The sequence below is a fragment of the Lynx canadensis genome, chromosome A2, assembly GCF_007474595.2.
Source record: "Lynx canadensis isolate LIC74 chromosome A2, mLynCan4.pri.v2, whole genome shotgun sequence".
In the NCBI taxonomy this organism is placed as follows: domain Eukaryota; kingdom Metazoa; phylum Chordata; class Mammalia; order Carnivora; family Felidae; genus Lynx; species Lynx canadensis.
This window is the reverse complement of record NC_044304.2, coordinates 76,192,635-76,325,368: the sequence shown is the minus strand read 5'-3', so window position 1 is coordinate 76,325,368 and position 132,734 is coordinate 76,192,635. Positions and strand designations below refer to the sequence as shown.

Here is a 132,734-nt window from a genome sequence, read left to right as displayed (position 1 = left end):
GGAAAAAGTGCAGAAATTTCTCATTTGTTTTGAGTACCCTTTGGTCAGGATTGACTCAGAAGAAGAAAAAGAAGTTTAGGATTCTTCTTTGAAAAACATTATTGTCTTTTCCATAATAAGCCTTTGTGTATTTAGGTGTATACAAGGAGAATCATAGGCGAATTACGCTGTTGGATGAATGTTTATTGATCTTATTTTAAGGAAATATGAACTTTATAGTAAACGTAAAACTACGTTGTGTTACACCTTACGTAACTTATAATCTTTGGCCTTTTCCTCACTCTTGGCTTTTGTTCACTATTTGCAGAACTGGATTTTTTTTCCTAATTAAATAAAGTCAAACATAAATGTAAAGGGGTAGAAGTGATTCTGGATCGCACATCTGTTTCCTCTTGCTTCCCAGCTCGAACCACTCCAAATTAATCTTATTTAAAGTTTGTTTTTTTTTTTTTTCCTGGAAAGCAGAAGAGGGAGGAATGGGAGAAGGAAAGAAAATAAGTGGAAGCAGTGTGGATAGGTGGAGTCTATAACCTCATAAAAGCTAAAAAGGTAATTCTGAAAAACTAAAGATGCTACATATTTAGCTCTTATCTCGCATCGCTTAATTCAGTAAGTATTTATTGAGTATATATTATATACCAGGCACTGTTCTAGGTTCTGAGGATTGAGCAGACCAGGCCCCTGCCCTCTTACAGTTTCCATCCTAGTGGAGTTGATAATGGCAGAGTAAAAAGAAATAAGCGACATGATTGCAGAGAGTGATGAGTGATGGGTGACGTGTCAAAGAGAAGGTGAGGAGGCCCCTTGTCTGTGTCAGCTCAGGCTGCCATAACAAAATACCACAGAACAGGTGGTTTAAACAACAGAAATTTAGGGGCACCTGGGTGGTTCAGTCAGTTGAGCGTCTGACTTTGGCTTGGGTCATGATCTCATGGCTCATGAGTTTGAGCCCCACATTGGGCTTGCTGCCATTAACACAGATCCTGCTTGGGATCTTCTGTCCCCTCCTTCCCCCCACCCCCCCGTCTCTCTGCCCCTTCCCCCTTGCACTCTGTCTCTCACTCAAAAATAAATAAATCTTAAAAAAAAAATAAATAAACAACCGAAATTTATTTCCTCACAGCTCTCTGGAGGCTAGAGGCCCAACGTTCCCATTTCCAGAGAGACAAATAGGAAAGAAGGAAGGAGTGATGGGTTCCAAGCAAGTCCAAAGCTTAGCAAGTCACATTCCTTAGATCTTAAGGCTCGAGAACAATATTCTTTGGTTCAGTGCTCCGCCCTGCAGTCCCACTGGGGTGGCATCATCACTCCCGCGGCTCTGCAGAACCTTCCTATCCCTGCAACCCAGCAGGGATCTCTGCTAGGCTCTCTGCCAGGACCTCACTCTCTGGAAGGAGGAAGCAGCCACGTCCCTGGTCCCTGTGGTGGGAACAGCAGCTCAGATGATCTTGGAATCACCTTCGGTTTTATTCTTCCCTTATCTTGAAGAATAACGTAAGTTTGCAGCCCTCCTTTGCTCCGTCCTATTTTCTCTGTTTTCTTTAGTCACACCTGGCAGAGTTTCTTTTAGAACAATGTCATCTCTATTCCTAGCTTCTGCTGAAATGGATAATTAGACTCATGGTTCCTGTTCATGCTAATCTTATCAAATGGTTGTTCAGCCACATCCTTAGTATTTTCTTTTTTTTAAGAACATGATTTCTCATTTTTTCCAACATGAATAGGCTGAGAATCTTCCAAATCTTCAAGTTCTGTTTCCTTTTTGCTTAACAGTTGCATTATTCAGAATTTAACTAAACTACTCTGTAATACTGCTCGTTGGCATCCATTCTGTGTGGCCAAACCACATGCAGGGGCTTTAACCGACCCTAGTCCCTCCCTGAGCACAGGTCCTAGGTAACAGCCTGCAGAGTCACACAGCAGTGTAGGTTCCTGATAGGACTCTCCCAGTGACCTTGTGTTCATCACTCTCCTCACACCCTAGGGCCTTCCCCTTATTCACATCTTAGATAAGATCCCCCCCATCCAAGCTTACCAAAACCTACATGTTTTTGGTATGAATCGATCAATCTGGTCTTAGCCCAGGAACTGTAAAGCACTCTACCCGAGGACCCTAATAAAGGCATGTGTCTCAGGTACTGCTGTGGTCTCTACTACCTGTACCCTGCCTTGACCTACCCATGTGGCCCCTCAAGGTGTTCTGTGTACCTCCTTCAGGACCTGTGAGCAATAAACTTACCTCTTTTGCTATCCCTTTCAGTATTTACTTGAATTGTGGCTCATCTTCTGACACCCAAGGGCTCTGCTTAACAAATGTTGATTAGGGGTGCCTGGGTGGCTCGGTCGGTTAAGTGTCTGGCTTCAGCTTAGGTCATGATCTCACAGTACATGGGTTCGAGCCCTGCATCGGGCTCTGTGCTGATAGCTCAGAGCCTGGAGTCTGCTTCGGATTCCGTGTCTCCCTTTCTCTCTGCCCCTCCCTCACTCACGCTCTGTCTCTGTCTCTGTCTCTCTCTCTCAAAAATAAATAAACATTAAAAAACCCCAAGTGCTAATTAAAGAAAGTCACAACATCCTTCTTCAATTCATCTTTCTCCTTTTGGATCTCACTATTAGCAGTCAGGAGGCACAAAGCTGCTTCTTCAACATTTCGCTTAGAAATCTCCTCATCTAACTGTCCAATTTCACCACTCACAAATGTCACCCTCCATGAAATACTGGAGCACATTTCGGCCAAGTTCTTTGCCATTTGATAATGAAGACTTCCTTTCCTCCAGTTTCCAATAACGTGTTCCTCATTTCTGTCTGAGACCTCTCCAGAAATGTTCTCAATGCCCACATGTCTAGCACGCACCTCAAAACTCTTCCATCCACTACCCATTTCCCAATTCTAAAGCTGCTTGCATATATTTAGGTATTTGTTACAACAGCACCTTACTCTTGGTACCAAAGTCTTTATTAGTCTGCTTGGGCTGCCATAATAAACTACCATAGACTGGGGGCTTAAACAACAGAGATGTATTTTCTCATAGTTCACATCAAGCTTCCAGTGCGGTTGGGTCCTGGTGAAAGCTCTCTTCCTGACTTGTAGCTGGCCACTTTCCCTCTGTGTCCTCCCAAGGTGAGGAGAGAGAGAGAGGGAGAAAAAGAGAGCAAGCTCTCTGGTGTATCTTCTTGTAAGGGCACCAATCCCATCATGATGGCTCTGTCCTCACGACCTCACCCATAGTGTCTCTCTAGAGTGGTGATCAAGGAAGACTTAGCATTTGTACTGAGACCTAATGGATGAAAAAGAACCAGGATTTTCTTCTGATCTGTTTTCTCTTGTATTCCCAACGCCTAGAACAGTGCTTGGCAGAGATCTGAATGTATTATGAACGAGCATAAGAATGAATAAACGAATGAAGCCAGCAACCCAAGTGGAGCTGGGGAAAGAGTATTTCAGGCGGACGGATCAGCCTAATGCAAAGATCGCACAGTAGGCAAGGTCTTGGCATGCTTGTGGATCAGAAAGGTCAGTGTGGCTGGAGAACATGGAACTGGGGAATCGTGGAACGAGATTAGCATGGAGAGGGAGGCAGTATTATTGGATGTTGCTTGGTGATCTGTACTTAAATATGCTGTGACATTAAGGGATGGAATCTGGAACAAGAATATCTGGATTCAAATCCCTGCTCCATCACTTACTACCTGTCGGACCTCGGGCAAGTTAGTGAACCTCCCTGAGCCTCAACTTCCTTGTGTATAATATGGGAAAGATGACAATACAAAATGTATTAAATATAAATATTGATATTATTTTATATTTAAATAGAAATACTGTATTAATATAATACAAATATAATTATTATATTAAATATAAAGAATAATAAATAATAACAACATAATCAGCTTGTTTTAAAGATTAAATAAGTTCATTCTGAAATGAGCTTAGGGGCTCCTGGGTGGCTCAGTCAGTTAAGCATCCGACTTTGGCTCAGATCGTGATCTTATAGTTCGTGAGTTCAAGCCCTGGCTTGTGCTGACAGCTCGGAGCCTGGAGCCTGCTTCAGATGCTGTGTTTCCCTCTCTCTCTCTCTCTGCTCCTCCCTCACTCATGCTCTGTCTCTGAAAAATAAATCTACGTTAAAAAATTTTTTTAAAAAATTAAAAAATAAAATGAGCTTAAAAAGTCCCAATCAATAACTTTGGATATGTGGCATGTTTCATGATGTTTATATTTTGGTAGGAGATTCCTGTGTTTCTGACCATTTGTTTTCTGTCCTTTGTGAGTTGCCTTTTTTGTCACTGTTGTTATTCACCAACTGTTCCGCTGGAATGTTCCGTGTTTTGTTTTCTGACTTTCCTTTGAATATTATGAATATTAAAACTTTGTCATGGGCATTGCAAATATTTTTCCTAGCTTTTAATTTGCTTTTTAATCATGTTTATGGCATTTATCTCATTTAGAAATTCCAAAGGTTCATGTATTCAATCTATTCTTGTATTATTTTAGTTTCTGAATCACACAAAGCACAAGAATACTTTCACATATTCCACCTATATTTCTTCTAATGCTTTTAAAATTTTTATATCTGAATCTTTGTTCTAATGGATTTTTTTAAAAGAGTGACATAGGGGTATTATCACTGTTAGCATTTTGGTGAATACCTTTTAATGCATACATACATACTTCTAGGATATGCATACAATTTTACATCTATTTTATAATATATATTATATATAATATATAGGAGTATGATCAGAGGCAAGCTAAACAGCCCTATTGGCGCTGATTACCATCCCTATACTACCCACCCTCTAAATAAGGAAAGGGCTGGAAATAAGGAAAGGGCTTTTTTAAAATGCTTGTTTGTTTGTTTATGAGAGAGAGAGAGTGCAAGCGAGCAGGGGAGGGGTAGACAGAGGGAGAGAGAGAATCCCAAGAAGGCTCCGCACTGTCAGTGCAGAACCTGACAGAGGGCTCGAACTCTCAAACTGTGAGATCGCGACCTGAGCTGAAGTCAGACGCTTAACCGACTGAGCCATCCAGCCGCCCCAAGACCCACCTCTTATCCCCGGCTAGTGCCCTCTATGTGGTGCTGCTATGGGTGGAGAGTCAGCTGAACATTTTCAGCTTCCTGAATGTCCTCTGAGGGTAAGGAATTTTCCGCGTCAGAGACTGGTGGCTAATTCTTGTTTAGAGATCTCCGAAGGCAGAGGGCTCTTTGGAGTAGTCCTTTGGGCAGGGCCAGAAAAGATTGTGGTGTAGTGTGGCTGGGAAAAAAAGGTCGGGTGGCATTCTCATCCCCGTATCCTGTGGTTCTTGGAGAGCACTCCGATGAATGCGCATATGTAGCCCCTCACTCCTCCATCATATCTGGTGCTTCTCCTATGCTTCCTGGTAGGTGAAAACGATCACCACAAACCACAAGTCCGGAAACTGAAGGTCATTGCCGTCTTCCTCTCTTTTATCCCTTATCTCTAGTCAGCCACTAGCCCTTTGGTTGTGTATTTTTATAATTTCCTCAATCCCTTTTTTTCTCTCCACCTCAAGCATGTGCCAGTTGATGCTTGGGTTACTTCAAGAGGTCTTGTAGGGTGGGGAAAGCCCAGGATATCAATGTCAAATACAAAGGTGTAACTATTAGGAATCTTTCTGTTGCAAGTGATAGAATTTCTAACTCAAACTGGTTTAAGCAAAAAAGGGAGTGTATTAACTCCTATGGCTGAGAAGTCCCTTGAACTAAATACAGGCATGGCTTCATCCAAGACTCAAAAAAAAAAAAAAATCACCAAGATGTCATTTTTCTCCTTTTATTAGCTGTAAGTCCTTAGTGCTTGCTTCATATTAGAGCCTTGCATGGGAGCAAGACAGTTGCAATGTCTCCAGTTCCTCTATTTAGCGGGTTGGACATTTAGAAGGAACAAAAGCATGTTTCCCTTTCTAATTGTGTCCGAAGTCCCTGAACCAATCACTGTGGCCCTGAGAATGTGTTATGCTGATTGGCCAGACTTGAGTTACATGCTCTATTTCTAGCCTTTGGAGCAGAGATGTCCAAAAAATATACAATGGGTGTCACAAATGTAAAACGCAGATGTAAGCCACACACATAACTTTATTTATTAAAAAATTTTTTTTAACTTTATTTATTTTGTGAGAGAGAGTAAGAGTGAGCTGGGGAGGGGCAGAGAGGATCCAAGCAGGATCTCTGCCAGAGCAGAACCCGATGCGGGGCTTGAACTCACAAACTGTGGGATCATGACCTGAGTCAAAATCAAGGGTCGGATGCTTAACCAGCTGAGCCACCCAGGTGCCCCCACACATGTAATTTTAAATGTTAGTAGCCACATTTTAAAAGTAAAAAGACAGAAGAAACAAAACTTAATAGTGTATATCCAAACTATTATAATTTAATAAATATAAGATACTACTAATGAATTATTTTACCCACTTTTTTTTATACTAAGTCTTTAAAATTAGCATTTTAGCAAGACTTCGAAGTGATGATAGTGTGTTTTTAGGGGGTTGGGGGGAAAGTATCTCTGAAACAAACTTTGAGAAACACTGTCCTACAGGCTCTTTTCTTTCTCCTATGTTCCCTGAATCACACTGATAGTGGTGGGAGTACTGAGTGATCTGAAATATATTTGAGTAATTTAGAACTGAATGCAGCGTTGTTACTTGTTATATCAAGGATGACACCGAACACTGGTTGCATATTGCTGCCACCTGTTGGTCATAACATATATTGCAGCCAATAAACAACAGGACAGGTTTTGGTCATTTGTGAGCCCTTGACATTTCTGGCAACACACCTCTTCATCTGTATCTTGAGATGACTTTCCTTTGGAATTTCCATTCATACCAGAGCCCAGAAAGCCTTAATGGTTTGTATTATGGATTCTCAGACTTACATTTCCCAGGATGATTTTTTTCAATCTATGGCAGCACACAGATTTCTCCCTTAAAACCCTTGTTATCCATATAGGTCAGTGATTTATTGTAATTATTGCTGCTTTCTGCTTCTGCAGGTTGCTTCTCTCATTCTTCTTGTACACCTCGTGAAGGCAGTGGCCAGAGCAAGTGTCTTAACATCTCTAAGCCTTAGTTCTTTTAGCTGTAAAATGTAGCAGAAGATTAAATTGCACGCTGTTTGTCAAGCATTGGTGTGGTGACTAACATATATAAAGAACTGTGTAAGGACTACTGTTCACGATACATTAAATGGAAATTTGGACAGCGACTGGATATTTGATGTCAGCGAGTTAATTTTTATGTTCTATTCTTTTAATCTTTTTGTTTAAAAAATCCTTATCCTTTAGAGACACATATTGAAATAGCTACAGAATGAAATGATTTGACTCTGGGTTTTGATTTAAAACAAAACAGGAGAAAGGAAGTGGAGGGTGATATATGTGAAAAAATATTGGTGATGAACTTTAAGAATTTTGAAGCTGTTGATGGATAGATGGGATTCGGTATGTGATTTTTGTCTCTTTTGTATGTGTTTGAAATTGTTCATGGAAATTGAATGAAAAGAATAACAAGTTTTTCTGTTGCTCACAGCATTGTATACAGTGTTAGATGTACTGTGGCTACTACTACTTGATTTGGTGATTAATTGCTATCATGGGATAGAATTATGGCATTTTTAGGAGAGAGTTACTGTCTTGTTAAAAGATGGATTTAGGCTAGCAGACACATGAAACGATGGTCAGCATCACTCATCATCAGGGAAATGCAAATCAAAACTACAATGAGATAACACCTCACACCTCGCAGAATGGCTAAAATCAATACAAGAAACAACAGGTAGGTGTTGGTGGGGATGTGGAGAAAGGAGAACCTTCTTGTACTGTTGGTGGGAAAGTGAGGGCAGCTGCTCCGGAAAACAGTATGGAGGCTCCTCAAAAAGTTAAAAATAGAAGTACCCTACAATCCAGAAATTGCACTACTAAGTATTCACCCAAAGGATACAAGAATACTGATTCAAAGAGACACATGCACTCTGATATTTATAGAAGCATTATCAACAATGGCCAAACTATGGAAAGAGCCCAAATGTCCATGGACTGATGAATGAATAAAGAAGATGTGATATACCTATCTCTATCACCTGTATCTGTATCTGTATCTCTATCAAATCTCTAATGGAATATTACTCAGCCATCAAAAAGAATGAAATCTTGCCATTTGCAATGACATAGATGCAGCTAGAGAGTATTATGCTAAGTGAAATAAGTCAGAGAAAGACAAACACCATATGATGTCACTCATTTGGAATTTAGGAAAGGAAATGGATGAACACAGAGGGGAAAAAAGAGGCAAACCAGAAAACAGACTCTTAACAATAGAGAACAAACTGAGGTTTGCTGGAGGAGAGGTCAGTGGGGGATGGGTTAGATGGATGACGGGCATGAAGGAGGGCACTTGTTACGATGAGCACTGGGTGCTGTATGAAAGTGATGAATCACTGATTTCTACACCTGAAACTAATACTACACTGCCTGTTAACTAACCAGAATTTAAATCAAAGCTTGAAATAAACACAAAATCCCAAAATAAAAAAAGATGAACTTAAAAGAACCAGCAGCCCATGGTTCCAGAAAAATGTTAGGTGGGTGCATGTTTTGACTTAACAATTAATGTATTCAGTATTCAGAAAAATCGTGATATGTTGTAACACCATCAGCACAGGGAAATTTAGCAGTTTTTTAAGAGATGCAGGAGGAATGGATGGCAGAGATGACGCTGAGCATCTTTCTTCTTGATTCTAGTAAGTAAATGAAGAAAATACCTACTTGGCCTGTGGATAGTAATCAAAAAGATGCCTGATTTGTGCAGATGAGAATGACGTTCTTGAGCACAGTATATCAGAAAACCCGCTTAATTGCAGGGACAAGCTACATTTCCACAGTAGTTGAATTTCCACAGACACTCTCCATTTAATCCCATTACATCAAGTTCATTCATTAACCCGCCCCTCTGTCCCTGTTCACACAGTCATGTCAAGAACAAGGTCCTCCCTGTTCAATACATTTTCTAACATGTCACCACGGTTTTCCCCCACATTATTTCTAGCTCTATTAATCCTTGGATAGAGCAAAAATCCTCTCACCTCACTGTGTATTTATCCTTGTATCCTAAGTGGCCATTTAGAATCTTTTTCTTTCAATTTCTTAATGGCTAGGATGAACTCACTCCTTAACTGGAAACGTTAAATGAAATACGCTGAATGAGATGATGGGTATTTCCGACTTATCTCCCTTCAAGTACCATTTCCACTTGAAGGGGTTTAAATTCTGTGAGAACAAAAACTATGAAGAGGAAATCTTTCATAAGCTGGCAGACGATGGCCTTGAGAGATACACTCCAGTTCTCCAATGGCTCTTAACTCAGCCTCAGTGAGAGAGAAACAGGGACAGAGACAGAGAGAGGCACAAAGAGAGGGAGAGAGGGAGAGAGGATGACGTCTAAGCAGCTACAGAGTGGAGAAGCATGAGGAATTTTTCAATTGGTTGAACAGATCAACAATATAATTGTGTGGGTCAAATCCATGATAGTGGTTAGAAGTAGAGAAGTCTTTAATGAAAAGAGTGACGGACTTGGAATCAGGAACCCTGGATATGAGTCCTGCCTTAATCACTTGATAGATCTCTGCGTTTAGACAAGTAGCTTCATCTCTCTAGAGCAGAAAGTTCTTATTTTCAGATATGATGATACCGGGGTGCCTGGGTGGCTCAGTTGGTTGAGCGTCTGACTCTTGAATTCGGCTGAGGTCATGATCCCATGGTCGTGGGATCAATCGCCACTGGTTGTGGAGCCACTTAAGATTTTCTGTCTCCTTCTCCCTCTGCCCCTTCCCCCCACTGTTAAAAAAACAACAAAAAATCCCCGATATGATGATATTAATAATACCCACGTCAGGGGCGCTATGTAGACCAGTGTTAGTATGTGTGTGTGGCAGAATTTTATAAACAGTAAAATGCCAGTCACCTAGCCACTCTTAGACATCCTTAAAGATTCATGCTTTGAATCATGCTTTGAATTCATGGCCACCCACCTTCATCCATTGTATGGAAAACAGACCTGCAGAAACACAAGTCGAGAGACTCAAAATGTATTTTGCACGGGAATTCAACAAATTTTCTTGATAAGTGTCCCAACAAGTTATAGCAGTGTGATAACAATTTCCCTTTCCAAGGACCTCCTATGTGCCAGGTGCATTATTTAAATTTTTAAAAATCCTTTTAACCAGCTTCAATGTAAACATTCTTTTTTTTTTTTAAATATAATTTCTTGTCAAGTTGGCTAACATACAGTGTATACAGTGTGCCCTTGGGTTTGGGGGTAGTTTCCCTTGATTCATCGCTGCATCATTCTATTTCACAGATGAGGAAACAATTTAGAGAGATTAGCAAATTTGCCGGAGGGCACAAGCAAAATGAATTACGGAAGGATTCATGACCCTAAAGCCTATGCCATTTTCCCTCCACCACGCTGTAAATTATTGTGATTTTTTTTTTTTGCCCTTTATTCCTATTTGCCCAGTTGTCGCCATGCCTCAGATATCACAGGCTCCTTGGTTCTCCTCTCTGTCGACATCCTGCCCACCTTCAAAGACCTATTGAAGTAATTATATCTTGCCAGAAGACTTCCCTCGGGTGCTCAGCCCATTCTGATCCTTCCACGTCCAAATTCCCGTAGCTCTTACCTTTTCTGCTTACTTCCATGTCGCCATAATGTTTTTGGAGTGTCTATTCCGTGCAAGTCACTATTCTAGGCTTGGGGGTCTATCAGCAAACAACACAGACAGAAATCTCAACGCTCAGGGAGCTTAGATCCCTGTGGCAGCAGAAAACTTTACGAAATAAACGGGAAACGATTATACAGTGTCCTAGAAGATGGTAAGGGCTGTGGGACAAAGTAAAGTCAGAGCGCAGTGAATGAGTGTGAGGGCAGAAAGAGTGTTGATTAGGGCTGTCAGGACAAGCCTCGCCGAGAAAGTGACTTCCGAGTAAAGACTTTGGAGTAAAGGCATTGCCTGATCTCAACTAGATTGTCAGATTTCTGAGATCAGGGACGTTTATGACAACACGTCTGTCTTCCTTTCAGTGTCCTGCACAAAATTCTGCACTTTGTTAGGTGCCCAACGAACAACACTTGGTCCTTGCTGACTTACTAATTCTGAGCACCAGTGGCCTAATATCTTCGTATTTAGGAGCATTTTGAAGCAGGAACGGTGGACTATTTTCTGTGTACCTACACACTGTTAACTAGGTGGTAACTCATTATTTCCCACTCAATCAACCACGAAAGCTTAGGTTAGCATTTGAACACAATTTTATCGTTGCTGTTTAAGCATCATCTACGTAAATAAAATTAGTCAGGAGAAAAAGGAGATGATTAAGAAATGAAGTACAGTTATTTCCTCTATAAAACCACAACATCTCCAAAGGAGAGGGCTGTATAGCAGCAACTCTGAGACCATTTGAGGTGTTTTGTCTCGCAACAGACGGGCGAAAGAAAGTGCCAAGGAACCCTGTTCCTTACCAGTTAGTACCACGATGTAGCAGAGAATTGCCGCTTACTGACTTCATGACCTTAGCGTTGTTATTTAAACGCTCTGTGCTTCCGTTACTGTCTCTAAAAACTGAGATTAATAACACCTGTCTTGCAGTGTCATGCGACTTAAAAGTTCATTTAAAGTGTCTTGTACACAGTAGTTTTTCAATACGTGGTTGTGTACCAGTCATGATTCTGGATGGCAGGCCATCTCAGAAATAATATCCGGCTCGCTTTTGCAAAAAGGAATTTATAGGCGAGCTGATAAGCACGGAACCAATGTAGAGTTTCGAGAGGGAGGCCGGGAGCTAGACAGCCCTAGATGAGATTTTCCCTAGGAAGGGCCGGAATAGGACACCGCCATTGCCACTACCGACCGCCAATACTGGAGTCACTGCACCTGCCAGCAGAGCGAATCCCAAATTGTCAGTGTCTTTGAGCCACCCCTCTTAACTCAAGTCCTGGTGGGAGCATTGGATCAGCTTAAGTTCTGTGTCTGCTGCACCTGCTGGAGGCCAGGAGACACAGGGGGAGCCACTAGGGCTTCCTAGTAGGGTCTGGTCTCACCCTGTGGTGGGTCCTTCAAACATAAAAAAGGGATTCCAATAAACAACAGCCCCACAGCAAGAAACATCTACTATAGATAGCTACTGTATTATGTGGGGACTCTGCAACTTAGTGGAATAGCTTTACAGCTGGAGGGCAGCTTGTGGCCCTTCATTTTAAAGTTTGGGAAACCAAGGCCCGAAGACATGACTTCTACTAAATTACACGGAAAGTGAAGAGCACTTAGGTCTAGAACTTAGGTCTCCTAATTGTCAGTCCAGTATACCTCACAATATTCCTTCCAACTTGTCCAAGTCGTTCAGATCCCCTATTAGACCACCGTAGCCCTTCTCAGAATCACACTTCTCAGTTTTATAACGAAAGTATTGCTGCAGGATTTTTTTTTTTTTTTTTTACCTCAATACCCGGGATTCATTGTCTCGCCACTTCGAAGAATGAAGAGGGGGACACAAAATGAGCAGCAGACAAAAGTTTATTAGAGTATAAGATCAGAAAGGAAGAATAGTATGAAAGCCCTCTTTACCAAGAGGGAACATTTGAAAGTGAATGTCCACCTACTATATTATAGGTAAGAGGTCCTTGTTTTATAAGGTCTGGTCATGCCCCACCCCTGTTCCCTTCCCCTCCTTACTTCTCAGGTCCTACGCTCATTGGCTTGATACCTCTAGGTGCTGGGCTGTCTCTTCCTGATTGGATCATTTCCATTATATGAGGGGTGGTCTATGGCCATATCAGTCCTTGTGAGCTATACATTTTATGGTCTACTACTTATTTTTAGTTAGGTCTTTTGTCAAATTCCTGAGGGAAACCTGAGGGGGAGTAGGTGGGGTCTGTTACATTTTTTTTTTAATTTTTAAATTTTTATTTATTTTTGAGAGAGAGACAGTGTGAGCAGGGGAGGGGCAGAAAGAGAGGGAGACACAGAATCTGAAGCAGGCTCCAGGTTCTGAGCTGTTGGCACAGAGCCCGTCGTGGGACTCAAGCTCACGAACCTCGAGGTCATGACCTTAGCTGAAGTCGAAGTCGCTTGCTTAACCGACTGAGCCACCCAGGCGCCCTAGGTCTGTTACATTCTTAAGAGGGACCTTAAGCCTGGGGGGGTTTGCTGTGGTCAGACACTCTTCCCCACCCAGTGACCTTAGGCCCTAATCTTTCCCTCTCCTCCCACTGAATCCTATCTTCTCCTATCATACTGAGTGCTCAGAGCCTGGAACCTGCTTTGGATTCTGTGTCTCTCTGTCCTTCCTCCACTCATGCTGTCTCTCTCTCAAAATAAATAAATTAAAAAAAAAAAAAGTGTGGCCCTTTGAGAATGCATCTATGCTACAAGTGTCCATCACTGTCCATATGCCAGCAAACTTTCAAATCCGTGTCTAGAGTTTTTAAGCTCTAGACATTTGTTTCCAGTAACTATTGAAGATCTCAAGTGGATTGTCCAGCTGGCATCTGAAATTCAAAGAAGTTGTCTCATTATCTTCTCCCCAAAGTCATCCTTCTTTCCATGTTGCCTATTTCTGTAATGGTTTCACTACCCACCCAGCCATCTAAGCCAGACATTTTGGAGCCATCTTCAGTGTTTCTCTCACTCTCATTCTCACATTCGGAGTTGATAGAAGTTGGTGATTATTGCCAACCATACTGGTGGCTCACCTGTATCCTTTTAGCATTCACTTTTCCTCTGTATATTCATCTACAAGCCTTCTTAGAGACTCTGCTAGAGAGACTTCTCTGGCTGCTGGTGCTCACTCGGCTCACCTATGGGGAAACCCAGAAGTGCCAGGGAGTTAAAGTCCCTGGGAGCAATCCTCAACTAATGACTGATGGAAGTTGATGGATGTATTTTGAATAGGAAAACTGAAGCATGTTCTGTATTATCTCCCAGAGGTCTCCAGTGAGTCTGAATACCAATTGTTCACACTGGCAATCTACTCGTTAATGTATCTGAAAGCATTCCCATCCCTTTTTCATCCTCTACCAATGCTTGCTTGGATCAGTTCTGAAATAAACTCATTGCACTCAACTGCTTATTTCTGGGACTGCTTCTAGGGCTGGTCAACTAAAACAGTGACCCATTAAAGGAGTTGGGAATGGCTACATAATTTTCACTAGGGATGATTGGATATTTGGAAATATTCACTAATCATAAATATAAGGGAGAAAATATGCATGTTTAAATAAGAAATTGGATAGTTGAAACTGAGGTGCTGACAGGATCACCCAGGGGGACATGTTCTGTAGACAACTGAAAATATGGAATTAGAGATTAGAGAAGTACAGACTGGAGATAAGTGTCTAGGAGTTATCAGTGTACGTAGGCAGGTGCTAAAGCCATGAAAATGGCTAAGATGACCAAAATGCTTATTTACAGAGTAAAGGACAGGGAGAATGGATGTTGGAAGACAACTAGCAGCCTGTATAACAAACACTAACTAAATAGCATTCTCTTCTCCCCTAAAGCTGAGTATAGCTAGGTAAGGAATAATTTTTAATTGGTGTTTAAATCCACAGAGCCCAGCACGGTGCCTGGGCAGTAAACTCTCAAGAAATGTAGAATTAAGTTTCATTCACACTATATAGTTATAACAAAGCATGAATCAGACCTTAGAGCTCTGTGCTCAATCTTGAAGACAATGTTTTTCATTGTCTCTTATAAAAACCTAAAATCTTATCCCCCACCCAACCCATCCTAATTTGCTCTAACAGAGGAGGAAGATAGTGTTTTCTGTTTTGCCAGTTAGCTTAATTAGAGTAGGCTGCTGGTGATGCCAAAGTCTGTGGTTCCATCCCTTATATAGTATCTGATTTGAGGAGAGAAATTATAAAGCAGTCATCTTTCCTCTGCGCGACCTCGGGGATAGTTAACCTCTCAGGCCTCATCCGAGGAAGTGGTAAAACTCATCATCTTTCATATACTTGCTGTGAAGTGAGACGATGCCTTGGAAAGTGCTGAGATTCCTCAGCTTAGCACAATCAAGGACCCGTCAAGCCTTACGTTCTGCAGCTTGCACCAAGCAAACGATAGCCTTGTTAATTTAGCTCGTCTTCCAAGTATAAGATCACATTACTAACCCCCACGTTTACCTATCACCGGTAAAATGGTACGGCACTCCCTCCCTGCCACAAAGCACTAGGCGCCTTACGACAGTGTGCGACCCCGCGCCTGACAGGAACGCCTAGTCCCATGGGCTCTGACCGCTCCAGCCAATCGCGCTGCTGCCGACCCATGACGTAAGCTGCTCTTGTGCATGCGCAGGGCGGGGAGACCTTGGCGAGGCGGCAGAGGAGCTTAGCGGAGGTGAAAGCATTGGCGGAGAGGAAAGTTGAGCGGTAAAATGCAGAGCTGGAGTCGTGTGTATTGCTCCTTGGCCAAGGTGAGGGCCGGCTGGGTGGGGTCGTGCGGAACCAGAGGCACAGAAGGGCCTGCTGACGGAGTCCGGACGCGGCCTAACTGGTGGGGCGAGAGAAGCCGGCGGTCGGGCCGGGACCACCCGCGGCCCCGCCCCTGAGCAGGCTCTGCCCGGGCCGCGACCGGAGCAAAGACCCGGGCGGCGGAGAGGCCCCGCCTGTTGTGTGACGGCCAGCAGTTACTCACTGTCCACTCCCAAGCCTGGGCCCTGGGCACACAGGCTTCTCCACCTTGGCAGAGGAAGTAGAAATAGCACTTGCCCCGTCTGGTCTGGCTTTTCATACGTTTTACCTTTTATCTCGAATCCTAATCTCAGCCCTAGAGTGGCAGTGGGCAGGTAACCTTGCGGCTGCTCCTTGAAACAGCCAGACGCAGTCAGCCCCGGCAGGTAACCCTAAGAATTCCTCAGAGGCCTTTTCATTGTTTGCAGCTTTAAGGTAGTGTCCATTGCCTTCCCTCCTAGAGGCTTGCAGCAGGTTATCTTTCGTTACGACAGCTCTCCCATTTCATCTCCGTGTTGAATACAGCCAGATTGTACGTATGTGGGATCGTAGCTGAGTACTGTGCTGACGGATACCTTAAAGATCATATGCTGATCAAACTCCTTTGTGTCTAGGATGAGTAATCTGTGTTCCTGAGAGTTAATGTAATATGCTAGGAGTTACATTTTTAGTTAGAGGGGGAGCAGGGATTAAAAGTCAGGACTGACGTTTGGTTGGTCTGCTCCACTTTGGCCTACCGTCCTGACCTCAGGTGCCTTGAGTTACCTTGGAGTAGAGACCATGACTGCAGTAGTGTGGGTTTCATCACTGCCTCCCGTTTGCCTGCTGTGATAGGAGCTATTTGCTTTGTTTCTTTGTGCCTCCCTGTTCTTAGCGTAGGAGAGAGTAGACGTCCATAGAGATTTTTATGGAGGTTGTGATGCAGTCCGTGAAACCTGGGTAGCTGTTGAATGGCAGTAACTGCGTTTTCCAAAGTGACATTGTCTAATTTCTGTTCCTAGTTAACTGTTCAGGAGCATCTTCATAGGTTGTACGTGGTAGTTTGAGTTAGGAAACAGCAGTTACAAGTAGGATTGTAATAATACAGATTATTGGGTACTTAAGTTAGAACTCTAAGAACTTTAACTGTGACATTAAAATGATCCCTGGCGCCAGAAATTAGCCGTGCTTTCTGAAACTTTAAGAAAACTTCACGCCACGGAATAACACTTTTTGTTGGGCTAACTATGACATAGTTTATTGAATATTCATAATGAAAAGATAGTGTGGTGAGCTGAGGTGGAGAGTTTAATTGTTATGAAAGAGGAGAAATTGATGTGTAGTCTCTATGTGGCAATGGAAGATATATTAATAATAATAAGTGCTTGATAAAGTTTGCTCCATTTATTACATTTTCATGGACCTTCAGTAGTTCACTGTTTTGAATTCACATTTTACATCATATGAACAATTTTCTTTTCCAGAGAGGCCATTTCAATCGAATATCTCATGGCTTACAGGGAGTTTCTGCAGTTCCTCTGAGAACTTACGCTGATCAACCAAGTAAGTACTTAGTAAAACAGTTTTTCCTCACATTATTTCATAGTTCCTTTGTGTTTAAATGTAAAAGTAAGTGAATATTAGAGTTACTGGTAATAAAATAGTGGGTCATAGAATTCGTTTGTTCATCTGTGTATTCACTTAAATGTTTATTGAGCACCTAGTGTCTCCAGGCAGTGAACAAGGCAAAGCCCTATACTTTTGGAACTAATAGTTTGGTGACAAAAGACAAACAATACTAAAGTAATAGGTAAATATTTTGGGTAGTGATTGAAAATTAAAGCGGGCAACGGAGAGGAACAAAGACTATTTTAGATAGGTTGTCAGGACTTTTCTAAGGAAATGATGTCTGAGTGAAGGGAGGGAGTGAGGTTATTTCAGGCAGACAGAAACAACTATGACAAGGGTGTGAGGTGAGAACTAGCTTGTGAGGTTTAAGGCATTGCAGAAAAGGCCGGTGTGGCTGGAGGATGTAAAATCAGAGAGGTAGGCGGGGATCAGTTCATGGTGGGAGGGTTTTGGAAGCCAGGTGAAGGAGTTTGGATTTTATTCCCAAGTGTGGTGGGAAAGCCAATGAAGGGTTTTGAGCAGGGGATGATTTTTGAATGTTTACATTGAAAAAGTTAGGGGCGCCTGGGTGGCTCAGTCAGTTAAGCGTCTTGACTTCGGCTCAGGTCATGATCTCATGGCTTGTTAGTTCGAGCTCTATGTGGGGCTCTGTGCTGACAGCTCAGAGCCTGGAGCCTGCTTCGGATTCTGTCTCTCTCTCTCTCTCTCTCTCTCTCTCTCTCTCTCTGCCCCTTCCCTGCTCACACTCTGTCTCTATCTCTCAAAAATAAATAAACATCAAAAAAAAAAAAAAAGAAAAAGTTAATTCTGTCCACTGGGTGAGGTTAAGTGTGGTGGTTATTTGACATGGTTTAGAATGGTAAGATGACTTTTTGACATCCTGAGTGAGTGAAGATTTTGATGGGCTTGTCAAAAACATATTATAGGACTAGAAGGATATACCCTGAAAGGAAGCTATGAAAGCTATGGATTATGGATATTTTCCTTTTTTAAAAAATATTTTTGAAGCTTCTGTAAATGACACATACTTTGTTTTTCAGCTATTTAAAACAGGAAGTTAATAGGCTTGTTTTTTTTGTTTTTGGTTTTGGTTTTTTAATTTTTCTATGGTACCATCCAGTATGGTACCTGGTACAAAGTAAGTAACCAGCAACAACAACAGTAATAGTAACTGATTCACTGAGGGCTTACTGTGTCTCAAGCAGTCTTTAATCCTTGTTGCCATCTTGTAAGATATGTGCTTCCATTTTCCCCATTTTATAACTGGAGGAACTGAGTGAAAAGAGGTTCAGCTAAGAAATGACAGAATTGGGAAAATTCTTCTGACCCTAGAGCCTACATTTTTTTTTTAACCTTTTTATGTTGTTTATTTTTGAGAGAGAGCACGTGCAAGCGGGGGAAGAGCAGAGAAAGAGGGAGACAGAATCTGAAGCAGGCTCTAGGCTCTGTGCTATGTGCAGCACATAGCCTGGCACGGAGCTCAAACCCACGAACTGTGAGATATGACCTGGGCCGAAGTGAGACGCTTAACCGACTGAGCCACTCAGGTGCTCCTAGGGCCTACGTTTTTAATTTCTCTTCTGTTTGGTCAGCTTCTGTTGAGTATTTGTTGATGAGAGCAACTGGAGGAGTTCAAAATTTCTTATAATACAGTCCCTGTTATAACATCTGGAAGATGTTTGAATAACTGTATGAACCAAATTCATCAAGATTTGAAGAGTGATGTGTGTTATTGTGGTAGGACCTTCTGTTTCATGACAGGAGTGGACTCACAGCACTTAATCACTCACATTAGCTACATTCATTCCTCAGTTCAACAGCTATGGGATATATACTATGTGCTAGTGACTGGGATGATGCAGTGAACAAGTCAGACAAGATGCAGCTTTTTAAAAAAATTTTTTTATTTAAAAAAATTTTTTTTAATGTTTATTTATTTTTGAAAGAGATGGAGACAGAGCATGAATGGAGGAGGGGCAGAGAGAGAGGGAGACACAGAATCTGAAGCAGGCTCCAGGCTCTGAGCTGTCAGCACAGCCTGTCACGGGGCTCAAACTCACGAACCACGAGATCATGATCTTAGCCGAAGTTGGACGCTTAGCCGACTGAGCCACCCAGGTGCCCCCAAGATGCAGCTTTTATAGAGTTTATAGTCCATTTGGGCAAGACAAGCATCCATCCAATAATTGTGATAAGTGGAGAGCCTGGATGGCTCAGTCAGTTAGGAGTCCGGCTTCAGCTCAGGTGTGAGGTCGGGCTCTGTGCTGACAGCTCGGAGCCTGAAGCCTGCTTCAGATTTTGTGTGTCTCCATCTCTCTCTGCCCTCCCCTGTTTGCACTCTGTCTCTCTCTCTCTCAAAAATAAACAACATTAAAAAAAAAAATTGTGGTAAAGACTCCATAGGCTAAATATAAGGGAGCTATGAAATCTGTATCCTGATGGAGAATGGTCACAGAATTCTTCCTAAGGAACCGATGTTGATATCTGAAAAGGGTTGGGTGGGAGTGGGTATGGAGGAGGTGTTCCAGGTAGAAGGAGCAGCATGTGGAGTATTTTGATGTGAGAAGGAGCACAGTGCCTTTAAGGAGCTTGAAAAGGGCCAGTGTGGCTGAAGTGTGTGAAGATTGGAGGTTGACCTCTGCAGATAATGAAAGACCCTAACTCTTTATTTTAACGACAGTTGGAAGTCATCAGGAGTGTTTTAAGCAGAGGCCTGATACGATTTGTTGTTTTTTTTTTTTAAGTTTATTTATTATTTATTTATTTATTTATTTATTTATTTTAACGTTTATTTATTTTGGGACAGAGAGAGACAGAGCATGAATGGGCGAGGGGCAGAGAGAGAGGGAGACACAGAAATCGGAAACAGGCTCCAGGCTCGAGCCATCAGCCCAGAGCCTGACGCGGGGCTCGAACTCACGGACCGCGAGATCGTGACCTGGCTGAAGTCGGACGCTTAACTGACTGCGCCACCCAGGCGCCCCTAAGTTTATTTTGAGAGACAGCACAGATGCGCCATGCCAACAGGGGAAGAGGGCAGATGGAGAGGGAGAGAGAGAAACCCACGCTGTTAGTGCCACGCTGATTCTGGGCTTGATCTCTTGAATCATGAGATCATAACCTGAGCCGAATCAGACATTTACCGATCGAGCCAACCAGTGCTCTGATATGATTTGTTTTTAAAGATCATTCTTGCTGCAGATTGGAGTTTTTATTGTAATGCTTTTTGCTTTTTCTCTCTTATTAGACTAGAAGAACCAGGGCTGTGTCATTATAGGTATCCAGAGACCTTAGAATAGGGTCTAATGCTCAATAAATGTTTGTCGAATGAAAAGAAAAGACGAATGAAGAAAGAGAGAGTAATGTCTGGGTCGGGTTTTAGTGGGAGAGAACACTGGAATAGCATTGGTGTTACGGAGATTGGAGGTGTGAGATTGGAGGTGGATCTGAGGAGGGAAGAAACATCCGTCGAGTGCCTTGTATGCACCTAGCATCATCCCAGGAATGTTGACATGCATTGTTATCTTTGACCTCAAACCCTGGGGTGTAGGTATACTGTCACTATTAATTCCTATGTTACATCAAAACCAGAGAGATTAAATATTTGCCCAAGAATTACGAAGGGGTAGAGCTCATGTTTGAACACCAGTTTTTTTTCCTCCCTTTCTTTCTTTCTTTCTTTCTTTCTTTCCTTTTTTCTTCTTTCTTTCTTTCTTTCAACTTCAAATCCTTTTTTCTTTTACTATATTTCTCCTTTATGGATTAGGGAGGTTGTAGGGTAATGATCAGAAAGTAAAGAATTCTTATAGAATTCAAGATTTTAGAGGCTGGGCAGTTTTGGGTGATGACAAGTATAGGATGGTACTATGAAAGGTGTCACTAAAATACTGGAGAGTTAAGGCCGTTGATAATTTAAAAAGGGGCCCCTCTACCCCCCAAAACAAATAAACCTTGCCAAGTAGCTCTTATACTCATTTAGTGAATTTGGTAATTAATAATTCCTGCCTTATGATATGTTTTTTCTTACCCCTTTTTTTACTTTAAAAATAATCTTGATTTATGTATATTTGAAACATGCCTGTTTTCCCTAACTGTAGTGTCAGGTTACTGAAGGTAGTGATTTCCTCTTGGGTAGGTGTTCATAAATATTTGTTGCTTTCGTTATGTTAATGAAGGAGCTTTTTGTCATTTTAGTTGGAGTTCCTGATTGCCCTGGAGATGATGGGGTCATCTGAGTGTTCTGCATGGCATTAGGACAGAAAGGTATAGGAGTGAGTGGAGCTTATGAATGGAAAGAACCTGCTTTGAACCCTGGCTGCATCACTTACTAGTTGTGCAACCTTATGCAGGTTATCTAGTCACTCTCAGCCTTAGTTTCTTCCTGTGAAGTGGAGGTCTGATAATTGTGTCATAGAGACATAAGGAGGCTTAAATGAGACGACATGAAATACTCAGCTCACTGCCTGGCACAGAATAAATTACCAAAATGGTAGATGTTATTGCAAACTGACTCCTTAAAATACGTCTTGCACTTTGTTGATGATTATCATTATTTGTAACTCAACACCTGTATTTCAGTGGTAGCCTGATGACACGGTGTACTTATTTTCCTCACAGTGATATAATAAGTAACATTTGTAGAACACTTATTCCTGCTTTTTCCTCCTTCAGTTCATTTCATGGCATTAACTGCCATGTCTGTTGAAGTCCATCACACTAATTGTATCCCAGTATTTTTTAAAGCATCAGCCTGATAACTTTCTCCTGATATTCACTGCCACCTAAAATTGCAGATTGCTATGTAGCTGTCTTCTGCCGTACTTTTAACTTAGTCATCTTTCTCCCATGATACTGATTTGTGTATCCTGTTTGGTTTTTCTTTTTCACTCTTAAAGGCTAGAGCCTAATTTTGTAAAATTAACCATCAAGTGTTCCTTAATGTGTTTCATTTAATTATTTGTCTGTATCCTGGTTTTTAAAAGTGTATGTGGGAATCAAATTGAGAAATGCTTTTGGACAAGGAGGTGGTGAGTCAGAATTGTGTGTTGTAAACTTTTCACCTGCGTGCAGCCTTTGTATAGGTGAGAGCCAACTGGTTTGTCTTTGCAACCTTCGTTATGAAAAATCGCAAATGTTCGGAAAAGTTGTAAGAATTTTCCAGTGAACATTCATAGATACTTCCACTGACATTTTACTGTACTTAAACTGTCATGTATCTGTTCATCCATTTAGCCACACTTCAGTCCACCTTACTTTTTTGACACATTTAAAAGTAAATTGCAGACATCCCCTAAATACTGGCTTGTTTTGAAGGTTTGTTACTGGATCACACCCTCCTATAGTCTCAGCTGGACTGATCTTCAGAGAATTTTCCTTTTTCCCTTCTTTTTTGTTCTCCTTAGCACTTTAGTGGTGTTCTGATGGAACGGTACATCTAATATCTTCAGTGAGGGGTGAATGGTTTTAATTTTTGGTATTTTGTATAGTTAAAAAAAATCTAAGAGCACGATGGGAAATGAAACTAAAATTTTTGGCTATTTCATGTTTAAATTTATTTAATTAACATATACTTTAATCAGAAAAGATGTTAAAAATTCAGCAAAGAAACCTGTTTTTTTGTAGCTTGTGTTTCATTACTGTGAATTAAAAATTAAGAATATTGTTTAGGCCATCATTTGGTTCAAACTTGAAATAGATACATACTTTATTATGTACTTAATTCTGAACATGAATCAGGGAACCAGACAGCGTAGCCAAGAGCACAAGTGGATCGATGAACTTGAAACGATCCTTTTTTCATGTGTTGGACTAGCTATATATTTTTTTTCATGTACTGAGTAGATCCTAATTATCATTTGATATAACAAGAGAGAATCAGTACTTTTATTTATTCAGTAGGAAGGATTCTTAGGTTTGTGGGTTGGATAACTTCTTAGTTCAGGGGTTCTGTGTTTCTTTTCAGTCCTGCAGAAGTTTTTTGATGATACTAGCACTCCCATCCCTGGAGGGGTGGGTGTTTCTTGAGGAGGATGATCAGAAATTAAAACTGCCATCTTCAGAGGTCAGAATATAGCTACCATATAGCAAATATTTATTATGTATGCTCCAAGTATTGTGCTAAGCTATTTGCATATTTTGTATCATGCCCCTGTGAAGTAGGTTTTTTTGTAGTCTTTATTTTGCAGTTAGAGAAACTGAAGGTGAAGTGAAACAGGTTAAATTACTCTCCTAAGGTTAGATGTCTAATAATTATAAAGCTTGATTATTGCTCTTAGGATTTTAGTTTATGATAGTTGAAATTGAGGAATAGAATACCATTGAATAATGGGATGACCATTGGAAATAGAGACAAAAGCTTAAATTTTGTCTCTGCCAGTCACTTGCTATATGACGTTGGGCAAGTTAACTGATCTCTCTGAACTAGTGGTTTCTTATCTGTGAAATGTCAGTTATATGCCATCCTTACCGTCTCATAAGAAGTTCTGAGAATCAAACAGGATAATAGATGTGAAAATGTGTTATAAACTGCTAAATGCTTGGGGTTCTAAGGGTAGTAGAGGCGGAGGAGAAGGGAGACTGTCTCCTAACTCTTTCAGCCAGTGTATTTTTATTTGAAGTTGGCTTGAGAACAGTGGGAATAATTGGACTTCTTTTCCATTTGCATTATAATTATTATATTACTAAGGCTGCTGATCAAAGTTAATTTCCTTTTCTGTCTTCATATGGTAAATGTCCAGAGTAGTTCACTTAATGTTCTGGTTAGCCTGTTATTATAAACCATATGAAATTTATCAGTATTCAAATAAAGTCCAAAACGTGTTTGCCATCTATTACAGGGAAGCTGGTTTTTCCTCCCTGTATCTCAAGTACAGTACCTGGAATCATATTATTCTTAAATTATTGACAGCTCTAAGGATATACAAAATTTAATCCTAACGTTAGTCATTTAAGGTAGTGTTATTGTTTCTTTTATGACAGAAAAATTAAGTCACTTGGTTACACAGCTAATAAATGTTAGAGCTGAGATTTGAAGACAAGTATGTCAGATTCCAAAGTTCTCTCCCTCATGCAGATGTGTCTTCTAGTGTCACTAAAAGCCTGTCTTGTATTAAGTAAAACAGTGTGGAATTTAGCAAGGTCAGTGGATACAGTGGATATAGAACTCTGTTGTATTTCCATATGTCATAATGAACAAATAGAATATGAAATTTAAAAATGCCAGTTTTAGTTAACATCAAAGAATGTTAAGTACCTAGGAATAAAATAGTACTGGGTAGAAAATTCTGGTTCCTTGTACTTTCTTGGAGGTTTAAAGTATCAGATTTTTTGTTTGTTTTTTTTAATGTACTATTTTTGGTCCATATTAAGCAATTTACTGTTTATATCAATTTGCTTTTATTGTAGTTGATGCTGATGTAACAGTGATAGGATCTGGTCCCGGAGGATATGTTGCCGCTATTAAAGCTGCCCAGTTGGGCTTCAAGGTAAAGTTTAGACTAAACGAGGTGTTGATTTATTTTTATTTGGAAGGAGTTGATCATATTCACAAAATACTTTGCACCTAAATAACAGTGGTAAATAATGTCTTTATTCTACAAGTTCTATTTAGGCCTGAGACGAGTGAAGAGTGTTATTCAGTTGTGGTAGTCTCATGAAATAGCAGAGTCCATTATTCCCAACTCCCCACAGTGCTTCGCACATTTGGCTACTAACTTCACTTTGGAAGCAACAGTAATAGAACTAAAAGCATGTGTTTGGTAATGTTAAACAAAAATGTCTTAGAATAATTCAATTTGGGTTAGCCTGCATTTAGTATTACTCAGATGATAAATTTTAAAGGACTCTATTCATTCTCACAAATGCAAACTTATTTGTACAAGAATTAGGACAGATACATGGGAATTTTAGTGAACGAAACTCTGCAGGTTATGTGCCGTTTAATAATATTTTCTTTGGTTGTAGACAGTATGCGTTGAGAAAAATGAAACGCTTGGTGGAACGTGCTTGAATGTCGGTTGTATCCCTTCTAAGGTGAGCGTGTGTTTCGTACAGTGCAAAGGCTTCTGTCATAGCCACCAGCTAGAAGGATATGTTAAGACTAGAACTTAGACTAATACAGTTACTAAAAATAACACAACCCAAGGTTGATAAAAAACATGTTCTCCTTGGTAAAGCTTAAGCAGTGCTTTCAGCAGTCTGCCATACATTCCTGAAATTGCTTCTTTGTTTTGGAATCCCTAGCCTTTCCATTCAAACAGACTCTCATGTTCCATTTTTCTCTTTAGTTCTCCTTTACCAACGAAACAGATCATAGGCAGTAAATTCTTTTAGGTGCTTTTGGATGTAGACAGGACTGCCCTTTTCACCTGCACCCTGAAGAGGGTACCTATTCCTTTGCTTTTAAAGAAAGTAAAGGTGTTTTGTTTTTCAGTCCTGCTGTTGAACATTGTGTCATTATTTGACTTAGATTAATTACATAAGAACAGAAAGTGAATTGTTGTAGTCCTTTGTACTATTGCATGCAGGGGATGTCATTTCTTAAGTGCTTTTTTATCGTATATAGTCTTATTAACATTTTATCATTTTGTCTATTTAGGCTTTATTAAATAACTCTCATTATTACCATATGGCCCATGGAAAAGATTTTGCATCTAGGGGAATTGAAAGTAAGTATACCTTTCATATTTAGCAATATTACCAGCCATACTTGACTCTTCCAGTTAAAGACTTCTGTATGTCTAATGAGTAATACATGTTTCATTGAGGAAAGAGTAAAAAAAGATATTAAAAATAGAGATTTACTTAAGGCTTAAATCCAGATTTCTACTATGACATCTTCTGTTCCTTTGACAACTTTTGTGTGAAGTCTGCTGTGTGTGTGTGTGTGTGTGTGTGTGTATGTGTATGAAGAGTCAGTTTCAATTTCCCTGAAACCTGGAGATCTTGAGGTGGGGAGTTGGCACTGGATTCCTGAGTGCTCTAGGCAGATAAGGAAGGAAGGAAGGAAGGAAGGATGGACAGACTGCTTAGGTTGTTGGTAGTGTGGCAAGAACAAAGGAGAGAGTGGGGAATGCAACCCAGTGTAAAAGGAGGGCATTTCATTTTAATTTGTTAAATCTTGTCTCCCACCATTCTTTTTGGGCTGTTTTTATTTCATCCTTTTTCACCAATTGTTGACAGATACATCCAGGAGGGTAGTCTGTTCTAGAAAGAGCTTAAACATACCAGTGGGTATGGAGGGGTAATCATTTTTCTTTCATTTGTTTGTTGCAGTAGTTTCTGAAAGAATGGGCTGTAGTAGGCAATCCAGTGGGTATAGAGGTGATATGTACACATTAAAGCAAACATATCAAAGTAGATGAAAGGTAGAATCAAAACCCACTTTCCTGACTCAGGAAAGAAGAAACAGGGTTTAGTCAAGAGACTTGCATCGTAGGCCAAGCTTCCTCTTCTAGTTCTATGACCTAAGTAAATCAGATCTCTCAGGGTCTCTGTTTCCTCATCTCTGAGATATGGGTCGATTGCATGTGCAGATTGCTAAGATCTCCCTCTTTTGAAGTTCTATTGAGTTGAGCTGCTTTGTTTTCTTATGTTGTTGCTTCAGAGTTCGGAGTTAAATGAGGGATTTTTTTTTTTTTTTAAGTTTATTTATTTTGAGAGAGAGAGAGAGTACACGCAAGTGGTAGAGAATCAGAGACAGAAAGAGGGAGAGAGAGCATTGCAAGCAGTCTCTGCAGTGTGGAGCCTAATGCGGGGCTTGAACCCACAAACCATGAGATCATGACCTGAGCTGAAGTCGGATGCTTAACCAACTGAGCAAACCCAGGCGACCCAAATGAGGGATTAAATCCAGTTGATTAACTCTTTTATGTTAAGTTTCTATATTTAAAGTTTTCAGATGAGTATTTTTGTTTTTGTTTGTGAAGTTGTTCCTATTTAAAATTGCAGCTGTTTTACTTTGCCATCTCTATTTAATTCTATCCAGATTTATAATCATCATAATGTGTTCGGAGAATGAGTATGTTGCCACGTGGGATGTAATGTGTATTTTGGACTGCATTTTTCCCAAAGGTGGACTTTTTACTGTGTTTGATAAGTTTTATTGACCATGATGTGTTGCTGTTGGCCTGTTTGCGAGCTACAATTATTCTAGCAGTTACTACATGAGAAGTTTTAACACTGCCTTTTTTACAGTTCTGTAAGCATTAAGCTGAAATTTTCCAGACCTGATTAGTGAAAAATATCACATTGCGTCAAGAATTTAGCTAAGGACTAAAGATTTATTTAACAAATTACAGTGTCTGAAGTTCGCTTGAATTTAGAGAAGATGATGGAGCAGAAGAGTACAGCGGTAAAAGCTTTAACTGGTGGAATTGCCCACTTATTCAAACAGAATAAGGTCAGTGTTTTAATGTTCAGATGCCTACTTTATCTTATGTTCATATGAAACATTCTGCTGATAGAGTGATGCCCTTAGAACTTAATGCTTGGGGGTATTATATATATATATATTTTTTTTTAATTTTTTTTTTTCAACGTTTATTTATTTTTGGGACAGAGAGAGACAGAGCATGAACGGGCGAGGGCAGAGAGAGAGGGAGACACAGAATCGGAAACAGGCTCCAGGCTCTGAGCCATCAGCCCAGAGCCTGACGCGGGGCTCGAACTCACGGACCGCGAGATCGTGACCTGGTTGAAGTCGGACGCTTAACTGACTGCGCCACCCAGGCGCCCCTATATATATATTTTTAATATTTATTTTTGAGAGAGAGTGAGAGACTGAGTATGAGTGGGGGAGGGGCAGAGGGAGAAGGGGGACACAGAATCCGAAGCAGGCTCCAGGCTCTGAGCTGTCAGCACAGAGCCTGACACGGGGCTTGAACCCACAAACCATGAGATCATGACCTGAACAGAAGTTGGCTATTTAACTGACTGAGCCACACAGGCACCCCTATCTTTTTTTTTTTTTCCCTGCTGGGGATATTAATTTAAAACCGTGTGCTAACCTGAAGTAGATTCCCTGACGTATATAACAAGTTTTTTGCTGCTCTACGCGTAACCTTATTGAGTAAGGAAGTATTTTGTACTGGGTGTATTATTTAATAGAGTGCTTTTATTTTCCCCCCCATTAATCATGTTTTTTTATTTTTATTTAAAAAAATTTTTTTTAATGTTTATTTTTGAGAGAGACAGAGGACAGAGTGTGAGCAGGGCAGGGGCAGAGAGAAAGGGAGACAGAAACCAGAGCAGGCTCCAGGCTCTCTGAGTAAGCTGTCAGCACAAAGCCTGATGCGGAGCTCGAACTCACAAACCGTGAGATCATGACCGGAGCCGAAGTTGGATCCTCAACCAACTGAGGCACCAGGCGCCCCATGTTTTTTTAATTGCAAACATCATTTTAAACTTGTGAATGTATAAATATTATTTTATTAAGGTTGTTCACGTAAATGGATATGGAAAGATAACGGGCAAAAATCAGGTCACTGCTATGAAAGCCGATGGCAGCACTCAAGTTATTGATACAAAGAACATTCTTATAGCTACAGGGTCAGAAGTTACTCCTTTTCCTGGAATCACGGTATGCTTTTTACAACTGTTATAACCTTCCTTCAGGAAGACCTTTATAACTACTTTATCATGCTATTTATGCACTTTGAATGAAAAATTTCTAACTGAAATACCATATGTTGACACTCAGCTTTGGGAAGCTGTCTCTATTTTGCAGTGATTTTGACCAGAAATAGAACATTTCATATTAAGATAGACTTGGGTTCATTTTGTAGTTAAATGGACCATTTTTGTTTTGAAATATTGAATGATGAAATTCCAAGTGAGTATTTTTAATGGGATTTGTTAAAATGAACTGTAAGGGATGGGGAGAGGGGAAAATGGGTGATGGGCACTGAGGAGGGCACTTGTTGGGATGAGCACTGGATGTTGTATGGAAGCCAGTCTGACAATAAATTATATTAAAAAGAATTGAATGTAAGGATAGAAGTCATAGATACCTCAGAACAGATAAATGTCTTAGTATTTTTTGTGAGCTCATTTATAAGGCAGTAGGTTTTTCCAAATCATTTTGATTGTATATATTTTGTTATAGATTGATGAAGATACAATAGTGTCGTCTACAGGTGCTCTATCTTTAAAAAAGTTCCAGAAAAGATGGTTGTCATTGGTGCAGGAGTATAGGTGTAGAATTGGTAAGTAATGCCTTTTCTTCTCTTACTGCCTTCATGGAGTTGGAAGGAACTTAATGGTCTCCTGTTGATTCTTTTTACAACATTGTAGGCAGATCAGCATTGAGTTTTGCTTAACACTTCTAGTATTACTAGAATACTATTTTTAAGACAACCAATTTATATAATCGTTAGTCATTAGAATATTCTCTTTATTTGAAATCTGCTTCCCTGTATCTTCTACCCTTTCTGTTTCCTAGGATGGATGTTTAAAAAATCTGACAGCCCTTCAGTCCTTCAGAAGACAGTTCTCATCTTGAGCAAATTAGCTTTCAGATATGACTTCTGTGGTCTGGCTCTTCCCCCTCTCCATCCTTATCTTGATCCCTCTTAAGTTTTGTCAGACTACTTGCAGTTCTCCTGAGAACCTTGCTGTTTCATGCTTTTCTGCCTTCCTTGTTCTCCCTTCCTGTCCATCTGTTGACTTTTCTGTATTACCAGCAACCTCTTCTCTCCATTTTCAGGTATCCTTTCCCAGGGCTGTTGGATCTTGATAGCACAAAGAACTGCTTCACTTGTGAAATCACAAATTCAGACGTTGTGTTCTCTAACCATAACCTCCTTTCCTCTCTTACTCAGGTTTTCTCAGCACACAGGTGGTTTATCAGGTGCTCTAGTCCTTGGGTCTCTCTGTGTCTTTGCTCTCTGCACGTCCTGTCTTGACTGCTTTCCTGATCCACTTAGATTCCATAGTCCATCACTTAGCCACTCTTTTGAGTCCCTTGCCTCCTTGTTCTCTCATCCCTGCTGGCAGGTGTACAACTTAGTGACTCCTCAGTTCTGTATATCACGCTGTGCTCACCACAGATGCGGCCCCACCTCACACCGTAAGACTCTATGACAGTACTGCTATTACTTCCTGTGCTGTACCATTTATCCCCAGGACTTACTCATTCTGTAACTGGAAGCGTGTACCTCCCACTCTGTCACTTTTTGCCCATTCTGCCACTCCCCTCCCCTCCCTTCTGGCAAGCACCAGTTCTCTGTATTTATGGGTCTTTTTCTGTGTTGTTTGTTTTGTTGTGTTTAGTTCTTTTTTTTTTTTTTTTGATTCCACATACAAGTGAAATCATATGGTATTTGCAATATGTTATGAAAAATGTTGCTAAAGCTTATGTCTGATAGATTGCTACCTGTTTTCTGCTAGGAATTTATAGTTTCAGGTCTTACATTAGGTCTTTAATCCATTTTGAGTTTATTTTTGTGTATGGTGTAGAAAGTGGTCCAGTTTCATTCTTTGACGTGTGACTGTTCAGTTTTCCTGACACCATTATTAAAGAGACTGTCTTTTCCCTATTGCGTAAGTTTTCTTTCTTTATTATAGACCATATAAACATAGGTTTATTTCTGGGCTTCCTAGTTTGTTCATTGGTCTGTGTGTCTCTCTTGTGCCATTAATACACTTTTTCGATTATTGTATTTTTGTAGTATATCTTGAAATCTGGGATTGTGTTACCTCCAGCTTTGTTTTTATTTCTCAAGATTGCTTTGGCTATTATGGGTCTTTTGTGGTTCTGTACAAATTTTAAGATTATTTGTTTTAGTTCTGTGAAAATTACTTGTGGTATTTTGGTAGGATTGCATTGAGCCTTTGGATTGCTTTGGAGAGTATGGACATTTTAACAATCTTAATTCTTCCAGTCTGAGCATGGTATGTCTTTCATCAGTGTTTGAAAGTTTTCAGAGTGTATGTCTTTCACCTGCTCAGTTAAGTTTTTCCTAGGTATTCATCTTTTTGGTGCAATTGTAAATGCAATTATTTCTTAATTTCTTTCTGCCACTTAGTTATTAGTGTATAGAAGTGTAACCAGTTTGTATATGTTGGTTTTGTATATGCTGCATCTTCACTGAATCCATTTATTCTGATGGTTTTTGGGTGGAGTCTTGAGGGTTTTCTGTGTATAGTGTTCTGTCATCCTCAGATGTGAGTTTTACTTCTTTCTTACCAGTTTGGATGCCTTTTATTTCTTGTCTGGTTGCTGTGGCTGGGGTGAAGGTGGTGGGAGTGGCCATCTTGTTGTGTTCCTGATCATCATTCATTTTGTTAATGTGGCGTGTCACATTGATTGATTGGAGGATACTGAACCGTCTCCAGAATAGATCTAACTTCATCATGATGAATCCTTTTTTTTGTTTTTAATTTTTATTATTTTTATTTTTTTCATGTTTATTTTTTAAGAGAGAGCACAAGTTGGGGGGGAGAGAGAGAGGGGGGCTTGGGGGAGACACAGAATCTGAAGCAGGCTCCAGGCTCTGAGCTGTCAGCACAGAGCCCAACGCGGGGCTCGAACTCACGGACCGTGAGATCATACCTGAGCTGAAGTCGGATGCTTAACCAACTGAGCCACCCAGGTGCCCCTGATTTTAATTTTCAATTTGGTGAGACCTTTTTGGTGGCATATCCTGGAGAATGTTCCACGTGCACTTGAAAAGAATGTGTTTTCTGTTGTTTTGGATGGAATGTTGTGAATGTTCTGTTAGGTCCATCTAGTCTGATGTCTTGTTCAAGACACGGTTTCCTTATTGACTTTCTGCTTGATTTTCTCCATTGATGCAAGTTGGGTGTCCCCTGCTGTTACTATGTTACGTCATTCCTCTGTGTATGTCTGTTTTTATGTTCATACATTTAGGTGCTCCGATATTGGTTGCATAGATACTTATAATTGTTACGTTCTCTTGTTGGATTGATCCCTTTGTCATTATGCAGTGCCCTTGTCTCTTGTTACAGTCTTTATATTTTATTTATTTTAATTTTTATTTTATTTTAAAGTCTGTTTGTATAATGTAAGTGTTGATACCCTGGCTTTTTTGGATACCATTTGCATGGAATATCTTTTTCCATCCCTTCCCTTTTGGTCTGTATTTTCTGAGCAAGTCTCTTGTAGGCAGCATATAGATGGATCTTGTTTTTTTATCCGTTCCATCAGCCATGTCTTTTGATTGGAGCATTTATTTACATTTAAAGTAATTATTGATGGGTATGTACTTAGTGCCTTTTGTTACTTGTGTCCTCATTGTTTTTGTAGTTCTCTTGCTCTTTTTCCTTGTGATTGAGGACTTTCTTTGGTGTTATGCTTGGCTTTCTCTCTCTCAATTTTTGTGTGTCTATTACAGGTTTTTGCTTTGTGGTTACCATGAGGTTCATAGATAACATCCTAAGTATATAGGATTCTAAGTAACATACTTATAATGATACTTATAATGATACTGTATAACTTATAATGATACTATATAACATAATAAGTATATATAAGTGTTAAGTTGATGGTCACTTAAGTTTGAGCATCTTCTAAAAGGACTGTATTTTTACTGCCCACTTCTATGTTTTATGTGTATGTTATATTTTACATTTTCTAATTGAGTTCCCTTAACTAATATTTTATTTATAAATGTGCTGCTTTTTAGTCTTTTAACTTTCTTTGTAAGTGATTGAACTACTACCTCTACTATGTTTGTTTTTATGAGTGAAATTTTTTTGGGTCATAATTTCTTCTCGGTATGGTCTTTTTGCTTAAAGAAGTCCTTTTACCGTTTCTTGTAAGGCCGGTTCATTGGTGATGAACTACTTTAACTTTTGTTTGTCTGGGAAACTCTTTGTCTTGCCTTTAGTTCCAAATGGCAACCTTGCTGGGTAGAGTATACTTGGTTGTAGGTTTCGTCTTTTTAGCACTTTGAATATATCCTGCCACTCCCTTCTGGCCTACAGGGTTTCTTCTGAACAATTAGCTGATAGCCTCATGGGGGTTTCCCTGCTGTGTAACTAGTTGCTTTTCTCTTGCTGCTTTTAAGATTCTCTCTTTATCTTTTAATTTCTGACATTTTAATGATTATGCGTCTTAGTGTGGACTTCTTTGGGTTCATTTTTGTTTATGGCTCTCTTGCTTCCTGGACATGGATGTCTGTTTAGAGAAATTTTCAGCTATTATTTCTTCAAATAAGTTTTCTGCCCTTTGCTCTTTCTTCTCCCGGACCCCTATAATGTAAATTTTTTTTCTGCTTGATGTTGTCCCAGGGGTCCTTTAACCTGTCATTTATTTTTTTGCTGTTCAACTTGGGTGCTTCCTACTATCCGGTCTTCCAGATCACTGAACTGGTCTCCTGCATCCTCTAATCTGCCATTGATTCCCTTTAGTGTATTTTTCACTTCGGTTAATGTGTTCTTCAACTCTGATTGGTTCTTTTTCATATTTTCTATCACTTTGTTGAGGTCCTTACTGAGTTCATCCACTCTTCTTTGTTTTTTTGTTTTTTTTTTTTTTTCAACGTTTATTTATTTTTGGGACAGAGAGAGACAGAGCATGAACGGGGGAGGGGCAGAGAGAGAGGGAGACACAGAATCGGAAGCAGGCTCCAGGCTCTGAGCCATCAGCCCAGAGCCCGACGCGGGGCTCGAACTCACGGACCGCGAGATCGTGACCTGGCTGAAGTCGGACGCTTAACCGACTGCGCCACCCAGGCGCCCCCATCCACTCTTCTTTGTAGTCCTGTGGGCTCCTTTATGACCATTACTTTGAACTCTTTATCAAGTAGATTGCTTGTCTGTTTAGTTGTTTTCTGCTGTTCCTTTTGTTCTTTTGATTGGAGCATATTCCTCTGTTTCCTCATTTTATCTGACTTCCTGTGTTTGTTTGTGTGAATTAGGTGAAAGGGCTACCTCTCCCATTCTTGAAAGAGTGGCCTTGTATAGGAATTTCCCCTGTGTAGACTCCATGTTCCTGATGGCTTTGGCTTTCTGGCTGGAGCTGGAGTGGGCACAGGCTGGGGCATCTTGGGCTGCTTTGTGCCAGGGCCACCCTAATAGGACAGCTGGAGCTGAATCAGATGTGGTCTGGCAGGTCCTGGGGTTCTCTGTGTTGGTCTACCCTGGTGGGATGGCTGGAGCTGGGGTGGGTGCCAGCTGCAGCACTCCACAGGGGGCTCCCTGGCTGCATCGGTGAGGGTACCTGGGGTGCTTTGCACCCAAGTTGCCTTGGCAGGACAGCTGGAGATGGAGTTGTAGTGGGCACAGGCTGGGGGTTTTCTTGTGTGTGTTGTGCTGGGGCAGCCCTAGTTGGACAGCTGGAGCTATGGTAGGTGTGGGCCAGGAGCCCAGGGCCACTGAGTCAGCAGTCCGTTTAGAGCGCCTGGACCCTGCTCCTGTCTGCACTACCAAGGTGAAGGGAGAGCATAAACAGCGGTGCCTCTTAGCGTCTCCATCTCTGGGGGGCTTTCCAGCAGTCCCCACCATCTGGCCCGTGCTGTATGGTTAGTAAATGAGTTTTCTCCACTTGTATAGTCTTTCTGCTCTTTAAAAGATTGTTTTGTTTTTTGTTGTGACCCTGGGTGGGTGAATTTGCACGTGGCTCCTCAGTCCTGTCTCTTCCTACTGCAGTTTGTAATGTTGGGGTCAGTTTCCTGTCATTACTGTGTCTCAGTCTTTGTTGTACGGAAGCTGTTCAGTCTATTCTCAGCTCTTTAGGAGGGATTGCCGTATGTGCAGGTATGGATTTCTTGTGTCTGTGGGAGGTAAATTCAAGGTCTTCCTCTGCTGCCATCTTGGACATTTCAGGACTTTTATATCTAAGTGCCAACTAGCACCTCTACTTGTAGGTCCCACAGACACTCATTTCAGTACGTTTATAACTTAACTCTTCCCTCCCCCTTTTCCCTCTTTTCACCCTCCAAAAAACCAAACAAAACCCATTTCTTTGTTAGTATTTCTCATCTTAGTGAGTCATACCACCGCACATCTAGAGGCTTGAGCAGGAAGTTTGGGAATGACACGACTTCTCTGATGCCATCGTGCCTCATACTGAGTCACTGGGTCCTAATGTGATACTGTGAGACCTAGATGTCATGGATATAGCCGCCTTTTCACACATCTGCTTATCCTTGTTGAGGCCAGTGTCGTTTCTAATCTAATCTCCCATAGGGGCTGAAGTCCTTTATAACACAAATGTAATCCTGTCCCTTCCCTGCTAAAAATCCTTCACTAACTGTAGTCATTAGGATAAATCCAAAATCTTTACTGTTATTGAAAGGCTAGCATGATGTGGCACTGGCTCACGTCTCCAGCCTCATTTCTGGGCACTCTGTCTCTCAAACTGTGTTCCATGTAGAGCGAAATACCAGTTTCTGAACCAGCTGCACTCTTTGTTTTATCTGTAGGCCTTCTGTTCAGAACATGTGTTCCTTCTCCTGGTCCCTGCACTCTCAGAGCCTTCCTCCACTGCCCTACATGCCCTTAAGTGCTCTCGCTGAGTGTTCCCTTGCACCCTGTGCTTGTTACAGAATTGATCTCAGTTCACTGATACTACTGGTTCACTTGTGTCTCTTTTGTTAAGTCATAAACTGCATGAAGGCGGAGGTTGTGGCTGCACTTCTGTGCATCTTCACGCAGCACAGTGGCTGGTATGAAATAAGTCGTCATATGTTAGCTTTTATTATTGCTGAGTAAACATTTGCTAATATAATAAATACTTTTCAAAAGTCACCTTACAAGTTACTTTTTTAGCAAAGACTTCCTTTTTTCTGAGAAAGTGCAAGTCTTTCTGTCTTTGAGTCTTAGTATGGTATGTCTGTGTTTGTATCGCCTACTAATTGACAGTATTTTGCATTTATTTGTTTATGTCTGTCTTTACTACAAGACTGTAAGCTCCTTGAAGGCAAAGACTGAGTGTCATTCATATTTGAATCTCTGTTGCTTTCCTTAATGCTTTTTACCTAGGTCTTGTAGGTACCGGATCCATTATTTTGTTGTCATCCTTCTGATCCACTTTGGTCTGTCAGGGTCACTTGTAAATGGTGTTTAGAACTAAGCATAATAGGGGCATCTGTGTGGTTCAGTTGGTTAACCGTCTGTCCGACTCTTTATTTCAGCTCAGGTCATGATCTCACATGGGATCAAGCCCCTTGTCGGGCTCTGCACTGAGAGTGGAGTCTGCTTGGGATTCTCTCTGTCCATCTTTCTTTATCAAAATAAACTTAAAAAAAAATCAAAACTAAGCATTATATTCTGGATAATGGAGAGAACTTCTTTTGATATGTAAATGTACTTTTAATGTAATGTACTTCTTTTCTTCGTCCTTTAAGATCAGTTGAGTTATTTTTCTTTTTTAAAGACTATCGAGTTTGTAGTCAGTTGAAAACTTCACATCTTTTGCTTGAGGAATTCTGATTTTTTAAACCAAAATAAATAAATAAACCTCAATAAAGGATTATGAACCTTTATCTTTGCTTTAATCTAATGTTCACTTGTACCCTTATTCCAGTCTTTTCCTCTTTCTTGATTCTTGCATCCTTACACTTACCTGCTTTTTCTTGCCATGGGTAAATAGATCTGGGAAGACTGTTGACTGAGGCATGCGGTCTATCATCTGATTTGTCTAAATTGGTTAATGAATCCATCTCTGGTGTCATTCATGTCAGTATGAAGTATAGAGAGCCATCTGACTGTACACTTTTTAAGCTGCTTACAAATGGATTTGAATCTCCATTGATCTGTCACATCTATAGGATATGAGATTTTTTTTTTCTTTTTTGACAACTTTGCTGCTGATGAAAATATCCTGCATTATTATTCAGTCCAGAAAAGCCTTCAGAAAATTGTTGACATGACCTGTTTGGAACACTTGGGGTAGTATCTAATGATTTTCAAACCAGCTGTTCAATAATGTCTTCTAGTATTTAGTGGGGATTGACCTCTGAAATAAATTTCAGAATCTATTTTCCAGAATATTTTCTTTTCACTTTGCAAAATTTTAGGCAAGGTATTGCCTGTCTGGCACCCTTTGTGACATTTCCCTTATGCCGATTAAGTTCCCAGAGTTTACTGACAGTGTCTCTGTTATCCAGTTATAATCTGATTTGACTGGAGAGTTAACTTAAAAAAATTGACTAGTTTCTTAGTATTTCCTCTATTCACTCCACTTTGAAAATTGTTCTCATGGGTGGATAAAACGAGCAAGAAGAAAATAATATAGATTTACTTTCTTTTGTTGGTAAGTATAATAATATCTGAAGCAATACTTCTGTCTTTCATTTCAGTACTTTGGGGTATTTTTACAAGTCTTGGGTCATTTCAAACATCTTCATGTTTTAGGTGTCACTATATTGAATGTTTTCACAGATGTCTTTTTTTTTAATTTAAACTTATTAGAAGTAACTTACTGTGTGGTCTTATTTACCTTTTTATCATAAAGATTACTCACGTGACTATATATGTTTTACTATATACGTATAGTATATAGACGTTTACATATGTCTATATGTATATAATATGTAGACTATATTACCTTTTCCTGTTCCAGTTTAATATAAAGTTTTAGAATCAGATACAAATTTGAATTTCAGCTCTGCTTGTTAGTGACTGTATGTCCTTGTTCAGTTAGCCTCTGAACTAGTTGATTCATCATGTAAATCCCCATTTTAATAAGAATAACTGCCTTACGGGATTATTGTTGGGACTTAGTAAAGTAGTAACCTGTAATACACTTAATCCGGTACCAAACATCCAATAAGCTCTAATGTCTAATAACTGGTAGATACTATTGGAGTTTTCCCATCTCTAAGGATTTTGAAATTCTTAGATTTTCCTGAAGAGTAAAGCATTTGTCTAGCTAGCTATGGTCACTGTCCCCTACTTTGAATTATAGACTTCAAGATGATGTGTATTATTTCCCATGGTTCTTCCTATTTCTTTTTGCTGTTTTGGGAAATGTCAGGATTTTGTTCATTTTTTTGTGGCTGAATAATATTCTTTTATGGATATATATCACATGTGTTCTTATAATTTTCTTTTTGTTGAAGTATAATTGACATAATATTAGTTTCAGGTGTACAGCATTGATTTGACATACTCTTACTGTTTCTTACTTTCTGATTTAGGTTCAGAGAAGTGTTTTTTTTTTAACACCTTTATTGCGATATAGTCTTGTGTATCCTTTACCCACTGAAAGTGTACGATTCAGTGGTTTTTTAGGATGTTCACATAGTTGTGCACTTGTCATCACGGTCTTAATTCCAGAGCATTTTCGTCACCTCAGAAAGAAACCTTGTGTCCATTGGCAGTGACTCTACATTCCTCCCTTCTCCCTGGCGCTGGAAACCGCTAACCTACTTTCTCTGACCCTGAAATTGCCTATTTGGGACTTTCCGTATAAATGGGATTCATGGCATTTAAATCTGTGGCTTCTTCACTTAGCATAATGTTCTCAAGGTTTATATATACTTGATAACTTTTTTTGTTTTAATGCTTATTTTAGAGAGAGACACACAGAGTGCAAGTTGGGGAGGGAGAGAGAGAGGGAGAGAGGGAGGGGCACAGCATCCAAAGCAGGCTCCAGGCTCTAGGCTCTGAGCTGTCAGCACAGAGCACAATGCAGGACTCGAACCCACGAACTGCAAGATCATGACTTGAGCTGAAGTCGGGATGCTCAACTGACTGAGCCACCTGGGCGCCCCATACTTGATAACTCTTTATAGCCAAGTATTCCATCCTGTGGCCCTAGCACGTTTTGTTTATCCATTCATCAGTTGGTGGACATAGGGCTTGTTTCCACTTTGACGCTACGTGTTTCACTGCCGTGACCGTCTGTGTACAGGTTCTTGTCTGGACGCGTGTTTTCACGTCTCTTGCACATGTACCTGGTGGTGGAGTTGTTGGGTCAAGCGGTAATTCAGTGTTTAGCCTTCCAAGGAGCTGTGCTGTGGAGCGCGGCTGCCCTGTCGTGCGGTCGCTGGCAGCGTGAGCTGCTCTGCCTCCTTATCGCTATTTCGGCACTGCTTTCTTGACTCGAGCCACTCTTAACAGGTGTGCTCTGGGGTCTCGGGTTTTCATTTGCATTTCCCTAGTGGCTTGTAACATCGAGCATCTTTTTATGTGCTTACTTGCCATCTCTGTATTGTCTTTCCTGGCATTTAAATGTTTTCTCTTTTTTTCAATTTGTTTTATTGAATTTTGAGACATCTTTGTGCAAAGAATATAAATTCTTTATCATATAGCTGTCTTACAAATATTTTTTCTCAGTCTGCCTTTTCTGTATTCTTAATATTAGCTTTTAGAGAGAAGTTTTAAATTTTGACGTCTCTTTTATCTTTCATCTTTTTTTTTCTTTCATGGATTGTGCTTGTGGTGGTGTGTGAGCCTCACTCAGGGTCACAAAGATTCTTTCCTGTGTTTTCTTCCATAAGTTTATTTATTTATTATTATTTTTTAATATGAAATTTATTGTCAAATTGGTTTCCATACAACGGCCAAAGCTCATCCCAACAGGTGCCCTCCTCAATACCCATCGCCCACCTTCCCCTCCCTCCCACCCCCATCAACCCTCAGTTCTCAGTTTTTAAGAGTCTCTTATGGTTTGGCTCCCTCCCTCTCTAACCTTTTTTTTTTTTTCTTCCCCTACCCCATGGGTTTCTGTTAAGTTTCTCAGGATCCACATAAGAGTGAAAACATATGGTATCTGTCTTTCTCTGTATGGCTTATTTCACTTAGCATAACACTCTCCAGTTCCATCCACGTTGCTACAAAGGGCCATATTTCATTCTTTCTCATTGCCACATAGTATTCCATTGTGTATATAAACCACAATTTCTTTATCCATTCATCAGTTGATGGACATTTAGGCTCTTTCCCTAATTTGGCTATTGTTGAAAGTGCTGCTATAAACATTGGGGTACAAGTGCCCCTATGCGTCAGCACTCCTGTATCCCTTGGGTAAATTCCTAGCAGTGCTATTGCTGGGTCATAGGGTAGATCTATTTTTAATTTTGGGGGGAACCTCCACACTGCTTTCCAGAGTGGCTGCACCAGTTTGCATTCCCACCAACAGTGCAAGAGGGTTCCCGTTTCCACATTCTCGCCAGCATCTAGTCTCCTGATTTGTTCATTTTGGCCACTCTGACTGGCGTGAGGTGATATCTGAGTGTGGTTTTGATTTGTATTTCTCTGATGAGGAGCGATGTTGAGCATCTTTTCATGTGCCTGTTGGCCATCTGGATGTCTTCTTTAGAGAAGTGTCTATTCATGTTTTCTGCCCATTTCTTCACTGGATCATTTGTTTTTCGGGTGTGGAGTTTGGTGAGCTCTTTACACATTTTGGATACTAGCCCTTTGTCCGATATGTCATTTGCAAATGTCTTTTCCCATTCCGTTGGTTGCCTTTTAGTTTTGTTGATTGTTTCCTTTGCTGTGCAGAAGCTTTTTATCTTGATGAGGTCCTAATAGTTCATTTTTGCTTTTAATTCCCTTGCCTTTGGAGATGTGTCAAATAAATTGCTGCGGCTGAGGTCAGAGAGGTCTTTTCCTGCTTTCTCCTCTATGGTTTTGATGGTTTCCTGTCTCACATTCAGGTCTGTTATCCATTTTGAGTTCATTTTTGTGAATGGTATAAGAAAGGGGTCTAGTTTCATTCTTCTGCATGTTGCTGTCCAGTTCTCCCAGCACCATTTGTTAAAGAGACTGTCTTTTTTCCATTGGATGTTCTTTTCTGCTTTGTTAAAGATTAGTTGGCCATACTTTTGTGCGTCCAATTCTGGAGTCTCTATTCCATTGGTCTATGTGTCTGTTTTTGTGCCAATACCATGCTGTCTTGATGATTACAGATTTGTAGTAGAGGCTAAAGCCTGGGATTGTGATACCTCCCGCTCTGGTCTTCTTCAAAATTACTTTGGCTATTCGGGGTCTTTTGTGGTTCCATATAAATTTTAGGATTGCTTGTCCTAGCCTCGAGAAGAATGCTGGTGCAATTTTGATTGGGATTGCAATGAATGTATAGATAGCTTTGGGTAGTATTGACATTTTAACAATATTTATTCTTCCAATCCATGAGCATGGATTGTTTTTCCATTTCTTTATATCTTCTTCAATTTCCTTCATAAGCTTTCTATAGTTTTCAGCATACAGATCTTTTACATCCCTGGTTAGGTTTATTCCTAGGTATTTTATGATTCTTGGTGCAGTTGTGAATGGGATCAGTTTCTTTATTTGTCTTTCTGTTGCTTCATTGTTAGTGTATAAGAATGCAACTGATTTCTGTACCTTGATTTTGTGTCCTGCGACTTTGCTGAATTCATGTATCAGTTCTAGCAGACTTTTGGTGGAGTCTGTCGGGTTTTCCATGTATAATATCATGTCATCTGCAAAAAGTGAAAGCTTGACTTCATCTTTGCCAATTTTGATGCCTTTGATTTCCTTTTGTTGTCTGATTGCTGATGCTAGAACTTCCAACAGTATGTTAAACAACAGTGGTGAGAGTGGACATCCCTGTCGTGTTCCTGATCTCAGGGAGAAAGCTTTCAGTTTTTCCCCATTGAGGATGATATTAGCTGTGGGCTTTTCTTAAATGGCTTTTATGATATTTAAGTATGTTCCTTCTATCTCGGCTTTCTCGAAGGTTTTTATTAAGAAAGGATGCTGAATTTTGTCAAATGCTTTTTCTGCATCGATTGACAGGATCATATGGTTCTTTTCTTTCATTAATGTGATGTATCACATTGATTGATTTGCGAATATTGAACCAGCCCTGCAGCCCAGGAATGAATCCCACTTGATCATGGTGAATAATTCTCTTTATATGCTATTGAATTCAATTTGCTAGTATCTTGTTGAGAATTTTTGCATCCATATTCATCAGGGATATTGGCCTGTAGTTCTCTTTTTTTGCTGGGTCTCTGTCTGGTTTAGGAATCAAAGTAATGCTGGCTTCATAGAATGAGTCTTGAAGTTTTCCTTCCCTTTCAATTTTTTGGAAAAGCTTGAGAAGGATAGGTATTATCTCTGCTTTAAATGTCTGATAGAACTTCCCAGGGAAGCCATCTGGTCCTGGACTCTTATTTGTTGGGAGATTTTTGATAACTGATTTCAATTTGTTTGCTGGTTATGGGTCTGTTCAAGTTTTCTGTTTCTTCCTGTTTGAGTTTTGGAAGCGTGTGGGTGTTTAGGAATTTGTCCATTTCTTCCAGGTTGTCCAGTTTGTTGGCATATAACTTTTCATAGTATTCCCTGATAATTGCTTGTATTTCTGAGGGATTGGTTGTAATAATTCCATTTTCATTCATGATTTTATCTATTTGGGTCATCTCCCTTTTCTTTTTGAGAAGCCTGGCTAGAGGTTTATCAATTTTGTTTAGTTTTTCAAGAAACCAACTCTTGGTTTCATTGATCTGCCCCACAGTTGTTTTAGAGTCTATATTGTTTATTTCTGCTCTGATCTTTATTATTTCTCTTCTTCTGCTGGGTTTGGAGTGTCTTTGCTGTTCTGCTTCTATTTCCTTTAGGTGTGCTGTTAGATTTTGTATTTGGGATTTTTCTTGTTTCTTGAGATAAGCCTGGATTGCAATGTATTTTCCTCTGAGGACTGCCTTTTCTGCATCCCAAAGCGTTTGGATTGTTGTATTTTCATTTTCATTTGTTTCCATATATTTTTAAATTTCTTCTCTAATTGCCTAGTTGACCCATTCATGGGTTGACCCATGCTTTTGGAGGTTTTCCAGACTCTTTCCTGTGGTTGATTTCAAGTTTCATAGCATTGTGGTCTGAAAGTGTGCATGGTATGATCTCAGTTCTTTTATACTTATGAAGGACTGTTTTGTGACCCAGTATGTGATCTATCTTGGAGAATGTTCCATGTGCACTCGAGAAGAAAGTATATTCTGTTGCTTTGGGATGCAGAATTCTAAATAGATCTGTCAAGTCCATCTGATCCAATATATCATTCAGGGCCCTTGTTTCTTTATTGATCCTGTGTCTAGATGATCTATCCATTGCTCTAAGTGGAGTGTTAAAGTCCCCTGCAATTACTACAGTCTTATCAATAAGGTTGCTTATGTTTGTGATTAATCGTTTTATGTATTTGGGGGCTCCCATATTCGGCACATAGACATTTATAATTGTTAGCTCTTCCTGATGGATAGACACTCTATTATATAATGCCCTTCCTCATCTCTTGTTTCAGCCTTTAATTTAAAATCTAGTTTGATATAAGTATGGCTACTCCAGCTTTCTTTTGACTTCCAGTAGCATGATAGATAGTTCTCCGTCCCCTCACTTTCAATCTGAAGGTGTCCTCAGGTCTAAAATGAGTCTCTTGTAGACAGCAAATAGATGTGTCTTGTTTTTTTATCCATTCTGATACCCTATGTCTTTTGGTAGGAGCATTTAGTCCATTTACATTCAGTGTTATTATTGAAAGATAGGAGTTTAGAGTCATTGTGATGTCTGTAGGTTTCATGCTTGTAGTGATGTCTCTGGTACTTTGTGATCCTTGCAACATTTTACTCACAGAATCCCCCTTAGGATTTTGTAGGGCTGGTTTAGTGGTGATGAATTCCTTCAGTTTTTGTTTGGGAATACCTTTATCTCTCCTTCTGTTCTGAATGACAGACTTGCTGGATAAAGGATTCTTGGCTGCCTATTTTTTCTGTTCATCACATTGAAGATTTCCTGCCATTCCTTTCGCCTGCCAAGTTTCAGTAGATAGGTCTGCCACTAGTCTTATGGGTCTCCCTTTATAAGTTAGAGCCTGTTTATCCCTAGCTGCTTTCAGAATTTTCTCTTTATCCTTGTATTTTGTCAGTTTCACTATGATATGTCGTGCAGAAGATTGATTCAAGTTATGTCTGAAGGGAGTTCTCTGTGCCTCTTGGATTTCAAAGCCTTTTTCCTTCCTTGACTCAGGGAAGTTCTCTGCTATGACTCGTTCATGTACACCTTCAACCCCTTTCTCTCTCTTTTCCTCTTCTGGAATTTCTATTATACGGATATTGTTTCGTTTGATGAATCACTTAGTTTTCTAATTCTCCCCTCATACTCCTGGATTTTTTATCTTTTCTCAGCTTCCTCTTTTTCCATAATTTTATTTTCTAATTCACCTATTCTCTTCTCTGCCTCTTCAGTCCATGCTGTGGTCAACTCCATTTTACTTTGCACCTAATTTATAGCATTTTTTTAGCTCCTCATGACGGTTTCTTAGTCCCCTGACCTCTGTAGCAATAGGTTCTCTGCTGTCCTCTATGCTTTCTTCAAGCCCAGCGATTAGTTTTATGACTATTATTCTAAATTCTTGTCCCGTTATATTGCTTAAATCGTTTTTGATCAATTTGTTAGCTGTCGCAACTTCCTGGAGTTTCTTTTGAGGAGAGTTCTTCCGTTTCATCATTTTGGGTAGTCCCTAGGGTGGCTTCAAATTGCAGGGCACTTCCCCTGTGCTGTCTGGAGTAACTTGTGTTGGTCGTGGGGCCGCAGTCAGACCCGATATCTGCCCCCAGTCCACCGCTGGGACCACAGTCAGACTGGTGTGTACCTTCTCTTCCCCTCTCCCAGGGGCAGGACTCACTGTAGAGTGGTGTGGCCCCTGTCTGGGCTACTTGCACACTGTCAGGCTTGTGGTGCTCCTTCAGTGGGATCTGGCGTATTAGCCAGGGTGGATCCGCAAGGTGCACAGGGGTGGGAGGGGCAGGCTTAGCTCGCTTTGCTGTCAGTGGTCCCCTGTGGGAGGGGCCCTGCATCACCTGCAGGGAGGCAGACCCATTGGAGGGATGGATCCACAGAAGCACAGCGTTGGGTGTTTGTGAGGTGCAAGCAAGTTCGGTGATGGTAACTGGTTCCCTTTGGGATTTCAGGTGGGGGATGGGAGAGAGAGATGGCGCTTCCCAGCGCCTTTGTTCCCTGCTGAGCTGAGCTCTGCCTTCCAGGGCTCAACACCTCTCCCTCCCATTGTCCTTTCGCCCTCCCGCTCCCTGCTCTCCAAGAGCAGAGCTGTTCACTTTTAACATTCCAGATGTTAAGTCCTGCTGGCTGTCAGAACTCACGCAGTCCAGCCCCTCCGCTTTTGCAAGCCAGACTTCGGGGGCCCTGCCTTGCTGGGCGGGCTGCCCCTCCACCGCCCCGGCTCCCTCCCACCAGTCCAGTAGCACGCATCACCTTTCTGCCCTTCCTAACCTCCTTCCGTGGGCCTCTTGTCTACACTTGAGAGGTCTGGAGAGTCCATTCTGCTCGTCTTCTGGCGGTTTTCTGGGATTTTTAGGCCGATGTGGGTGGAGTATAAGCTATCAGCAGGAGGAGGTGAGCCCAGCGTCCTCCTATGCTGCCATCTTCCGTTTCGATCTTCCATTAGTTTTATAATCTTGGCCTTTACCTTAAGGTCCATGATTCATTTTGGCTTAATTTTTGTATATGCTTGTGGTTGAATTTTTAGTGTTACTGTATTGGCTTTAGTTAACTCAGCTTTCCAAAAACTCCTGAAACTTTTAAAAATGAATGCATCAACCTAATTGGAAAGGTAAAACCTCTTAATGGTGAATTTTAAATTACCAGGTGATTTTGATACAAATTCTTGCAGAGGATATGTTCATAGTTTTTCATATTTTATTTAATGTTGTAAAATTATATTCATCTTGCCTATTTCACAAATAGGTATTCAAAGTGATAATTGCTAAATAAAACCAACGTTCTGTTTAAATTATAATTTGAATAAAAAAGTAAACATGTCTCTATTGAGAAAATAAAATATGAAACCAGTTTAATAGTTTACAAACATCAGTAATTAATATCAACAAGAGGCTTTTTCTTCTCCCTCAGGACCTCCTTTCCCACTTGTTCCCCTCCTTCTGGACCAACCAGTTCCGGTATAGCTCTTTCCCTCTCTTCTTCAAGTCTTTGTGCACACGTCACTCCCAGTGAAGCTTTCCCCAATGACCCCATGGTTTAAAATTGCAGGCTTACTCCTCCAGTAGTCCTGGTTTTGTTTCCTCATTTATTTCTCTCAGGGCACATTATTATCCTCTGAATTTTACTTCATATGCCTCCCCTACCAGAGTGTAAGATCCCTAGGGGCAACGTGTTGCTCGCTGATGTGTGCCTAGATTATAGTAGGTGCTCAATTAATGTTGAAGGAATGAATAGATTAGTATATGAAATATGTTTGCCACAGGTTAATTTGAGGTTAATTTTAGGTTAACTTTAAACCTCAGAGCTTCTAATAGGAACGTATTAATAAAAGAAAATATCTGACAATAAGTTAAAATGCTTTGGTTAATATCTACTATAGAAACTTTAATTTTTTTTTTTTTTATGACTTTTAAAAACTATTCTCTACAGGGTTCAGTTTGGCAAAGACTTGGTGCCGATGTGACTGCAGTTGAGTTTTTAGGTCATGTTGGTGGAGTTGGAATTGATATGGAGATATCTAAAAACTTTCAACGCATCCTTCAAAAACAAGGATTTAAATTTAAATTGAATACAAAAGTTACTGGTGCTACCAAGAAGTCAGATGGAAAAATCGATGTTTCGTAAGTATGCTACATTTGGTTTTGATATGATATCCTTAAGAAAAACACTCCTTTTGCAGAATCAGATTTGGTTAGAACTTAGGGCCATCTTACTGCTTAGTATAACTCCATATTGCTTATTAAATCAGTCCATTGAAATTCATGGTTAAGTTGATGCTAGGAAAATTAACCCAGTGTTCTCACTGTAATGTGATTTCTCATAGTATACATTCAGAAATATTTAAACTCTCAATGGTCAGTGAAACTCAGTATTTTTAGATCTATGTGGAAATCCATAATATTAGATTGCTTACTATTGATAGACCTCCAGGGGATATGTACAGTTTTTCATTGCCTGACTCCTGTTAGAATTGTTGGCAACACTTGAGAAATGTCTGGTCTTAATTTCTAAGTCTGTGAGTTTTTTATGTTGATGTGTATTTAATAGTTGTACACTGTTCATTGTCTAGTATTGAAGGCGCTTCTGGTGGTAAAGCTGAAGTCATCACGTGTGATGTGCTCTTGGTTTGCATTGGCCGTCGACCCTTTACTCAGAATTTGGGACTAGAAGAGCTTGGAATTGAACTAGATCCTAGAGGTAGAATTCCAGTCAATACCAGATTCCAAACTAAAATTCCAAAGTAAGTTGGATAGTTAATTGCATTTTCAAAAATTTTTTAATTTATTTCAAACACTGTTTTGAAAATCTGACTTTTGCCACACTTAAAACATGCCATTGGCTTTGGGGAAGAATGGTAAACTTCTATGTGAAAACAAAACTAACGGAAGTTTTTCATTACCTAAAGACTAGAACCTGAACTCACAGATCTATGAAGAGCTGTATTTTATATACTTATCGGTTATTTAATAACTAGAGACTTTTATTTTTATTACCACGGCATGACTGAAGATGAGTATCTGTGGTGGCCGAAGTTCACCATGTTTCTTTTCATCTGTGCGGTAGCATCTATGCTATTGGTGATGTGGTTGCTGGTCCGATGCTGGCTCACAAAGCGGAGGATGAAGGCATTATCTGTGTTGAAGGAATGGCTGGTGGCGCTGTGCACATTGACTACAACTGTGTCCCATCGGTGATTTACACGCACCCTGAAGTTGCTTGGGTTGGCAAATCAGAAGAGCAGTTGAAGGAAGAGGTAATTATCTTTTTTTTTTTTTAAGTTTGTTTATTCTGAGAGAGATTGCAAAGCGAGTGGGAGAGGGGCAGAGAGAGGGGGTGAGAGAGAGAGAATCCCAAGCAGCCTCTGCACTATCAGCAAGAAGCCCGATGCGGGGCTTGAACTCACACCATGAGATCATGACCTGAGCCAAAGTTGGACGCTTAACCAACTGAGCCACCTAGGAGCCCCAAAAGAAGAGGTTATTCTGAATGCGAGGGTAGTTGTACTGTATAGCGTATGAACTGTGTTAATGACCCTGGTGGCTGAGAATCATTTTATTACTGCATTAATGCATTTTGAAATTATGTAGAAGTTATAGCTTCTATACTTTTCCCTTTGTTAGTAGCATAGAGGAGATCATTCACTTGCCTGTATTCAAATAGTAATTCCAGAGCTTTTTAATTTCCCTTGAAATATCCCCAGGTAGACTGGCATTTGCATTTGCTTATGTTTGTACCCAAACTGTGTCTCATTAGCAAGAGGCTTTGGTCTTGCCTTCAACACACTGAAGAACTGCCTTTTCGGGGCTTATTTTCTGAACAAATGACGGATGATTTCACCAATGGGAATGCGTTGTTTCAGAGTTGACATAGGTTTTCCTTTTCTGTCTCTCCCAGGGCATCGAGTACAAAGTCGGCAAGTTCCCCTTTGCTGCCAACAGCAGGGCGAAGACCAATGCTGACACAGATGGCCTGGTGAAGATTCTGGGACAGAAATCCACAGACAGGGTACTGGGAGCACATATTCTCGGGCCAGTGAGTATTCTAAGACCCCACATCCCATCGTGATTTCTGGAAAGCGTTGCTGTGTAGATGAATTTAAAACCACCTGCTGTTTACATCCTGAGTTTTTTATTTACCGGCAAACATTTGTGTGTGGTTTCTGATAAGGCAGCACTCAGTCTTGGCCGTCACATCATCAGTTTTCCATACCGCAACTAAGGTTATCCTTTTAAAACCTACACCAGGCCCTGGGCCTGCCTAACACTCTCCAGTGGCCCTTTTCAGCTTTGGGCTGTTATATCCAAGGCCCCACTAAATCTGGTCCTGTCTGCCTTTGACCTCATGTCTTCTCACTGTTGCCTTTTGCTCATTGATTCCCTGTCTTGTGGGCCTTCTCTCAGGTTGTTAACAGGCCAGTGTTGCCAGGTTAGAGCCCTTGGGCTTGGAGAACCTGTTTTCTGGGGAGCTGGGCCTCCCGGGCTTTGCATGAGTGGCTCCTACAAGGTCTCAGCTCACGTGGCGCCTCTAAGAGAAGCCTTTCCTACCACTGAATCTGAAGTATGGCCTCCCCCAAGGTATCCAATGTAATCATGATGATAGGCCACTCGAGCGCTTACTCTGGAATACGTTTTTCTGAATACATTCAGTAACTTTAGTTTTCCCAATTCTGGGAGGTAGGAGTCACTGTTCCCATTTCTGAAGTGAATAAATGGGATGAAGCACACAGCATGAGCACTTAAGGTAGTAAGTGGTAGGATTTGAATCCAGGCCAGCCGGCTCCAGAGCCCAGGCCCTTAACTTCCGTGCCACCTTTTCTGTGAAGCTTTTCCTGACTGAGGCTTTGGTTAACTGCTGTAACAGCAAATCTTGTTAGCTTGTAGTTTTTGCCTTGGGACATAAACGACTTCTTGGTTTATTATTTTCAAGGGTGCTGGTGAGATGATAAATGAAGCTGCTCTTGCGTTGGAGTATGGAGCATCCTGTGAAGATATAGCTAGAGTCTGCCACGCGCACCCGGTAATTACCAACAGTGTACGGACTAATGCCTACCTAGATTTTCGTCTCACCTGCAAATAATTTGCTTTGTAATTTGAAATTTCTTCCTTTACAGACCTTATCAGAAGCATTTAGAGAAGCAAACCTGGCTGCATCATTTGGCAAATCAATCAACTTTTAAAATAGAAGATTCTATTTTTCTGAAATCTCCTGGGAGCTTTTGTAGAGGTCACATTTCTGAACAGGAAATGCTCACAGCTCCAAGAATTTCTAGGACTGAATTATGAAACTTTTGGAAGGTTTTAGTAAGTTTGGACGGAATGGAATAATCTCATCTGTTTTAAATAAATTTAATATTTTGTTTCAGCACATTAATATTGGAGGAAGAAGCTACTTATAGTAGCTTCCTGGAACATTTTCTTCAACCCATATTTTCATGCTGTTTCTGAAAAATTCACCTTCACTAAATTTATATTATGTAGCTTTTAATCTCTGCTATTGTAAAGTTGGATTTACTTACATGGATGGAGCTGGAGGTAGGGTATGTGAACCAGCCGTGTTTGATGCAAGGTGATCAAGTTATTTTAAACTTGGTTTTCATATTGGAAACAGAGTTAGTCATTAGAATAAGGTTAAAATATGTATAAACCAAACCAATGTAAATAAATGGTCTCTCACTTGTTTTATTTAATCCCCAAATTCTTACGGTTTAGAGGTAGAATGTTTAAATTTTTAAGGACCCATTGAGGTCTACAGTCTGTAGTTAGTTATCCAAATTAAGGAGATACATCTGTGAAATTCAAATATTAAATGAGGACTCATGTATTACAGCAGGGAATGAAAATCCAGAAATAAACAGTCTTAAATATTCATTTCCTGGTTGTTTTGAATGGATATCAAGATGGTCCTAGTTCTTCTCTGACTACCGCTAGTATATTCTTATTTCTCTTTATTGTTCCTTTTAGAGGCCCGGATGTATCTTTTTACCACACTGGGGGACAACTGTAAGGTCATTACCTTTACGTCTGTGTTAGTGATTCCAGCTCTATGTGGAACATAGACTTTTGGAGACAGCATATTTAGTCTGCTGTCTTCTATGGATTTCCAGTGTGTCCGTGGCTGGGTAAATGACTATTTCTTTGTATTTGTTGACTTAATGTTTAAAATGGCCATTGCATGGGGCGCCTGGGTGGCGCAGTCGGTTAAGCGTCCGACTTCAGCCAGGTCACGATCTCGCGGTCCGTGAGTTCGAGCCCCGCGTCGGGCTCTGGGCTGATGGCTCAGAGCCTGGAGCCTGTTTCCGATTCTGTGTCTCCCTCTCTCTCTGCCCCTCCCCCATTCATGCTCTGTCTCTCTGTCCCAGAAATAAATAAACGTTGAAAAAAAAAAAAAAAATTGGGCCATTGCTTGGGGCGCCTGGCTGGCTTAGTCCATAGAGCATGCGACTCTCGACCTCATGGTTGTGAATTCGAGCCCCACACTGGGTGTAGAGGTTACTTAAAATCTTTGAAGGAAAAAGTGAAATGGCCATTTCTCAAATAAATGTTAAATGGGCTTTTGCATATTTTAACTAAATTTAAGTATTCAGATTAAGTACTTCTTAAATTTAGGTAAGTGTATTCTGAAAAGGAAAAGAAACTATCTTGAAGTAGAAGAAACATGTAAACTAGATACTTGATTGCAATTTAAAGATCACAGTCTAAGGAAAATTTAGAATGTAATCTATCAGCAGAAAGCTATGTGGAATAAGATACCATCAGTATCTTGTTACTGAAAATGCTCAGTAGTCTTCAGGTTTTACTGGCATCACACACATAATGGGTCCCATCTCCCTTTTTCTTCCTACGTCCAGTAGTCGTAGATTGTGGTGCGGTCATTATGAATGTGACATTGTAAAGGCTCTGGGTTGTTACCTACCTCTGAAAACTAGGGAATTTTTCCTCAGTAGTCAGTTAACTTGGCTAAACTCCCGACTCCAAGTTTGTTGTCTTTGCTGGGGGCAGAGGCCAACCAGAGGTCGGGCAGATTATATGTGCAGTTGGGTGGCCCTCCCCACTGTGCCACGCTCTTCTGGGGTTCCTTCCTCCTATTTCAGTTCTCCTCATTGCCCCAAACTCAGTCCTTCCGATCTTGTAACCAGAAAAACTTGGCTTCTGCCCAAGTTGCCACTTCCTGGGACCTACCCTCAAGTGAAAAGCTGTTAAAAATGGGAATTACACCCAGTGCTGTTCTTGGTCACCTCCCTTGTACCTTCTGCCTGCTTCTGGTTGTTCTCCCGGACCTGTACTTTTTAAAAAAATGTATTTTGTCCAGAGTTTGCATTTGATATTAGGAGGGTTGGCCTGATATGTGCTACTTTGCCATTATTGGAAATGACCTCTTGTGTCTTAAAATCTGAAATCCCAATCTTATGTGAAGTGCCAGTTTATTTAAACTTCAAAACCTGTCCCCTCCTCTAGGGAAAAAGTTTCTAATTAGGGAATAGTGAAATAGAATTTAATTTGAAGTCCTAGCTGTAGAAACAAAATGGTTACATATATCTAGGTGGGAACAAAGTTGTGGGTGTAAAACGAATTTTAAATATTCACTTATTAAGTTCTCAATATTTTCTTGGCTTGTGAAGGGTGTGACTCAGTTGTCCAGTTCATTGAGCTGATTAAAATGAGTGATTTCAAAGTGAGTCTTTAAACTGAAAAGGAATGAATAGTAAACAAAGTACTTAAAATTAAGGAAAGAGAACAGTTGCTCTAGTAGATGATGAGGTGAAACTACTTTGCTAGGTATTGGGATCTCTACCTAAAGAAAAATGACATCATTGCCTTGAGGGAGGAAGTTGCCTTATTGTTTGAATTAGGTCCGTTTAGCTTCTGTTCGGGCCTAGCTTCAAACGCAGCTGTGTTGTGTGTGGGGGTGGCTGGTAGTGGTACACGGCCATGGCCTTGCTGTAACGAGAATGTGTGAGAAAACCACTTGGGGCCTGTTGTTACCCAGCTAGCTCGGCTGTGAAGTTGATGCAGGTCTGGCGGTACTCCGGCTATTTTCTTTAGTGTGTGGAATGGTCGTCCTGTGATTGTTTTGGCCTCACCTGCAGATTGCTGTGGAGAATCTTTAGTCTGTGAAATCTAATAAAGAACAATATAAAGGTGAGCAGTTCCAGCATCCCTTTGTACTGTGCCCTGCTCAGCTGGCGGGAACAATGTTTATATCCGGCTGCATACAGTTTAAACCCTCCCCTCACCATCTACAGTAGGGCCGGGATTGCTAACCCCTTAAAAGCCACAATTTACCCTCCTCATTCTCTAAAAATTGCCTTCTGTTCTCTTTCCCAGACCGAGGAGTATTTAGAGGAGTTTCGGAGATTGGATTTCCTGAGCAGCCATTGAAATGGTGAAGGTGGTTCAGGCTGTAGCCTTTCTCCTCCCCTCCACTTGGGAGTCCCACGGGGAGGTGATTTCGGGGGCAGATTTGTGGAGGATATTGACGTAGCAGACAGATTACAGCCTGTTTACAGACAAAACAGAAATCGGGGTCCCAGAGGCAAGTGGCTTGTTTATAAATCCATCTGTACATTGAAAATGTTTTTGGTTAAAGGGATTCCTGAACACTAAATCAGTAAAACAATGTAAGAAGAATACTCAGTATAGATTTATACAAAAGCACTGTACTTTATTTAACTCCATACAAAATGTGGTGATTAAAAACATTAAATAGGTAATCAGTTTTAGTTTTGAAGATCATTGTCAGTTTTTAAAATGTAGCTATTTTACTTTGGTCACCTCAGCCACCTTGCAGCCCTTTGTTACAAGCAGGTGCTGTAAACAGCAACTTTCTGGCTTATATCCTTGAGGAGCGAACGGACTTCTCCTTCCAGTCTTACTAGTTCTTGAGCTTTATCTTCTAAGTATTTTTGATTGTCCTCATACTTTCTTTCTAAATCTGTGGGAGAGAAAAAGAAAAAAGTCTGAGCAACTTATTCTAGGTTGACCTCAATCTAACAGCGGTCGTTTGATTTCCACCTTTTAAATAGAAGAAACTTTACGGGTGTCCTTATTGTTAAATACGTCCCGAAGGCACGAGCCTAAGCCCTACCTTTCAGGAGCTGCAGCTTGCTGTTTGCTTGAGCCAAAAGTGTTTTTGCTTCATTTTGTAGCATTTCAGCTTTTCTTCTGGCATCAGCTGACTCTTCAGTTTTTTGGGCAATTAATTTTTCTACTTTCTTATACTTTTCATCAACTTCACCGTCCAGAGCCTGTAGTTCCATCGAGACACAAAGAGGTGATAAATGTAATCTTGGACATTAAGAGTCTAGTGTAATTGGAGCAAGCTTGGAACCGTACTCGGGCGTTTAGCTATTCAGTGTAAATATGTTGAAAATATTGTGCAACAGTGAAATTAAATATAACACCAACATGAGTTTTTAAACTCACGTTTGGAGTTGTAAGCAGGCCTCTAGGGCTAAGCCTTTAGGTTAGCACTTTTCTGGCGATGTTATAGGACAGTTATATGGAGGTAGAGAAGTATATTTTTCTCTAAAGTAGATTTGCTGAGATCTAATCATTTAGATCTCAGACAAGGGCCATCTGGATCTGGACCTGGGTGCGTAGAGAGTTAAGGAAGGAGAGGGGAGACTAGCATGCACACAGGGCACAGGGGTGGGCGAGGAGCTGTGAAACTGAAAAGGCACCGCAAGTGCTGCTTTTGGGGAACACGGTTCCAACAACAGCCATTTGATGGATTTCATTTCAGGGTTTTGTTCTTACTGTAATCAAGTGCTATATTTTTGCAAAAATGCTCTGTAAAGACTGCTTGAGAGATTTATGCTTTCAGAGCTGCAAGAAAGTACAAACCATGACAGAAAAATGAACATGACAGAACACTTTTCTCACTGTTTTGTTCTCTTCCCTAACCAGATGTCAAGGGTTGAATGCTCTCCTCAGAAGTTTAAAAGGTTCCTTTGGAGAGAGACATTTGCCCACTAAACATGTTTCAGTGATAACTTGGCTTCTCATGACAAATGGGAATCCTAGGAGACCTTCTCTGCAAAATACAGCACCTTCCAGCGAGAAGAAGGGGTGAGGTTTAGTTCCCTGCCAGCTGTTCTGGTGTGAACCCCTTAAGCTTTTTCTACCCTGCTTTTAAAGGCCAGGTAATTATGCCATAAAGTACAAGCTCAGTACGCCGGTTTTAAGACTTCTGCCCCTGGGGCGCCTCCTGCATGGCTCAGTCGGTTGATTTCAGCTCAGGTCATGATCTCACACAGTTTGTGATACTGAGTCCTGTGTCAGGCCCTGCACTGACGGCGTGGAGCTTGCTTGGGATTCTCTCTCTCTAAATCAAACAGTTAAATAAATAAAAGACTCCCCCCCTCCCCCGCCCCCAAGTTACTTTCATTTTTCTGCACCCTTATCCAAGTTTGGATATGAGGGCTTAGGTCATGCTTACTGGACACTTCCATATCCACTCCCACCCTTTCCATCTGTGTCTCTAAAGACTGTTGTTTCAAAACCGGTCACTTGGGATGTTTCTGATAAGTAACTCTTAGGTCCACATACCTTACTAATCCCAGGGAAGGCGGTTGAGGAGGCTCATTGCTCCTTTACAAAACACAGCTGTGAAGTCACAAGGATTTACTTACCTTCTTAACATCATCCGCACTTTGTTTCACGGTGTATACTACTTTCTCAATATATTCTGCCTCCCCAGAGTTCTGGGCAGCCTTCCGTTTCAGTTCTTCCACATTCCTCTCAAGCTCGCTGATGCGCTGGGAGGCGTTGAGCAAGTTCTCCTCCGAAGCCGCTGTTTCCGACTCAATCTACAAGTACAATGTCAGTCACCCAGCAAGCCATCAGTAAGCGGTAGGACATTGCTATGAATACGAGTTTACAGGAAGATTAAAAGGCCACTCTGCCTTTCACTTTAGACCAAAAGGAAAATATAATTTCAGGAAAGCTTATATAAAGTGCCCATCTTTATTCTTAATTCTGATGATCTAGGCTGAAATTAATGTAAAATTCTTCACTGAACCACCCCCAGACAGCTTGATGGGTTGAGAAAGCATTTTAAGGACACCTGCAAACTTTGGCAAAACAATGTTCACAAATAAGCAGATGTGAGGAAAAGGATTGCCACATAAATTTCCAAATTACTGTGGGTGGGAAAATGAGTACTCCCAAGTCACCTTTAGTTTTTCCTGTCAGCCCTAAATATTAAACTCCAAGGGGCACCCGGGTGGCTCAGTCAGTTAAGCGTCTGACTCCGCTTAGGTCATGATCTCACAGTTCATGAGTTTGAGCCCCCCCCCCCCCCGAACTCTGCTGTCAGTACAGAGTCTGCTTTGGATCCTCTGTTCCCCTCTTTCTGCCCCTCCCCTGCTCCTACGTGTGTACTCTCACAAAATAAACATTAAAATATATTAAACTCTAGTGGAGGTCATGGGTCTTCAGCAACTACCTGGAAAGTTGAGTGTTTTCAGGTAAGGCAGACCAGGAATGTTTCTGAAAACTGAAAAGTTACTATAGGACCATGAGAGGTCATGTAGTCTGGGGAAGTGACAGCTGGAACCTGTAAATAGTCATTTAGGAAAATCTATTTGGGTAACTGGTGAGGGTCCACATGTGATCGCTTTTCAAAGAATAATCAATGAACATCAATTTTTAACAGCCCAAGTAAGTAGTCTGACCCATGACTGAAGAACCAATTTCACGGAGCACCATAGAATTAGGTCTGAATAATAACAGTGTCATAACTAAAGTAAGGAGTCACTGTGGATACATGGTAAAATTTGTAGGTATTTCATGCCAAATGATTCTTAACCTAAAAGCTCACCTATTAATTAACATAAAAGTATTCTTAGAGTATAGTTCTTAGAGGGTAAGCTCTATAGTTTTAAAGGAGTGAATAGTTTTTGACAACCTTTCATTAATAGCATAGTTTAGAGTTGCTTTTTCTTTCTTATTCTTAACCTAAAGTGCTTCCTGTCCCCCAGGGACCCCAGAAAAACAGAACCAGTTTTCACTTACATCATCAAGCCAAATATCCCACGTATGATTTAATTAAATCCTTTATTTCCCATTTGGCTTTTCCAAACTTAGTAATTTTTTTTTTATCAAGTCACCTAAATTAAAGTTCATTAAAATGATAACAGCACAGTGAGAAATTTGAAAAACCCTAGAGATAGAAAAGTCAGAATAATCAAAGAGAACATAGTCTGGTGGGAAAGTGTCATAATTTTTTTCTACATTTGAACAAGTGGCCTGAAGAAAGGGCCTTTTGTTTACTCAAAATTAAGAAGGAAATGTGGCTGAAGGAACTGTCGAGTCTCAAGAACAATAGAGTAGGGGAAGACAGGTTTGTATCAACCAATGGTAAGAAAAGCAGGTTGAAAAACCACCTCCTAGGTTTTAAACATTATGGGTTGTTAGCTTGAGAAGGGCTGACTAATAGCATCTAATTTCAAAATATATTCTGAGAAGATGTGTAAGGATCACCTGAGTCCACTTTTTCCTCCATCCATTAAAAAAATTTTTTTAATGTTTATTTAGAGGGAGAGAAAGTGTGAGTCGGGGAGAGAAAGAGTGTGAGATAGGGAGAGACAAAATCCGAAGCAGGCTCCAGGCTCTGAGCTGTCAGCACAGAGCTTGATGTGGGGCTCGAACCCACGGATTGTGAGATCATGACCTGAGCTGATATCAGATGCTTAACTGACTAAGCCATTCAGATGCCCCCCCCCCCGCCCTCATCAATTTTGAGATCCTGGTCTTAAGTATGTAGGTTACTTTTGGGCTGCTTTATAGCAGAGTGAGTTTTCTAAAACTAAATTTGGAAATTAGTACTATCCTTCATACTACTAAATAGAGCCCTTGAACAGGAGACAAAAATACACACTATCTTCCTTAGGCTTTTTGTAGGGGTGAACGTAAAGGGGGCCCTTATGTTCCAGTGTCTTCAGGGTCTTTTTTTCCCCTCTGAAAACACTTTTAGCATCTGTGCTGAGGGAGTAGTTCAGATTTATGTAAATTAGAGGAATCCTTTAGTGTTTAGTTGTAATGGTTTTCATGTAACTGTCAAATGCACTTTGATAGGGTTTATGTGCCTGTTTTCTCCCAAGTACAGCAAGGATCTTACCGAAGTCAGCAGGTTCTGGGTTCCCTGGATGTCTTCATCTGCTTGTTTAATTGCTTTCTCTGCTGCAATCTGGGCCTTTTCTGCTTCCTCCAGAGCCTCCTTGACCATGTCTGCAGTGACTTTAACATCAGTTGCACTTTTGCTGAGGAAAAGAATGAGACAATCGATGTGAAAAAGTACTTCCTCTCGGGGCATTTAAAAATACCTTTCTTTCCGGGGCGCCTGGGTGGCGCAGTCGGTTAAGCGTCGGACTTCAGCCAGGTCACGATCTCGCGGTCCGTGAGTTCGAGCCCCGCGTCAGGCTCTGGGCTGATGGCTCAGAGCCTGGAGCCTGTTTCCGATTCTGTGTCTCCCTCTCTCTCTGCCCCTCCCCCGTTCATGCTCTGTCTCTCTCTGTCCCAAAAATAAATAAACGTTGAAAAAAAAAAATTAAAAAAAAAAAATACCTTTCTTTCCAAGAACAGCCTTTTTGGAATCAATCAGAGGGACTCATACAGGTCACACTTAGAAATTTCACTGGTTGAAGAAATCCCTTTTACTCCCTGCTAGATACACAAAATAAACCCCCTAAATGCCACAACGTCTTCAGATACCTGGCTCTTTTAGCTTCTTCTAGCAACATCTCTGCTCTGGCAATGTCAGCAGCGCTTTGCTGTAGAATAACCTCTACTTGAGAAAGGCTTTCAACTCGCTCCCGAATGTCTTCTGTCAAGTTCTGTAACTGCTCTGGGGTGCTGGGCATTTCCATTTTCAGCACTTCGTTAGCAACTGCTTCAATGCTGTCCAAATCAGCACTATCCTCTGTCAAAAGCAAAGATGTCCCCATAAAGAGGTGAAAGTCACAGATGGTTAACTTAGTCACACTTCTGGTCACCCACCAGGTGAAGAGCATTCTGGGGCGACATCAAGACATACACATAGTCTGTTTAAGAACTTAGTCTCGGGGCGCCTGGGTGGCGCAGTCGGTTAAGCGTCCGACTTCAGCCAGGTCACGATCTCGCGGTCTGTGGGTTCGAGCCCCGCGTCGGGCTCTGGGCTGATGGCTCGGAGCCTGGAGCCTGTTTCCGATTCTGTGTCTCCCTCTCTCTCTGCCCCTCCCCCGTTCATGCTCTGTCTCTCTCTGTCCCAAAAATAAATAAAAACGTTGAAAAAAAAATTAAAAAAAAAAAAAAAAAAAAAAAACTTACAGTCTCGTTGAGTAGTTACACATGGAAAAGTTAACTACTAGAATTTGCCCGTAGGCTGAGAAAGGAAAGTCTTTGTGGGGGATGAGGAACTGATCAAGTTTTGAAGGATAATAGGATTTGGAAGGAGAGAGAGGGACATCTTTGGATGGAGAGACTGTATGGGCTGAGCATGTCATGTGAAAGTCAAACAGAGTGAATGGTCCTGATTACAGAAAAGAGGACCCCAGGATGTACATCTGGGACTTGATTCTAAAAGGCAATGAAAACTTTTAGTTGGGGTTGGAAGAATAGCTAGGAGACTATTATAAATGCAGATGTAAGGAACTCATATTCCTTGTACAAATGATCTGGATTTTGGAAATTACCAAAAAGGAAAATCCAGTCAGAGAAGCAAGAGAATCAGATTGTGTATTATCAAAGAAGCCAAAGGATTTCAAATGTCAAATGTGAAAGGTGGTCGAAAAAATGCTCAAGAGGTTAAGCTTTAAATAGGTCACTGATTGAAGGTTTTTTGATTTTCTTTTTCACTGTTAATATAAAAATGGACCCCCTAAGGATTTGAGCACAGGAAAATATTTGATCAAGCGATGGCTTCCACAGGATGTTTCATAAGATACCCGTAGGATATCACTGGCTCCTTTCCTATTCCCCATTTTCCTGCTAACAGAATACTGATTTTGTTCAGGCACCTACCTCTAAGGTAAGGTAAACCTAGCAACTCAAGAGTTAAATGCAGATTGGCATGCCAACTAGGGTAATCCCATTCTGTTTGCCAGTGACATTTCTGCATCGGCATGGGATGCATTTCTGGCCAGTGAGATTATGGAGAGGACTGCTCACAGCTTCTGGGGAAGATTTCCTCCCTTTAAAAAAGGTACAATGGGAATAGGTGGGGTCTCCTTCCATTAGATATTTACTCCCTGGGTCCCAGAACCATGGAGCTATCCTACTACTGAACTTGTTATGTGATATAATATGCATCTCTATTGATTAAGTCCATTTCACTTAAAAGTTTTGTGTAACTAGAAGCCAAAACCTTCCTTACTAGTAACACTTAGATGGTTGACCAGAAACATGCGCTGAACCACCAATTCTAGAGATTTTCTTCCTCTAGATACAACACTAAGGGATATAGCTAACCATAAATACAAGATCCTGTAAAGCACAGGATTACAACGCTTTGCAGGCAATGTCAAAATAAGCCACTATTCTAAGGATCTAGTGACATTCTATGTACTCTAGAACAGATTCCAAATTCAGTTCTCACACTATGGGTTTGAATTCCCGATTTCCTACTTGGGTTTCCCATCTGTGTCTGCATAACATCAGAGATTACTTACGTGCACATAAGCTTAAGAAATGCCAACATTTCTTAACATGAACTTTGTTTTGGTTTGGGAAATGTTACTTTTTATTCCCAAGCAGAAATTGATTTTTATCTAAAACGCAGACCTGAATTCTGGTCTCTCAAACACAGACTCTTAGAAAACAGTTTTTAGGGGTGCTGTGGCTCAGCCAGGTAGGTGTCCAACTTTAGCTCAGGTCATGGTCTCATGGTTTGGGTTGTGGGTTCCAGCCCTGCGCTGGGTTCTCGGCACAGAGCCTGCTTCAGGTCCTCTGTCCCCACCTCTCTCTCTGCCCCTCCCCTGCTCGTGCACCCGCACTCTTTCTCTATCTCAAAAATAAACATTTTTTAAAAATGGCTTATAGAAGCCTGGCAAAAGTTAAAAAAAGTAAATAAAACCAGTTTTTATATTCCAAGATAGTAAGAAATATCTAAAAGTAAAATGAAAATAACTCCTTACGGGTCAAAAAGTTTCGGATTTGCTTGATCAGATTTCTCAGGTCCTCATTGCTCTTGTCCACTTTTTCTTTGGTGGCATTGGTTTTCTGCAGAACATCCTGAGCATTTTGTTTTGCCTCGTCTGCCCTCAGTTTCGCTTCAGAGACCTAAATAGGAGGAATAAATTACCCAGGGAACAGCTTCACTCTTTCTAAAGCAGACCAGAATACTATAAATGGTCCAGAAAATGATGCTGAGAAACTATGCATTTGGAATCCGGGCTTTTAGAAACAAATGTGTTTTCATTCAACCGCAGTGTATCCCTATAGAGGCTGGAAGTACTCAGTATACAGATTGCTACACGATAGTCTTCTACAGACAGGGCTAGGGTATAAACATTTGTTCTAATGTGTTTAACTCCTCCAGAACATCTGGTGGCCTATAAAATATTTTTTGGGGGGTACCAATATAAATATTTCAGTTAACTTTGTCACTTTGGAAAAATCAATGCTCAGTTCATTGCTCGGGATGAGATTTTTACAGCACACCTGAATGTATTCAGAAGCCTGGCCCCCTGGTCAGTAACAGAATTATCTCAGATTACAGTCAGGAGGAGAAAGCACGTTCCTAAATCATCTCTGAACAAAACCGCCTTGTGTATTTCCCTGACCTCACAAAAACTTGAACTTTCCTATTTGATGGTGACACTCGCTTTTCATTTTACCATTTAGAACCGATTTCTCCCCTCCCGATCCTCCTCCAGTCGGTCACTGCGAGCAAACGCCAGGGCCGTCGGCCTAATTACCATCTTGGAGAGCTGCTCCACCTCGGCCAGGGCGCTCAGGACATCGCGGTCAAAGTCCATGGCTTTCTGCCAGGCACTGTGGGCGACCGTGACCAGGCCGCCGCAGCCGGGTCCCCCACACTTCTTCTCTCCTTCGTCAGTCCTGCAGTTCGGGCCGCCACACTCGGTCTCGGAACAAGAGGCCCCCGGAGGCGTCCCACAGGTCTGCAACGAGCCAAGAGGCAGGCACGGGCCTTCAGAGAGGGAGTCTGCAACAGCTGTGCAGGGCCTGGGTGGCCCGGGGGGCCCCAGAGAGCATGTAGGAGGTCCTCAGCAAGGGTGCTGGAGAACACAATGTTCAGGATGGAGAGAGGAGCCGAGAGCTCAGGAATCATGGCCAGGGAAGCCATGAAAACTTAGGACGCTTCGTCAATACCTCCTGCCCTGATGAACTGGAATAGCATATGGGCGCTGTGTGGGGTGCAAATGTTATCTGCTGGGTCAAGTTGAAATCTGCCCAACATGGGAGCCAAAGAATGCTTCCCCTTGATCCTAGACCATTGGATTAACACAAACAAGCAAGAGGTATTGACAAACTTTTTTAGACCTGGCATCTGGTCTGTTTTGGTCAATAGGGTGACATAAAAGGCCCATTATCTGGCCTTTTAGTACCTTCAAATCTTGGGAAGACAGGCTCACTGTGCATAAAACAGCCAAGAATAGGTCAGGTACTGTCAGGAAGAAGGAAAGCAGACAGAGGAGAGACTACTGACGGCTGCAGCTGTAGTTGGGGAAGGATGTCCTTGCTGTCTGGTGGGGTTTGAGCAGGGCAAGTGGGGGAACATTCCAGACGTGAGAGGAAAACAGAAAACAGTAGGGGCAAAGGTGGATTTCACTTTTACAAAAAGCAACCCCCCATAATCCTCTGTCCCCAGACTTCTCCTCTTCCTTACCTACCAGAAACTTCCAAGGATCAGGGCCTGGCCACTGCATGCACATGCACACTGATAAATTACAAGTCTGCTGTGTGATGGGAAAGGCTGAGCAGGGAGCAAACTGCAGAACCGTCCTCTCATACTGAAAAGAGGCAGTGAGAAGCAGGTAATGCTCCCAAACAAGGAAGGTATTCTTTTTAAGAAATAAAGTAGGTTTTGAATAAATAGTCAACTCCTTAGACTAATAATTTTCTGGTACTTATAATCCCATTAGATCTCAAATTAACAAATAGTTTTGGGCACCTGGCTGGTTCCGTCAGTTAAGCGTCCTACCTACTTCAGCTCAGGTCATGATCTCACGGTCTGTGGGTTCGAGCCCCGCATCGGGGAGCCTGCTTCAGATTCTGTATTTCTCTCTCTCTCTGCACGCCCCCCCCACCTGTGCTCTCTCTCTCTCAAAAATAAATACTTAAAAAAAATAGTCTTTCATGTAGCTGGCTTACAGAACATAAAAAGCTTCAGAAAACAGTTTATTCTGCATTGCCGTAGGAGAACATGAGCCGTAATCAAGAAGAGAAGCAGAAGGCCTCAGGGAGGCCTTCTAAAAACAACCTGACGACACCCTAGGAGATCTGTTCTATTTCAACCCTGCAAGCAGGAAAAAAACCAGATGCAAAAACAAAGAACTGAAGGTACTCAAAAAACACAAAGGGACAAAAACCTCTCTACCCAAGAAATACCAGTATGGAACCTGTAAAGGGAGATCTCATTGGAGAATTAAATACCTGCAGTGAGCGAACAGAAGCCAGCTCATCCTTGGGCAGTTCACCCAATGGAAAAGCAGGTACCAGGAAGGGCCCCCATTCGTATGGCCTGATCAGGCAAGGGACCCTTCACGCCCTCCCTTCCTAGACACCTGTTGCAACAAGCAAACCTCCTTTAGCATGATAGCTGCTTTCATTTTAGTTTGCGGAGATTTTTATCTGTGATTACTGGTTTTTACTAGAATTTGTAATGTAGGACTCAATCCTGGAAGGAAAGAGAGAATTGGCATTTCACGCCTATATGTAGTGACTTTGTCCCCTGTGAAGTTTACACGTTGCTCTGGGCCTCGATTTTTCTAATAAGCCACGACAGGAGTGATCCGCCTTACTCCCTCTTTCCACTAAATGCTATGACGCTTAATAATCTATCACCTTGTAGGCATCCATTACGTTGGGCACAATACAGTCATGACAGAGTGTTTTTGCCAATTTCAGAGACAGCGAGATGGGAAGGTGAGGAGGCCAGGAGGGAAGGGACTTGCACTAACACCAAATCGTAAGGAAGCCTGAACCGTTCTCGGTCTTCTGTGCACCACCTGCCTCCTGCTTTCTACTGTTCCTAAGCTAAGAGAGCACAAGCCTGAGTCTATAAACAATATGCTCCAAATTCTCCCAATAGGTATCCTTCCATGAAAAATGGTAAAGAAGCAAGAGGAAGAAAACAGGCAGAGTTTGGCTTTTTTTTTTTGGCCCTCTGCCAGATTTTCATTAAACTCACTCCTCAATTTCATTTGGCTCTGGAGTTACTTTTTAAAAGCTTCTGGGAAATGAATCTACTTTCGAGGTTGGTCTCAAGGTTAATCTTCACCAGGTAAAGTTACTGGAACAAAGGAACATTTTTAATTTACACCCAGGGAAAAAATTCTTTTGCTCCTTTAATTTTTTTGAAGAAGCCCCCCACCCCCCCGCCCCCAAATATTCTTGAATGGCTCCACTGTGAAGGAGTTTGCATTTGGAATCAGAACTACGTGAAAAAGGGAGCGCCTGGGTGGCTCAGTTGGTTAAATGTCCGACCTCGGCTCAGGTCATGATCTCGCAGCTCGTGAGTTCGAGCCCCATGTCAGGTTCTGTGCTGACAGCTCAGAACCTGGAGCCTGCTTCGGATTCGGTGTCTCCCTCCCTCTCTGCCCCTCCCCCGCTGTCTCTTGAAAATGAATAAACCTTCAAAAAAAATAATAAAGAACTATGTGAAAAAAAAATGTCTACAGTTTAAAAAAGGTTAAAATTTGGGGCGCCTGGGTGGCGCAGTCGGTTAAGCGTCCGACTTCAGCCAGGTCACGATCTCTCGGTCCGGGAGTTCGAGCCCCGCGTCAGGCTCTGGGCTGATGGCTCGGAGCCTGGAGCCTGTTTCCAATTCTGTGTCTCCCTCTCTCTCTGCCCCTCCCCCGTTCATGCTCTGTCTCTCTCTGTCCCAAAAATAAATAAACGTTGAAAAAAAAAAAAAATTAAAAAAAAAAAAAAAAAAAAGGTTAAAATCTGAATAAGAAGTCACCGATTCAATTTAACAGTCTGGTCTCCTATCCAAGTACTAACCAGGCCCGACCCTGCTTAGCTTCCGAGATCAGACGAGATCGGGCGGGTTCAGGGTGGTATGGCCATAGATTCAATTTAACAGTCTGGGAAAGGAGTCTTGATTCTTGGTATCACAGAGGAACCGGCTAGCTGGACATGGGGTAAGGTTGGAAAGGCACCCACTCTTGTTTTTATCTGGCTTGAAGGTGGATACCCATAGGGGGTCCAGAGACCTGAGGCCAGGTTCACTCCCGCTGGTTCATTTGCAAAATGAACAGTACGACTGACAACACAGGGTGGGTTTCCTTCCTAATTTGCATCAGAGCCTGGAGACCAGACCCTCAAAACCTTACCATCTCGGCAACGGCTGAAAGGTCTAGACTCTGTAGTTTGCCTGCCAGTTCATCCAGAAGGCGGGCCTGTTCCTCTTGTTTTTCCCTGAACTGGGATTCTCGTTCCAACAACAACTCTTCTACTCTGTCCCGAGTGAGAGTCGACTGGTCCACAGTGCTGTTGGAATCTGTGGTGGAGGCGTTCACCCTCTCCTCTGCCTCTAGAGACATCTGGAAATACTTGGTGATGCTATCCAAGGCGCCTAGGGCATCAAATGAAATGGCCCGCGGTTAAATCTCTCGTCCTCGTGCCCGTAAGGGATGCCCGTATTTGGTGTCTTCCAGCCCTCAGTTCACTGTACGGTTTTGTTTTAAAACTCAAGGACCAAAATCTTTACGAAGACCTGGAACTTTCCTCTCCTGAGCAATGGCTACACTTTGTCCTATTAACAGCTATTTCTGGGCAAACATCTGGATGACAAATCAAGTCAATCATGCAGATGTCTGCATACAGGCAACTTTCCAGTTCTTTCTCAATAGCTAGTGGTGTCAGGCAGCCTGCAGATCACACGTCCAGATATATTTTAATCTTTTCTTAGTCATTTGACTATTTAGATCCACTCAAATGACTAGTATTACATATGTAAAACAGCATGGCATGTTTTGGCTTTAAGGACCTAGCCAGAAAAATAAATGATCGTGCGTACAATAGGATGGTCAGTGCTATCTAACACTGCAGAAACTGTTCCCTGAACAGGCAACATTCTTGAATATAAAAGAATTTGCTGAAGTACCAATTTAATTTCCTAACTATTCAGAAGAGCCCATTTCCAAGAAAAGCCAAGGAGGTTAAACCATTCACTGAAAAAAGCCTGGAAAGGGACACCATTCTCACACACGATGACTGCTGCTCACTCCATGGCGTCTCCCTTTGTCTCTCTGTGCCCCGGCTCCCACATTTGTAAATGGGGACTGTAATCCTTACTTGTGCCAGAGACTCAATGAGAACAAGCTTTAAAATTACTAGAAAGCATTAACTTTTACTCTCAAAGTACTGTAGTAAAAGGTTAGACAGAGGGGGTTAAATCCTGTTGTCCAGGATTGCACATTGGCACAAAAAATGCTCACCCCGAATATCTGAGTTTTTGATAAATTCCAACTGCTCAGCAAGCTCTTTCACTGTGTTGTCTAGGCTTTCTGCTTCTGTCTGTAGAGAATCTAGTTCTCTGGCCGTGCTGTTGCTTTGGGAAGCTGTGTCAGACAATTTCACTTCTACTTGAGCCATCTTGTCTGTAACATCTTTCGTTAATTTCCTGTAAAGAGAAGGGTAATTTTCCGGAAGTAAAAGCAACCAAAGGGGAATTCTGAAGTCTCATTTTTTTTTTTTTTAACATTTTCTACAAATACTGTCCCCATTACTCTGTAAATTCAAACCAACTCAGTACTTTGTTAACTATTTACTTCCAAGTACTAGTTTTATTCTCTTCAACATTAGGAAGCTGTATCAAATCCACCAATTTTCCTTTCTTCGAAGACCTGGAAGAAAAGCCTAGAAGCGCCAATCAGCGGCGTTGTGGTGGATGCATCGGAAGAGGGATTCCGAACACCTGCTGTCTTCTGAGCAAAGGTCCAGAGCATGGAGTTCCTGCCCTGTATGTGGGCAGGCTGCAAGCCCACACAACCCCACAGCTCGAAAGACCTAACTGACGCCAGTGTAGAATTGTGCCTCCCAGCCACCTGCCAAAAAGGCTCTTCTCCAAACCTCAGGGATCCCCTTCAAGATGAGACATGCAGAGAGGAAGCCCCACAGCCACCAGGAAGACAAAGAGCCACCCACATGAGCTCTCCGTACATTCCACCTGAGCAAGGTCCCATCAAAGGAGCCTCCTCGTCCACCGACAAGCAACCCTTTTATCTTCCGTAAGAAAGAAGGTAGTTATCTCCCAGAATGGACTTGGAAACACATTTAGCTTTCACAATATTTCATTTGGAATCTAAACCCAACTGCATTCTCTTCCGTTTGTCACATCTCCAAAGCTGTATCTGAGGCATCTATTTGGATATTACTTATATATACAGTGTGTGTGTGTGTGTGTGTGTGTGTGTGTACATAGATAATCACAAAGAACATAATGTTTGAGAAGACCTTAGCTCTGGGCTTTACTGGGTCACCTAATTGAATATAACTGTCTCCTCAGGGAGGTAAGAGTCAGTATAAAACATGGGGAAGATGTACAAAGGCCAAAAGGCTGGGGGCCGTTAGAAAAATGCTATTTAAAGCGGAGATAAAAATCATGACCCGACTCAAAGGAAAAGTGCTTAAAAGGATTTGTAGGCTAAATTGCATTTTATAAACTCAACCTTCTTTTCCTGAGGCAATTATAATATAGTTTCTTTTCTCAGTGCTCTTTTATTCATGTGTTGGCTCTCAGCAGGCTTTCATTTCTTCCCAGGTCTCCTACAATGTTACAATTTTTAAAGGAATCGAATCTAACATTGTATATTTTTTAATAACAGCCACTTTGGATCCTAAGACCTGTGTCCTTGGATGTTGTGTTGACACAAGATTAATCAAACCAGTTTCCCTGAGCGATTACAATCTACCCGATTAGATGAATAGTGAGGGTAGAAACAGAGCCATTTCAGGAATGTAACCTCTCTTCTGGCAGGCTCTCAAAGGACACCCAGATTGTTTTGTTCTCCCTTAGGTGCAGGAGACTGAGGCCAAGAATCAGGTCCTAAGTGGCCTGCACTCGGACGACAGCCTTCTCAAGCTTGTCGCTACGTGTTAGGAGGCTGAGGGCACCACCGTCTCTTTAATGAGGTAAAATCCCTCACTGAATGCATTATCGCCCTGCAGCAGACATTTCCGAATGTTCTGTGTCCCAGACACAAGACCTCCAGCCTGGAATCAAGGACCCGTTACTTGAAACCTAGGAGGTCTAGGAAGGACCCCCCACAAGGTGCCTAAGCGCATGTCTGCTGTTCCCTTGCTGCTGTTTACAGCGCAGAGGTGAAAAGTCCATCTGTCTTCTCAGGCTGATTCAAGTCCCATGACACAGAAAATCTTACTATGGTTCTGTCATAACTTACAGTCACCTCAGTGTACAAGGATTTAGCTACGAAAGAGTTCCCCTTGGGGCGCCTGGGGAGCTCAGCTGGTTGAGTGTCCAGCCAGCTCAGGTCATGATCTCACAGTTCGTGGGTTTGAGCCCCGCATCGGGCTCTGTGATAGATCAGAGCCTGGAGCCTGGTTCAGATTCTGTGTCTCCCTCTCTCTCTGCCCCTCCCCCGCTGGTGCGCTGTCTCTCGCTCTCTCAAAAATAAAAGAAAGAAAGAAAGAAAGAAAGAAAGAAAGAAAGAAAGAAAGAGAAAGAGAAAGAAAGAAAGAAAGAAAGAAAAGAAAGAAAAGAAAGAAAGAGAAAGAAAGAAAGAAAGAGAAAGAAAAAGAAAGAGAAAGAAAGAAAGAAAGAAAAAGAAAGAAAAAGAAAGAAAGAAAGAAAGAAAGAAAGAAAGAAAGAAAGAAAGAAAGAGAGAAAGAAGAAAGAGTGAGTTCCCCTGGTTCCCCTGTTTGGGGGGCCCGTTGTGGAAGAGTAGTTGCAATGTCTGGGAGCAGGAAACATGCAGAAAAACGATCCCCCAGAAGTTCAGCACGACTCAGTTCTCTCTGCTCTCACTGGCAAAATCAACACTATGCAGAGAGCGTTACCCAGAGACGGGCTAAGAAGAGAATTTTTCACTGTAGAGAATTTGTTACAATTAAATGATGGAAGCACTGCCCTAGTGAAGCTGCGGAGATCGCTTGGGAATCGGGGGTAACCCATCTCCTCGGGAGGAGAAAACCTCCCCTTGTATGCATTGTGCGTTTGGCAATGCCACGGTCACTTCACAGATCAGTCTTCTGCTGCAAGGTACAGACAAGGTACTGTCCTCCCCTGGTCCACAGGAGAGGAGAGAGACGCAGGCATAAGTGAGTCATGCAAGTTCTCAAGCCAGCGAGCAACCAAACCACGGCTCCGTTACGGATCCTTGGTTTCCGAACTCAAAGCTCCTGCCATTCTACTCCCTTGGAGCGCTGGCTACAAAGGGGGGCAGTGGCTCTAACACGCTTTGTCAATGTTCACTCGCCCCATGCCCGGAGTAAAGGCTGCCGGGAAGCCAGTGCCCAGCATCTGTTTTCACTCACGGGACTAACCACACCTTCCAATGGAGGCACCCAGCGGGCATGTCTGCCCTTTATTCCCCAAGTGGAAACATTACCGTGGGCGCCTTCTCTGGCTCAGGAACTACTTACTCTGCTTCCTCAAAGAGATCCCCGATGTTCTTCAGTGGCTCCGTGGCTGGGCTCTGGGCCAGGATGTCTCTGATCTCATTGACTTTCTTCTCCACCGAGTCCACAGTCTCCCGGTAAGGCCCAATCACGCCGCTGATCTTCAGGGCCTTGGCTTTCTCCAGGAACTTCTGGGTCCGATTGGTCAACTCGGCGACGATCACATCCCACACGGCAAAGCACTGGTGGCAGGGAGTGCAGTCGGGGAAGACCCCTGAGTACCCGCGTGTGCATTTGTCACAGCGTGGGCCCTCGACACCCTCCACGCAGACGCACCGGCCGGTGGACTGGTCACACTGTGGTGTCTCGATGCCCCTGGGGTCACAGTCACAGGCTGGGAGGGAAAGAGCAGTGCTGTATGATCCCCTAGATCACGAACCTCAGCGACAAGACCTGGCATTCAGAATCCTCAGTCATGTTACAATGGGAAGGCGTCAACCGGGCAGTTTACCAACGGCTCTGGTGGAGACTAGACCAGCCTCCTGGAGCACGTGTTACCCTGACACCCGCTCACCCCTTTACAGCGACAGTATTGATTTTTCTCCAGTCGACACTCATGGTACCCAGCAGCACAGAAATGGTTTACGTGCCTGTCACCAAACTCTCACGATAACCCGACGGGACAGGGGACCTGCCCCAAGTGTCACACCAAGGAAACGGCCGGGCCCGGATTCCAGTTGAGCACATTACAACTCCCGTCCGCTCTTAACCTCTGGCCTGCCTCTGCCTCCCTCTTACTCTGACTCCCCCCCACCCCCCCCCCACCCCGGATGCCAGCAGCACAGGCAATTCCGGTGGCATCCTGACGACATGAACACCTGCTAACACACCTCGCCCTACCTGGTCACAGAACTGGTGACTACGCGATGAAATGCAATGAACCTGATAACGAGAAAACTCAATTGAGAAAAAAGTCCTAGGAATCCTAAGTATCTAGTTTAAAGGCTTTCCACTAAGTGTAACGTGTGGATATCTGCTGTTGTGACGAGCAGCCCGCCCCAGCACTGAGACCGCAGGCTCATGAAATGTCAGAAGTCAGAGAAGGGACCTGGGGACCAGTCAGCCCCAACTGCTCACTGGCCCAGTAGGGCTGGCATCTCAGCCAGAACCAAATGGGAAAGGGTAACTAACGTTGGCGGTCTTGGCTAATGGAGCTTGGCCGACATTACTTATCACGGTGCGTGTGCTACTGACCCTGGCTTAGAGCCCCAAATCTCAGGGGGCCAACTTATTTCTGTATCAACACCTGATGCTTGCAGTATTTGTATACTGTCTAAAAAAACACAAGGCCTGTACAAACATCTCTGGCCTTAAATCCTTTCTGGGAAAAGGTAAGGGAGTAAGAAAAAAAGAAAAAAAAAACACCCTCCAAAAGTCCCCCAAAACAAATCTATTATTTCCCTAAATAGACTGAAGACTCCAAGAGCAGGAGTACATCTTAAATTTTTTTTTCTTTTAACAATGTTTTTAATGTTTATTTTATTTTTGAGAGAGAGTGAGTGGGGAAGGGGCAGAGAGAGAGAGGGAGACACAGAATCAGAAGCAGGCTCCAGGCTCCGAGCTGTCAGCACCGAGCCCGACGTGGGGCTCAAACTCATGGACCACGAGATCATGACCTGAACCAAAGTCGGACGCTTAACTGACTGAGCCACCCCGGCGCCCAAGGCAGGAGTACATCTTGGACCATTTTTTCCATCCTCTGCACCAAGCCCAGGATTAACCTGCAACTGGAGTTCAACAGTCTCTGCCAACCGAGGCTCTAACCTCATTTTCTGTACAGGCACGCAAGGGACATTTACACCCCCACCCCCACGAAAACAAAATCACCCTACTAAAAACGCCAATGTCAACTGTGGCAAAACACAACACATTCATACTCTCAGATACTGTGATCTATTTGTGTCCATAGCTGCAATTGGTCCCTGCAAGACTTTCTCATCAAACATCATCCACAACCAGTTTCACGGATGGTCCTGAGATTTGCTCGCTGACCTCCATGCTCTAAACCCAGAGAGATGCGTTTGTGGCCCATTTTTCTGATCCCCACCCCCCGCCCCGCCTTCTGCCTTTTATCATTTATCTTTCACGGCCTTTGTTGGCCAACGCCACTCCACGTCCTCGAGCGGCAAGCCTGAGCAGTGCAGCGGTCAGCGTGCCTGGCTGTGAGTCCTGCCTTCTCCACACCACAGCTATGCAACTCCGGGTGCTGAGGAAACGGAGTCACGGCCTCCACATGGGTACGATGGATCCCACCTACCACACAGGATCACTTTCAGGATTTCATTAACAGCTTAATTCCAAAGTGCTTAGAGGAATATCTAGCTCATTGCAAGCACTCAAACATTTTTATCATCATCACTTTCTGTGTTCCGTGCAAGTGTCTGGGCGTTTCCTGCCCAGAGTGTTGCCTGACCGCATTTCCACTGTGGGTGGGGGAGGAAAAGAAAACCTGTCACGGCCTTGTGTTTATCTTTGTATATTTGCCAATAACATGAGTTTTTCAAAGATTTAAACTATGGAATATTCTAGTCCTCAACCTTTGGGATTTAAAACATAGCATTCCATTAGTGCCTTGGGTTCTCAAAACTAAACTTTTTTTTTTTTTCCATTAAGTATATTGTTTCTTTCCAGGCATTTCAGGCATGTTTCATTTTTCCTGTTTTTTCGGGGGAACATGCCCATGAGTCAGGGAGCAGCCTGAATGAGCTATGAATAACTTTACATGTGTTCCCTACACCATTATTTCCAGGAGATGTTCCCGGAGAGAAGGGTTCCATGATCAGTAAATTCAGGAAAAATCATCCTGTTGAAGATTCCAAACAAACAGCAGCGTATTGAAGATTCAGAGTAATTCTACAGGAGAAGCCTTGTTTCATGTTTTTACCCAGTTGTATCCCAAACACATTTGACCATCGAATCTTCTAGTGGAATACCAGGTGACACCCCAGAGAAACAACGGGGAAGGTGTGGGAAACCACAGCCTTCACCAGTTTCGGAGATCAGAAGAATGGAAAGAAATTGAATAATGAAGAGTTTACATTCTTTAAGTTTTAGGAATGGATTTCCATGTCATTTTGGTAAAATTCAGCCATCTTTCAGAAAGCTGAAAGTTACGTGGGTCATCTAAGTCCTAGCCTGTCAAACTTGGCTGTACATCAGAATCACCTGGAGGGTTCACAAAAACGCAGACTGCTCCCCCAACTCCCCAGACCCAGATTCAGAATCAGTGGGTCTGGGATGGGACCTGAGAATTTGTGTTTCTAACGGATGTCAGGTGCTGCTGACACTGAGGGTCACTGGATCCCATTTTGAGGAGGACGGATGGTGTTACTTTGCTACCTGTTCTAGCTTTCTTTTTGTATGTGAATGTGTGCTTGTAGGGGTGAGAGGAAGACAGAGGGAGGGAGGGAGAAGAAAGAGAGAGAGAGAGGGGGTGGGGGGTGGGTGGTGACAAAGGGGGAGAGAATGGGGAAGGGAGGGGCAGGGAGGAAGGAGGCGGGAGAGAGCAAGAGCGTGTGTGTGTGTGTGTGTGTGTGTGTGTGTGTGTGTGTTCATCCTTCAAAGGGCGGAGCCGGGACAGAGTCATGACCTTGGAAGCTGACCGATGTAGGCTGATGCACAAACCTAGCGACCTGTGTAAGAAGAGGAATACATGACACCATCTGTAAAAATGGGATTGCTCCTGCCCCGCTCATCCCAATGGGCAGACCCATGGGGGCCCTAGGTGGCCCAGTAGACCTGTGCCTGCTGGGTCATCTCTCCCAGGCGAGGGACACCTGAGGCAGATGGCGCTTGTGCTTTCACTTTGCTTCGAAAATTCCTTCTTTCCCATAGATAGTGCAAAGGCACACATTCATTCAGTCCTAAAGAGGTTTTTACTGGTTTCATGCTTGGGGCAAGGGATGGGTGCACATGTTGCATTTATTTTTTAGTGTCTCTAATAATTTTTTATTTACTTCAGTGATAAAGGCACTTCTTGCTCTCATTCTGTCGTGGGCATCTTTGAGGGACAGACCCTGGCCCCAAACTGTAGGATTTAAAACGCAAGTGCAGGGGTGCTTGGGTGGCTCAGCTGGTGAAGCGTCAGACTTAGGCTCAGGCCACGATCTCACGGCTCGTGAGCTAGAGCCCTGTGTCGGGCTCTGTGCTGACACCTCGGAGCCTGGAGCCTGCTTCTGATGCTGTGTCTCCCTCTCTCTCTCTGCCCCTCCCCCTCTCGCGCTTTGTCTCCCTCTCAAAAATAAACAAACGTTAAAAAAAAAATTAAATAAAAATAAATAAATAAAAGGCAAGTGCAGGGGTGCCTGGGTGGCTCAGTCAGTTACACATCTGACTCTTGATCTTAGCTTGGGTCTTGATCTCAGGGTTGTGGGTTCAAGCCCCCTAGCAATGAGGGCACCATGCCCAGCGTGCAGCCTACTTAAAAATAAATAAATAAATAAATAAATAAAATAAAAATAAAAGGCAAATGCACTCCCCTGAGGGCTTTCCTCTTTCTCTGGGGATAGGGCCATAGTCCAGGCCAGCCCTCTAAGGAGTAGAGTGACAGGACCAGTTTAGCTGAACTGACCAATATTCCTTTCCTCTGATTGGAAAGAGTCAAATTTCACAGATGGAGTTCACAGACTGCAGTTTCATTACTGAGAACTTCAACCCCAGAAAGGCACCTGAAGACTACATGCATCAGGTTTTCATTTCAAACCGAAGCAGGGAAACCACTAAGCTCCTGTGGACTCGTGCTTCCCTCCCTGACTCCTGGGGACGCCTGCGAGGCAAGCACTACAAAGCCCACATTTACAACCTCGTAAAAGGACCTACCCTAAGAGCACGTCCCGCTGAAGCAGCAAGGTTCGTTCTCACCTGTCCACTGACAACTTCACGGACACCGAAATTGCGAAGGAGACCCTCCAATCCTGGCTCACGTACGCTGGGGTCTAAGACTCCCACACTAACCAGGCAGGCGATCTCTGACAAGGGCCAAGGGTTGGGTCCTCTCTTCAGAGGAAGGGCTCGGGGCGTGGGTGGACCTATAGCTCAGCACTGCTCTAACAAATGGGATTCTCTGGCAGAGGACCAAAAACTTTCTCTTGGAAAGAAGAAGAAAGTGGTTAGCAGAAGTTGTGGCCTCACCTTTAAGGTGAACAAATCACGGAGATGAAGACTAGCATTTAAAAAACAAGATTGGGGGGCGCCTGGGTGGCTCAGTCAGTTAAGCGTCCAACTTCGGCTCAGGTCATGATCTTGTGGTCTTTGAGTTCGAGCCCTGCGTCGGGCTCTGTGCTGACAGCTCAGAGCCTGGAGCCTGTTCGGGATTCTGTGTCTCCCTCTCTCTCTGCCCCTCCCCTGTTCATGCTCTGTCTCTCTCTGTCTCAAAAATAAATAAACGTTAAAAAAAAAAAACACACAAAAAACGAGATGGTCATCAGGGTGCCTGGGTGGCTCAGGCAGTTGAGGGTCCAACTCCTGGTTTTGGCTCAGGTCATGATCTCACAGTTTGTGAGTTCAAGTCCCGAGCTGGGCTCTGTGCTGACAATGTAGCACCTGTTTGGGATTCTCCTTATCCCTCTCTCTCTGCCCCTCCCCTGCCTGCTCTCTCTCTCTCAAAATAAATAAATAAACATTAAAAATAAAATAAAAACGAGACTGTCATCAATTTTGATGAGCCATAAGAATTCCACCTTCCTCTGTAAATACATTCTCGGTTATGTGGTCAGTAGGTCTCCTCTGTTTTTCCCAAGTTTTCTCCTCATTTAAAAATGTCATCTCTAAGAGATAGGTAAATGACCTCTAATGCACCCATTTTATAGATCTTGAGGCCTGGAGGAACACACTGGCAGGTCAATGTCAGAACAGGAAACCTCAGCCTCTTTATCAGTAGGTATAACTTCCTTCTCCAGGGCCCTCCAGCAACTGAGCAAAGTCTGTCCCCAGTGGCCTAGCGTTCAAGGCTTTCACAGTCTGGTAAAACCGAATCTCCCCATGGGTCCCCATGGATGGTTTCCTGAGGGCACCCCCGCCCCCCACAGCCTTGCTGCTACATTCTTGTCCTTGAACCAGGACATGAACTCCTCTCTCTAAATATCTTTCATCGGGAATGACAGGCCCAGGCAAAGAACAGGGACACTGGGTCACGTGGACCTGACTTCAGAGCCCAGATCTGCCCTCACCTGTGCTTTGTCTCTGGGCAAGTCACTTAACCTCTCTGCACCTAAGATTTCTCAGCTGTGAAGTGGAGGTTACATGTGTCCTCACAGATTCTCTGCTGTCAGGATAGAACCAAGAGCAGGCACAGAATGTCCCCACAAGCACTCCGCACACCGCAGATTCTCTGTGGATGGCCACCAGCGCGAACCTTCTCCCCGGCCCCTTGCTGAAGGGCTCCAGATCCTGCAGCTCTTGCCTCCTCTGACAGGTGGAAAGGTCCGTACCGCTCTCCTCCTGCCTCTTGCGTCAGGTTACTCTACGTGCGCCATTTCCTCAGGCGGCCTGCCAGCGCCTGGCGCTTCTCTGCTGGGTCCACTCCCCACCGGACGGCCATGCTCAGTACTGTGTTCATATCCAGCCTTCTTCCTAAAACTTAAATCTGCCTTGGGACACAGAAAGTGCGACATCCTGGGGTGCCCGGGGGCTCAGGCGGTGGAGCGTCCGACTCGGGCTCAGATCATCGTCTCGCAGTTCATGAGTTCGAGCCCCACACTGGGCTCGCTGCCGTCAGCACAGAGCCTGCTTCAGATCCCGTCCCCCTCTCTGCGCCTCCCCACTTGCGCTTTCTCAAAAATAATCATTAAAAAAAAAAAAAAAGCAAAGAAAAGCAAAGAAAATGCTCTATCCTAAATTCAGGCAACGGGGTTATTTTCTTCTGTCTCACACCCTGCCTCAAAGTAACACGGGGCTCCAGGATTTGCTATAATGCCGGAAGGTTTGCTGATTCTTTACCCAGGAACTTCCATTTCACCACAAGGGACATGTAAACATTTTAGTCTCTTAAATGTGATTTCGCTTTAAATTATCCGCCTCCTCGGCCCCACCTGTTTCTCGGTCTTGCTAACGTACCTTCAGTTTGGGGATGAAAATTGGGCAATGGCGACTTTACCTGCAGAAAGGAGCTGGCTGGCTGGTCAAAGGGTTGGCAGGCTTTCTGTCTCAAGGCCCGGATAGTAAATATTTAGGCTTTGCAGGCCGTATGGTCTGTCACGACTACGCAACTCTGGCTCTGTAGCACGAAGGCGGCCGCAAACAGTACATAAACAATCGCGCCCAGGCAGGGGGCTGGGTTTGCTGACTGAGACTTGGTTCGCCCGCCTGTGGGCTGGCCCACCCTCCAGGAGACACAGGCTGTGCTAAGGATCATGGAAGACGAGGCTTCCCTCTACTAACAAGAGTATTTGTGGTTCTCTAAAGAATCAAATTAAGTCTGATTTCCCAAGTCACACAGCAAATAAAGTACAAGGTGGGTAACTGTAAGTGAATCCCAGCCTAAGAGCACAAGTGTTCTAAAAACTCATGCCTGAGCAAAGGAATGCACTTAATTTTTCTATTAAAGACACTTTGAAATGAGAAGCAAGCATGATGGGAACATGACCACTACCCAGAACCTCTCACCTATGCCGCACATTTCCAATTTGCTCTGGTTTAAGAGACACTGGCCTTTTCCAACAGCCAGAAGCCCTCCCTTCGCGATCTATGAATCAACAGAATGATTCCACATGTGACCCTTTGACTCCTGAGGGGGCACAATGTGGCGCTCCAAGCTGAGGCTTTCTCCGGCACATTCACTGGTGGGTGGACGAGATTCTCTCCGTCCCCAGCACAGTGGTGGGCTTGTTCAGACTCGGACGACTGGCCAAGAGCCCCAACCCGCCTGGACAATAGGAACATTCAACAAGTTATAAGTTTGAGGCTCAACTCATTTGTCTTTTACACAACCACATTTTTTTCCATAAGGGGAAAACTTAGCTATGACCTGGGTCTTCCTATAAGCATGCTGTTTACAAAGTGGCACCAGAAAGTCAAAATGTGTGCCGTGCTCCAACCGAAAGATTTGAAATTGAAGACTCTTTGGCAGTTAATTACCTAATTTGAGAAAAGCGGTCACATTTTTCCCCCCACAGTTCCATCTAATTTCAGCCAATACCTATTCCTGTCCCTACTCATTGTTGGACCCCGTCCCTTCTAGAACTTGTCCACCCCCTACTTCTATTTGTGAGGATAGTCCAGTCCATCCAAAGCCCAAACTCCAGGTGCTGCTAAATTTTTGCCCCTGTCTCATCCGATCACACTAGTCCTGCCGCACTGCCATCTTGGACACACGAGGCCCTGTGATGCGGTGACCAGCCCCCTCCCCGCCCCCAGCCACTGTTAAGTAACGTCTTTCTTTCTCTCTCTGGAAGCTTTGCAGATTAGGAGCTGTTTGGGTCCCAACACTTTCGAGATTGACCTCTCTGCTGGATAAAGCAAAGTAGCTGGTGGCTGTGGATGTCATGGACTTCACTCTTTGCAAAATTTCTAAAACAGGATCTAACCTTTGACCTGAATAAGAGAACACTGTTCCTATAAGCCACGATTCCTCTGGCGGATGGAGAGCTAAAAGTTTGAAGATGAAAGGGTGAGGGGTAACGTTCTGCGCACCAAGTGAACAATTCCCTGATTGACTCTAGCTCCGGGTAACAGGCTTTTCGTGGGCACAAAGCTTAGACAGAGCCAAAGGTCAGCAAGCTTCGGCGGCCAACGCTATTTTGCCCACGACACACGCCGGGAGAATCAGGCTCTAAGCCATGATAAAACCATTACCTGGAGAAAATCAAGCCCTGGGGGCATTACGAGATTGAGGGATCTGAGAGAAGAGTGATTATGGCCCTGGAGAAACCGTATTTTAAACAGGATTTCACTTGAGGGAGACAACCTAGAGCAAGTAGCTCACTGAATGTCACGGACCTTCTAAAGGCAGTGAGAAAATCAGATCCCATGAGGAACCGACATCTGGACTGAAGAACGATTCGTGGAGAAGCCCTTGTCCATCCACACTGCAAGGATCATCTCTTTTGTGGAACAGACCTTAACCTATGATGTTGGTACAAACCCTTCTGACCAAGCCTCAGTTGAAAAACAAATCATCTGATATTTGTTCGGGTTGGTTCTCCCCCCTTGTTAAGGAACAGATGGGCAGACTCTGAAGGAACACTTAGTATCTCGGTTCTGACCTTGGATAGGAGATACTCAGGGAACCGCTAACTTGAACATCTGTATCATTTCTTGTGATAGTCGCATCCAAAAAACAAAAAGGTCACTTTTTATTTAGAGTCCGATAGGGACCTAGAATTTCAGACGTGTAACAAGGAAAATATATCCAAGACCAGTGAAGAAACTGCGGAGATAGTTCCCATACTTATAAGTGTGGAACATGGGGAAGAAAACCCAAGTAGGAAAGAAAAAAATAGGAAAACAGAATAGAAACAGCCCATTAAAATCCTTTCCACAAATGCTCTCCCTTTAAGATCTGAAAACATTTGAAAATATCTGGCAGGTCCAAACCGAAATTGCAACAGCATGAAAATTAAGCAACCCTTACGATTCACATGATTTCAACAAGTTTTTGTTCTCAAGAAAATGTCAAGTCTTCCCTCGTACTCAGTTTTATCATAAGCCTACGTGAAAATCTGGCTTTTGTTCACACGTAACAGACCTAGAGTGCCCGTCACCTATTCTTTTGTTGTGCGTAAAGATGTGAGGACGTTGCCCTCTGCTTCCCACTGGTGGGGACATCACACGGGGGCACACGAACCGATGGCTTTCGCTGTCAGCAGAGTGCACTTGACGCATTGGAATTGGACGAATTTACCAGAGCAGGCATTTAACTCCCTGTGTGCTGGTAAGGAAGCTGGCCATAGATACTGTTCAGAGGGGGGGAAAGTCAGTCTGCGGAAACACATGGTTAATATGAGCCCGTTTTGGTTAAAAGGATCTAAAAAAGCCATTCTGTGTGTCTTCATAGTGTGTACACGGCTTTGTGCAGAGACAAAGGTTACCCCCTAGGGAATGCAGGCCTGCTTTTACTACCTACGCTCTCAATAGGGCTACGTTCGTTAGATTTTTATTTTTATTCTTATTTTTTAAAATAGTCATTTATTTTTTGGGAGAGGGCAAGTGGGGGAGAGGAGACAGAGGGGGATCTGAAGTGGGGTCTGTGCTGACAGGCTGAAAGCAGCGAGCCTGATGCGGGGCTCGAACTCACGAACCCTGAGATCGTGACCCGAGCCGACGTCGGACGCTCAACCGACTGAGCCACCCAGGCGCCCCAGTCATTTCTCAAACAACGAGCGCGAGTTTCTTTTGTAATGAAGCACAGCAATAAATGCACTGGTATTCCGCTTTAGAGTTGACAAAAAGCTCGGGGAGACACCTGTCTGCTCCCTCCGCCCTGATCCAATGCCAACCGAGAATGCCCGCGGCCTCACCTCGGCACTCCACGTTGGGGTCTCCCCAGAAGAGCTCCTGGCACTCGCTGCAGGTGCGGCCTCCGAACCCAGGCATGCACTGGCACTGCCCCGTGAACTGCGGCCAGAAAACACACCTCGGTCACACGGGCTGCCGGGCGGGAGGCAGCGTGTGTTTTCTTCTTCGGCTGCCGGTTAGGGCAGGTGGGACTGGACTGTTAGCCTGAAAAGACCCCTACGTCCTGACGGAAGAAGCGAATCTCACTTCTCTCCTGGGTGCTCGGGCCCCCATGCCAGCGTCTCCTCCCTGCTGTTCTGTACCACGGGCTGGAAAGGCCCAGAGCACGTTAGGCTTTATTTACAGGTTTCTTCACAAACCGCTAAAGACCTAGGCCACCCTGAGAAAGTCCCCTGCCGCGGGGAGCCCTTCATTCTCAGGGTGCGTCAGGAAACAACAGCACCTTTTGCAGTGCCGGAAACGGCCGCTGGCTTCCTTTCAGGCTGGACAGCTAAGAAAAGGGTCTGATTCAGCAGCCTGGTATGGAGGAGATATAGCACACCCTTGTCCGTGCTCATGGGGGTCCACACCACAGCGGGGGCCCTGGACTGAAAGGTCATCCCCGACAAGCCACCAAGTGAGAGCTGATATTCAGTCTGCGCTGTGTTTGCCAAGCCGTGTGCTCCGAGGTGAGGCTGCGAGCGTGAGGAGGGGGTGCCCTTCTCTACCTGGGGCCAAGCCACCCGACGGGCAGGACTCCTACAGGTGAGACCCTTTCCTTCTGCCATGACAGCCTCACCCCCGGCCACAGCGCCTCACCTCATTGCAAGATGGCCCAAAGGAATGAGCGGGATCACAGCTGCACGGGTCACACCCGGTCCCGCTGGCCAGCTGCCAGGTGTTGGGCGCACAGCGGTCACAGTTCTGCCCGACCACATTAGGAAGACACAAGCACTGACCGGTGGTTTTGTCACACTGGCAGTCAGAGCCGTTGCAGTGGTCCTGCACGGTGCCCAGGTAATTGCAGACACATTCTGTAAAGGAACAGCGGGATCGGATTTACTCACATGCATCAAGTTCCTACAATTCACAAAACACCCAGTGCGATGCAAAAGTTCGCTACCTTCTCATGGCTAAGATTTTCCCTCTCCAGATTTTGGCCTGGAGATGCAAACAAGTAAGGAAAGGAATGGAGGGATTAAAAACAAAAAACAAAACCAAAAAAAAACCCCCAAAACACTAAAAGTGCTGTTATTTTGCAGTTCTTATGACGCAGACCTTTCCGACATATCCCAGGTGAATGGGCAGCATGACACATTTTGCCTAACAGCATTTCTGAAATACTCAGACTTAACAAGCTGCTGGCAAATCATTTGAAAATTGAGGATTTAACTGGAAATAACAAAAAGTCTGCTGTGGGACTTGAGATATCTAGTGATTTCAAATTCTTGGCAGGGAGCAGCGGTAATTAACATTGTCAGACAAAGCAGGTAGAAGCCCTCTAAGCTGGTGGGGGAATCCAGTCCCGGTGGCCCTCGACATTCCACGCATGGTGGCGTCTACACTATGGGGCCCCGGGCTGTGCAGCAGCAGCAGAGGAAGAAATGCTGGCTGATTCCTGATAAGAGAGGAAGGAGATGTTCGGGAGACACTTCAGAGATGTCCCTTCCTTCCCCTTAAGCGGGAAGGCTCTCCCCATCAATGACACGAGGAAAGGTACAGACCCCAGTAGGTATTTAGGACCTAGGAGCCCCAGCCCATCGGCAAGTTCACGGGCAGAACATAAAATCAATACACTCTACTGGGTGGCACTTATCGTGGTGACACAGCTACACAGTTTTCTTTTCGGTTCCCTCCCTCAGGCACTGAGTTACATCTTGGGACTTCAGTCTTGCCAGAAAATGAGGATGTTAAAAAAAAAAAAAAGTCAGTCTCATCTTTCTTTTGTCAGAGGAAAAACTCTAAAAGGGTTTTCCCAAACGAAACAAACACCTCAAGATGTCATTATCCCCCGATGACGAAGAAGAAGGCAGAAGTCCTTCTAAGCGGGCAAGATGAATCCGTATCTTACTTCGACAGTCCTGGCGGAGCGCATCCCCATAGTACCCGAGTCGGCAGAGCTGGCACTGGTCCCCTTCCGTGTGGTACAGGCACTTAAGGCACCTTCCGGTCTCCCTGTCACAGGCTTCCGGGTCTGTTGTGTCAATGTTGCCGTGACACTCGCAAGGCTGACAGGAGCCCCCCACGTCCGAGGGATTGCCAAAGAAGCCTGAGGCACAGTCGTCACATCTGGAGCCTGGTGACCAAGCACAACCCCTTCAGCTTGCTGACTGAAAAGTCCAGCCACCCCCCCACCCCGCCGACATTCCTGCACCCCCCCAGGCAGTGCTGTGTTCCTCCCAGAGCCCAGGACGACCCCGTCTTTAGGAGGGACAAAATGCCAGGGGCAAGAAGAATTTTGTAGTCTGCAACATGGCAGCACCCTGGCTCAGAGGCCACAGCGGGGACATGGCCAGTTACAAGAGTTGTAACAGGACATTTCAGCTTCTCATTCCACAGGTGGAGCCGATTCGGAGCTAAATCGCCACCTAACAGCGTAAAGCTTCACTGATCTTAACTCCTAATGCAAACATTACGTTAATGGAAAAAAATCACCGCTCCTGCGTGAGCAACCTGCAAAATGGGGTGCCTAATGATGACCGATTTCCCTAAGGAATCCTGAAATCCTGACACGTGTGCCAATATTTCTCCGCTAAGAATAAGCCCAACTAGTATCTGAAACTGTGGCATCAAGGGTGAAATGAAAGGGAGCTTATTTTCACAAGGAACTGTCCTCCTTGAGTGTTGACAGATCATGGTGAGTATAATAAACCACAAAGAACACATCTAGCTTTGACCAATTCCATTATCTGGGGGCCATCTGGGGATGGCAGTTGTCTTCCTTCCGCCCACTGTTTGGCCACTTCACCACTACCTTGAGACCCTTCTGCCAGGAGCTGGATAAGGGAGAGGAGAAGTAAAATGTAAGATAATCTTCCTACTGCGTAGTAAGGGAAAACTATTCCTAGGGATTCACTCATGGATTTAAGTGAACTTGCTATCCTGTTTTGTATTATAACATCATCACGGAGACTCGAGAATTCTTTTCTCCACATGCCCAACAGGAAAAGAGCATCTTTTGTGTTTCACCTTCCCTTCAGGTGTAACTAAGGACCGTAAAAATGAAACTCAATGGGCTCCCTCTTCATCTTTTTTCTTTGCCAACAGCCACACTCATAAATGACACATCCTTTCCTCCAAAAGTCTGTACCTTACTTACCAACGTATCCGGGATTACAGACACAGGCAAGCTGTAAAGTAACAGGATCTTGATAGCAGCTATTGGCAAACTGGCGTCCGCTGTCGGGACCATCTGGGCAAGGACAAGGGCGGCAGTGATCTCCTGACCCAATGATGGGATCACCATAGTAACCGGCTAAGCACCTGCATCAGTCGCAGAGGAGAGAGGGCCATGAATCACAGTTGTAAGAAACCTGTTACAAGAAGGAGTCTTAGAAACTGTGTTCTCTGCTTGGGGAACGTTCACTCCCCATTCCTCATGTTTTGACTTGGAGAACTTTCCATTAGGACGCTGGTTCTCCAACGGTAACACCAATCAGAATCCCTTGGAGGGCTTGCTAAAACGGTTTGCTAGCTCATCCCTTCATTTCTAACTCAGTAAGTTCCACGTGATGCTGATGCTGCTGGTCTGGGGATAACACCTGCAGGGTCACTGCAGTAGGACCCTAACTCACTTCCCCCTCCCCCCCGCCCCCAGAAGAAGAGATACATCTCCTCACGTGACCCTATTGTCCTACCAGCTGTCTGCCTTCCAGAGCATTCTGCCTTGCATTAAAGGGTCTGGAGAAGGGGGTGGGTGCAGGGTGGGAAGATAGCATGCGATTGTCTGTCGATGCCCCGGAGGTGTGATGAATCAGTTAGCAAGCCCATGGTGGAAAGTTCTTCAATCCAGCCTTTACCAGTAACAAAGCTGATAAGGATGCGCTCCAGCAGCAGGACTCTTGCCTCTTCCAGGTGGTTTCTTTTTTTTTTTTTTAGTTTAAAAAAAAATTTTTTTTAACATTTATTCATTTTTGAGAGCACAAGTGGGGGAGTGGGAGAGGGACAGGGAGACACAGAATCCAAAGCAGGCTCCAGGCTTTGAGCTGTCAGCACAGAGCCCGATGCGGGGCTCGAGCTCACAAACTGCAAGATCATCACCTGAGCTGAAGTCGGACGCTTAACCGACTGAGCCACCCAGGCGCCCGTCAGGTGGTTTCAAACAAGAGACGCACAAGGGATGTCATTTATCAACTCCCAACTCCTCTCCTTACAGATCAGGAATCCATGGAGCTTAAATGACTTGCAAGGCCTACACAGCCAGTTACTGATAAGCCAGGATCTGAATTCAGCCTCCTGACTTGTCTGAAGCAAGAATTCTTCTATGTGATGCTGCTTCTCTACGTGAGTGATTAATTGGGTTACTTTTTCACTTCCTGTAACGTAAAAGGTTGAAGGGACTTTGGAGATCATCTAACCCAACCTGGTTACGGTACTCATTGATGGCGGGACACTCAGAGAGGTGAGCTAACTCCCCCAGGGTCATGGAGCAGGTTAGAAGCAGAGCTGAGCCTGGAACTCAGGTCTAAACATTGCCAATTCATTTTGTTTTCCATGGCTTGTTTTTGTTTTGCTCTTTTCCTTTTGAGACAGAAGTTTTTGTTTTTGTTTTTGTTTTTTTTTTAAATGGGGCAGAGGGAGGGAGATGAGGAAATACAAGGGAAAGCTGTTTAGTGGAAATTAACCTTCTATTTAATTAGACACAGACACAATACAAGAACATGTTCCCGGATTATGTACTGGGAAAGTCAGCAGAGGTGAAGCAATTTTGCACAACGGGTTCTGAAAAAGTTTTCTATGAGGCTTTTCTAGGTGAAATACATCCAACTACCTCATGATAGAAACTGAGTGTTCATTTCCTGCCTCTCCCACCACTTCCCCCCTTGGGAGTGAGCTGAACCAAGGGCTACTTCTTAAATTCACAGGATTGAAACTCTGATCTTCTTGGAATGAAGAAAAGAGAAAAGAGAAAAGCAAAGAAAAAAGAAAGATGAGAAGTTGGTTTACAGAATCCCAGATATTTTAATAAAGCTTTGTCATCCAAACGCAGGGCTGAAAATTTTCCCCCTCCCACACCCTTTCTCATTTTCCTAAAAGAAACAAAACGCTTTACAAATAAAACCCAAAACAGTCCCAAATATCAAGTAGACTCTTCTCACAGATGCTTGTCCCACTACATTGCCCAACATGCTGGATTTAACACCCGCAGGGCGGGTAACCACCTGTGTTCCCCACCCCACTCTCTTGTCCTTTTTAAAGTTTTTTTTTTTTTTTAATTTTTAAAAATGTTTTTTTTATTTTTGAGACAGAGAGAGACAGAGCGTGAGCAGGGGAGGAGCAGAGAGAGAGGGAGACACAGAATGTGAAGCAGGCTCCAGGCTCTGAGCCGTCAGCACAGAGCCTGACGCGGGGCTCGAACTCACGGACCGTGAGATCATGACCTAAGCCGAAGTCAGACGCTTAACCGACTGAGCCACCCAGGCTCCCCTTTAAAGTTTATTTTTGAGTGAGAAAGAGAGAGAGAGAGAGAGAGAGAGAGAGAGAGGGAGAGCGAGCGAGCAGGAGAGGGCAGAGAGAAGGGGAGAGAGAATCCTAAGCAGGCTCTGCACTGTCAGCATAGCGCCTAAGGCGGGGCTTGATCCCACAAACCCCAAGATCATTACCTGAACTGAAATCAAGTCAGACACTTAGCTGACTTATCCACCCAGGCCCCCCCTTGTCCTTTTGAATCTAAGTTTCTCATCTGTCGGTCTTTCTCAAACTTATTCTCCATCTTCCAAAGAACAAGAATGAAAAACTTAATGCAAAAAACTGACACCATCAATATGTTAATTTCTTCCTTTCAAGACTTGTATAACTGTCTCCTTGTTATCTTCTTACAAGGCACTTTTGTACTTGGAAGGAGTAACTTTTATTTGAAGGAGTAGTTTACTGGAACCTCCAAATTGTTGACTACCAACTACTCTAGCACAGAGCCGGGAACCGTGTATTTGCTTCCGGGCACGTCTTTCCGCCATAAGTGAATCACGTATTCACTTTCCATGGACAATTTCTCTCTCATCCGATGAGCAATTTTCCCACTGACTGAAGCATTTGTTGCTATTTTAAAAACAAAAGTCCCAGATAGTGTGGATGGACGTTAAAAGACAGAAAATCTATTGGGGTAAAAGGTGAAGACTATTTACTCCAGAAAAATCAGGTTCTCATAGCACATCTGCCTTTATTTAGTGATGAACAGTGTAAACCAGCATGTGATTTTTCCACGTGGATTATTTCGCATCTACCGAGCTTGGCTGTACTGTTAGTAGGGGTACGTTCTAGGTAGGTCCTCTTTTACTATACCCAGTGGGGTATGCTTTAGAGTCATAAAAATTACTCAATTCATTTGCTACCTGGAGAACAGGTATACCAATGCACATTTTCTACGGTCTCCCAGAACCTGTAGCCGCATAATGTGTTTCAAACCAAAAAGCCGTCTAAAATTTGATTAATCCTATTCGGATTTGGTTTCTACCTTGACCCAATTTAGGCATTAACATTTCAGAATTCGGGTCCTGGGCAAGAATCTGCTGAGACAGGGTTTCCATCCAGGTCTGTGCTGACCTCTAGGATGGCACCCCAGGAGGGCAGCTCACGTTGGTTTTGTTCTCTGCTGCCTCTGCAGTGCCAGCACAATGCCCAGCGCATAGAAGGAATCAACTACGGGCTAGCTAAAGGACTGAGTTCCTAGGAAGTACTGAGGTGGTCAGAAATGAAACCTTCTGGAGTCTGCTGGAGCTTTTGCCTGGTGTTGGTCTAAGATGCTGTTTGCTCAGCCAAAAATGATCTCATTCTCTTCGCTTTCAAGAGGCTGGGAACCCTACGCCCCAGCAATTACACTACTAGGTATTTATCCAAAGGGTGCAAAAATGCTGATTTGAAGGGGCACATGCACCCCAATGTTTATAGCAGCATATAGACAATAGCCAAAGTATGGAAACGGCGCAAATGTCCATCAACTGACGAATGGATAAAGATGTGGTACTTATATACAACGGAATACTAGTTGGCCATCAAAAAGAATGAAATCTTGCCATTCGCAATAATGTGGATGGATCTACAGTGTCGAAATAAGTTAGTCAGAGAAAAATAAACATGTGCTTTCACTCATATGTGGAATTTAAGAAACACAACAGGTGAACGTATGGGAAGTGAAGCAAAACTAAGATAAAAACAGAGGGAGACAAACCATACGAGACTCTTGAATACAGAGAACAAAGTGGAGGCTACTGGAGGGGAGGTCGGTAGGGGTATGGGCTAAATAGGTGATGTGCATTGAGGAAGGCACTTGTTGGGATGAGCACAGGGTGTTATATGTCAGTGATGAACCACTAAATTTCATTCCTGAAATCATTATTATACTACGTTAACTAACTCGGTTAAAAAAAAAACTGGATTTGGGGTGCCTGGGTTCCAGCCCTGTGTCGGGCTCTGTGCTCACAGCTCAGAGCCTGGAGTCTGTTTCGGAATCTGTGTCTCCCTCTCTCTCTACCCCTCCACCACTTGCTCTCTCTCTCAAAAATGAACATTAAAAAAGTTTTTTTAATAAAAATAAAAAAAGGGGATCCTGTGAAGTTTTGGATTACTAAAAATCCGCTGAGTTGATCACTCCAAAAATGCTCATGCAGCAATAATCTTAAATGTACATCTAGCAGTGGTTACAATTTCTGATGATGACACATTAATAAAAACTTGATGTGATTTGCATCGTAAGATAACGTGAAATGTTAGACCTTCACGTTTACTCTTTTCTGGTTATATGTGTTCTAGACATCTATACTCCTCTAGAGATATTAAAAATTTAAATTAAAAGAAAAAGGGGCGCCTGGGTGGCTCAGTCGGTTAAGCATCTGACTTCGGCTCAGGTCATGATCTCACGGTCCGTGAGTTCGAGCCCTGCGTCGGGCTCTGTGCTGACTGCTCAGAGCCTGAAGCCCGTTTCAGATTCTGTGTCTCCCTCTCTCTCTGCCCCTCCCCTGTTCATGCTCTGTCTCTCTCTGTCTCAAAAATAAATAAACAGCAAAAAAAAAAAAAAAAAAAAAAAAAAAAAAAACTAAAAAAAGAGGCGGTGAGCACGTACCTTTCACAGTTGTGCCCCGTGGTGTAGTCCTGGCAGCCCGAGCACGCCCCGGTGGCAGAGTTACAGTCGTCGGCGTGGCCGTTACACTGGCAGGGCTGGCAGCTGGGGAAGCCCCAGTAGCCGGGCAAGCACCGGTCACACTGCCGAGCATACACCCCGTGGAAGCAGTGGCACTGGCCAGTGATGGGGTCGCAGAAAGCGTTGACGGACCCTTGCAGGTGGCACTCACAAGCTGAAGGGACAGGCGAGGGTGGAACCGCCTTGAGAAACTCCCTAAATGCAAACACACCCCCAAACAGAAGCACCCCCGTGCCCGGTTCAGAACGCTCATGACTCAGGCGATGGGTTTTGCGGAGGGAAGCCCTGCCTTCCAAAGCCACAAAGCCCAGCTTGGTATTTCCCAGGTCATCTCAACGGATACGTGACAATTCTGATTAACGTACGTTTGCAGCCACTGGGGCCAAAGCCGAAGGTGCCCGGGGCACATCTGTCGCAGGTTCTTCCAACCACGTTGGGCCGGCACTGGCACTGGCCTCCATTGGGATCGCAGACGGAACTTAAGGAGCCCTGGGGGTCACATTCACAAGCTGCAGGGGAGAGAGAGGTCAGAACCTGAGACACGGAGCAGCTGACCCCAGGAGAGAGAGAGGAGTGTGGCATGGGGTGCCTGTGTGGCTCAGTCGGTTGAGCGTCCGACTTCGGCTCAGGTCATGATCTCGTGTTATGTGAGTTCGAGCCCGACGTCGGGCTCTGTGCTGATGGCTCAGAGCCTGGTGCCTGCTTTGGGTTCTGTGTCTCACTCTCTCTCTGCCCCCCCCCCACTCTCTCTCTCTCAAAAATGAATAAACATTTTAAAACATTATATATATTAAAAAAAAGCAATGCATGTAGCCAGTCACACTGGCTGTGAACCGGACCACCCCTTTCTTTGGGCTTGCCCTGATCCTTCCCCTTCACCACCTTGGCTTATTCAGAATTCCCATTTCAAATAATGTCATCCCTATGATGAGCAGGCGGGAACCAACAGGAGACGGAGTTGGCAGATAAAAGCAGTTTTTCTCGGAAGGAGGTCATTAAGGTTTTTCTCCCCTTGCCTTCAAAGGTCAAATAAGCACAGGACCGTAGACAAAAGCCAGTGACCTTTGGGAGCGGTATGACCTTTCAGGGAGAAAAGCAAACTTCAGTAGTATGATGCTCCCTGATTCCATCCCAAGTCCCTACCTGCCTACGGAAATGCAGTGTCCTCATGGCTTTGCCCCTCGTCACCGTGTGTATTTCTTGAATATCGATTGCATCTATCACTAAAATAGTGGTGCTCTATCACTGAAATATTCCTTTGGTTTTTTTTCTTTAAAGTTTGTTTATTTATTTTGAGAGAGAGAGAGAGAGACACGGGAGGGGCGCAGAGAGCAGGAGAGAGAAAGAATCCCAAACAGGCTCCACACCATCAGCACAGAACCCGACGTGGGGCTCGAACTCACAAACCGGGAGACCCTGACCTGTGCCGAAACCAAGGGTCGGATGCTCAACCGACTGAGCCACCCAGGTGCCCCATCACTAAAATATTCTTAAAAAAAAAAAAAAAAAAGAAAGAAAGAAAAAGAGAAAAGACAAATCACAGTTGAGACACTGTTTCCTTTGTGCTTGCCACCTGCCTGCCACAGAACTGGAGGGCATGCCTTCCAACACACCTCGCGGTGCCAAATACTCCTACCTGTCAAGAAAGAGGGGTCGGGGATACCTACCCAGGCCTGTCTGGTGTAACAGGGCAGAAATGCTGAAGATTATGTTTCTGCACACGTCGGTCATTGGTGTTTTCACAACGCTTCTGCTGTTCTCCAGGCATCTGTATCTCTGAAAGGTTTCCCAGGCGCTGTTGGTGACCAACCCGTCCCCTGATCCTCCCACGGTGAAGATATCCAGTGATTTACAAAACGGCATGAGAACAAGCTGCGGAGAAAGAGGAACAGCAGAGCATTCTTACGGTGGTGTCTGTGTCGTCAACTGAAACGAGCCAACACGTGAAAGCCCCAGATGCTTTTTTGACTCCGGCAACGAAAACACTCAGACTCATTCAATACAGTAAATACCTCTTCGCTCGTAAATAGTCCTGCCAGAAAAAAATTTAGAGATACCTTACAGAGCCTGATGGCTTTTGCAATGCCATTTTTAAGATACTTTTTATTTTCATCAACAATCAGCTTGAGTAAATCCTTTCCAGGCAGCAGAGTTTTTATTAAAATCAACAGGCAGGGGCGCCTGGGTGGCTCAGTTGGTTGAGCATCAGACTCTTGATTTCAGCTCAGGTCATGATCCCAGGATCATGGGATCAAGACGGGAGCTGGACTCTGTGCTGGGCATGGAGCCTAGTTAAGATTCATTCATTCTCTCTCACTCTCTCTCTCTCCCCGCACCCCCACTCCTCCTCCCCTGCTCATGTGTGATCTTTCTCTCTCTCAAAAAAACAAACATAAAATAACATAAAATAAAATAAAATAAGCAAAGTGGCATTGGAGGCAAGAAAGAATGACTGTACCTAAGCTCTCCATGTTACCCCTCCATCAAATCCTCTGGGGGAGCACATGAACCCTCTCTGCCCCCAGCCTTTCCCCCATGACCTTCACGTCAGAAATGACCTTCCACTTACGGAGTCGATAAGCGTGTAGGGACTCTCCAGGTCACTGTCGGAGGACGTGTACTGAGGCAGCTCTAACCTCACCGTGTAATTCACACCCTTCTCAAAGCACACGGGGCGCGGAAGGACGACATACCTGCGCCAAAACGAGAGGGAAAAATAACAACAGAAAGTCAGCTTTTAAGTGTCCAATCCATCAGTCCATCAGTCGAAGATCTACATAGATCCTTGCCAAGGAAGAAAGGCAATTGCCCATGTTTGGCTGTGGCTCGGAAATGCTAAATGGACAACGCACAAGGCAAGATACCAGGGACAAAAAAACAATTTGCATATTCATTCTCCTGAGCTGCAAACCAGTGTCACACTGACCTTGAGCCAGGCGATAAGGACACCACCTGGTTGTCATCATCGGGAATGGTATTACCGCATCGGCTGCTGGTTGGGATCTTTCCAGGTCGCTGCACCATGATGACAGCTTTTTCCCAGCGGTCGGGGAGCTAGAAGAAGCAGCAAGCCATCAAAGGAGCATCCACACTGGCCGCTGCTGCCTGTCTGTTTACAAAGACCTCTCCCAATCGGTCATTTGCCAAGTTTAAATGAAAAACACTTGCTTGCATTTCCTTTCCCTCTTTACCATTTCCTCTGCTCTTGTCTCAGCTCCAGCCCTAATCTCGTCTCACCAGGACGAGACACAGCCTCCCGACTCTCCCCGCCTTTCCCAATCCTCTTTCCAGCTGTGTCTGGAAACACAGCTCAGATCATGACAATCCCCTGCTCAAACCCCTATTAATATAGTGTCCAAGCCCATTTGCTGATCCCAGCAGCCTTGCCAATCCTATGCCCTTATCTAGCTGCGTTTCCACACTCTCAAAGCTCTCCCCCTGGCCACACCGTTCCTCACTTCCTTTTATGTCCAAATTCCATCTCTGTTTTAAGGCCTAGAACCGATTCTTTATGGGACGTGTTGGCACCTGCTGGCACAGCTGGGCCGCTGTGAGCCTCTCTGTCTTCCAGGACTGTCTGCCTCTCTGCTCTTGCACCTTCCACTTTCAGCCTTTTGTTAAAGGTGGGGTATGCATCCAAGCCTGGGCTACGCAGGCTGTGACGTCAAGGAGGGGGTCTCAAACATCACCACCTCAGGTGTCAGCAAGGCTGAACGCCTAACGACGAATCACTAAAAGTTTGCGAAGCTTAATTCGAGAAAAATGTACATTCACACTTCCTCAGGGGTATGAAGTCAGAGGGGTTCCTGTACGCTAATGCAACCTCCACATTTCACAAAAACTGTGTCCATTAGAAGAAGAGATTTCTACCACCCCCGATAGTCCATGGAAGGTTTACCTGTGGCTCATAGCGAATTAAGATGTCATACTCCATGGAATATGGTATGTTGTCAATGAAAAACTCCAAATAAGCCCCTTCAGGCACTCGGACGAAGCCGGCTCCCGTCCAGGAAGGAATCCGGTCTTGAACGTACTGCCGCTCCACGATGCTGACCCCCTGCGGACAAGGCGGGCAGTAGTTATGCTTTACTTGAAATGGAATTCAAATAAATACGACAGTTAAAGAAATCTGAAGTCACCCAAAGGTCCAAACCATAGGCATTACACCTATCTCTTGCAGTCACGTTTTTCGGTAGAGTGTGTAAGTTTTTGACATATAAAGAGGAATCGGTTTCCCTTTGGTTTTGTGGTTGAGGTAGTCTTGGAACACTGGAGATGAGGCTCCAAGGGCCTGGAAGACACCTTCTATGATATAACCAGGAATGAGCCTAAAGGAAGGAGGGGGAACGTCCCAAATGCTTTCATAAGCAAGCCGAGGAGTGACGAGCCATTTCCCAGATTTTCTACAAGGCTCATCCAGTATCCAGTGGATGTATTTGCCTTTTTCACTGGCATTCGTTTCAAGCTCCAAGTACAAGCGAAGAAACTTCATACCATCACAAGGGCTCACCACAGAGGAGTTCATTCTGATGGTCACTGAGACTAAAAATCGATCAGCTTCTGTTACCCCAAGCACCCATCTGAGTTTGTTCACAGGATCACGTAGAACCACTGTGATCAGTTGCCTCCAAAGTCCTTCATTTTCTCTATGCAGAGGCGTTCAGCTCTCCCTCCAACAGTTGGAACCTGTGTTACCCCGCCCTCGGATCTGCTCTGGGCTTGTGACTTCTGACCAAGAGAATTTGAGAAAGGGACCTCTGAAACTTCTAAGCCCAGCCTTTGAGAGACCTGGCAGTGTCTCTTTCCTCCTCTTTGACTCCAGACCCCATGTAATAAGTCTCATGGTCTTGAATCCACCATGCTGTGAGGAAGCTCAAGGCAGCTTCTTGGGGGTGGGGTCATGTGGAAAAAAAGGCCCAGCTAGCCTACAGCTGTTCTGGCCACCCCAGCTGAAGTGCCAGACGTACATTGTAAGCCACTGAATTTTGGGATGGCTAATGACAGCAACAGAAGGCAATGTCTTCTCTGAGTATTTGCTATACTAGATCAACAAGAACTTTGGAGCATAAGTAGAGGAGTGGACCAATGAAAAACAACTACTCACCCCTCCCCGCCAAAAAACCTACCAGAAGCATTATTAATGATGTTCCAAAGTCTCTGTGAGTTACAGATTTACTTGGCTTGAAATAGGACTGTGCTTGGAGTTCCTGGGTGGCTCAGTCAGTTAATCGTCTGACTCTTGGTTTTGGCTCAGGTCATGATCTCATGGTTCGTGGATTCAAGCCCCGCCTTGGGCTCTATGCTGACAGTGTGGAGCATGTTTTGGATTCTCTTTCTCTCTGCCCCTCCCCTGCTCGTGCCCGTCCCCCACCCCCAAAATAAATCAATAAGCTTAAAAATAAATAGAACTGCTCCCAAGAAGGCATGGTCCTGATCCCACCACTGACAAGAGCTGTAAAAATACTTTTTATACAGACTCCTTATGAAATGTGCATATGCCATTACTGCTCCCCAAACATGGCTTTTCCCATCTGCCCAGCACCCTCCTACTTACGGGCCCAAAGTTGGCTTCTTCTGCTTCGTAGATGTAGTGATCCAAGGTGGTGAAGTAGTAACCAGACTCCACTTCGTTGCACTGACGCCCGATCACGTGCGGTCGGCACGCGCACTGGCCCGATTCAGGGGAACAGCTGCAAAGGGGGGCAAAGCCAAGTCAGCTGTGCCACTCCATCTGCAGATGAACCCACCAGACACGCGTCTACATTTCCCACTAACATCAAATGGGTGAAATGTTCAGGTAGCGTTTACTTATTTCCTTCAGAAAGTAAGTACGTGCAAAAAAAAAAAAAAAATCACTGCCTACGAATTAATTGCAAACTCTGGAGCTCAGGCTCCCCCTGAGCTGGTTCTTTTGGTTTTTCATCTTGCTCGCCTTTCTTCACTGTGCTCCATTCATACCTTATTGAGGTTTTCTGTAGGTATCACCAATGTGTTTGCTTGGTATCTTGTATCTTATGCCTGATTTCTCTTTCCTGGGCCTCAGACACAAATATCCGACTCCCAGAAGGATGGTTCCAACTTAGCTGTCCCAGTGGCTAATGACAGATCACAAAGGGCAACACTCCATCCCTCCCCTGTCCTCTATTGGGGAGAGGACACCACCAGCCACGAGGTCAGCCAAGTCAGAAACCTAGAAGCTCTTCTCTCAAGTCTTTCATAACTAAGGAGGAGCCCAATTATGTGATTTCTTGGTCTAGGATCTTGCGCTTTGTCTCGCTCTTCGCACCGGCTGGGCTATGCCTTTCTGCGCTCTCTCACTCACGGTAAAATCGGTCTTCCCATCAGTGTTCTTGTTGCCAGTCTTCCAACTTCCCAAGCTAAACCACCACCACCCGCAAAGCTGCCCAAATGACCTTCCTAAGATGCACTGACCACATCACTTCCTGCTGGCCCTTCCATAGCCTGGCCCTTGTCTTTCCAGCCCCACCGCTCCCCTTGCTTCTCCAACCATATGAAAGATTTCTGCAATGCACAGGGTGATTCATGACCCCTTCTCTTGGCTTATGTTGTTCTGGTACCCGAGAATACCCTCGTGTCTTATCCACCCAGCAGAGAGCCACCTATTTTTCAAAGATTCAGCTCACAAAGGACTCCTGCTGTCACATCTCCTGACCATCACTCTCCACCCCAGAGAATGAACCACCTTCTCCTTCCTGCCACCACCTCCCTGCGGGAGAAACGATGTAGTCACAACACGTACAACAAAGCGTGTCACGTAGTAACTGGTCATTAAAGCAAGAACCGGTCTTCAAATCCTACCTGCCTTTCCAAGCCCAGTTCGTCTCTGTCATGGCGTCTGCTTTGGTCCCCCGCTATTCTCACATGGTGCTTTCTCTACCTGCACCGTCAAGACAGTTATCACTTTCTCTCTTGACACTTTCTCTCTAGATCCGTCTGAGCCTCTACCAGATGGCAGATTGCTTGAAAGGCGGAACCATGCCTCCTTCACCTCGGTCATGCCCCTGTCCCCCTCCTGGGACCTGGTGCAGCCCTCTGCACACCGATCACACTCAAACATTGGTTGAACAAACAGAATGCGTAGGGATAGGCATTCTGAATACAAAATATGAACAAATAAAATAGATTTAATGTAAATGATAGAACTTTTTTTTTTTTTTTTTGAGAGAGAGAAATAAAGTGCAAGCAGGGGAGAGGGCCAAAGAGAGAGGGAGAGAGAAAGAATCCCAAGCAGGCTCCACACTCAGCGTGGAGCACGACACAGGCTTACTCCCCTGACCCTGGGAAATCAGGAGTCAGACACTCAACTGACTGAGACACACAGGCACCCCAAACTTTTTTTTTTTAATTTGACATGTTGTTTCAAATAAAGCCCTCTGGATAGACTAGAACATATTCGGTTTGTTCTCAGGCTATGTCTCTTTTCTCTTGTGCACAAGGTAAAACCAAATCATAGGTGGCCATTTTTTACTTTGTTGAAGTCAAGATGGGGTTTGGAATTGTTACTTTAAACCCACTCCCAGAGTTCAAATTTTTTCCTCATCCCAAAGTTCATTTTATTTAATTAATTTTTTAAATGATTATTTTTGAGAGAAAGTCCATGTGTGCAAGTGGGGGAGGGGAAGAGAGAGCGACAGACAGACAGACAGCCAGAATCCTAAGCAGGTTCCGCGCTGTCATCACAGAGCCGGATGCAGGACCTGATGCCACCAACCATGAGATCATGACCTGGGTTGCTATCAAGTCGAATGCTCAACCGACTGAGCCACCTAGGTGCCTCCCAAAGTGCATTTTAAACCAAGTACCTAAGGCAAGTTACAACTCATGGGAAGACGGAACGCTTCCAGGCTTATTACCAATGTCCCCAACTGCCCTGCCATGGTCCCCCCCCAAAGTCTTCTTCCTGCAGATCACATGAATGGCTTCTAACCCAGAGGCATGAGTACTTAACCTCCTGTAGCCAATTCCCAGAGGAGGAATGCTTGCTATAGTTGGGACCTAGCCATCTTCTGGCACAGTCCACCAACAGAGTCATTTTCAAGAACTTAGGCATCGGGCATTACGTCATACGGACAAGAGAAAATCCTTCCTTCCTGAGGGAACGAATGTGTAAAACAGGAACCGCCAAAGAAGAAAACAACTCGATTCCTCACCTGCCATCACCAGAGAACAAGCAAATGACGGTGAAGGATAAAGACAAGCAGACGCAAGATTCCTAATTCTGAAGACGAAACCACTCACGAGAACCCGGTCACATGGAAGGAGTTCCCGTAACATCTGCCCTGGCGATCACGTGCCTCTGTGCCCACAGACGTGAAGCGTGGTCTCCGACAGGCCTGGCTCCACTTGGACACTTACTCCTCTAGTGAATGCGTTCCTGTGGCTCCACCTGCCTCTATGCACCTAAGTTCTGGCCCTCACTCAGCTCTGCTCGACTTGTCCATTTCCAGCCACGAAGGGGATGCTCCCACGGCCATCCCGCTGTCATCTCTAACTCACCTCATCACCTCTCACACTGACTTACCCTCAGCTCTGCTCTTACTGCCACATTTAAAATTCTTCTGACTTGGGGCGAGACATGACCTTCCTTGTCCTTCATCCTCGATATCCAAGTCTTATTTTGAGAGGTCTTTCAGCTCAGAAGTGTCATCTTGCTGTCACTGCCACAACCACCGTCCAGCGTGTCATCGTGCCATACCTGTCCCTCTAGCAGCCTCCCACAACTCCTGATGCCTCTGCCTGTCTTCCAGCAGCCTCCACAACCATCCTCTGAAGACCACTGCTACTCCTTCTGGTGGCCACCCTTTGTTTTCCGGTGAGCCACACCCCTTACCTTCTTTCACAAGTACTTATGGAGCCAATACTGGCCCTGGTGTCAACACCCTCACATTTTCGCCCGCTGTCACTTTTCCTCTGAATCCATCTATACCTCCTTGGTGAGTCTATTATTTCTGAAGGATATGGAGAAGGAAAAATGGGAGGAAAATAGTTCTTGCCCTGAAGAACTACCAGTCGAACTGGGGGGTGGGGATAAACTGTAAAGCAAGGGACCACTGCAGCAAAGCAAAATGCACTGAGTACCTACACAGAGCTACAGTGAAGATACAGGCTGCAGAGGAAGCCACCCTTCACCTGGTTGGGGGACTGAGGAACGTCATGGAAGCCATGCTCTGAAGGTGGCAGGGGATCCTGACAGGCAAACAGAGGACAGGAATGACAGGCTGAAAGAGGGGGAATGTGAGCGGAGACGGTCACGGTCAGACCAGGTCTTGCGCATATGTTACACTCAATCTTCGGACCTTTGCCTGTCTTCCCCCTCCCAGCTGGAAGGTCCTCCTGCCCACCCATCACACCTTCCAAACCTCTCTCAGCTTTCCAAAATGAAGCTCAAATCCTACCTCCTCCATAGTGAGACAAAAGATTACATGTAATCATCCTTCTTGTGTTCAAGTAAAAACCCTATCAGGCAGAAATGGTACACTTGACCCCCGTACCACCAAATTTCCCTATAACTAGATACAGATTCCATTTGCTGGATCAGTAAGGTAGAATAATGATGGACGACAAAATAAGTCAACCCCCGTGGCAGGCAGAAATAATGCCCTCCCCCCCAAGAATAATAACTGATCATTATCCCCCCAATCCGCTGATAGATGATTTCATATGGCACCAGGGGGGTTGCCGATGTGACTGAAGTTAAGGATCTTGAGATGGGGAGATTATCCAGAGTTGCTGAATCTAATCACATGATTTCTTAAAAGTGGAAAAGGCAGGCAGAGAAGTGGGTCAGAGAGATGGGACTTGAGGAGGATCTCACCCACCGTTGTTGGCTTTGAAGATGGGAGTTGTGAGTCAAGGGATGTGGACAGCCTCGAGGAGCTGGGAATGGCCCCTCGCTGACAGCCAGCAGGGTATCAGGAATCTCCTCCTATAGCTGAAACAAACTGAATTCTGCCAACAACTCCAATGAGCAGGAAACAGATTCTCCCCTAGGGCCTTCAGACATAAACACAGCCCTACCAACATCTTGATTTTATTCCAGAAAGGCTGGCCGTGTCTGACATACAGAACTGTAAGATAATAAACTTATGTTGTCTTAGGCCACGAAGTTGCAGTAATTTACGATGCCAGCAAAAGAAAACTAATACAAGACCAATTTTTTTTTGCCAGTGGCTAAAGGCCTAGATTATTAAAAACAGATTTCCCATAAATGTAGAAATTAGCCACTTGTTTACAAAAATTCTACTGGAAGGGAAATTCTATTTCATTTAAATAGCGATGAGCAGAGACAATACTGTTTAGTTTCAACTTTTCTCTATTACTAAGAAATTAGGCACAAAAAAGGGGAAAACATCATCATTCATAAGAACCACCACTCTATTCAACCCTGGTATCTCTTCCATAATTCTGATTCCACACTGATCAGCAGTCAGCAGTCCAGGGTCCAGTAGTCCAGACCTTCTCTCCCAGCCTCCTAACCAATGAGGATAGTTTCTTAAATGTGTTCTATAATCTCTTTACATCCAGCCACCACAGTAATTAACAACTGGTGAGATACCATTATCACTCAATACACGGCCAAAAACACGGATTAACTTCTGCTCTGGTTTCAAAGTGTAATGAATTTCAGCTCCTCACTTATTGGGCATCTACAAGGCCCCCGATGCTGAGTATGGAGAAGGATGAGAAAACAAACAAGACACAATCCTTTGTGTGGTGCCTGGGTGCCTCAGTTGGTTAAGCGTCCAACTCTTGATTTTGGCTCAGGTCATGATCTCATGGTTCCGGAGATTGAGCCCACGGGGCTCGGCACTGAGCGTGGAGCCTGCTTGAGATCCTCACTCTCCCTCTATCTCTGCCCCTCCCCCACTCGCACATGCACACTCTCACTCTATCTCTCAAAAAAAAAAAAAAGACCCAATCTCTGTCTAGAGACCTTTAAAATACAAATAGCGATAACACGGAGCAGAACCACTAAGTGCTAAAAGCAATACAGAAGTAATGTGTTGTTGAAACATCCAAGGAAGGTTGGGGTCGTCAGTTCAGGAAGCAGAAATCTTCAAAAGAGTGGTGGGCTTCAAACCAGACACCAAAGCTCTAAATTTAACTGAGGCAATACATTTTAAAGGATGCTATAAAATCGTTTCTATTTTTCAATGTTTTCCAACACTTGCAAGTAGCATTTACCTAGCAACCATTCCTATTTATTAAAGCAGGTTATTTACTAGGCAAAGCTTCGTTAGCCTGGCTTAAGCCACATTGCTTAAAATGGGTCTTCTCTAAAATATTCCACAATTCAGATTACCTGTCAACGTGATCGACCTGGATTGCTAAAATTTTATTCCACACAAACAAAACCATTTGACTCATTACACAAAACATTTTTCCACTTGACATGGTTTTCACGTTTAATTCTGCTCGTGGCCAAAGTACCTGAGGAACGTTTGGGGTCACAACCAGATACTGCCTGTCCAAAAGAGTGCATAATTTGTTTTTATCTCATAAATATCTTCTGTTTCTCAAAATTTTTTTCTTGATCAACGTTTATTCCACTACCTACCATGTACCTATGGCAGAGCAAAGGAATATTACCAGGTAGAAGATATTTATGCATGGTTGCAATAAAACAATCACCCAGCAAGTATCTCTCCTCAGTGCCCACTATGCACCAAGCATTCTTCTAGCAGAATTGGTGTTTCACAAGACTTAATTGGACCTTCTATCACCGTATGGGGCTCCTAGAGAAAGTCCTCATGGGGGCAAACTTTGAAAAGGATCGCTACGAAACACTGCAGAGTCACAGAGGTAGAGAAATATTTAAAGGTTCTTATTTTTGGGGTGCCTGGGTGGCTCAGTCAGTGAAACATCCGACTTTGGCTCAGGTCATGATCTCAAAGTTCGTGAGTTCGAGCCCTGCATTGGGCTCTGTGCTGACAGCTCAGAGCCTGGAGCCTGCTTTAGATTCTGTGTCTCCTCTGTCTCTTTCTGCCCCTCCCCCACTCACACTCAGTCTCTCTCGCTCCCTCTCACTCTCTCTCTCAAAAATAAAACATTAAAAAAAAAGGCTTTTTCATCAGTGATGCCAAAAAAATAGGGTATCTCATCAATCATGCTAGGAAGATCAAATTACCTGCTTTAAAATCTTCCCTAAAATTTTTTACCTCATAAACTCTCTTGATTAGAGTGTCTGAGTTCTATAAATTCTTGCAGGAGAGACAAGGAACAGGCCAGGGGCCATGTGTGGGCAGTTTAAAGACAGGAAATGTGTGTGCAATAGAGAAACAGAGGAAGGGAGTGTAAGTAACAGAAACCATTTAGGGTAAAGGCACATAGGACACTCTTGAATTCATGACATCATTTGGAGAACAATGTAGGCCACTTTCATCTAATCAAGAAGGATTTTAGGAATGATGACAGCTTTGAATTGAGCAATCAATTACTAAAGGAATCAGCAGGTGTTCTGGGAGTCACAAAGGAGAGTCGGAGACGTGATTCCAGAAGCAGACTAGCAGTTTTTCTTCCCTGCTTTTATGGAACTGTCCTTGCTTCCTCCCCTCTGGAGGTTTTCTAAGAACAGAAATTCACACTGGAGTCCCAGAGGCTACATGCTGTACTGAGTTCACTGCAGCGTCTGTAATGGAACCAACCCAAATGCAGAGGCCAAACAGAACATGTTCTTGCTGCCTAAAATCCCATTCCTTCCCAGCAGACTACGACGGTGTTGGGAAACAGTCTTGTAAGACAGTCAGTTTGGGGAGTACACGGAGCTTGCTTGATGACTTCAGCTTTTGCTCTCTCAGGGGAGATTCAGGCCACAAGGAAACATCTGCTTATCCCCTTAGACGCCACTTAACACCGTCTCTACCAGATGTTCTTAGTCCGACCCACTTACAGAGGCCAAAATTCTCTTTGACTCAAAGGTGGTTCATTTAACTCCTACAAATCTACATCTTGCCACATGTGTACAGGGATTAATTTTTGGTAGAGCTTGCACCTCATCTGTTCAAGGGATACCAATGTGTCTTGATAACTAAAAACGATTGCATGCAATTTTCGTTAATAGACTTAGAGGTTGGAAAAAAAACTAAAACCAGAAAGAAGAAGAAAATGAAAAGATTCTTAACACAAATCAAAATGGGAGTTCTTTGGGGCCTCTGGGTGGCTCAGTCAGTTAAGCATCTGACTTCAGCTCAGGTCAGGATCTCATGATCCATGAGTTCGAGCCCCACATTGGGCTCTGTACTGACAGCTCGGGGCCTGGAGCCTGCTTCGGATTCTGTGTCTCCCTCTCTCTCTGCCCTTCCCCTGCTCGTGCTCTGTCTCTCGCTTCCAAAAGTAAACATTAAAAAAAATTTTTAATGGGAGTTCATTTTCTGTGTTTTTTTTTTTTTTTTAATTAGTTAATTTTTTACAGTAGGCTCCATACCCAACATGGGGCTCAAATTCACGACCCTGAGATCAGGAGTCACACATTCTACCAACAGAGCCAGCCAAGTGCCCCTCACTTTCCATCTTTTAGGTTGGTGAAAAAGGAGTATACCAACTGCTGGTGGGGCTGGGGAAAAAAATTTGCTTTTGTAACCAGGTGGCTGGAAAAATATTAGCACAATCTGGAGAACAATCTAACAATCTCTATAAAAATAAAAAACGCACATATGCTTGACTTAGCCGTTCCATTGCTGGGAACCTCATCTATCTATACAAAACAAAAACAAAAACAAAAACAGGAAATAAGTTGTGGCAATTTCCCATGACAGAATACCAAGAAAAAAAGAAGAGGTAGATGAATACATGCTGTTAAAAAGAAAGAGGCACACGAATACATGTTGAAATGTATTTTTTTTTAATCTAACATGTTATTTAAAAAGAAATGAGAGGTGCACCAAAAACCAACCGATACTTAGGAATAAACTTAACCAAAGAGGTGAAAAATCTATACACTGAAAACTATAGAAAGCTTATGAAAGAAAGTGAAGAAAACACACACACACAAAATGGAAAAATATTCCATGCTCCTGGATTGGAAGAACAAACGTTGTGAAAATGTCGATACTATGCAAAGCAATCTACATATTCAATGCAACACCTATCAAAGTAACACCAGCTTTCTTCACAGAGCTAGAACAACCAATCCTAAAATTTGTAGGGAACTAAGAAGAAACGAAAGGATGACAAGATATTGTCATTTTTAATAGGTATTCTGAGCTCTATTATTAGTTTCTCGACTATGAGAAACTCCTAACAGTGGCACTTGCAGCCGCGGATGGGGGGTGGGGGAGGGGAAGGGCAGGATATCTGCCTTAGCTGTTGGAATGTTTTTCTTTTAAACGATGGGCATACATTGTTTCCAAAATTTTAAAAACAGTGTAAAGTACAAAACTAACCACAACATTATTAAAAGCCAAGAAACAGAAACGTACTTGAGGGCTTCAAAGCTAACTTGGGACAACCGATCTTTGCAAACACTAAGACCCCAGGTGAAAGCGATGGCCGGCCCCTCACAGTCAAGGGGAACGCACTTCACCTCCTTCAGAGACACCGAGCATCCCACGGCTCCTAGAGGTCAGGAGGGCTTACTGAGGGGACTGAGCACCAGAGCGAAAGTGTAGCTTCACTCACCTGTTGTTTAAAGCCCCTCCAAGGTCACAGTCACAAGGTCGACATCCATCCAAATCATTGCTCAAGCCCCAGTGCTCCGGCTGCAGAATAAAAGATTTAACATCGAAAGGTGGGTTCCCATAATTACACAATAGACCCAACAAGGAACAAGTTATGGCCTGTCTGGGTTGATCCACCAAATGCGCTTTTGTACCGTGAAAGCACAAAGTCTACAAGGGGAAGGAGTATAAACATTCTGAATTCAAGAAACCCAAGCTGCAGGTTGCTGGGGCCATCATCATGTAACGCCAGATCAGAACAGCTGCTTTTCCAAGCCAACAGCCTTTGTCCAGTTATTAATATGAGCAAGCAGCCAAGAGGCCAATCTTGTTCATTAGAAGTACTCTGGCAGTAAGAGACTTTTGGCAACTACTTGGCAGGCCTTTAAATTTTCCATAAGTTCAGCCTGTCAAAAACCTCATAGGCAAAGCTCTTCAAGGATTTATCTGCGTCCAAATGGCATAAAGCAAGTATTTTCACATCTGAAAGGGGAGGAAATCACTGAATCCTGAGAGCACTGGAGATGGAAATAAAAAGAAATGCAACAGAATCCATGTAGGGGAGAAGAGCTCTCTGCACCTTACTAAATATCTATTTCCTAATGAACACATAAAAACCAGGTCCATTGATTTAAATCAGACTTCCAGAAATTTACTTTAAGCATCTGGATATAGGCGAATGTGCCTATAGGTCATAAACATCATTTGGGATCAGTGGAACCCCTCTCACAAATTATAAAGGGATTCATAACAACGTTATAAAACACGGAATAATTTAAAAAATTACTCTCGGAATTACTCTACCCAGAATCACCACAGTGAACTTTTTAGGGTATTTCCTTCCAGATTTTGTTTTTCTTGATGAATTTTTTTCCTACACAGTCAAGGTACTACTCACATCCTATATATGTATTTTTTAATACCAGCATAAGCATTTCCTCACGTTACTGTCATTTTCAATGGCAGCTGACTATCATACTGTATACAAACCCCCAAATTTAGTTTACTATTTTCCCCACCATTGCTTCCATGGTTTTTGGCTATGATTAGTACAAGAGGCAATGAGTCTTCTGGTGAATACATTTCTGTCCAATTTTCTGCTCATTTCATTAGGAAAGATTCCCAGAAGGGGGATTACCGGGTCAAAGGGTACGTGCATTTCTACAGGCTACTGATAACATATTTCTAAAATGCTTTCTTTGCCAAGTATGAACCACTGTGCATTTCCATCAGCAGCTTAGAGGACCAGCCCCTCATTATGTCCTAATAGTTAGCATCCCCATTTGTAAAAACTTGTTAGTTCTGTCTATAAAAATGGGATGTCGCTGTGGTTTTTATAATTCTAACAGCGACAGTGAATATCTTGTTAAAATCAATTCATTGGCAATTCTTCTTCTGTGAATGGCTTGTGTCTTTTAACATTTATATATAAGGGTGATTGATGGTAGGGTCTGCAGTAGCGAAAGGCATTCTCCACTAAAACCTGTCACCTTCACGAACTCCTCATCCCATGTAATCAGGATTTACCTACCAGACACTGGTCACAATGCTGTCCTGTCACCAGACGCTTACAGTAGCAGTAACCAGTCTCAGAATCACAAGGATTCCCGCCAGGAATCGTTCCCAGAGGATTGCAGGCACAAGCTTAATTAAAGATAAAATAAAGCAAAGAAACACAAACCAAGTGAGCGCCCAGAGGTGGTCTGGATTTAGAACTGCAAAGTCAAACGGGAACAGCGTCCACGAGAACACCCCAACTTTTTCACAAATGCGCTTACATTTACAACCAAATGGATCTTCAGCACTTAAGCCGTAGAAGCCCTCTTTGCAAAGTTCACAATGTTCTCCTTCCACGTGTAATTTACACCGACACTGGCCGGCAATGAGGCCAGCAGAAAAATCGGTGTAACTGTCACAGATTCCCCCATTCTGAGATCCAGCTGGGTCACAGGTACATCCTAAGAAGAACAAAAAGCACCAGGTAACAATGTAAGTGTTTGTATAAACACACGCTCCCGTCGGCCCCTCGGAAGGTCACAGAAATAGACTAAAGAAGACAGGGCGCCAGGCAGCTTCTGCTGCCAGCATCCTATGTAGCAGTTAAAATAAAGCGGAGTCTCATGCTCACACCAGGAGTCCCGAGAGGATGGTGGTCCCCAGCCTATTCAAACTGAAAGGTGACTGGGGCGTCTGGGTGGCTCAGCTGATTACGTGTCCGACTTCAGCTCAGGTTATGATTTGACAGCTCGTGAGTTCAAGCCCCGCACTGGGCTCTGCGCTGACAGCTCAGAGCCTGGAGCCTGCTTCAGATTCTGTGTCTCCCTCTCTCTCTCTGCCCCTCCCCTGCTCACGCTCTGTCCCTCTCTCTCAAAAATGAATAAACATTAAAAAAAAAATCAAATTGAAAGAGGACGGAAAACGTCATGAAATTCCCCCACGTACGTTCACAGAGGTGAGGGTCTCGGACGTCTCTCTCCGGGTGCTGGAAGTAAAACGGCTTGCACTGTTCACAGTTGCGTCCCATGGTGTTGTGCTGACAGTCATCACACACCCCTCCGCTGACATTGCCGGTGGCCAAGTACACGGCCATGTCAAAGTGGCACGAGCTCGAATGTTCATTGCAGTTACACTCTGTGTGACAAGGCCAATGTCAAGAAAAGCCTTTTTTAGATCTACTTACCAATGGACGAGGGAGTGCCAGGAAGAAACTCATTTTGGAAAGCAGGGATGAAGTTCAGGCAGCTAACACTTAGGGGCCCGTGGAAAAGGACATGTCCGCCTGACATCATGCTGGAAGCCTTCCAAGGGTAAGCTTTATGAAATAACTGAACAATCTGCCCGTTTTGGAAGAGAACGGGCTACGAAGCAAAGAGTGGAAAACTTGGGGGAAAGGATTGCCCCTGGTAGCCACGATGTGGAGGGCGCCTCTGGGTGCCACTCAGGGTGGGAACACACCCCTCCAGAGGACATTCTAGGCGATACTTCCGGGAAAGCCTGTCTGGGCCGCCAGCTCTGGGGAGTGTGGTGTCAAGGTGATGCTCTTCCTTCCCATTCCCACCAGCTCACGTGACCAGGCTCTTCAGTGAGAATTAAGGTCTGTGCAACAGCCATCTGGCCAGCCTTCTGACCCTCTGCTGGTCCAACCCGGCTGTCACATCATCTTACTTTCTGCTCTGTGACCCACATGGACTCCTCTGTCTTCTCACAACGAAGCCTAACTTGGCTTGGCCCTCACAGGGCTCTACACTCTGGCCTCATCCTCTCCCTCCTGCAACACAACCTCCCGTACGGAGGGGCTGTGAGGTATCCACTGACAGACGCTGGGTGCCTAGCAGGGACCTGCCCTTGACACACCTGTTGAATGAAACGTCGGAATCATCTCCCAGGGCAGACTCGGTGTTGGTCCTAAGAAGAACGTTCTTGGGGCTTTAGGCTTTGTGCGGTTCTCCTTATCTAAACTCCTTCCCGCCTCCCCCTCCCTCTCTCCCTCCCCCCTCCCCCCACCTCCCTTTCTTCTTCTTACCTCAACAATCTCAGCTATCATCAAAGGGTTGTACTTAATAACAATCCTTGACCACTCCAGCCCTCACTGGTTTCTGAACTTCTAGAACAGGCCTCAGTGGGGGAAGGGGCAGGCATTGGAATCACTGTGGGGGGCGGGAGGTGTTTCAAACTACACGTCTGCCCAGAGAATGCCACCGGGCTGGCCAGCTGGCCGGACGTATGCCATGGGCTGCAGCCAGAGTGGAACAGAGACAGGGCCAACAACTGGTATAAGGTATAAGCCTCTTATACCTTAGTGATCTACCGTGCCGTATTTTTCTCTCATTTTTCTCTCGCGCTCCTCTTTGAGACAGGTACAGAGTCAGGGACAACATCTCCAACTTCTAAGTCTGCCAAGCCCCTGGCTACTGCTCTGAATGCTAATGTATTGATTGAACTGAGTGGATATTGGTTTCCTAAGAGTATCTGGGTGACGCTGGCAAAAGGGTACTAACTTTTCTTCCTTTTGCAAAAATCACGTACTCTTATAGTAGCTCTAATCAGAAAATGGGTCCTGGAGTCTGGACGTCCCTCTGACGGAGACTTACTTTTACAGGCATTGCTGTTTCGACCTTCAGCGGGTCTCCAAGGTAAATCGTGGTAGAAATCCATGCACAGTTCACAGTTTAAGCCCTTGGTATTATGCCTGCACATGCAGTGCCCATGAACCTTGAAAGTTACACAAACAGGAAAGAGCAAAGTTAGACATGCAACCTGATGGCCAGGTTTTCTCCACCATCAGTGGAAGCAATAAACCCCTTTCCTACTAATCCGCATCTCTAGCTCAGCGCAATGAAGATTTGTTTTAATTCTATCCCTCCCTGAAGGGAGTTCTGTCTTTTTGGTGGCTTGAACTCCCATCTCTAGGAACAGTTCCTATTATATAATGGATACTCAATAAATATGTGACTGAAGTAGGGATCAAAGAACCCAGATGAATAAAATCGGTCACTTAAAAATTAGAAAAAAAACAAAAAACAAAAAACAAAAAAAGCCCCACAAAACACAAAAACTAGGTACTTAAGAGTTAAAAAAAAAACTATGTCAAAAAGAAACTTATTGTAAGAGAAATCAACAAAAGTTATAATGCAGAACTAAATGTATGCATACCACTGGAAACCAACTCACATTACTGCAAATTTTACCACTAAATCACAGAACAGAATGGGTTTTTCTGCTTCTTTTGTTTTGTTTTTGACTTCAGGCAAAGCACTTCATTTTTTTTCCCAACCGAAATGAGATTCAAAATATTAATCATTTGCCACATTCACATTTGCTTTTTTTCTCTAAGAAAGGAAATCTAAAATCTTGGGGGGAAAAATATAAATTATTTTGCTTTGTGAAGGGCCTAGGATGCACTCTTTTGCACCGTGTCTCTTGCAAGATATGCCTAAGCCCCTGAGGCACGTAAATGATAAATTCTTTCAGTCTACCAAATATGCATGTACTTAGGCACCTCACCTTAACACTAGTTTCTACAGAATGGAATTCAGGAACAGGACAGACAGGTCCGCCCTGGACTCACCTTGACAAGAGTGCAGAGAGCAAAAGACTAAAATCATCTCATTACAAGCTAGTTTTCTGCAGACTAAAAAACAGACCCAAAGCACATGCCACAGGACCCTACAGTGTCTGAATTAACAGCATAATGTACTGAGACCCGTGACAGTGACGGGCCTGTAGGACTTAGCTACACGCCAGGCTTGTTATCCTGCAAAGTAAACATTATCTACCTAGCATTCCCTGAAAAATGTAGCAAGAGATTACAAGGACAGGTCCTCCTTTGAGGCCCCATTGAAAATGCCACTTTATCTACGTAGCAAATGTTCTAACTGGAGCGAATGAAGGCGGAAGTTTCAGGCAGTTGAATACACTCAATCCTGGACCTTCTTTGATGAGGACTAACGATCTTTGAAAAAGCAAACGGCAAGTAAGGAAGCCTTACACTCTTCAACGAGGGAGGCCCAATGTCTAATGGAAGGAATCCTGGGGCAGAGTCCAGGAGGGTAAGATTTGAATTTCCATCTGCCATTTACTTAGGGCCCTTTGGTGAACTATTTAATCCCTGCTCTCTTCTTACAAGGATAATTGGCTGAATAAATCCTGTTTAGCTCTAAAATCCTGTGGGTCTATAAGAATTAGCAGTTCACTTAGAGACTGGTAAAATAACCCCGACTTTCTCCATTTGGCAAATCATCCAAACCCCCAATTTTTAGAAGTACGTAATTTGACAACACGTATATTTGGCATAAAAGTGGGAAAAGAATGAAACTAGAAGAAATATATAAAGAAACAAAGCCCATTGGATTCCGAAATCATATTTCGTGGTTCCAGGTTCAAATGTCCAGGTTTTCTGGACTGGGATCACTTTATGCCTTGTAGCATAAAGATGGGGATGTTTGTGGTGTCTAATCTTCCCTAAAGGAAAAGATGCACTGGCTATGTAGAAAGCTTTTTCCTCCTTTTTGACTACAAAAAAATATCTATTGTAGTAGCAGCTTGCTGCAACAATTTCCCAAAATTAGTTCTTCGCCCATGAAATGAAAAGCTTTTATATTCTCACAGTCTAAGAATGTTAACAAAGAGAAAACCATCAACCACCAGTAATGGCGGAAAGAGCTCCAAGTCAGTCTGGAAAACTAAAACCCCTAGAAATTGTGCAAGGTTTAAGGTAAGACGAGATTCAAATTGCTTTCAGGAATCATCTGTATGAAGGAGAAAGCCCCCCCACAGCACTCACTCACCATTCCTTCTACTTCTTCATTGATTCCATCCACAGGAGCGCATTCACTGGCATGACCGTAGCAGAAGCAATTTCCTCGAACCACCATATCATAAACTGCATAGTAATACTTTTCCCTGATTTCCATCCGGGAATCCAAAAGGTTATCTCCCAAAGTGTGGAGCTTCACAAACTTGATTCTCAAGTTGGTGATTTTTAAGAGATCTACAAAGGTCACCAAGAAGATGAAAAGTCTGATCACACCAGCAAGACTTGTTTTGCAATTATACAACACCTCTTCTCTTTATAGAAAGGCACGGCAGATAAAAATGCCGAAGTAAAGGAAAGGTTACCCCCTTGTATGATCTAGATGACCACGCTAGTAAAGTTTAATAAGTATATTAAGACTGTGAGTCTCTGGAAGAAAGAAGGTTTGCTGCCTCCTTACTAGTTTAGTAAGAACATCTATTCTGTGACGGATGTGCTTGCAGACTGTTTCAGGAAAAAGCGCAAAAGCAGAGAAATTTAAGAACACGGCTGCAGGACTGCAAGAACCCACTGGCACAGAGTAATCTGAACCATCGCAATTCCATGTGGTGCCCACAGCAACTAGCGTCAGTCTCAAAATCAGAGAGTTCTATTCAGGTAGGAGGGGGTTGAGCGGCACACTCCAATTGTCTTCATTATTGTAAGATAGAACGAAACATTTTCGTGTTTATTTTTGGAGAGGAAAATACTCTCTGAAATTTCCCACGACAAAGATGAAATCCAAGTTGCTAAAATAGATTTAACACTATGGAATAACTACTATCCAGGGACAGAAGGTCTCCATCAAATTTCTACACAACGTCACAGTCTCCCACTTTTTTGTCCTAGTTTGCCATCCACAGCGAGGCATAGGGATAAAGCAGCTCAGAATCAGGAGGTTGGGCAAGTTTTTGTTTTTTCCCCCCTAAATGTAAGTTACTTGTAGATCAATTTCTCAGATCTTTTCTTCTCTCTCCTGGGTCTATAGATGAATGCTTACTACAGAAGCTGGCTAGCAATTACATTCTATTAGTAACCTGATAAGCCAGAAGCCATTCAACCTTCTCTACCAATGCTTTCATCAATTACTAAGTGGACCCCAAAACACCGATGAGTCCATCAGCCCTCCTATGCCCTGTGTAGCCTGGGGTTTCTCCCAAGCTTTACTTTCATTTGGGCTGATACATTCTCTACAACAGGGAACAACGGAACGACGGGGCGTTGGCCCCACGCGTCAGATACATTCAAAGCCCTGATACAATTTTAACTACTGAAAATCTATGCAGAGCTTACAATGAAGACTATAGAAATAGCTGTGGGTTGAAAGAGAAAGTCCATGAGTCCATGCATTAAACTTAGGCTCTTTGTAAAAATCAAACACAAAACAGAGAAACCGTGGTACAACTTAGCTGAATGGAATTTATGAATGCCAACATTTCCTCCTGCACAGAACGAGCACAAGCGCCTATTGACAAGAGGCCAGACAACAAAGCTGGAGAGCAGCTGGAGTATTTAGAAGCCCTTGAACTGATCTTTGTGGAAGGCCTCAGAAGAGCAAATATGCTCCTTCTACTCTCTCCTACCACAGTTAACAACAACTAAGCCTTGTATATTGACCGCTGTTGTATACTGAGGCAAAACCACTTGTGAAGAGAGTCTCTGAGCTCTCCACAATAGGGACGATGAAAGAGACGTTGTTCCCGCGAGGACAAGGTCAATCGAAAACGTGATCAGTTAAAATGGACGCCTCTTGAATTTTTCTGAGGCCATTTAACAATGAAAAACAAGGAACTATAACGGCAGCCAATTTTCCAAGTCCCACAAATTTCACCCAACGAGGAGCAGACCACGAGTCCCTCTAGGGCCCCGTGAGGTGTTTGTCCTGGAGACCATGTGGACGTTTCTCACAACTGGATTTGGAGAGCAGGGAGGGCAGGTCTCACAGAGCTCACTCCGAAATGCCAGAACTGGATGTGCCATTAAATATTTGTTTTACAATAGAATGAATGAGTGAATTACAATCCAGAGACAGTCTGGGCCACACGTAAAATTAATTTAAGTGGGAAAATAGCACTTTTCTGGCAATATTTCCTGGATGCTTTCCCTTCTACTCTTTCATGCTTCGTGCTGGGAGGTTCCATGGCACCGTGGTTCCAAACAAGGCCATCCTCAGTGAGGAAGGAGCACCAAGAATCGGTCCTGCCTCTCTGCTCAGCAGACTACAACTTATCCGCAGGACAGAGAGTCTCATCCCTTCACTCTGAGGAAGGGGACTGGGTCCACGGCAAGACACAGGCCGTGGCTGATGGCACCGTCGTCAACAGCAGCTTCTTTGACTCACTGAACACTTTCCATGTGTCAGGCACGTTGGAAAGTCATTTACAGAACTCCTTTTCCCTCCATAATGACCCTCAGGTCACTATTACTATCTCCACTGACAGATGAAAAAACAGAGGCTAAAAAAAACCCAATTGTAACCAGGTTTAAGCAGGTCATTTGCCCCACGTCACAGAGCTAGGATATGCTAGAAATGGGATTTAAACCCAGGTCTGTCGGACTCTGAACTCTTAAGTATTTCACATTTTGCCTCTGAAGATGATCGAAATGTAATTTTTTAACAGCAGAAGCATGGATGTTAAATGCTGGAAAGAACTCTAAATTTAGAATCCTAACGTATGGCTTCAGGACCTGCCTGACACTAAATGGTCATGTCACCACATGCATGTTATTCTAACTCTCTGAGCCTCAGTTTGCTCATCTGTTAAATGGAAAGGACAACCGCCACCTTACTCAGCATACGGAGCATGGCTGAGACTTTGGATTCTCCCCCAGAACTCTCTCTTTTCTTCCTTTGATCCTAAGAGCCTTAGGCAAGAGTGTGAGAGGGCACATGGCCGCCTACCTAGAGAGGTTTCCCAGTGTGCCTTGAGGTAGGGTCATGTGGCTAATTTTGGCCAATGGGATATGGATAGGGGCCACATACAGTTTCCATGTCGCTTGCCCCTCTCTTCCTCCCATCTCATAGGTTGGGACAATGACATGGTAGTGTTCGTCCAGCCCCAACCATGTGGATAACGACTCTAAGATAGAAGGAAACTGGGGTTGCTAGGGTTGCCAGATTTAGCAATAAAAATACAAGATGCTCAGTTAAATGTGAATTTCAGATAGTTAACAGTGTTTTTAGTAAAGTCTATCCCAAATACGTCACATGGGACATAGTTACACCAACCCAAGTATTACATGGGATATCCTTGTGCTAGTCACAAGCATTACGTGGGATACGGTTATACTAAAAAATAACTTGCTATTTATCTTCAATTCAGATTTAACTGGGCGTCATCCTGTATTTTATACAAGTAGGTCTACTTGTATCATCCCTCTGGATGATTTCCTAAGAGAGAAATAAACTATGTTATTTGACCACTGTATTTTTGGGGGGACCCTTTGTTACAACAGCTTAATCTATACCCTAGTTTATATGTATTTTATATATACATATACATGCATATGTACATGTATGTACATTTTATATATATATATATACATACATATATACATATACGTGTATATGTAATATATAGAGAGTACATATATATAATATATAGTATATAATATAGTGTGTGTGTATATATATAGATATCTATCTATCTATCTATCTATATATAATATATATTATACTGAGCAATAAAATAAATAAGGTATTATGACCAGCATAATTGGTTGAGTACTTAGGACATAAACCTTTTTGATTCCTGCCAATTTCAAGAGCCTCTGATTGGGTACTGCGAAGAAAAAAAGGAAATAAAAACAGTGGATTTAGCACTGAATATTTAGATTCTGTGCAGCAGTGCTCTGGGTAAGAGTTCTTCCGTGATTGCGGTGTTCCATCAAAGCTGTTATGTGAAAACAAGCTTACTCTGTATCCTCGGACTATAAGGATCCTCTATTCTGAACGCGGGATCTAAAGCACGAAATATCACCTAAAAATAGATAGAAGAGTAATGGGTATTTTTGCAACGATCAAAAAGGATTTGTAAACAGAATGTATAACAAAAACAGCAAACAGACCTCTCCTTCCGTCGAGGGTTCAATGTCAGAATAGCGGGAATCACAGATTATATCATCCACTTTTTTCATGGGGCCAGTTGAAATGCCTGGAAATGAGCCCTCACAGTCATAGGCAAAGTATCTGTACACACCCCAGGTTTTCCCGAAGTCAGACGATCGTTCTATCAGCATCGCGGCCGGACGGAATGTCTAAAGGCAGGGCAGAAAAGGCTCATTTGATGTTTTGCGTTGGTGATCTGCATTTCTCAAAAAATCTCAGACAAAGGTATCACTCCACTGTGCACCACAAACCCTGGCTGCATGGGGTTGGTATTTCAGACTGTGGCTGGGTTTCAAATACTTCAGGCTGTTCCACGGAGACTCCTCCTGTAGGAAAGCGTCTAGCCTTGAAATGTTGCACTTTCTCCCACTCTGAGAGAGATTAGTAAACTGTTTCTCTTTAGGAATGGATTATAACCAGGACCCTACAGTAAACAAGCTTTGGTCTAGTCAGTCACCACCCGTAATTGGATTGGCTAGTTTGAGCGTTTGGTCTTCATTCATTCAGCAGTTGCACACAGACACCTGCTCGCTACCGCACGGCGGTCCATATGCTGTAGACGGCCCAATGAAGTGTAGATATAGGTATAAATCATTTACAACACGAAACACCAGAGTAGAGCCTCATGCAGTGCGCTCAGGGAAAACGAGAGGAAGGAATGACTAACTCAAGAAGCTGGGGAATCCTATAATTCCACTCCTGGCTATTCCATTACCCCAAGAACTGAAAACAGGGACTCAGATGGGTGCTTGTGCACGAATGTTCGTAGCAGCACAATTCACAATGGCCAAAAGGCAGAAACAACCCAAGTATCCATCAAAGATGAATGGATAAACCAAACATAGTATACACATACGAAAGGATATTACTCAGCCGTAAAAAAGAAATTCTAGTCCTTCCTACGTCATGGATAAACCCTAAAGACATTACACTAAGTGAAAGAAGCCAGACAAAAGGAAAGACAGTATAGGATTCCACTTACAAGGAAATGTCTTGAATAGGAAAGCACATAGAGACAACAAGTAAGTTAAAGGTTATCGGCGGGGGGGGGGGGGGGGGGGGCCAACGGGGAGTTATTGCTTAATAGAGTAGAGTAGAGTAGGGTAGAGTTTGTATCTGGGGTGATGAAAATGTTCTGGAAACAGATAGTGGAAGTGGTTGCACAACACTGTGCAACATATACACCTAATGCTACTGAATTGGATACTTAAAAATGGTTAAAATGGCAAATTTTGTGTTATGTACATTTTACCACCTACACACACACACACACACACACACACAAGCCAGGGAACGCTTCAGAGAGAAGACGGCATCAGACTGGATCCTAAAAGGGTAGGTGTTTTCCAGGCAGGGAGTGAAGGTGGCTACACGTGACAGAAGAGGTTGACTAGGGCAGGGAAGTAAGGAATTTGCTCGCCACGCTAAGGGGTTTCCTTTATTTTTACACCATGAAAGGGGACACCAGAAGACTTAAGTGGACAGAATGAAATGATCAGACTACACGTCAGAAAAATAACCCCGTGCCACAGCTATCAGACATGGAAAAACAAAAAAACAAAACAAAACAAAAAACAAGAGACGAGGAAACCAACTGAGAAGCGGAAAAAAAAGACGAAGGTCTTAACTCAAGCATTACAGTATGGATGGATGGAAAGGATGCAATCAACCGTTCTGAAAACTTAGTGAATTTAGCCAAATATATCGAATTCCACTTGGCGATCAATTTGGTTTCAGTGGAAAGGGACGGAGAGGAAAGAACCACGGGTGCTTGAGTTTGAGTAGCGGGGGCAACTGTGGTTAAGAGCAAAGCCACAGAAGAGAAAGAAGCCATTTGGTTTTGGACTAGCTACATGTGAGGGGACACCCACTGGACAGACAACTGGAAACAGTGGTCTGGCACCCAGCTGCGTGAACGGAGCTTGAACCGTGGATCTGGAAATCACTGTTGGCATGAAACACTTGACACCTCCAAATATAGAGGGTAGAATGTCCTCCCAGAGAGCAAAGGGCAAGATGAAGGAGCTGCAATCATTGCTCCAGAAAATGCATCCACACAGGACTAGACAAAGAAGGAGAGTGGTGCCTGGAGCTTTAATTCCATTATGTCATAACCTTCTGTTATGGGCCGAATGGCGTCCCCCCAACTTCTTATGTTGAAGACCCAACCCCCAAGATCTCAGAATGTGATTGTATTTGGAGACAGGCTCTCTGAAGGATTAATTAAAGTAAAATGAGGGGTGCCTGGGTGGCTCAGTCGGTTAGCTGTCCGACTTCGGCTCAGGTCATGATCTTGCGGTCCGTGAGTTCAAGCCCCGCATTGGACTCTGTGCGGACAGCTCAGAGCCTGGAGCCTGCTTCTCATTCTGTGTCTCCCTCTCTCTCTGCCCCTCCCCCGCTCGTGCTCTGTCTCTCAAAAATGAATAAATGTAAAAAAAATATTAAAAAAAAAAAAAGTAAAATGAGGGCTTAGAGTCCACCCAAATCCCATGTGACTGGTGTCCTTCTAAGGAGAAGGAATTAGGAGATGGAAATGTACAAGGCAACACCATGTGAAGATAAAGACAGCCATCTACACACCAAGGAAAGACTGAGGCCACAGGAGAAACCAATTCTGCCCACAGTTCAGTCTTAGACATCAAGCCTCCAGAGCCATGAGACAATACATTTCTGTTGTTTAAGCCACTGAGTCTGTGGTGCTTTGTTATGGCCGCCCTCGGAGACTAATATACCCTCACGACACACTTTTCCTACAGATGAGGAAAGAGGCTCAGACACCTTAACTGACCTGCTACCTAAAGGCAGAGCTTAGATCCCAGTCCACGTTGAACTTGGCCCAAACCCATCTTTCTGCCTCACTGGCTCATAGCATAATAGCAGGCTGACAAATGGAGGTCAGAGAGGAAAGAGTAAAAAGACAAGAATCCTGGAAACTGAGGCAGGACAGAGATTTCGGAGGGTGTGGTGGAGGGGGTGAGCTGGAAATAAGAGATGAAGCAGAATGAGCACTACCATTGGGCACAGGCCTCGATGCCACAGAAGGGGGTACGTGCACCTGGGAGATGGACGGCACATTATGGCGGAGGGAGAACAGGCCAGGTGAGCCGGCTGAACAAACCCATCCCGGACACACGCTCACCTCCGAGTTAAAACCAATGTTGGAGAGAAATCGGGGTGATCACTAATGGTGAAACTCGTATATCCCCAGACATACTTTGCCTTCCTTAATAATCCTGATGGTCTTCTTCACTGATAAAAGGAGACAAGGGTGGGGCACCTGCGTGGCTCAGCTGGATAAGCGTCCAACTTCAGCTCAGGTCATGATCTCCTGGTTCGTGAGTTTGAGCCCCGTGTCGGGCTCTGTGCTGACAGCTCAGAGCCCGGAGCCTGCTTTGGATTCTGTGTCTCCCTCTGTCTCTGCCCCTCCCTAGCTCATGCTCTGTCTCTCTCTCTCCTTCGAAAATAAATAAACGTTAAAAAAACAAAAAGGAGACAAGGGTTAAGAAAATGAAAGGTCACATTTTGACAGACTCTTTGACTTACTCACTTACTAGGTGCTTGAATTTTTACTTTTTTACTTATTCAGGAATAGAAGAAAAGGATACTTTATTAAACTCCAGAGCATGAGATGAAGAATCTGAAAGTAAGGGGGGGGGGGAAAACCCCAATCACTAAGTCAGCCAAGACAAACTCACCATGAGACCTGCCTCCTGGGTGGTGACATCTGGGGACAGACTAGCCTAATGTCTCTGTGTCACAAGGGAGCAGAGAGGAAAAGCCTTACAGGCATTTCTGGCTGTGCTTTCTCTCCCTCCCTTCTGGAAACTCCTGAGTCCCAAAGGGTCACTGAAGAATTATCCAATTTCCTGTGGATTTCCAGAGCTGTTGGAAACCAGGACAACACTTCTATGTAGAGAATGGAGGCCCTTCCCACTCCTCCCTGAGTCTCCAACGCGCTCAGGACTTATACTGGTGCATGGCCACCTCTGATTTTTTTAATGTTTGTTTAATTTTTTATAATTTTTTTAATGTTTATTTATTTTTGAGAGAGAAAGAGAGAGAGAAGGAGACAGAGCTTGAGCAGGGGAGGTGCAGAGAGAAGGGAAGACACAGAATCCGAAGCAGGCTCCAGGCTCTGAGCTGTCAGCCCAGAGCCCAACACGGGGCTTGAACTCATGAACTGGGAGATCGTGACCTGAGCTGAAGTCCGACGCTTAACTGACTGAGCCACCCAGGCGCCCCTTTAATTTTTTTTTAATGTTATTTATTTTTGAGAGAGAGAGAGAGAGAGAGAGAGAGAGAGCGAGCGAGCGAGCTGGGTAGAGGCAGAGAGAGAGAAGACAGAGGATCCCAAACAAGCTTTGTGCTGACAGCAGTGAGCCCGACCCGGGGCTCGAACTCACTAACCGCGAGATCATGACCTGAGCCAAAGTCAGGCGCTCAACCAACTGAGGCACCCAGGCGCCCTGCCACCTCTGAACGTCTACTAAGCAGAAGCGCTATGATTCTGGAAACATCTGGCTGTCTACAAAAGCAAACCATGTATACGTTACATGAGCTTCGCTAGCCCATGAAAACCCAGTCCACTTAGCAAGCAGCCATCTCCACGGCCACTCCACGGGTGGTGTTCTTCACAACTCCCACCCCCCCCACCCCCGTCTCGCCACTGTCACTCTATCACCACCCTCCCGCCTGCTCAGCTCGGACAACCAAGTGATCTTGGATTCACCCCTTTCCTGCTCTCCCTTCCACTGCTCTGCTTCTCATCTTCCCCCGATTCGGGGCTGAACCTTTTTTTTTTTTTTTAATTTTTAATGTTTATTTATTTTTGAGAGAGGGAGAGGGAGGCAGAGTGCAAGCAGGGGATGGACAGAGAGGGAGACACAGAATCTGAAGCAGGCTCCAGGCTCCAAACTGTCCGCACAGAGCCCGACGCGGGGCTCCAACTCATGAGCCGTGAGATCATGACGCTTAACCAGCCAAAGTTGGACGCTTAACCCACTGAGCCACCCAGGCGCCCCCGTGGCTGAACCTTTGATCCCAGAGGGTCCAACTGACGACTCCCATGGAAAGTGGGCAATGATTCTCAAAGGCATTATCAGTGGCAGGTAACAGAGCTGGCAGCAAGGGCACATACGTGATTTGCAAACGCTTTTCTGGTAATACTTCCAGGACGCCTGGGTTGCTGGGGTGGTTCCCTCCTACTTGAGAATCAGGCCCGGCTCTGCATTAACACCAGCACCCTCTCAGGTGAGCCCCCCATTAGCACAGACCTCAACAAGGGCCTCCCCACGCACCGTCGGTTCTCACTGTCCCACGCCCTCCTCTGTATTTCGCCTTGGCCATCTTCCTGAAATCCAGTCTCATTTCCTTGTCAGTGGCTCCCTGTTTCCTATATAATTAACACCCCTCAGCCAGCAGCCGGGGACTTTCTGATTGTATGTAACCTTACTTCCCTTTCCCCCTCACTGCCCTGAGCTCAAGGCTAATCTACGCTGAACAAACTCTGCCTGAACTGTCCACCACCAGAGCTTTGCTCTCAGACGGTTTCCTCTGCCAAGAACGGCTTTTCTTCCACCTCCTCCCACTGAGATCCTGCTCACCCTTCCTGGCCCAGGTCACACACAGTCCCAGACCGCTCCTGATGAAGCTTTCTGCTTTATCCCAGGCTAAGTAAGATTACTCTCCCAGTCCTCGCACACATCGTCTGAACTTCTGCTAGAGCTCTTAGCACATTCATGATGTAAGTTATCTGCAAGTGTCATTCGCCCCCCGGGGCAGTTTCTTACAAAAAGACGGCTGAATTCCTTTATGCATGTATTCATTCAGTAAATATTTGTAGAGCAATCACTACCTGCCAAGCATCAGCAGAGAGAAAAGCGATCATATTCCCATTATGTGCCAGGTGGCAAGATTATGCCTATTCCAGAGCAGAGGGCAAGGTCACACGGCCCTCGAATGTAGGTGTTCTTATTCTTCGCACTCTCCCTTCTGAAGAGGAAGCCAAAGTTCTGGCCACATGTGCCAATAAGGGGCAGGATGGGGATTTATCTCCAAGTCTGTCCAACCCCATAGATGTTGCTTTTCGCACAGGATCTAAAGCCCAGAGGTTGAATTCTCTCTCACTAACTACAGTCTGACAACCTGTACCTGTTCTTCTCGTCTGAGTTCAGTCCCCCTGCCTCCTGTTTTAGCTTCAGCATTTCATCGATGCAGAATTCATCGGTGCAGAATTTCATCGATGGCCCACTGTACTCAGTTGGATGAGTAATGACAGACTATGTACCCAAAGGACTTGGATGTAAGCAAACTCAGAACTTCCCACGTATGTGAACAGATGCCCTTTCCAAAGGAAAAGCTAGGACCATCAACACGAATAATGGTAGTTTTGTGTATTTTTAGGTGTCACATAACATGAAGGCAACATCCTCATGCGTGGTTGAGTTTTGCTTCTAACCACCAAGTAGAGGGCATGGTCAATGACGGGAGGGGGCATAGTGTCGAGTTGCCTAGGGAAAGCCCCCCAACCTCTCCGCCAGTATCCGATGTCACAGTATAAACCTTCCTCCCCAGCAGCAACAGCACTTCTGGGCGGGGGACCGAGGAGAGGGGCTCAGGCCTGGGAACCAGCAGTCTACATCCTTCCTGTCATATTTGGACTTCCACGCCCACCTGTGCTCTTGGCCTCCCAGGCTTTGGTGGAGGACATGGTGGGACTTTTGTGGCTACCTGCCCACATGCTAAATCTTTCCCTGGCAACTTTTCCTAACCTGACGGGGTACAGATAAGGCCCCCAACTCCAACCCAAGCCCACTCAAAAGTGATTTTAATCTGAGAAGCCATAAGTAAATTATGGGTTTTATGTGCATCAACATGTACTTTAAGCCATGTGAAGTCGGTCATTTCCAGGCAGCTGCTTATGAAGAAACAAAGGGACTTTGTACAGAGAAATTCCCTAGCCCTGGAGTCATTTTACATCTCTAAAAGAAAAAGGATGCGAAAAATGCACATTTAAGAAGGCATACACATTTCTTAAGGAACTGTAAAACCCTTCCCACAACTTTTGCAAAACCTTGAAAACTAAAGATAATACACTTCCTTTTCAGTTACCAAGCTCAGCATTAAAACATCAACACAAGGGATCAGGGATTTACTCTCCAGATGTTTTATTGTGGTTTGGGAGAGAGTCAAAGCTGCCTCTCTCCGTGGGGAAATAAAACGAGATCTAATTAAAAGTTTACAGTTGAATTACCTTAGAATAGTGGCTCTCTCTCTCCTTCTTGCCACGAAGATTGAGTATTTGTTAAACATGGTTATTCACGTCCATCTTTAAAGAGCTGATCAATCATCCCAATTTACGGCAACAATAATATTTAAGTTCCCACTGAGGCCAACTCACAACAGACATCCATACCGAAAAGGGAATTACACAGCGCTCTCAACGTGTCATTTGCGAGAAAGTTATGAATTCCTTACCTTGAAAGTCATTATGAGATGAGTAAAATGGAATTCTGCTTCCAGATCCAGTTGGATAGTTACGTTTTCCACGCCTATAGGAGATTTTTTCAAAATTCAAAAAGGAAATAATAGTAAGGAAAACAGGAACATCTGTGAACGGTCGGGAGTATTTTTCTTGAATTCTCTTTACGCCCCACACAGAACCCCTCTCGGCGCTCTATCTGACAGTGAGGCTGAAGACAAGACCCCTTGGTCTTGGCTTAGGCGGGGAGGCCCGGGCCAGAATGAACCTTCAGTTTTCCTCAACTCATTCTGGAGCTCCACATATGGACTCTGCTCACCAGAACAAGACACCTGGCGGGAAGCCTGGAGCTGCTGTCAAGAAAGACAGCTTCTGCTTAGGACAAAGTAAAACATCTTCCCAAATCTAAGCCAAGGGACTCTCCAAGGGGGGAAGGAAGGGGTCCGCTTCCTGTGCACAGCAGGGGTTCAGTTTGCAGCCTAAAGCAGGGGACTTAATCCTCCTGGCGGGGGTGGGGGGGGGACACAAATATTCCTTTTTTTATGCAGCAGCAAAGAAAATCAGAGCCTACCGCGTCTGTTACTTACACTCCCATTTAGAAAGACGTATCCCTGATGGGGAAGCCTTTGGATGCATTGCCACAACCGAAAAAACAATGCCAGAGACAAAGAATCGGCCAAATAAATAAACTGGCCCAGAACAAATACTAGCGTCTTCCCTTTCAGGGGAAAGCCTGAACAAACAAATGAGCCTTTGCACTTCCCCTGAGTCCCCTGAGGGTCGGTCAGTCCCGCCACACAGAAAAGACCATTGGAATTCCAGAGATAGAAAGGACCCCCTCTCTCATCTTGGGCCCTCAAGCCCACCTATTTGCTAAAGGAGAGCATTTCCTCATTTCCTGTGCTTGAGAGCACTTTGGGGGTCCACCTTCTAGAGCCTAAGAAGTCTTAACTGCAGGAAGACAGGAATGTGTCAGAATGAATCATGTCACAGGCTGGTGTAGTTTCAGGAAATCAGTAGGACTTTTGAAATAAACTCTCCCACTGGAAAATGGCCAAGGCAATTGTGGGGGGTGGGGTGGTGGTCACTGAAACGGATATGAGTTAGTTGGAATGTTAAAGAAAAACATTATAATCATACTAACTAACCTTATCTAACTTATTAAAAAGAACCGTCTTATAAACCTACTCTGGACATTTCTGAGTGAAATGTTAGCTAGGCAACTACGCAGCTCTTCTCTCCCAGGCTTTTAAAAACCTGCAAGATTTGTTCAAAATGAAGAGATAACAAAAGATAACGTAAAGTACCAACAGGACCAGTACCATTTCTGCAATGGAAGAAAATATGCTACAATGGGTACACTAAAAGCACATTCCACTTTATATTTATAACCTGATAAAAGCAGTAAAGTGTGTGTGTGTGTGTGTGTGTGCGCGCGCGCGCGCGCGCGCGCGCACACGCGAGCGCCCGCGCATGTGTTTCAATATGGGAAGAAAAATCCACAGAGAAAAGAAACCAGATCATTCTTCTATAGAGTATTTGACTTCTGTCCGACCTAGAAATAAATCGTTAGGAAGGGTAAGTGAAAAGTAGCTGTACACGCCAACCCTGTTTCTATGCCTGAGCACCGATAATTTAATGCCACCAGGACACTGGACAAAACCCACAGAAAATGGATAAACTCACATCCATAAAGATCATCCCCAACGGTGAGTTATCAGACAACACGGAGGGGACAGTACTCATCAGTCTGACTTTCGGAAGACCAAACTCCAGCCCAACATCATCTGATCTCTTGTGACAGACAACACAAGCCCCTCTACTTGAAGATCCCTTCCTTCTGACATTTGGGACTCTCTCGTCCAACAAATTAAAAGTTGCAGAAATTGATGAAGTCCTGACATAACCAAGAAAACCCCTTCTCTAGAATGACAGCACATGATGAACAACTTTACCGTCTATCAACTTGATACTAACGTTGAGGCATTCTTTTTTTTAACTTTTACTTTTAATTTTTTTAGAGGCATCCTTCTAATTGTCTTTTCATTTCACTGGAAGAATGTGGGCAGTCAGGACATGCTCCCACTCCCTGTTTGGAATAAGCTCTATGCTATTTCAGAAGTCCTCTGTGACTTAGGTACAGATTTATAGAACCTTCTCTTTCACACTGAACCAAGATAACCTCCTAAAAGAATTGATAAGGCTCTAATCTACATGCTTTCTAAGGACCAGCCTGTCTCAGTCTGGTAACCTATGCAGTCCCATGGCTGACCAATAATCAATCCTCCGTAGAAACCAACAGTTTTCTAGAAAGCATGTGTAACTTCATAATTAATGACAAAGAAGTGTATTAAGGGAGTTCCTCTTTACAGAATGTTAAATGATGGCAAACATCTGAAAATGTCCCAGGCGTAGGGCATATAATAAAAAGATCTAGCACAGTCGATGCTTTCTATGACCATCCCTAGGTTCACTTCTTTGACAGCCAAAATTCTCATACTCTTTTGAAAGATCTAACGGTCCACTGTTAATTAAGAGACACAAGAACTCTACCTTTATTTCCTAAAGTTCAGTCTTCAAGTTTGAAACAAATGCAAAACTAATTTGGGCTTAGTTTCCCAGTGAAGTAACATCAAGTTTAATGAATTTACTAAACCCAAACCCAAAAGGCAAAGGAAGGAAAAAGGGCTAAATTCCCATACTCACTAAAGGAATTGAGTTGGGGTCATATCCATGTTGACAGAGTCATTGAAAATTTAGATTTAGTGCTGCTTCACAGTACTATTACTGAATTTTCTCGAGATGGAAGGAAGGTGTTGGTAGAAGTAGGGGCTGATTCTGCCCTTTCTTTTGGGGTTGATCCCAAAGAAAGATGCTCTATTTTGGGGAAGATTAAGGGCCTGAAATAGCGCAGGGTCTCCCCCCACCCCGACCCCATCCTCCCGATACACCCTGCCCCCGTAAAGGCTCCCCTCAGGGTAAGGACCAGGAAATATCCCTTTGGTCCAGCATGAAAGACTGCTTTCTTATAGAAAGTGCATGCTTTAGGAAGGAGGATCAGATTTTACCATGAGAAGTTAGTGCTTCAGGCAGTAAATCTGCCAAAGACCATAATTACAGGGCAGAGAAATCAATCGAGATTACAAATACCCAGGAGCCTGCGAGCCCCTTCCAGGTGACCAATCTCACTCTACAGAACTTGTTCCCACACCAACCACATACCATTTTCGGATTGCCACCAAATCTTAAGGCGGTTTGGAGCAAATGTAGTGACCACATTTTCAATGAGATGACTGTCAGGATTGAGGGTCTCATGATAAGGATCTTGTGAATTGCATATGAAGCATTTTTTGTCCTCCTGAAAGCAAAGTTAGTTTCATGAGTGTAGGAAGCAATCACACACACACACACACACACACACACACACACACACACACCAAAAATGAAGCCCACAATACAAAAATCAAACCTGCTTGCTTCAAGAACAATGAATGTGTCCAAATTACTTACATGCCATATAATATGCCTTCCACTTTTTAACTCATGGAGTATGAATTACTCCTGAAAACTTCCTCCACTCTTGTAAATTCAAGGTCAAAAGTAAAAGAAGGCATTGTTTCCACAAGCTAGTACTTGAATCAAAATGAAATTTCTAGGCCTAAGCCTTCATCTCAATGAATAATAGCTAGAGAAGCTTACACTTAAAGCAAGATGTGGAAGAGGTATTAGAAAATTTTTGCTGACATGCTTTAAAGCAAACTGAAAAATGAAAGGAAAAAAAAAAAAAAAACAACTCATGCAGCCTGATTTTCTAAAACCAACATAATGCAGAGGCCAAGTGTTAGGCGAATGTATTTAAGAAGCTTTGGGAAATACAGAACCAGTTTTCCGAGCCTCTGCGCTGCCCCAGCAGTGAATCAAGGGTGGCAGCTTGTAGGGAACATCTACAAACTACTCAGGATATTGGGGAAGTGGGTACCTGCCGGGGTGAACCCACTATAAACAGACCAACTCACACAAGGCCAACATGCACTAAGACGGGCACCCACAGAGGTCCACATACACCTCACGAACAACATTTAAGCAGGGGTGATATTGTGAGGAGGACAATACCCACGGACTGGACTCTTATGTTTGTATTTAGTTAGCTATTAGTTATCACCTTCCTCCCCAAAGGATTTAGGGACTAGTGATATGTACTAAGACAAAGAGGGAACAGAAGTCAGGAATGCAATGGGACCAAATACTGGACAAAATACTTAAGATTCCTGCCTCAGTTTTCAGACCCATTAAATGCTTGAGAAAAGTGCACACCCAGGCCCTTTCTCTCGGCTCTGGTATCTACAGAGAGCACTCCACGCTTTCACGGCTAATCACGTAAACCAGAGAGTTTAGCTCTGGCTGGCCTGTAAGACAAACAGTTCAATTCTCATTCTGGTCAAAGCCGGTCTCAGAATCTGGTGACTCATTTACAGGATGTCCTTGCCTCTGAGGTGAATGTTAACATAATATTTTAGGTAAAATTTACATGCTAATATTAGAAAAGGTAACATCAACGGCCTTCATTAACTTGTAGTCAAGAAAACTAATACTGGAGAACAATTACCAGAACTTAAAAAAAAAAGGTTAATTATAGCCACCCTTCTAATCAGGAGGAAACAGTCTAGACATCTCTGTATAAACCTGGAAGCAAATGAGCGGAATCCACTTGACCACATTCCTCTGGTTTAATTTATCAGGTCTACAGAATGGGCTCCCTTTCTGCTTTGGAAAAGTGACTCCATTTTAAGGCATCTGTGGTGCAAACCGTAGGACATCATCCTTTTCCCAAAGGGCAGGTGTACAGGTAGGCGGATGGGCCAAAATTATAGCAATTGCCTCTGGCCCTTGCCCTGCACGTGAGACTAGCCCGCCTTTGGCTTGCTTTCAAGGCCAGAAATATCCGCATACTTAAAAAAAAAAAAAAAAATCAAGGAAAAGGCTTCTGATTCTAGGTAGCTTATGCTTTGTCTTCTTTTAAAATTAGTTTGGACTTTTTAAAAATAGGACTTTTGAAATCTAAGATCTAGGCCTACTTTTAGAAAGGACACCCTGAAATTTCATTTTGGTCCTCCTCTACCAGGGTGCCATGGCAACCAGGGCATTTGAAAAAGTATCTACTGGAGGATAGATGGGAACAGCACCACACCAGAAAATACTAGGTTCAGTGGCTAGAGTGACCTCACAAGACATCTGTCATGGCTATAATACCCCTCCCGCAAGTGCAAGACTTAGGAAAAACCCATGATCACTACTCAGTCTAAGAAAGAGATGATGGACTATCTCTTATGCACATTTCCAAGGAGGACAGATCACAAAACAACAACAGTGGAGACTTCTGGAGGCCTGGGGTCAGGATCCCGGGCAGGGGCCAGGTCCGGGCGGTCCTGACTTTCCATAGGGACTATGCGGGCGGTGGAGGCGGCAGGAAATGTATGGCGGATGCAACTGTGCAAACGGAGATGGAGCAAAAAAAGGGCGAGCAACCCATCTAATCCCGGGACTCCCCGACTGGCCGCGCTTCCTATCTGGATAGCTGGCAGGATGTGGAGTCCCCAGCGCCCGGCACCTCTGGTTTGGACTGGAGGAGGCGCGCGCGCGCGCAAAGCCTAGGGCTGGGACCTCTGCCCTCACCTGGAGGTGGCTGACAATACAGTAGGGCTCAGGCTTGTGCAGCCCGCACGTCGAGGTCACCGAGAGCTTTTGTGCTCGGCCGATGAGAAGGTCGCCAGTGGCGGGGTAGCAGCTGCCCTCCGCGCAGCCGTAGCTGAATTCGGGTTCTTGAGCGCGCACTTGGGCTCCGCACAGGGCTGTGGAAAGGGCAGGCGACAGGGGAGGTGGGGAGGAGGGCACGAGCCGGGGGCGAGCCCAAGCGAAACGAACAAGCAGGGGCGGGAAGAGAGTAGGTTCAGAAGAAAGCAGAATGCACAGAATAGAGGCACAATGGAAAGATGAGCGCGGGAGAGGCCAGGACGTGGAGAGGGTTCGGAAAGAGACACGATGTCAAATTTGTCCAGCAGCCCAGATCATTCCCGGGAGACCCTCATCCGTCCCGGGCAAGCAGCTCTGGTCACAAAAGGTAGATGTGCAGACCAGCCACCTTGACGTGCCTGTGCCTGGACCTGTGTGCGGGGAGGCGACAGACGAACTGCCTATGTGCATGCAAGTAGGTGGGTGAGTGTATGGACCTCGTGCGTGTGGCAGCCTGTGCACCCTCAGTGTGAAACCGTGAGTGTGCGTGCCAGATCTGAGTGTGGGGTCACCGATATGTGTGCATGCACGCTTGGGGGGTCCCGGGCGCTCAGTTGGGGGCGAGGTGGTGGGACTTGCAGGGGACGCCGCTTTCCCGAGCAAGGGGTGAGTGAACAGTCCCTGTGGCTTTGGAGTGGCTTCAACGCTTCGTCATTCCAGGGAAGCACCCGGCCCAGCTGTTTCTGGCGCCATCCGGGGGCAAACAGCGATGGTTAATTGAAGCCACATGGCCCCAGTCAGTTCCCAGGACTAAGCCTGTGCTCAGCTTGGGCACTTAGCTGGGAAAAGGGCTACAGGGGAGCCCCCCGCGGCGAGCCCCCCAACCCATCCCAGGCAGCCTGCCCCCCGCCCCCCGCAGTGGAGAGACCCACGGTGAACACGCCAAAGGTGCAAAGCCCGAGCAGGGGCCGCGGATCCCCAGTTCTGGGCACCCAGCCTCGGGGATGCGGGTCCGCGGCGATCCTCGCGCGCAGTCCTCAGCCGCCACGGAGGGCGCTGGCGTTTAGTCCCGGGGCGCGATTCCCACCCCAGCCCCTCTCCCGCCCCCCGCCCCCAGGCTCCCGCGAAGCCGGGTCCAACGGCTTGTGGGGTTTCTTCCCAAGCCCACTCCTCTCCCCACCGCCGCGGCGCAATTACCTAAGAAACTGAAAGCGAACACCTGGAGCAGCCCCATGGCCAGTCCCTGCACAGCCGAGGGGACACGGCGGAGGAGGGGAGAACGCACCCGCCGAGCCGCCTGCCCGCTTTCCCCGTCTTCCCTTCTGGAGAGGTGGAGGAAAGAAACACAAAAAGAGAGAGCAACTGTTCAGAGAGAGGAGAGGGGCCCTTCCATTTCCTGCCGCTCCCACGGAAGCGGGGGGTCGGAGGGGAAAAAGCGCTCAGCCACTATGTCCTCCTGCCCGGTCGGTGCGAGCGCTCTCCCCGCAGCCCCGAGCCCAAAGAAGGGAATTAGAAAGTTTAGCCTTGGGAGGAACCGGGGGAGGCGCCTCCGCTCATGCGCACACGCAGAGCAGGGGCTGAGGGGGCGGGCGGCCACCGCCGGGGGGAGGGGGTGAGGTCCGGGTCCCACCCTCCCGGGGCGCCTCTTTTGTTTTAAGGCCGCGCCTGCGGTGGCCGCGGGCGTCAGGCTCTCCCGGTCTCCGGCGGGGCCACCCCGGGGTGCGCATCGCCTGCCGGAGCGCGGGGGGGCGGGAGGCGTCTGGGCTGGTGGCGGAGGTAGGTGTCGGGATCGCGGCGAGAGACACCCCCACCCCCTCCCCGGCGGGACCTACCGCGCACTCGGGCGTTTACATTTGCAAGGGGTGAGTCACGAAAGGGTACCCGGGGCCACAAACTCCCGCCCCGAGCGCCCGGGAAAGGCGGGTTAACCCTTTAGAAAGAGGGTCGACCTGTCAGGTTTGTTGCCTTACAAAGAAGGGAATCCGGGATCGCGAAGCTTGGGCTGGACGCGACGTCTCTAATGTCACCACGCGAGGCGACGAAACTGCTATTCCCTAGGCTTCCTTTGCGCGCACATTTATTCTGGACCTGCCACCCAGGTGGCCACGGCATCGAATTGCCCGTTTAATTCTGTTTTAAAAAATCTACCTAAATCCAGACGATGGCTCTAATTAAGGTCGTTTCTCCAACGACACTATTGCTGGTGAAGCGTGTTTCCCATCTCACCGTGACAGGGTTGATTCAACCACGAATGAGACCCCCTTCAGGGTCTCCACAAAGCGCCACCTGGGCAATTCCAGAGAGGAACTCTATGGGGAGAGAGGGCTTCTAATGGCCTTGTGTGCGACCTGTCTAGTTGAATAAGGGGTAAACAGAGCTCGCCCACGTCCTGGGGGCTGGGGAGGGGGGCGGGAAGAGAGGCAGGCGGCGGGACTGCCGCCCTTCCAGTGAACTGGCCCAATTCTGCTGCCTTAGCAGTGGATGGATGGAGTCAAAGCTGGGGTTTGCGCAAAAGTGCCCTGAATAAGGGGAGTACAGTTAGTTGGTAGTCCCGGCAGGAGATTTTGCTTGCTTTTAATTACCCCAGGGAGAAGGGTTTAGTTGGTCAGCTTTTAACTTAGCTGCAATGAAACAGGACCCAGGGAAAGTTTAATCATTAGACCACAAAGTAAAGCTGCTTTATGGGTTTATAAACCTCCTTTCTGCTGAGGAAGGCAGGAGCCTCAGGTCTTGGTGATGCATTAATTATTCACTAAATCAGCACTTGCCCTGTTGCAGCCTCTGGAGATTTTTTTTTGCCTCCAGCTAACGTCCAGGGTCCTTGGTGCTGGCTGGGCAGCCCTGAAAACACAAGAGAAAGCGGGTGCTGTTGTGAGGGTTTAATTTTGCAACGGAGGGTCTTCAGAGCTTAATTAAAAAACATTCAGAGGCAAATGCTTTTCCCCTTGTGGAGCTCTTAATACCCTGGGTCAGAGTTGCTTATTAGTTTTTTATCCGTCCATACTGCAAGCATCATTCACTTCTGCCTCTTTCACAAGAGCTCCCTGTTACTCAGTGGTGATCATTTTCCCTGGTCAGTGTCTTCTCATAGATTGCAAAGAGTTACCTACAGCCCTGAGGCTCTCACCTCATTCTCAGGAGTAAACATTACTGAGACAGTTAAGAGATTTGTTGAGTGGTTTGTTTGGGGTTTTTTTTTTTCTTTGTTTTTTTAACACGTATGTGCAGGGGCTAGTGTATATAACACACCTTCACCATCTGACCACTCCATTGCTGACTTTGTCTCCATTCCCTGTCCTGGAACGTACTTTTGTCCTGGAAGCATGTGTCCTCCTCTGACCGGCTAAGCACAATGCTCTCACATGCAAACCTGCTCCATTTCCCCATCTTAAGGGAAGAAAACCAAAACCCTTCTTTATGCTATATACTCTCTACTTCTTTATTCCGTTTGACTTCTTAGCCCAGGTGCTTGAAAGGATAGTTCGCACTTGTGTTTCCAATCGGTTTCTCCTTCATCCCATTATAACAGAACTCCCATCTCTGCCACTGGTCTCAGTGATGACTGCTGGCCCTCCAACTGCCAAGTGCAATGGCCGTTTTCCCTAGTGGAACTCTCTGTGGTCTATCTCCCATGACCACGCCCTTCTTTTATTTTTTATTTTTTAACATTTGTTTATTATTGAGAGACGGAGACAGAGCATGAGCAGGGGAGAGGCCGAGAGACGGGGAGACACAGAGCTCTGAGCTGTCAGCACAGAGCCTGACGCAGGGCTCGAACTCACAAACCGCGAGATCATGACCTGAGCTGAAGTTGGACGCTTAACCGACTGAGCCACCCAGGTGCCCCGACCACGGCCTTCTTGAGACTTCCTTGGCTTCCAGGACACCATTCCAAAATTTCCCCATAGGACTGACTCCCTCTCTCCCATTTCTCTTTCCTCTCTCTTTCCCTTAAACATAGGGTGCTCCCAAAGGTTTTGTCTCCAGCTTCTCTTCCTTCTATAACCATTCTCATCTGTGACCAGCCTCTCCACACCTTCACCTTGGTCCTCCCTACATCTGTAACTCTAGCTTCTACCTTGTTTGGAATTTACATCCAGTTTCTAACAGCCTATTGAACATCTCTACTTTGATGGCCCATAAGTATGTGTGCTGCAAAACCTAAGTCACCTCCCACCCATCCCTCCTGGAACAAAATGTGTTCTTCTGTTTCTAATTTCTGTTATTAGCCCCATGATCCACCTCTGAGCTCAAGACGAGCCTGGGAACAAGACTGGCTATATGATTTGCAGGACCCAGTGAAAAAGGAAAAGGAGCACGGGGACCCTTTGTTCAAAAATTAATGATTTCAAGATGGTGACAGAGCAGTAAACCTAGCCCGGGACCCTTCAGAGACTGTACACATCCTCCTTAAAACCAGCCCAGCTTGGGACTCATATTGGACATTTCCATCTCCTTACCTCTTCCTATCACTAGCTCCTGTCATTTCTATCTTACCAGCAACCAGCCACCACGTTCCCTTTGCTCCAACCTCATCACCCTGCCTTAGTTCAGTCTGCCCTCGTGTCTGGTCTGAACCCTGCAGGAGCCTCCCTGGCTGCAGTTTTGATTCCAAACTCTCCCTTTCTGCTGGTCTAATCCTCCCTAACATCACCAGAGGGATTTCTGAGGCACCCCTTTGATCGTGTCGTTCCCTTGTTCAAAAGCCTTCAATGGCTTCCCTCTGCCCATGTGAGCTTCCTGAAGTTCCCAACACAGGGCATGCTTTATACTGTGCCTCTCTGTCCCATGGACCCTCCTTGAGCTCATCAGTGTAGTGAACTACCACGCATCTTTGAAGCATCCACTTAAATAGACTTCGTCTCTACCCCCTCTCCACCCCCAACTCTGTCCACCAGCACCTTGTAAAAGCCTGTTCCGGCGTAAATGACATAACGCTGTAACTATTTGTTTATGCCCTTATCTCCACTAGACAGTGAGTCCAGGCCAAGTATTGCATAATACCGATTGATGCACAAACGTTGCCTAATATGACATGGGCACGTTGTAGGTGCTCAATAAATGTTTCTTGAGTGGAAGTAAATAAAGACTGGACTCTAGGTTCTAAAAACTTCTTTAAATCTTAAATGTCCACTTTCTACCCAACACGAGTTTCTAGTCAAGTAGCAAAAGAAATATCACCAGACTGGAGTTCATTTTAGGAACACTTCCAAATTTTGCTCATGAACCAATTCTTCCTCTCTGATGTTACAAATGTAGGAGGCATGAATCACTCTTGCTAGTAAAGCTCATTGAGGCTTTACTCCTGCTGACACCACCCCTACCCTCTTATTCATTCCACACATGTACCCCCCCGGCACTACCTGCTTTAGCACAAGGCAGTCTTTTACTGGAAAGTTCTGCAGCATCTTGAATAGCAGATGCGACTGCAAATTGTTGGCCGTTCAGTCTCAAAGAATGTGCAACAGTTGTCTCCCCGAGGCCTTGATTATTTGCTTGGAAAAACAAAGCAAGAACTGCTTTCAAGGTTACCGTCACAGTCTTAAAATGCCATTTATGGGTCTCGTTTTAAGTCCTGGATTGACAGCGTAACGACAAGGAGGTCACATTCTGGGCTTTGACCTTTAGGTTCTAAAACCTGGCTGTCTACCTAACTCTGCTCTCATGAAAAATACTAGATTTGGGCTGTTTTGAAAATTAGATTGAAGGGTACTTTGTGAGAATCAGAAATGAGCTCAAGAAGTTCCATGACCAGGAAAATTTAGAACAAATGTCACGTGGCACTTTCTCCTTCTAATACCTCTCATAATATGCGGGACAGTAATTTGTAATTTTGTGCCAAATGCCCTTGCCCTCAGGGGCTCTCTGAGGGCAGGCACTGTGTTTTATTGAAATTTGTATTCTCATCCAAGGGCAGAGTTTTCGGTGTACAGAGTCACTCAGTATCTGTTTGTTGGATGAATGATTAAAACTGAATAACCCTTCCTTATGACCATTAAGGGAGCCCATAGGAATACCATCACCTTCTAGAATATGGAAGGCCTGAATCAGGCAGGGCGTCACAGCATTTTCAGTCTCAGACTATACAATAGAAGCTGCTATTTGGGCTTGTATTAACATCCCTTTGTCTGGGAACAGTCCCCAGACTCTCTTGGGGGGAACTAGTCCTTTGACGTTGTCAGCCCAACAGAATTTGGATGGGGCTAATCCCTGCATGGGCTCCAGGCTAATCAGTACCCCTCTCTCTTCTTCTTCCCAGTGTTTGGTTCAGGGATGGGTATACAACTCAAGTTTTCCAGTGAGGTGACTTCTGGGATTTTTATGGAAGAGAAAAAGCG

At 44.1% G+C, this 132,734-nt stretch overlaps 2 protein-coding genes across 2 annotated transcripts; one reads left to right on the top strand and one right to left on the bottom strand.

Annotated features, from left to right (window-relative positions):
• Positions 1-15,415: 15,415 nt before the first annotated feature.
• Positions 15,416-50,385, top strand: DLD (dihydrolipoamide dehydrogenase). Its single transcript, XM_030307759.1, is given in 16 exon segments — positions 15,416-15,486; positions 16,987-17,065; positions 24,536-24,615; positions 25,094-25,162; positions 25,728-25,797; positions 27,430-27,530; positions 28,566-28,709; positions 29,235-29,271; positions 29,274-29,317; positions 43,823-43,840; positions 46,448-46,638; positions 47,088-47,258; positions 47,582-47,771; positions 48,413-48,550; positions 49,445-49,534; positions 49,629-50,385. Coding segments are annotated over 16 exon segments (1,527 nt in total). The 5' UTR covers positions 15,416-15,447; the 3' UTR covers positions 49,695-50,385.
• A 2,769-nt stretch (positions 50,386-53,154) lies between these two features.
• LAMB1 (laminin subunit beta 1) lies at positions 53,155-127,935 on the bottom strand. The gene is made up of 33 exons (XM_030307758.1): positions 127,594-127,935; positions 126,340-126,515; positions 123,889-124,024; positions 120,663-120,736; positions 113,147-113,335; positions 112,995-113,058; positions 109,074-109,276; positions 106,878-106,998; positions 105,229-105,417; positions 104,565-104,744; positions 104,318-104,430; positions 102,749-102,828; positions 93,666-93,801; positions 92,010-92,168; positions 91,038-91,165; positions 90,681-90,804; positions 89,779-89,983; positions 88,477-88,620; positions 88,034-88,265; positions 83,075-83,238; positions 81,827-82,051; positions 80,575-80,789; positions 79,779-79,875; positions 69,289-69,658; positions 66,123-66,307; positions 65,016-65,257; positions 61,413-61,616; positions 60,630-60,774; positions 58,231-58,438; positions 57,638-57,779; positions 55,149-55,325; positions 53,603-53,762; positions 53,155-53,449 (listed from the first exon to the last, which is right to left on the bottom strand). Exons 1-33 carry the CDS (start codon positions 127,628-127,630, stop codon positions 53,313-53,315), a joined length of 5,361 nt encoding a protein of 1,786 aa, XP_030163618.1. The 5' UTR covers positions 127,631-127,935; the 3' UTR covers positions 53,155-53,312.
• Positions 127,936-132,734: the final 4,799 nt, after the last annotated feature.

Bases quoted from the DNA above. Each gene is read 5' to 3' on its own strand.
- LAMB1 (XM_030307758.1), bottom strand. From the start codon at position 127,630: ATGGGGCTGCTCCAGGTGTTCGCTTTCAGTTTCTTAG. The intron at 105,418-106,877 runs GTAAGTCTCCGT...CTTGTCACACAG, and splicing joins AAACAGCAATGCCTGTAAAA to AGTGTAACTGCAATGAACAT. The intron at 79,876-80,574 runs GTGAGGCGCTGT...TTCTGGCCGCAG, and splicing joins TTGGGCCATCTTGCAATGAG to TTCACGGGGCAGTGCCAGTG.